The 143,402-nt window shown below is 43.4% G+C and overlaps 1 long non-coding RNA gene across 1 annotated transcript; it reads left to right on the top strand.

Annotated features, from left to right (window-relative positions):
- Window positions 1-53,493: 53,493 nt before the first annotated feature.
- On the top strand, window positions 53,494-104,806 carry LOC143692182 (uncharacterized). The gene is made up of 6 exons (XR_013180037.1): window positions 53,494-53,933; window positions 60,580-60,673; window positions 63,095-63,196; window positions 63,794-63,874; window positions 97,569-97,685; window positions 100,539-104,806. It is a non-coding gene; the product is annotated as an uncharacterized LOC143692182 (long non-coding RNA).
- Window positions 104,807-143,402: the final 38,596 nt, after the last annotated feature.

Below are 143,402 nucleotides of genomic sequence, written 5' to 3'. Positions count from 1 at the left end.
CTGATCTGCCAGCGGGCTTTATCTGCAGTCAGGAAGTAGAATGTGGTGATCAAAATGGCATCCCAAATAAAAACTACTGCAATCCAGTGTGGTAAATAGTTTGTGCACAGCAACCTGCAGCTGGGTTGCACAGCCCCTGGTGTTGATAATTGCTGGTGAGTGAGGGGCTGGACATGACCCAGCTGTGTTCTCTGGCAGCCCAGAAAGCCAAACCTGTCCTGAGCTGATCCCACAGTGTGGACAGCAAGGGAGGAGGGGATTCTGCCCCTCTGCCCTGCTTATTTGGAGTGATTTAGCCATACCAATGGAATATTAGTTCCCTACATGAAGGTGCAATTAAAAAAAAAAAACAGGTAACAAAATTTACTATTTTTCCATCTTTATCACATATATTTTTTGCTCTTGCTGGTAACTGCACAAAGCAAATGTTCTGTCTAAAGGTTCAGGGTGAAATTTGACACTGGCTAGAGATTGTCTTCAGATTCCAGTCTTAAATTTTGATCCACATATGACTCAGAAAGTTATTTCAAACTGTAGCTAAGCCATTGAATAAATTTTTAAATTAAATGGATTCAGTTATTGTTGAGATTATTTTTTTAAGTACCTTTAAAGACTGTTTTATTCTTTCTCTCCAAACCTCCTTAGTCATCTTCTGGCCACCATGAGGGGCAAAAAAGTAAACTTGACAGGCTTGCTCAGGTGAGAACCCACCTGCACCTGTGGGGTCCCCAGTGCAGGAATAACACGGACCTGTTGGAATGATTCACAAAAGTGATTAGAGGGCTGGAACACCTCTCCTGTGGAGACAGGCTGAGAGAGCTGGGGGCAAAGGCTCTGGGGACACCTCACAGCAGCCTTCCAGTGCCTAAAAGGGGCTTAGAAGAAAGATGGGAACAAACATTTTAGCAGGGCTGTAATGATAGGACAAGGGGTAATGGTTTTAAGCTGAAGAAAGGTCAAATCAAACAATATTAGGGGAAAAATTATGGTGAGGGTGGTGAAACACTGAAGTGGGATGTCCAGAGAGGTGTCAGATGCCCCATCCCTGGAATCTTCAAGATCAGGTTGGATGAGGTGCTGATCTAGTCAAAAATGTCCCTGCTTATTGCATGTGAGTTGGACTAGATGGCCCTTTAAAGGTCCCTTCCAACCTAAACTATTCTGTGATTCTTTGATTCTATGAAAAAACGATTTCTTCAATGTTGAAGCACATTGTCAGAGGGGTTGAGGCAGCTCTTACTGACCCTGGAAGCTGAAACTGCCAGTGTTGTGTCATTCTTATGAAAGGAACTATAGGGCAAAAAAGGAAGAAACATGCATCTAAAAGAAAGAAACGTGTGTCTACTTTGTTGTCTTTGGCAGAAATTTTAACAAGCACTCTGGCACATTTTCCTGAAATAAATTAGATAAAATTTTTTTTTAGTGATAGTCATTTTAATCTGAGTCACCTTCAGTTTGTCAAATTTTCTCCTCCCCCTTAAAAGAAGACTGTTATCAGACAGTTGAATGTCAAGGCTAGATTAGATGGTTTTGGTTTTTAAGTTGGACTTTTTCATGGCCAAATTTGGAATAAAACTACTGGAAGATACTTTGATCTAAAGCTTTTTGGCACACATTCTGTTTTCTGAAAATAGTACCCATTTATGGTCTTGGGGTGTTTAGGAATTACGTGGAAGTATTTTTGAGTGTCTTTCAGTGGAATTTCAGAATACCTTTAAGGTACTTAACAAGTAGATTACTCCGGGCAAGATGAAAATACAAACTTACATGGTTCTGTTGTCATAGCAGAATGTCAGAAAACTCCAAGGTGAAGAAATCAGTTTTATATTGAAGAGGGTGCAGTTTCATGGCAGCTGCTTCATCACATGAGTGACTTCTGCAGTTCAAATGTTGTTTGTGTGAAAATTTTGCTCTTTTTACTTCCCTGCCACCCATCATGCACCAAAGCTTGGTTCTGACTCTCCCAGAGTGAGCTGTTTTCCTGCAAAGGAGAAAGTTGTTCTCTGGTGTTTGCTTTCTAGCTCCTGGAAGCCTAAAGCAGCAGAGCACGAGACAGAGAGAGGCTGAGTGCTTTACTTGAAATTTTCAAGCTGGGAGCGAGGCCCCTCTCTAGGCAGCTGGGGCGTGTTCTTTGGCTGCAGTCCAATTACCCAAAGTATTTTTAGTCACCTTTAGTTCAGTATAGCAGGTGAATGTTAAGGAAAACCTTCCTGTCTGATCATTCAGATGCTTCTCTGGGAGTCACACTCATTCTGCCTGAGGCTTTTAAGTGCTGGGACTGAAGCCATGTTGGAATCTGGAATTAAATAACAAATGTTCCAATAATTTGGGTGTCTTCTCCTGCAGGAAGTACACATGTGCTTTTTTATTTATTCTCAACATTATGGATTAAAACATTCAGGTTGGGTTCTTCTGAATCCATCTCTCCAAGTATAATCCAGGTGTCCTGTAGCTGGCTGGTGTTTAGAACTGCCTTGCCAAAAGAATGGCTCCTTAGAAATCAAATGTGTTGATTATTTTTTCCCTTCCCTTAGCTTTACCTAAATCCCCTGCTTATGTCAGACTGAAGTTTTGTTTGAGTAAGTTTGGCAGGAATTGGATCGTAACTGAGTTTACAGGAAGCTGGAACACAAAGGCTGTTAAAAAACCAAAGTTTCAAGGCTGGTGTCTATTAAGTAGGAAGATACAGATGCCAAATGCTAGTTTACTAAAATCCCATAAAAAAATTAGTGCTAATACTTTGGGAAAGCAGTGAATTTTCAGGAAACAAACTCAGGCATTGCTATTGAGAGTATCCACTGTAAACAGACACGGGAACCAAATTTCCAAGTTGTGCATTGCTGTGATGTTGTTCTTGTCCTCAAATGCAAACAGAATGGAGCACAGCGTTAGTGAGCTTCAGACCAAGCTGAAGCAAGAACACAAGGAGTCAGGACAAGTGAAGTAACTCCTGGGAATGCTATGCAGCATCTTATTACATGGTGTAGCAAGGGGAGGGAAGCCAGACTGTTGTCAGAAATTACCTAGGAATATGGTTCTAATAGTGGTACAGCCTTATTGTTGCTGACCTGAGAGGTGACATGCTGCATTCCCGAGTCTGTACCTGGTCTGTATGGATGTCTATGAAATCAGAGCATCAATGCTGCAAGGAAAAGCAATGATTAAGAAGGTCAAGCTGGGTAAGACCCCTGGGGATACATTTGCAGTGTGGACTACAAGAATGTGACCAGGCATTTCAAGTTACTAATAAGAATGTGGTTGTGATACCTTTAAACAGTGCTGATTTTGAATTTTTGTTTTTAACCCAGGGTGAAATGAGGTGAAGAAGAGTGGGGTCTGAGCACTTCACTAACACCAGGAAAAAAAAAAAAAGAGAGCATTTAAAAGGATATTCCTGGTAAAATGCATTCAAGCATCTAGGCATGCAGTAAAGTAGTCACATCAGGCAACACAGAATTCAGAATTTAACTACCCCTAGTGTGGGCTTCTTACTGTTCATCCAGGGGCATCAGATCAGTGAATCTAGGATAAATTCTGAAAGGAAAGAAAAAGAAAACTGATAAAAGTTATGGGTTGGCTTTGGCCAGAGAGTGACTGACTCGGTAGGTCGACTGCTGGCTTAAGAATAGCAGGAGAGGAGAACACTGCCCATCACAAAGTCTGTAAAATCAACTGGACCCTGATGCTTGTGGAATGATTTTTGCACAGTACAACAACTTCAGCTGGAACTGGTAAGTAATTGACCCCGAGCAAACAAGCAAACAAACAAGTAAACAAAGAAAAGCCATTTAAGTTGCACAATGTGTAATTAAGCTGTGGAACTCATTGCCTGCAGTACAGGTGATAAAAATGGAAAGCAGTTAGATACCAGTTGTGAGTCAGGCAGGCCTCACTGAGTGTTGTCAGATGGTGCGGGAGAGTATTTTTAGAGAATCACAGAATGGCTGGGGCTGGAAGGGAACCCTGTGACACCACCCAGTCCAACCCCCTCCCAAAGCAGGGTCACCTGGAGCAGGTGGGGATGGAATGTCTCCAGAGAGGGAGATTCCACACCCTCCCTGGCAAACTGGCACTGTCCCAGGGCTCTGCCACCCTCAATGGAAAGAAATTACTCCTCGTGTTGAGTGGAACAACTTCTCTTTTTAGTTTGTGGCCATATGAGTGCATTGACCTGCTCTCCAATATTCTGTTTTCAGACCCTGTTCCCCAGGGAAAGGTGCTGACAGTTTTTTTGGGGGGAAATTACAGGGATCAGCACATCTGGAGCACAAAGGATTGGCTTCACCCTAGAAAACCCACCTTCCATCTTCCCTACCAGGGAAACAAAAAGCTCCTGGGCTGGAGAGACCCTTGGACTAATGGCTGTGTTGTAGCAGCAGTGTTTATTTTGCTTCTGAAAGGTGGGCACTTGTTTTGTCAGTGTGTCCTCTCTTATGAAACAGAAGTCCTTCTCTTGCCTCTGTGCAGTTCATTATTTGAAGAGTGCTTTCAGGACCCCACATGAAAGGGTATTTTATATGCACTAATTATCAGTGTTAAGCACAGCTGCTTTGTCTGAGGGCTTTCTTCCATCTGAAAATGGGCTTGATTGCAAGGAAGCATGTTTTTTCTAGAACACTATATTGGTTTTAAGTCTGGGAAGCAGAGAAAGCAAATAAAGCTATTTTGTTAAAAAAATATATTTTTCAGGGATGAAAATTTTTTTCTCCCCTTATTTTAATTAGAAGTATTATTGTTTATGAAAAGCTGTTTATTTCATCATGGGGAAATGGTCAAACACTAAAATGAATAAATGGAAAAAAAGTCATTTCCTCAGTTGCTTTCAATCATTTGCTTAGGTATTGACAGAAAATTTTCTTGGAAGCTGTCATCTTGTTCAGAAAGCAGACTTTGAGTTTAATGAAAAGTTTCAGCAAATATCTGCTGTGTGTAAAAAGGAGGGGAAAAATGTTTTTTTCCCCATGACAAAAGACAACATTTTTCTTTAAGACCCATCATACTACAGCATGGAAATTTTCTGTGATGATACAGGGTTTTGAAAGCTTGGATGGTGGGGAGAAATTCTTATCTATCAGGTTGTGGTCATGTGCTAATGATGACTTGCTTTGCTGTTTAGGTTGTAGAGAAGAGTTTTACTTCTATAATCTGGTCCTAAAAGAGACTTTGTTAGTTTCTGATGTCAGCCACATTAAAATAAACATTGTTCTCCTCTTGAAGAGCCTCAAAAAGCTTCAGTCTGAAAAAAAAATGAGTGATTTATTCTTACTTACAGCAGTCACGTCCTTTCCCCCTTCCAATGTTAAGCTGGTGCTAAAAGTACCTGTTTAAGCCTATCACATAAGTACTAATATTCGGGAGAGGGCATTGATTAAAAAAAAAAATGTAGGAACTTATGCTATTGAGCTCATCATTTTGTAAGAACAGAGCATCTCAAGCAAGTGGGGAAAGCCACTTTGTTTATCTGGCCTGTGCTCGGTGTTGTGGAAACACAAACACTCTCGGAAAAAAAGCAATACAGGAAGTGTTGAAACAGGCACAGGTGCAGTGCAAATCTGCTTCAGCAACCAGGAGGAACACCAGCACAGAAATTTTCTTATTCTTTGGTCCTTGGTGCCCCACTTAAGGGTATTACCTGATGGTTCTCAGGGCTGTGATTTGTGAGATAGGAGAAGCTGTAAAACTTGGTAAAAATGTAAAACTTGGTAAAAACTGTAAAACTTGGTAAAGTTTTGGCTGGGAGCTGTGTTTAGCATTCGCTGAGCACAAGGTTTGCCTGGATATGGACAGTGAAAAGCCATGGGTCACTCTGCACTGCTCTCTTGGATCTAATTTAGAACACCTTACCTTTTGTTCCATTTGTCTTGTAATGTTTACCAAATCTCTGACTATACAACTGGACCTGATGATCTTAAAGGTATTTTTCCAACCTAAATGATTCTGAAAGAGTAAAAATCTCTTCTTTACTTGCTTGGGGTTACTTTGCCTTGCATTATTGTGACTGACAGGTGTGTGTGCAGATGTTTTCACACAGCCAATAAATGCAGGACAGTTCAGCACAAAGAGGGGGGATCAGGAACTCCAAGATCACCTGTGAAGTAGCCTGAATGCTGCTGCTGTCTGGAGAGCTTGATGTGAGCAGTTCTGCCATCTGCCAGAACTCTTTGCCAAATTAATTACAGATCAGCTGTGAGAAAGTCTGAATGACCATTACCAACCGTGGTGGCATTCCCCTAGCAAAAATATTGTCCCCATGTGCCCCAAAATCATTTAAGGTGTATTGTAAAAAGCAAGATTGGAAAATGCAGATCCTGTTTCCAGCTCTCTCTGTTCAGTCACTGGCATTGCATTGACAGCTCTAGATCCATCTATGCTCATTTAAAGCTTTGGCCTGAGCACTTAACAGAGGATGCTTGGAAAGATTCTGAACACATTTAGTGTTCCATTCCCCTTGGGTGTGCAAATTTCCAAAGCTGCTGTGATAATCTTGGCCTGGAGATCCAGCACAGAGCATTCTGTCTGCAGGACTGCATGTCCTTGGCTCACCATCAGGTGGGAAGAGGTGCTGGGTTCTGGGCTTGCATGTGCCTCTGCTTTTAGAAACAGTCTGGGCAAGTGGAGGAACAGTTCTGCACAGCCATTACAGTCTCCTCTGTACATGATGTTTGGGCACATTTTAAAGCCTTTATTTCCTCAGCCATGAAATCTTCTTTGAGTGGTTGCATTCTGTCTTGTAAGTACTCTAGTCAGGGCTTTTCCAACATGTGTTTACAAGCCTCTGTGGGTGTGCTTGCCATAGTAATTCCTGGCTACATTTTATTGGAAATGTCGTGATACTCACAGGGTTTGGAGAGAGAAAGAGCATTCCAAGTGGGAAATGGCATTCACAATTCCCACTGGCATGGACCAAAGCCACAGGCCTCAGACTTCTTTAGAAAGTATTCCTCTTTGTAAGGGATGTGCAGTCTTTATATTTTCTCTGTTCGCAATAAAGCTATGCTACTTCCATCAATATATACAACTGTTCTCATTTTACCCTTTCTCTCTGCTCACTGTCATTATCCAAAATAGTCTCTAATAAAAAAAAAAAATAGATTAAACTAACCTCCTCTGTTTTTTATGTGCACCTTCCTAGTTAAATGTGTTTGAGCTGATGAGCTATCACTTGTTGAGTCACGGCAAACCCTTTGTCCACATTATGACTAGTAGATATTTAATTGCCTCCTGAATTAAATTGTTCTTTCCACCTTCCCGTGGTTATTTTCCCTTATCTCCTTTGACATTCACATTACAAAGTAACAGTGTTGTAATTGTTTTGAAAAGAATGAAATTACTTTGCCTGTGAGACACTCAATCTTGGTAGCTCTAACGAGGTAGAACTGTTGGGTGGCAGGCAAGAGTGTCACCCTGCAAAAGATGAAAGGAAGGCACAAAGGGAATTACACACATTATTTGAAAAGGGAGGGGTCATCATGATGCTGGCTGAGACAGATGTGAACCTGAAGATCTCTGTGTAGAGGAGGAGCATATAGGTTTTGTGTGCTGTGGTCAAGATCCTGATGAAGGAGGCCCAAGAGTGAGTCAATTACCCAGCGTGGAAGGTGTTACATCAGCACACCAACACTTTTAATCCATAATTAGGTCAGTGTGGACCACTTCCCAGAGTGTGGGAAGCGTTATCCATGGAGCAGCACTCCACCCACAGTGAGCAACACTTGTCTTCCAGTGCTCACTTCCACACTGGGGCATTCACAGCATTCCTGAGGAGCTGAAGTTATGAAGGCCAAGGTGTAGCAGATTTTGCTGAGAGGCAGATTTTGCTGACAGGTCATACACAGTAACTGGGTAAGGCTTGTGAGGGGAGATGCTGAGCTTGTGGTGGTGGAGAACATCACTGAGCTGCTGTTTTCAGTTTTGGGGGGCAATCCCTTCTCTCTGCAGTTCTGGTAGTCCCAATACCCCGATGCCTCAAGGGGAAGAAGACTTGGTTCCTGGTTGCTTACAGTGTTTTTCCTTGTTTTCCTTGTGAGTTCTGCATCCCTGTGCTCTGCACACACAGCCTTGGATGATGACGACTTTTAACTTTGATATTTCAAAATGTAGTAGAAAAAATGTAATGTTTTGGACTATTTCTAGATTCTCACCTGCTTTGCCTTGTCACTGTGTTTTCTGCCACCATTTAGTGTTTTCCGAGGGATCTAGAAACACAGGTGTTGGTCCAGTCATTTCCAACCTTGGCTTATGGGCAGAAGTCCTGATTAAGCAATATACTCTGAGCAGCATCGAGGCATCCCTGCCAGCCCTGGAAGCAGAGGGCTTGGTTCAGCCTTTTAACTTGTCTGTCCACATAGCAGTGGCAAAAGGCATTACAAACAGGGGCCGGTGGCTGTTCACAGAGTGAAGGAACCCTCACTTTAAATCTTGGGAAATATTCCAGGTTTAATGTAGAGTTTGAGGTGTATCCTGGTAGGTTTTGCCCCAAAACCTTCTGTGTGCAGCAGCCCTCATGCTACTGAAGCACAACACCCAAAAGGTGTTTTTTGACTTGTCTGAAATGCCCATGGGATCTATTAATACATTTTAGAGTTTATTATTTCTTTTGGTGAAAGTACATAGTCATTTTTAATTCCTTTTCCAAAACAAACAAACAGTATTTGCTTTGAAGGATCTGTGCTAGTTCAACTGGCTGATGACCCCATCCAAAAGATAACAGATTATTCTTTTCCAAAGGCAGGAAAATATGATTACCAAACATTATGCAGGTCCTTTCTTTGAGGAACGAAAGCCTTGTATTTCACCTCCTGCATTTAAGTTGTTACATAAGTACAAAATAGTTAAGCTGAAAACCATCCATCAACATCTAGCAGCTGATCTGCATGTGTGTTTCACTCCTGCTTTCAAAGAAGAGGTTTGCATTAGAATTGAGACTCATATAATTTACATTACCTGTAAATCACATATAATTTAAGTTTCCTGCCAATTACAATTTATCTTTCACGTAGCGTCTTTGCTAATTGAAATACAGTCAACCTGTCTCCAGCCGTATGTGCAGGGAAAAGTTCTGTTTCTTTCACTGAAATTGGGTGGGGGATAGAAATCTGCACTATCAGAACTATTTGGAGCATAGCCAGAGATCAGAGACATTTTAAAGGGCAAGCATCAAGTCTTTGGAACAATCCCCCGCAGCACATTTTCAACACAAGTCTCCTCCTGACAGTGAGTATCTGGGTCTGAAAATGCCTATAACCACTGGGCATCCCTGAAACTGGCAATATTATAAAATAAACAGTCGCCTTCTCTGTGGCCTCCCAGATGTATATAAAATTCGCCTTGGCTGAAGTCTGTCTTTTGGGAAGTTCCAGAGGTAATTGTCTGGAGTTAACTTACAGGGCTCCCGTCAAAAGGAATTAGTATTTCAGCAGCTCCTTGGCCAACTCCATGGCAGTACTAAAATAGCTGACTGCCTTACACATCAGCTGGCCTTGCTTAGGTGGAGCAACTCAAATGTTTTTAAAAGCAAAATAGTTATCGTGCTTCCATTGCTTCCTGCAGCAAAATCCTTCTGGTCAAAAAGGTTTCAAGGGAATGAGTGTCTTTATTTTCCTCTCCATCTATCTCTATTTATAGCTTGTGAATGTTGGGAAATGTGTGACAAGAAACTGGGAGAGGAATGGATTTTAGGACTTGAAGGTCAAATATTTTGTTCAAGGGAAGACTGAGTTGTTCATGATGGAAAGGACAGCCTGATGGCAAAGCTATGTGCTTTGGTGTTTAAGGTACACAGCTGCAAATAGAAACTGATTAAATTCAGGATTAGATCTTCAGTGGACACAATGGATTCTTTCTCACACACACACACATACAGTGCTCATCTGGAGTCCAGAGCTTCTCTTGAAGCTCTTTTTGATATGAAATTCAGCAGCCTTTATGACCAGATCAAATGTTATTTTTCCTGATTGTTCATAACAGTATTTGTAGTATGAGAAAAAAATACTCAGCACCAGTAAGAAACATTCAACTAAGTACAAATAAAACTGTGTTCCATTATGAATTTCTTTTCCTACAACACACTTTCCCATGGTCACTTTATCCACTGATGACTGCATCCCAGCTGGAGCAGGCTGGCAAAATTAATCCAAAGTCCTTGAATTCAAGATGATTTAAATGGACAAGGGATCTTTTTCCGAGGTTATCAGTTTAAAGATGTCTGGCACTTGGCCTTCAAACTGTGAGCTGCCTAATCCTTATCTTGGTAAAGTCAGCAGCAATGTCTTCATTGACTTTAGCAGAAGTGAACCTTAGATCATTATTGCCCAACCATGATCCTTTGAACCATTTCACCCTCAACAGCATACAGCTGTGTGTCAGATGTGATTATTTCATTGCTTATTCAGGTTTTCTCTCATTTCCCTCTGCTTTTCTATCTCAAAGGGTATTTCACTTTCACTGTTTCATATTTTATCAGACTTAATTTGAAATGCATTGGTCTTATGATTTTTAACACTACCCATTCCTCCTGCTCCTTATAATTTTCAATTCCACAGTCTGGGCTTGGATGTTAAAACATCTTTCCTAAAAGTAGGGTAGCACTTCATCTTGGAGCTCTTTGGAGGCAATGTCCAGCCACAAAATCTCAGTCTGGGTACAAGGTTGCTCAGAAATTTCCTTGATATTGATTCCTTTAAGACTTTTTAAAATAAAAAAGTAAAAAGGAGAAAAATAGTTAAGCTTGCCTTAGGTTGTACAAATTTTCCTGAACTATTGTTTTTCATGTTAGAGCATTTTTTTTGTTTGTTTGTTGTTTTAAAATCATGCTTCTTCTCACTTTGGGAAAAAAAAAAAAGGTAAATCAACAAACTTGAAATATGTCTATGTTACAAGGCTCACTTCCAATTCAGCTGACAGGTCTGGGTGATCCCAAAGAAAATAGAGAAGGGTGGAAGGGTGAAAGCAACCTTCTACTGCTCTTAGGTCACTTTGAATTGCATGTGCTCATGAACACACTCACTTCAGGTAGTGGTGATCCCTTCTTGTTAGCTTAAATTAGAGGAGGCTTTGGCTCTGCTCTCTTTGGAATGGTTTTTGATGTTGTATGCTGCAAGAGAGAAGTGTGTAGGTGCAATGTACGATATACCCGTGTGCAATGAGTATCTGACTCAAAAGCCAAAGCCCTGTAATCTCTGAATTATTTAAAATAGAGGACCAAATGATGGTTTCAGCTGCAGTCAGCTGGGTAAGTGGTGTCAGTAATTGACAAATTTAACCTAATGCCTGTTTATTGTGATACCTGGTATCTTTGGCAAATTACATAAACAAATATCCTGGTGTTTTTCTTGGCAAACAGCATGAATACCACTCTTGCTTTATCCTCTTTGTCTCAGCAAATACTTAATGCAAGTATTCATCACCAAATAAAGGGTGAGATCATCTGCAGTGCAAAGCCCATTAGGTCATGTATTTTGGCATTCTGCTGGGTTGCAAGGTCTGCCACAGACTTGGCTGAACTGTGCAGGGTGCTGACAGTGTTTCCCAGGCAATAGGAATCAGATATCTCTTTTCCTTTGTGCACAGAAGTGTGTACTTGACGTGGTGAGTAGTGGTGGTGCGGTACAGGGTTAGACTTGTTTGCCTAACCAAGATATGTATGTAAAAATGTGAAACTGAGGTGTTTAAAATATGCCCTTGTTAGGACTTTTTGACAGCATTTACACCCACTGTTGCATTCATGTGTTTTTTCCCCCCCCCGCCTTTGCCTACCATCTCTCTACCCTTTGCAGCACATCTCTGACACCTTCCTCTCCCACTGTGTCCCCTGCCCCACTGGTGGCTTCGGTCAGCTTAAAATACCATCCCCTGCCATCAGTAATGAGCTCCTCTTGGAAGCTGTCCCTGGGAAATCTGAGACTTTGGCTTCTCCATCAGTATTTTCCCTGCTGCTGATGGCTCTGACACGTGTCCTTCAGTCACCAGAGCAGAAGTCAAGGGGACTTTGTGCATGCTGAAGCTCCTTTTCCAGCAGTGCCCCGGGGATATGAATATCTACCTGCCTCCAAGTCGCTTTTGAAACTCCTGCTAACTGGCTGACAAATGGATAGTAGTCACTTCAATGTATCCACAGATATGACATTTGATTTTTTAGGAATTACAGTCCGCTGGAACTGCAGATGGGCTGCATGCACAATGCTTCTTACTCATGGCCTTATAAGCATCAAGCTTAATGAACCCCTGGTGACTGCTGTAGTCCACACATGTACTCTGTTGCTTTTCAGCGTTTCTCAGAGCTGCATGGATGTCAAATTTACTGGAATTAGTGGAAGGACTCCATCTAGCAGCATGTACCCTAATCAGTGGTGAAGCCAAGAAGAGTTTACAGGCAACCTGATGTCCAGATCAATGCTGCAGTAGGTTACTAACATGATCTTGTGGGGTCTGCTAACAGGCTGGGTTATTGTTCAGAAGCAGTTAAAAAAGGTGCTGCCAGAATTACTTTAATTAGGTTGTCTCTTTTTTAAAATGTTCATTTTCATTCACTTTTCTCTCTATGCTATAATAAAATATAATGTCTATAATAAAAAATAGACATTCACATTTTTTGTATCTTGGTCACTCTTCGCCCATGCAAATGATAAGTCTGAAAAAATTAACTGAGTTTAAGGTGGAGCTTAAAATGTTTATGAAGGGACCCATAAGACACAGTTATCTACCTTAATATGGACTCTGTGAGAACTGAGGGGGCCTTTTTCAGTCCTGTTTTTCCAGAACACATGCTGTAAACATTCAAAAGATACAAACCTGCATGTACCTGGTGCAGTACTTTCATGCATTTACAATTTTATTCTAGAATAGCAACAGGACTCTTGACAAATTCTTGTTATTTATAGTGGCTGCTGGCTGTTCCTCCACCAGAAATCTTGGAGGACGTGGAAGATGGAGGACAATGGTGGAATGTGCTGCTGCTTCCTTAGGTGATCACCTGGAACTGAGCATCAAAGGGACCCATCTGCTCTGCAGTGCCCAGAGGGGGATCAGGTACAGGTGGTTTATCAGCTCCTCAGTGCAGGTGGTGACGTGACAGAGCTTATTTTTTACACAAATCCTTGTAAATCTGCACCGAGGTGTTTCATGGCAGGGTACAGAACTGTGAGAAGAGACAATGGAATAAACACCTCAAACAGATGGATGCTATCAGAGATTACTTCCCCGTTATCTCTTGATATGCTCTAACAGGGCAGATGATTGTCAATGGAGGCAAGTGTTGTCCTGATTTAAGTGAGACTCTGGAGCACTAATGCTTCTCTGTCAATTCTCTATTTCTTCAATGGTTCTGGATTAAATCTAAAAAAACGGGCTTTGTTTAAGTCCCTCTAACAACTGGCAATAGAGCTAGTGGGAAATAACCTACTTGGCTAAGTCTCCCACGCTGTCTACTGTGGGTTCAATTTACATAATTTGTTTTGTTGAACAAAACGCACTCTCCTCCCCCCCAAAAAACCTCTTTTGTGGATGGCAAATGATCTGCCACAAAATCTTCTTGTGCCCATAGATGGCTTCAGGGCTTGTAATTACTCCGAAGCTCAGAGCAATTGCTTCTGGAAGAAAAACACATACAAAAAACACACCCAAACCAAATCAAGTCAAAGTGTCTGGTGCTCAGTTGGTGCCACCTTGGCCTCTGGACCCATGCTGGCCCAATTGTGGGTACTGGAATAAAGGACTCCATGTGTGGAGCTATCCTGGGCAGAGCAGAAAAGCTGCAAACATTTTGTTTGTTTCACGCTGCCTGGCACCACACAGATTCTTTTGGATAACTGGGCTAAATTGGGCTGACAGTGCAAAGGGACCGTGCACCCAGAGTGCTGTGTCCAGTTCTGGGATCCTCAGGACAAGGAAAATGAGCTGCTGGAGAAGGTCCAGTGGAGGCCCACAAAGATGGTTCAGGGTCTGAGGGTGCTGGGCCTGTTTAGCCTGGAGAAAACTGAGAGGGGATGCCATTATTGCAAATAAATATCTCCAAGAGGATGGTCCCAGACTGCTTTTGGTGGTTTCCAGCAACAGGGCAAGGAGCAATGGCCATAAATTAAACCAACTTATGATGAAGAACTTTCCACTGAGGGTGGTAGAGCACTGGAACAGGAGGCCCAAGGGGATCATGGAGTCTCTCTCTCTGGATAGATTCCAACCCCACCTGGACATGTTCCTTCGTCACTTGCTCCAGGTGCCCCTGCCTTGGCGAAGGGGGTTGGACTGGATGATCTCCAGAGGTCCCTTCCAAAACTTATATTTCTGTAATTCTGTGATTTTTGATGTGAGAAGAGGCAGGTTGGAAAAAGGGAAAGCCCAGCACATGTGAAAACTCATGCTGGCTGTGCTGCCACAGAGATGGAGAACACAGCTTGGGTTTGAAGTTTGGGGATGGGAGAAAAGGGGAGAGCCCAGGGGTGGCAGCTGGGGAGGTGAGGATGTGTCCTGGCTGTTTCTGGGGCCAGGAGGCTCCTGTGAAGGGACACTGGTGACGCCGGAGGGCCACAAGAGAAGGGGGTTGAGAACATCTGAAGAGATTTTCAGTGTTCTGTGTCAGAAATAGTGCGGCCAGGAGGACCAGGGAATGATTCTTCCCCCTGCACTCAGGGTTGCTGAGGCCAAGTGCTGTGTCCAGGTTTGAGTCTCTCAATTCAAATGGACACCAAGGGGCTGGAGTGAGTCCAGGGAAGGGAACGGGGCTGGGGAAGGGTCTGGAGCACGAAAGTGATGAGGAGTGGCTGATGGAGTAAGGTGGCCTCAGCCTGGAGCAAAGAAGGCTCAGGGAGGACCTTGTGGCTCTGCACAGCTCCTGACAGAGGGGACAGCCGGGGGCTCAGGCTCTGCTCCCAGGGAACAGGATGAGATGACAAAACTTCAAGCTGTGCCATGGAATTAGGAAGAATTTATTCACAGAAAATGTTGCTGGGCATTGGAATGGGCGGCCAGGGAGGCGGTGGAGTCACCTGGAAATGTTCAAGGAGCAGCTGGAGGTGGCCCTCAGTGCCGGACCAGGCGGTGTCCGGTCACCGGCTGCACTCGGTGCGCTCAGAGCCCTTTTCCAACACCGTTCATCCTGTGGTGCCGCGGGGGCGCGCAGGGGCGGCCGCGGGAGCGCGCCCCGGCCCGGGCGGCGCCACGTGGCCGCGCAGCCTCCGCGCTCCTGCCGGCAGGTGGCGCGCGCCCGCCGCTGCCGGGACACGGCGCGCTCCCGATCCCGATCCCGGACCCGATCCCGCTCCCGCTCCTGGATCCCGCTCCCGGACCCCCTCCCGATCCCAGTTCTGATCCCGCTCCCGGACCCGATTCCGGACCTGATCCCGCTCCCGCTCACGGACCCGCTCCCGATCTCGGACCCGCTCCCGATCCCGGACCCGATCCCACTCCTGATTCCGCTCCCTGACCCGCTCCCGGACCCGCTCCCGGACCTGATCCCACTCCTGATCCCGCTCCTAATCCCGATCCCACTCCCGGACCCGCTCCTGCTCCCAGACCCGCTCCCGCTCCCGGACCCGCTCCTGCTCCCAGACCCGATCCCAATCCCGATTCCCCAACTGATCCCGCTCCCGGACCCGATCCCGCTCCCGGACCCGCTCCAGCTCCCCCTCCCGGATCCGCTCCCGATCCTGATCCCGCTCCCGGCCCCGCTCCCTCTCCCGGCTCCACTCCCGCCCCTGATCCTGGTCCCGCTCCTACTCCCGCCTCAGCTCCGTCTCCCGATCCTAATCCCTCTCCCGCCCCCGTTCCCACTCCTGACCCCACTCTCGGCTCCGCTCCCACTCCGGTCCCCGATCCCGCTCCCAGCTCCCCTCTCGATCCATCTCCCTCTCCCGGCCCCCAGAGCACGGCACTGGTCCCCGATGCCCAGCGGGACCCGGTGCCGCTCCTCCCCCGTCCCGCTGCCCCCGCTTGGCACCGTCCTGCTCCGGGACGTGCTGCGGGAGCCGGGAACCGCGGGTTCACCAGGGAATCACAGGGTCAGCCCGGCTGGAACACAGCTCTGAGGTCAGCGAGTGCGACCTGTGACTGATCCCTGCCTTGTCACCCAGACCACAGCACCGAGCGCATTCCAGTCTCTCCTTAAACACCTCCAGGGACAGTGACTCCACCTGGGCAGCCCACTCCAATGTCCAGTCACCCGTTCTGTGAAGAATTCTTCCCGATGTCCAACCTAAACCTCCCCTGGTGCAACCTGAGGCTTTGTCCTCTCATCCTGACCCTTGTTCCCTGGGAGCAGAGCCTGATCCCCACCTGGGTGCCCCCTCTTGTCAGGGAATTGTGGAGAGTGAGAGGTATCTGAGCCTCTCAAACTCCCTCAGCTGCTCCTCATCAGACTTCCACCCTTCCCCAGCTCCATTGCCTTTCTCTGGACTTGCTCCAGCACCCCATCATCTTTCCTGAAGTGAATAACCCAGAACTGGATATTGGACTCAAGGTGTGGGCTCAGCAGTGCCAGCACAGGGATGGGATGGGCACTGCCCTGCTCCTGCTGCCACCCCACATCTGGGACAGACCAGGGGCCACCTGGGCTCATGTTCAGCCACTATTGACCAGCACTCCCAGGTGATTTTTCACTAAGGCATTTCCCAGCCACTTTCCCCACAGCCTGTAGCACTTCAGGGGTGGAAAAACCCACCTGCAACAGTCCTGTGGCTTCCTGGGTTGTTTGAGGCTGACTTAGTGAAATCTGAATTTTGATTGCCACCTTGTTCTGTGCATTCTGATGATTGTAGCTTGTTTTCTTTTCCTCTGAGCTTAGATTTGATTTCCTTCCAGTAAGCTGCTTCCAGCATTACCTCCTGACTCCAAGCACTGGTGCTTCTCCATCTAGCTGGTCAGTGCTCCATGCAGCATTGCAAGATGCTATGTGTCAAATACATTTAAAAATCTTTGTTGAGGGGAGGAAAAGTGCCAGCAAAACTTCAGCCCTGGACATGAGAAGAGCAGACATCAGGCTGATCAGGGAACTACTGGGTAAGGTCTCCTGGGAAAACACTTTTGAAGGTGCTGTGGTCCACCAGTGCTGGTCATTTTTCATGCCCCACCTCTCAGGAGCACAGGAGTAGACAGTTCCAGAATGCCATAAGTCAAGCAGATGAGTCGGAAGGTCAGCTTGACTAAGCAAGGATCTTCTTTGGAAGCTTCAACCAAAAAAGAAGGCATTGTCCCAGTGGGAGCAACCTTGGATAACACAGGAGGAATACAGAGATACTGCTTGCCACTGTGGGGAGAAAATTCGTTGAGCCAAAGCCTAATTGGAGTTGGCCAGAACTGTGGGGGACAATAAAAACTGGTTTTATTAAGTATGCTATTAGCAAAAGGTGATCCAAAAATAACATGAGTCCACTGATGAGGATAGTCACCTCAGAAACAGGGAAATGGACAAAGGAGAAGTGCTGGAGAAGTGTTCAATGCCTTCTTGTCTTCCATCTTCAATGCAGATGAGAAGTAAAGAGGTCCCAGGGCCCTGAGCTGGAGCACCATGGATATGAGAATGATCAACTCCCAGTTTTTCCTGAGCTTGCATAGGATGTGCTGCTCCAGCTGCATCCCTATGAGTCTATGGAGCCTGATGGAATTAATTAAAAAATAGTCATTGAGCTGCTGATATCATGGCAAAGCCTCTCTTGATGATTTTTGAGTGTTCTTGAGAATCTGCAAAAGTCCCAGTTGACTGGAAGTTGGTGAATGTCCCAGTTTTCAAGAAAGGCAAGAAGGATGACCCTGCAAACAATAGGCCTGTCAGTCTCACATCACTAGTAAAATTATGGAGAAGATTATTCTGGGAGGTATTGAAAACCACCTGGAGGACATACTGGTCACAGCCAGCTCAGGTTTATGAGGAGAAAGTCCTGCTTGCCAAACCTGATTTCCTTTCACAGCAACCTGGTTGATCAAAGGAAGAGAGTTGATATGATCTTTTTGGACTTTAGCAAAGCTTTCCACACTGTCTTTCCCAGGATCCTTCTGAACAAAATATTCATCCCCCATCATGTGATGGGTGATTAATGGCTCACAGATCAGATCACAGATCCAAGGGTTGTGGTGACTGGGGTGACATCAGATGGGGGACCTGTCACTGGTGGGGCTGTGGAGGGCTCTGTTCCTGGCCCTGTGCTCCTCAACATCCTCAAAAATTACCTGGATGCAGGACTAGGAGGGATACTGGGCAAGCTTGCCAATGATAGTAAGTTGGGAGGAGCTGAGGGACTGCAGAGAGACCTTGACAAATGAGAGGGCTGGACAATCACCAGCCATGGGAAGTTGAACAAGAGAAAGTGATGGAGTCTGCACAGACAGACTAAGGAATGAAATATTGGAGATGGTGCCATGGGAAGGGAACTGGGGGGTTCCTGGTCAATGGCCAGCTGGACACGAGCCAGCAGTGCCCTGGAGCCAGCAGGGACATCCCTGTCCTAGGGACACCGGGCCCAGCATGGCCGCTGGGCCAGGCAGGGATTGTCCTGCTCTGCGCTGGGCCGGGGAGGCCTCACCTGGAATATTGGGTGCAGTTCTGGCATCACAACACAAAAAAGGCATTGAACTGTCAGAGAGTGTGCAGAGGAGGCCATGGGGATGGTGCAGGGCCTTGAGGGGAAGCTCCGTGAGGAGCAGCTGAGGGCACTGGGTCTGTTGAGATGGAGGAGAGCGAGGGGAGGCCTCACTGCAGCTCTGCAGCTTCCTCATGAGGGGAACAGGAGGGGCAGGCACTGATCTGTGCTCTGTGGTGACCAGGGAATGGCCTGAAGTTGTGTCAGGAAAAGTTTAGGTTGGATATTAGGAGAAGGTTCTTCCCCCAGAGGGTGTTTGGCCATTGGAACAGGCTCCCCAGGGAATGGGCACGGCATTAAACCTGCCAGAGTTGAAGAAGCATTTGGACACCACTCTCAGGAGCATGGTGTGACTCTGGCGCTGTCCTGTGCAGGGGCAGGAATTGGACTTGATGGTTCTTGTGGGTCCCTTCAAGCTCAGGATATTTTATGATTCTATGATCCTATATTTTAGTTCTGCAGTTTTTGAAATCTTCTTTTTCACTGTGTCAGGGAGCTTTGGCTGATTTACATGATCAAACTGGGAAGAAATTTCTCGCACAAACACTTATTTTTTTCCATGTATGTTACACACATGCATGCACACACTGTGTGTATCCTGGAGGGATGCTCTTGCTGGGTTGCACCAGAATTGTTCCCCGCTAACAGATAACCAAGTGAGCAGCTTTGGCCTTCTGAGATTTCTCCTCTGCTCTCTCCCAAACATGGGGCAGCTGTCTGGCAGTCTCCATACTTCCTTTGTTTAGGGATGTGGTGTTTTTAAATCTGCGAATTAGCAATGTGGCTGGGTTTCAGTTCTGTAGAGGGAAGTTACATGGGTAATGCCACCTGTCACCCACAGTGCAACCTTTTCAATGACATTATCTAATAAAAACATGTACAACAGTAGTACTTGCAAGTCAGCTGGGTTTCATTTCTTGTGCACTGGCAATGTAGGATAGAGTCATTCCCCCAAAAAGCTGATTTTGTAAATAGCTAAGGTCCCACACTGAAGACTTTTGGAAAGAGATCTTCACTGCTAAGTGCATGGCAGTCTTACTTATCCTTAATGACAAACTATTAATATAGTTCAGGCAAATACATCATTCTCAACAGCTCCTTGTTTTTTGCCATTCTCTCTGGTCTTGTCCTTGTAAATTCAATTTCACAGGCACAATCTGTAACACAGCAGGTGCCAAGTGTAGCCTTCTTGTTTCATAGGATCCAACTAACTGTCTACGTGGGATTCATTTAGACAGCAGCATAGGCAGCAATGAAAAAAAACCTTGTGTTTCTGCTACACAGAAAGAAAATGATGCTTCTCAAGTGCCCCCCCCCCCCACCTTGTAGTTTCTTGTAGGGTTCTTAAAGACCATCTACTGTCATGCTTCTGTGGAAGTTGGCTCTCCATGAATTCCATGGAGAAAACAGCCAGCAGAGTGGCTTTGCTTTGGCAGTTGAAGTTTTGTAGGTCAGGCCCAGATAATCAATGGCGCTGAAACCAAAGGAACTCAGGGACCTGGATACCTTTGAGGGTTTGGACTCCAGTTCCTAATGGAAGTCTGTTATTCAGGTTCCAGAGTTTGGGCTATTAAAATTTTGCAGATTCTCTCTGTCTTGTGCCAAATAAACTGACCTGTGTTCATGTCCCAGTCATGGTGTAGGGAAAGGAGCTCCCAACCTCATTGCCTCTACACTTCCTCCTGGTTTTTAGAGCAGATGCAGGCTCCACATCCTGACAAATCTCATGGAGGTTTCCCTGAGGGAAGCCTTTGTGTAGATACACACGCACAAAACCCCTGCATGGCCGAAACTACCCCCACAGAAAACTCCCTCTAATTGACACTGCAGTAGTGATCAAGAAGGGCGGGGTGACTGGTGGGCCTGAACTGCATTTTGCCAGTGGGATGGCTGTGCATCTGGAGCTCACATCTGCGGAGCTCCGATGCAGAGATCCGTGCGTGGAGCTGGCAGAAGAAGGGAGGGGTGAGCGCAGCTGAGGGTGCCAACACAATTAAAGCCAAAGAGAGAAGTGACTGCTTCCTGTCAGCACCCTGCACCCTGCACCTGAGCACCAGATGAATGAAGCGGGATCTGAGCAGGGACTTGCACCAGGGCGGAAACCAACAGAGGACGCAAGGGCTGCTTTAAATTTGGTGGCAAAATTAATGAGCTTCTGTGTGTCTGACTGCTCTGATTCAGGGCCTGCAGCCAGACCTCTTGGTTCCAGCACGTAACAAGGAATGGGCACCCAAAGGAAGTTGGATGCTGGAGGAGGAACACCCTAAAGGCACCCCTCTGGAAGCCTGCAAATGCAGGAGGTTGTTCAATCTCTCCTACTCTCTGGAGTGCTGGCGATGGACTCAAGCACTTTGAAAACCTTCTACCCAAGAAGAAATGCTTGTGGTTGCTTTGAAGTGAGCAAACAAGAAAGCACCCTTTTGAAGTCAGCACAGTAGCTGGAGAGGGATGTTGCTCTGCTGCAGATCAGATCCTTTTATTCAGCAGGGTAGTGGCCAGTGCACTCATCTGGGAGACCCATGTAGGGAATGCAAAAGGTGCTTTGGCTGTGAGGAGTAGGTGTTCTGACAGAAGTAGGTGTGCTTTGAGAGGTAGGTGTGGGCCAGCCTCGCATGTGGTTGGTTGTGCTGGTGAAGGTCACTGCCGAGGGTGTCCTGGATGTTCTGGTTGCACTGTGCCATGGAAGATAAAGGAGACACAGTTGGACAGCCCAGGCTCCAGGTTTCCAAGGGGTTGGTCTGCCAGAATGGCTCATCTGATGCAGGAGTGAATTTCCCCACCATTCCTGAGGGGCAAAGTGAGCAGGCTGCACTGATGGCTGGAGGTTCTGGCTATAATGATGACAAGTTGGCTTTTCTTTTTTTTTTTTTTTTTTTTAAGTTACATTTAGTGGCATAGACCACATTCCTAAGTGTCCTGGAGAGAAGCTTTGCCTTTTACTTTTTAAGTCTCTAACCGTAATATTAGGAAACAGTGTTGGCACATTAGCAAGTGCTCCTCTCCTAACCTTTTTCAGGAGTATTCTGGGTTCATGCCACAGATACTGATGGTGATGGGCTGCCAAGAAAGTGATAAAGCATAACTTACTTCTTATGTACCTGGTTATGTGTAAGACTTGACTATTTTAGGCTAAGTAGGAGGAAAATTGGTTTATGACCTTATAATTAGCAGTTGTGTGAGAATAAAAGCAAGACTTATTGAGTCATTCTGATAGCACAGTTTCCCCCTTTTTTTTGCATTGCTTCATTTAAAAAAAGAAAAAAGAAAAAGAACACTTCAGCATGTTTTATAACACTGCTTTAAATAAGCAAACAGACAAACCTAATTTCAAGAGATGGTCCAGAGGTCTCTGCTACTTACATTCATGGTGACTGAAATGTGTGACTTGAGGAACTGAGGAATGCTGATGGTCTGGCAAAGAGCAGATTGGGTGAAGGAGACAGAGGTGATCCTCAAGAACATCCTGGGGTGATAATTACAGATGGAAGATGTGAGAGAGAGATGAATGAGTGACCAAGCTGGAAATGGTATTCTGACTTGCTACAGTATATCCTTGGTGCCAGTGACAGTGAAAAGCAGCTCCATTTGGATCTTCTGAGTTAATGATGCATTTATTTACCTCCTGCATCTCCCTTACACTTCTGTTTCTCCTCCCTTCATTTCCAGCTCCTTCCATGATGTATTCATGACACAGTCATTTCTGATCACCTTCCCAAAGATTTTCAGGCAGCTCAAGGGGAGTTATTTGCCCACTTACCAGTGAATTTCAAAGCACATGACAATTCCACCCTCTTTTTTTAGGGCAGTTGAGCCACCCCTCTCCCTGAGTGCCACTGCTGGGCTGTCAGTTTTGTTTTCAGGGTCTGTCAGCAGCTCCTTTCTGGTGACTTTGGTCACTGCTTGCTGTAGCAGCCCCACAGCTAAGTCTTGATGACAAGGCACCCAGCACTGGCATCTGTGCATACATCTGAAATTCCTGAGAGGAGGAGAGCTCAGACAGGGCCTGGAGAAACTCCTGGAGGACCTCTTGTTTGTGTTGGGTTTGAGCTACAGTTTGAGAAGGTGGGAGCTGAAGAAGAATGCTTCTGTTGGGTCCTGAACACTTCTCTGTGTGACAGAACCTGAGGCAGTCTTCTGTCTTCCTGTTTAGGTTTTTGTCAGATAATCCCTGGTACATCCCAGGCACCTGGTTTATTTGATTTTCTGAGGAGATAAACTTCTCTGTTCCTTGAGTCATATCCAAAGGATCCCACTCAGCAGATGTCTGTCAGCAATTGCTTGGGACCACAGACCTGCATGATGTTTTATGAACAATAAGAAACGTGCCCAGCACCAAAGCTGACATATTTTTCTCAGAAACAGAGCTTTCTTATTATCTTCTTTTTTTTTTGGTGGGAGGAGGGTGGGGGGTGGCAAAATTGCCCTCCAGCAGTTCAACACCCAGTGGTCAGTTTGTCTGCTGGTGTGAATCATTACAGCTCCAGCCTGATCCACTCTCATTTACCATCTGTCTCCTTTGTTTTCCACATGGGTCTCTGAGGGAGGGGCTTCAGGTCTGCTGTGAGAAATGAGCCTGTAAAGGGAGGTGCATGAACACCTACAGACTGTGAGTGTTCCCCATCTCCTCCTCCTCCTCTTCCTCCTCCTCCTCCTCGGGCCTGCCTACCCTTTGCTGTCTGCCATCCCTCCTGCATGGTTTGAGACTGGCCAGATGTTTCCTGGGCTCAGAGCTCCTGGAATTTCCATTGCAGCTGACATTCTGGTGTGCTGTGGTATGGGGTGACCTGCACTGAATGCAGTGAAGAGGTGCTGTCCTGACCTCTGAAGCTGGAGGCTTTACTGCCTTGTGAAGGGACAACCTGGGAGATTCACTGTTTTCCTGGAAATAAAAGAGTCCTGCCAATGCCTTCTCTGGGCTTTGCAGATTGTGTTCTTCATTAGATCATGATATTTTTGCATTGATGGAGACGAAAGGGTGAGCATGTTTTGGTGGCCCACAGCATGGCTGTGTGCTAGGTGAGAAGCTCACCTCCTGTGGATGCTTTGTGGGGTTGTGCTGTCACCACAGGTGGCAGGCAGAGAGCAGAGAAGCAGACTCCTCACGAAAATGAGGGTGGGGGACTCAACACCCTTTGAGCAGGTGTACTCTGTCAGCAGTGAGTGTCAAGTAAACAGAACTGTGCTCAAAAAACGCCAAACTCCTGCCACTGATACCAGGCTGAGAGACAGGTATTCACCTGTAGGATTTTCCTGCTTTCCCCATGCCTCCCTACACCTGGCAGGGTGAGAACAACCACCTGTACTCCCAGGCTCTTCGGTCCCTCTCCATTGCCCTCAGGCTTCTTGATGGGAATTCATCTCTGCCCACCTGGAGAACCAGAAGTGGATAGTAGCCAGAGGACTACACCAGACTAGAGAGTTTTCTAGTGACTTTCTAGTGGGCCACACAGACTAGAGAGTTTTCCAGGAAGGCAGAAGAGTTCCCAGTGTTCTGGCATGGGCCTGGCCAGCATTTTGGGCCTCGTGTTCCTCTCAGAAGAGAGGCACTGACACTTCTTTCCTTGGCTGGGGTGGTTTAGCAGGGGTAGGATGATGAGGCTGGCTCGCCTGTGGTGATTCCTCCAACCTGAATGGAGATCCTGGCTGTTGTTTGCCTGAGCCTCGAGTTCCAGAGCCTTGTTCCTGATATATGAGTGCAGCTGGGAAGGTGAGGGAGGCTGGGAAGGGATTCACTTGCTGTCTTGAGAGGATACCTGTTTCCATCCCCCTCCATTGTTTAGGTTGCCTTGATGCCTCAGGTTTTGGCTTTTCTATTTTTCACATTCTGTGCTGCTTTAGTGTGTGGGTCTGAGCTTCACATTAGGGGATGGTGAGCTTTCTTCACAGAGCAGGGAGACAAAACAATTCCTTCTCTAGCTGGGGACCAAGGACAAATGATCCAAATCTCAGGCCCAAGAGCACAAACAATGTGGGCTGAAGAGAGAAAAACAAGAAGGATGGGACTTGATGAGATAAAGCTGTAATTGGACAATTAACTCCAATGGTTATTTGGATAAATATAAAATTTACTGGCAAGTGGAGCAGAACTTACAAAAGTGAGAGACCCTGTGACCAGTTGTGCATTTTGTGACCATTTTGGTTCATCTTGGGTGCAGCCGTGACTGGGCTGCCCAAGGTGGATCCATGGAGGAGATCCTTTTAATAAACCCCTACTTTATTCTTTAACTCATCCATCTTCTGTTCTAGGTCAGTCTTCACAAGGCATCATCCTCCTGCTGCCTGCTGGTGAGAGAATAGGGGATCCTTTGCTTCTTGTGGAGCAGCCAGCCCAGGGATGCACCTCCCGTGGTGCCTTTGCCTCAGGGACAGTAGAGAGTGGCTCCACCAAGTCAATCCCGGAGTCCCTGGTACTTCTTCTCCTTCCTACCTCCTCCTGAAGCTCTGCCAGTAGGAGAGCAGATCATCCCCCTGGCCACCCCTCACCCTGCTGCTGTCCCTGCTGCCATGCCACTCATGCCAGGTTCTGGCACTCCCTGCAGCCCAAGCCTGGGTGGGTGGATGCACGTTTTCATGGCAGCTCCCTCTGCGTCACCCCATCCTTCCTGGTGGGTGCAGAGGGCTCCCCACATGGTGGATACCACAGCTGGGCTCTTTTCCTTGGCTGGGTGAGCACCAGCTGAGCTCTCCTCTAGCCCTTGGAGCACAAACTGCCCCACGCTCATTGCCCTCACTCCCTGGGGGCTGCTTTTGTAAGGCTCAAGGGGTGGCTGCTGTCCCTCCCTCCCTGAGTCAGAGCTTTGGCACTTCAGCACTCAGAGGTCTGGGGTGTCTTGCCCAAGTCTCAGTCTAAAATTTGAGAGCTTTCCTGGAGAAAAACCCTTATATTTTCCATTTTACGTTTTTCACCATGCTCAGAGAAAAAGTGAGGTTCTAACAGGTGAAACACTGTTATGCTTCTAAGCATCTCCCAGCACTTCCCAGAGCTGTGTTTAAGCCACAGCAGCTTATTTTTGTTGAGACAAATGAGATGGAAATCATGATTTATTTTTCCCTCTCCACTTGTACGTGCTTGGACAACATAGCTGTTCAGATTCTTGCAGTCCACTCTTATGTTAGTGATGCTCCTGAGAGGTGTGTGAGCAACATTTGGAAAAGCTGCTTGATGTTGTCTTTCACAATGGTAGCCACAACAGAGATCTTAAAACAAAGGGCTCTGTGTGCTTTACCAAGGGAAGCCACAGTAACAGGTTTCAGTGTAAATGAGAGTTGTATTGCCTTCCATCAGAGATGACTTGAAAATAAAGTACTTTGATGGTAATACTGCAGATGTCTGCAGGAAACCCAGCACAGCCTTGAACACTGTAGTTAGATAGCTGCGCAAAAAAGTACATGAAGGGAAGAGCTAATGTGCAATACTTCTATTTAAGATAGAGGGAGGAAATAGAAATTGTGATAGCATGCTATTTCAAGTAATAATAGAAAGTACTTGATGTTTACATGGTGAATGGATCAATACTAATTCTGTAGTCAGGGCACATACAGTAGTTTGGATTATACAAGTGATAGATGCACTCGGTATAGCTGAAATTTCCACCCTGCAACATTTATTTCTCACTGCGTGTTAGATGGAATTTTCCACCCAACTATCTGAAAGGATTTGCATAAGAATGGTGATAGAGCAGTATTCTTTAATGATGTGCTTTTCTTTGTTAAACTTCAAAAATGTCTACGATGCATGATGAGGTTCGGATGAATTGCCAAGCTAATGCTTTTATATTTTCTTTAAAGAGCTTATCTTCACTGTGTTGTGGGAGTTACTTTATATTGTTGTCATAAAGGCAGCAGCAGTAAAGCCGACTCTGTAGCAGCTCTGGTAGGTGCCCCCTCCTCCTTTACCTGCAGGTCTTTGGTGCTGCTGAAGGAGGCAGATCGCAGCACCTCTTACCCACCACCTGCTTGCCCCGCTGCTGCCGGCTTGTTTGTGCAGCTTCTGTGGTGCTGTGCGTGACATGACTCACGGCTGGCTCTGTGTCATTTCACTCCTAAAACAATGGCCCCCTTGGCATTCAACCTAGATCAGGCTGCTGGACTGTTTTTGTAGAAACTGGGTCATAACCAGGATCTTCCCAGAATAACTTCTCAGTCTAGAAGAAGCTCGGGGTTAAACAAAATGTGAAAAATCTTCTGCTGGTGGTGATTTTTACAGAGTGATGGAGAAGACTGTCTTGTTCTTCAGTTCCTTAGAGCAGAAGCCCAATTTTTTAAAATACGAGGGGGAAACTGCTTGAAATTGGTGAATTTTAGGAATGTAACCTGTTGAGAAGCAATATTTCCTTCCTTGGCCATTGGCCCAGTGAGTCACCTTCTAACCTGCACTGTAGTGAGGCTGTTCAGAAATCTCCTGCAGCAGGAAAAATAAGCAATACAAGGTTTGTCATCAATTCCAATTCCATGCAGGGTGCAATGATTCCACTTTCACAACAGCTATTAGACAGAGAGGGGCTAATTCTGCTCTGAATCAAGACTTCTGTGGCACAGCATGAGTGTAATGGAGGAATGATTTGGGTTTTGTTGAGTTTGCTTTTTTTGTTTTGTATTTGCCTTTACTGATAACAGACATTAATTGGAAAAAATTTTGAAATTATTATGGAACAGAAATTATAACTTTTTCCCTGATGATCTGAGACACTGCTCTGATGTTGGACCTTGTGTCAAAATCACTTGTGTTTTCTTTCGCTTGTGCTGCTGAAAGGATAACAGTAGCTGTGTGTGCTGTACATGAAAATTCTAGCTATATATGAGAGCCCAGAATATCCCATATGTGTACCTTGGTAGTCAGTCACACCCACAGGACAGTCACTCACCTTCCTGTGCTCTCCTCACTTCCTCAGCCTATCCCCCTCCCCTCATTCCAAACTTTGTGTGGGAAGAGAATGGCACGGGTATCCAAGACAGAAGCAGGGAAGAAGGTTTTCATATCAAATCTCTTTCAAAACCAAGAAATAAACAGCTTCAAAAATAAGCACTGCCTGCAGAAGTGAGCAACTGAACCCCAACATCTGCACAGTGACTTCCTTTGTGGTCACTGGAGAATTGCTGCTCCAGCCCCACTGTCTTAGTGGCGTCCCCATGTCCCTGTCAGTTTGTTGGTTCCTCTCTCACCAGGCTCAGTGCCCCAAGGGGGACCTGCTGAGCTTTCCCCAGTGCCCCTGCTGGTGCAGGGGTTGCTGCTGGTCCTGTCCCAGCTGCTTGGGGTCCCTGCTGGCCCTTTTTTCCAGGGTGTTGCATATTTGTGCACAAATATTTTGTCTAGATCATATTTTTTTAAAAAATGTGTTTGTGCTAGTATTTAGACCAGCGTGTTTGAGGCACAGCACCCTTAAATTCAATCCTGTAGTTTTGGCGTTCTGTTGAATTTTTGGTGAGTGACAGATCCTGTTGCTACTCTGTCTTGTGTGTAGCCCCGTTACCACAGCGTGCTCCTTGTCTCGCCTCTGGAAACTTTCCATGGTGATGGCACAGTGTGTTTAGACTCAGAAATCCATTACCTGGCTTCAGGAAGGGAGGATGTCCAAGACGTGAGGCCTCCAGTTAATGGAACTGGCACTAGGATGTGCACAAAGATGACCTCATGGAGGAGGGGACACTAAAAAGGTCCCTCTAGTGGTGCTAGAGCTGAATGCGTGAGAAAAATGGGGAAAAAAAGCAAGGTCAGCTTTAAAACACAAAATTGTTCTCCTCTCTGCTTGACTGCTATTGCACTTTCCCCCCCACCCTCTGACAACATGCAGAGCTGGTTTCTGAAGGGAAGAGCATGGCAGTGCTCTTCCATTCAGATGACAGAAGAAATGCCTCTGTGGCCTGGCTCCTGCGCCACTTCCCTCTCCAGGTGTGCTGTCCCACAGGGCTGCTCTGGGGTAGCTGTGTCTTCGTGGAGTGGTGAGGTCCTGTCAGACGTCACAGGCCTGACCAGTGTTGCTAATTCTGCCTGCTAAAATGTTTTAAAAAGTTCTACCCAAGTCCAAAGAGTGGCCAGAGAGAGCACGAGATGAAGCTGCACGTGAGTTTCTTGCTGTGTTTTACACCCTGCTCTTGGTTGCTGCTCTGCTACAGCCCTGTCTGACACCTCAGCATGCCAGCTGCACTCCTTTTGCACAACAACCAAATCCCCAATTACTGCAGTTGATGTTGGGATGCCATTCATACCTGTTTTCTGGCTGGGAACCCAGAGGCATCACCTTTCCCCAGGTCTGTGCCTGGTGACTCTGGGCTGCAGGGTTCTGCTGTGCCTGGAGAGTCCCAAGCCCCCAGTATTTGGGGTTTTCTGCCAAAAAAGCCCTCTCACCCTGCCGGTGAGCAAACACCTGTTTTGTGGAATGTGAGAAGGAAGTGTCTCCCAGGCTGCAAGGCAGCTGTTTTGGGTTTAACTGGCACGGTGGGGAGTTTGGGTGGCACTGCACGGGACACTCTCAGCTCCATGTCTCTTTGCTTTCTGGATTTTATGCCCATGCCCAGTTCTGTTTTCATTAGGGGTTTGTGCTTAGCTAACCTGTGTGGTGGGACTGAGGAGTGACTGCTGCCTTTGTGTCAGCAGAAGACATGGGTTTTGTAAAGGTGTGACCATGAAGACAAAGATTTATAACAGTGCAGGAGAAAAAGCCCAGAAATTATTTGAGAAGCCACACTATGGTGGATAAATGTTACAGGAAGCATTAGCCTTCCGTAAAAATTCCTTTGCTGGTGAGGAATTTAATTCACAGCCTTGGTGAGAGAGGAAATTTTACCTCAATGATGTTTTGAAATGCTTTATTTAAGAATTAGATGTGAGGAAAACCTTGTCTTTCTGCAGTTTAGACTACTTGCATTTAGATACTTTAAACATTTTCTTTAAGCAATGATGCTTAGTAACTCCTAGATACATAAATACTGTTTATATATAAATTATATGTGCTGTATTTTGTACACATGCATGATTATTTTACTTTCTCTCTTGCCTTTCTGTGTGTACAGCAATCTTCTGTGCATTTTTTTTCTCCAATAGGCACTTGGAAGAGGATCTGATCACAGCTGAATTGTATAAGCCTGCTTCTTACTACATGAAATGACAGCAAGGTTTTTTATCATGGCAATTTGGAATAATAATTCTCTCTAAGATGAAAAAAAAAACCCCATAATAATTTATATTTCTTCTAATGAGAGGTGTAAGATGAGCAGTGCTGGAGACTAAGGTTTCCTTTGGATGGGTAGACCTTGACATCCATCTCATGCTGCATTTGGCTTGACTTAAGCTGCATCAGTTTTGTTTTTTTTTTTTTTTTGTGAAGCCTTCATAGAACACCAATGTGTTTTGGATTAAGGCAGTTCAAAGAAAGAATTTTTTTATCTTTTTTTCCCCCTAGTTCTCATATTTCTGAAGTCTAGAAAAACTCAAACCTCACTCTTACAGCCTCTTGAATGCAGTTATTTAGTTTGCACTCTTTCATCAGATTGGTCAGGCAGTCCTGCCCCATGATCGTAGGCTTGGATTTGATTAAGAAATGTCTGATGGAGAGTGAAGCTTTTGGAAAAGCTTTTTTGGAAAACTATCTTCCTGTAATGATGCCCAGTGGTGGAGTTCCCTCTTGGGGGATTCTCATCTGCTCCTTCCACAAACATTTCTACAGTGCACAAATGCTACCCTCCCAATTTTTCCTAAAAGATAAAATGTACCTCTCCGTGTTTCTCAACCCCTGTTTCATCAAAAATTGTGTCCTCAGCTGCACTTTCTTGCAGGTTTCGGCCACTTTTGATGGCAAGACCATTCTTTGGTTGGTAAATATTGAGAGCTGTCTGTCCTTGGTGTGTACTTAGAACAAACTGCAGGTAAATGCTTACAAGAAATGATCTGTCCTGACTGTTGCATGAAGCTTTCCATAAATAGTTTTCTCTAAGCAAAAATAATCCTGAGTTTTGCTATAAATAGAAAAATGCTTCAGGTCTTCTCCTTAATGCTGGTACACTAGAAGACCTGAAAATGAGAGGTCTAAAATACTTTCAGGAGAGACTCCAGATATCAGGGGATCTTAGTGAAAAGATACTCAAGGTCTTTTGAAGGGACTTATATTGTGAAGGAATGATGGGTACCTATCTTTTAAAAATTGAGTGATTTTGTGACAGTTGAAGTTTGACATGAGTTGATATTGCCTTTTTTATTGTCTTGGTCAGTTTCTGTGTCAGTGTATTATCTCACAATCTGTCCCCTGTAACAAGATCCATCTAGATGCTTGGGGTTTTTTCAATTCATTTTGACATTTTTAAAGTGAAGAAAGTTTGCAGTAAATGAGTTATTAACGTGAAGAACTGAATGCATATGGTCCTTTTGAAGTATTCCCACCTGCCCCCATGAGATTTCTGTGGAAATAGTAATTGATATTTCATGTATTTGTCACTTGACATGAAATGCTTAACTTACTTGAATGGCCAGAGGCTGTGACTGAAATTTAACTCTACTGTGCAAGGTGCTGTACAGATGGAGACCATTTGATGTCCTCTGCATCTAAGGACTTGCATTTGACAGATGAAGGGCAGGATGAAGAAGCACCAGGGAGGTTTGTGTTGCTCAGTTTTTGGTGGGGTTTTTGTGGTTCCCTCCTCAGTTTGGTATCTTCCAGGAGTACATTAAATAATGGGGTTAGTATTTGTCATGTTCAGCGATCTGCCTGAGCCCTGGGCTGAGACTGAGGGAAGTCATAGTGATGAAAACAGGGAGAGTGGGCATGCTGGTTTTTTTGGAGGGGCTTCCCTGGGTGCTGTGGCTCTGCTCCTGGGGAGATGCTGTGCTGGGAGTGCTGGATTGCTGAGCACAGGGTGTCCCACTCATGCCAGGCTGTGGTGCCTCAGCTGGTGACCCTTTTGGGGCTGCTTCTTGTTGCAAATGGTCCCTCTGCCTTTTGATGCAGCTGGCTTGTGGCACTGCTTTTTGGAATTTTGCTCACTTTCACTAGCTTGTAGACACTATCTTTTTCCTTCTCCTTTCTTCATACAGGCAATCAATCACCTCCTTGCTCAGTTACAGCTGCCTTTGGACCAGGGCTGACATCTGGAAGCACCCACACCACTTAAGCCTGTTCTCTCCCAGGGCCCTGCTTTTGCATGAGGTTTTGATTTACTGTTTACTATTTCAGGCTTGTAACAAGTAGGCATCCCAAAGCCTTTTAGACACACTTACTGTCTGAGTCAGATAGTCCAAGAGGTCATGTACAGATTGAGACTGAACAGTGAAACATCTGCATACGCTTAACCTTGCTTCACTTCTGGCATTGCTCTTGAGTGTTATTTGGGCTTTGATCAGACCTATTTATTCAGCCCAGGATCTTTCCTCTTCCTTAATATCCCTTCACATGCCTGCTTCTTCAGACTCTGGGGTCTCCCCGTGTTTCTGAAGTCAGGTTTTGCTTCTGCCTCTTCACTTTTAATCCAAAATGGCCAGTGGGAACAGCATGTTTTTGTGACTGTAGGTCCTCTTTGTCGAGGGGTTAGTTAACAAGACAATACATATACCCTCAGGAGCCGATCTGTTTGTCAGACTCGAAAAACTGGTTCATCTCAACAATAGCCATTTCTTTGTGCAAGGGACTCTGTCTGAATGACATGGATAATTATCTATTTAGAGTGCAAATAACCTCCATTTTCATAACACATTTTGCAGCAGTGCAAGACCAACCCATGGCACACAGATTCCCAAAACATGTAACCTGGCTTTTATTGCCCTGTTAACTGTTTACCAGCACCTTTGTCTCATGAGCTATGGACCTTTCTGTCCTGGGTGTGCTGAAAAACAGCACATGCTTCAGGCTCCTGAGAAGTTTCTAAATTAAGCATTAGATATTTTTATCAAAGACTGGAGTCAAGCTTAAATCTTTCACTAGTAGACAGAAGCCTCTTAGGAATGAAATTTACAGTGCCAAGATTTCTCTATATGCATATATCCCTCACGATACTGTCCTAACTAGAAGCTGCTGTAATTCATTTTATTTTGCGGGGCTTTCTGGTGAATTATTTTCTTTCTCAGTAATTTCTCCGTTTAGGAACCCTCCTGAGAAATCTTTACTGTATTAGCTTGAGCTTTGCGGCATCTTTATCTTTAAATAGCTCTTTTAAATTTGCTTAGGCAAATCTGGGGTTTCGTCTGTCTTCAGCGGTATTAAAATAGCATCTGAAGGGAGTGTTACCTGGGTAAGAAGACACACCACTAGACGATACTATAAATGAGAGACAGATGGATTGCTGCTCAGAGACAACAAGATTATGGGTAGAAACCTGTTTACCTTTTGCAATTCAGCCACTGAGCTGAACAAGTCATCAGAGCAGAATGGAGCTGAATAATGCATGGCTCTAACAGTCTCTAATTCTTCCGAGCTGGAGGAGAGTTTCTCCCACCAAAACTCCTCCTGCAGAATTATCTATCCAGGCTTGAGTGCTGGAAAGCACTTTTGGTGTGAGTTTTTGCTTTGTTTGCAAGTGCAGATGTGCTGTTGGCTGGCTAATAGATGGACTCTGGTCTTTTGGCAAAGATTGCCCTTTCCTGGAGATGTCAGGGCTCTACCTGGAGCAGATTGCCTCTCCTTTCAGAATGATTTCTCTCCACAGTCCTTGTGTGCCAGGGGGACTCACAGATCACAAAGAGGAAGTTAACTTGCAGGAAATTTGGTACCAAGACCTGGCACAGCTCCTCAGTTGCACTGGGCCACCAGAGGACAAAAACCAGCACGAGAAACCCCTGACAGGGTTGCTGTGGCGTTGAATTTTGAGCTCTAGGGTATTCTGGACTGAATGTTTGTGCATAGTTTTTAATTCCTCCAAGTGAGGAGAAGATTGCAGTCATACAGGCTGTTTTTGGGGATGAGATTTTGCCAGTAGTGCACTGAGTGATCATCTTTGTGTCCTGTGACTTTGCCATTTGAGCTGAAGAGGAAGACTCAACAAACTTCAGGTCAGGTGCAGGATTTTCTGTACCTGCCCTTTGGAGAGCAGGGCTGAAATCAGAGGTTCAAACCTTGGCATGACTAACCTGCAGATACCTGTGAATGAAGGACCAGGGCAGGTTCCACCTTCACTCTGTTGTGTCCATCTTTTCATCTTGGAGCTGCCAAGTCAATGGCTCCCAGCAGATGAGTCCTTATGAGGAGAAGGAGTACCATGGCGTGAAAACCTCTACCAGATTTCCATCTGTTCTTCTGTATAACTGAGGGAGAGACACCTGGGAAGCCTGTGACTGAATGATCAAACAGGGTGGTGTTCTGCATCTATTCAAATATGGGACTCAGTTACAGATGGATTAAGGATGGGGGTCCTGCATCACAGGGGTGAGAAAATGCACGAGGCTTGGACTTCTCATTTTGTCCTAACTAATTTCACCATAATTAATGTTAATCAGGGAAAGACAAATAATGGCATGGAATTATTAAGCTGTCCTCCCTCTGTTCTGCCCATGTGTGACTCCAGAGGGTGTCACCTCCAGGGACATCTTTTAAGACAGGAATGCTGTGAGGAAATACATCTGTGTGGAAGGACACCTCAGATCCCAAGGTGATGGTGCTGGAGATGAGCCTGCATGTCACTCCTGACACTCTACCCAAGTCACACCCACATTTTTGTTTGGGGTGAACGAGTTCTTTTGGTGTGTGGGCTCCCTAAGGAAGCACAAACTGAGCCACAGCTCAAAAGGAATTGTGCTGTGGGACACTGAGCAAGTGCTCCTAGTGGGCTTGGAGTGGAGGAGGAGCTCAGAAAGTGGCTGTGGTCATTTATATTCTCTCTCCTCCTTCATCAGGCGAAACTATTCAGACAGAACAATTTTCCCAGTTGCAGTAGAGCAAATTCTTTTTAGTGTTCAGTGTGTTGATACATCTTGGGGCTGAAACCCTTCCCAGCAAATGAAATCCCCTGATGCTGTGATGGCTGAAGTAGAATGCCAGCACACTCCTGGAGTCTCAAAAGAGCTGTAAATCCAAAGCCTTTGTGTCATCTGCCATAGGTGTGGGGCCCTGACCCCAAAATTCCACAGCTGGGAGCATCTGTAGGGAAAAGTGGGATCTAGAAAGTTGTGAGAGACCTTGTTCTCCTGATATGATGGTGAAGTAAACTGATTCTAGCTCTTCCAGGCAAGGAGGAAAGCAGCAGCTGGGAGTAATAGGATGGACTAATAAAATTATTCTCCTTTTAATGACGTATTCACCAAAGTACTGAGGGATAGAGTGGACCTGGGGTCCCCAGCCAGGGCTGTGGCTCCACCATTAGGGCCAAACTACACCTGTGCACCCAGACTCAGCTGTGGGATCATCCAGGGACAGGCTTTTTGGAGAGCACATCTCCAGCTGACATCAGCTGAGGTCTTTCCCTCAAAGTGGCAGCTATCAAAGTGCCATTTACGAGCAAGACTCACAAACTAATTAGTCACCAGGCCCATTAATCAGGAAGACTAGATATAATTCAGCAGAATTCATGCTGTCAGCAAGGATGAGAAGAGCCCTCTCCATGACAGCTTACCTTGCATTTTGATCATTAGGCGATTCGGAGTTTAGTCCATCCGTCTTGTTTATCTGCCCTCAGGGGAAAATAATCCCTGCATCCCAGCCATCTCGACAAGTTTGAAATTCAAACATATTTTCAGTTCTGTCAGTAAAATATCAAATGGGCACATTCGGATGAGTATTGACACACAACAGTGGCAGTGACTTTTTTTCTTTTTTTTTTCCAAAGGTATTGTCAACAAATCCCTCCTTTGCTTGCTGCTCCCTGCATGCAGGAGCTCAGCACCATATTAGGGAAAAGGGAAGGTTAGGGTGCATGAGTGGGGTGGTTAAAAAGCAGCTAAACTGAAGCATTCTAATTATTCTTAGCAGCCTTCCCAAGACAAGCCAGGGGCATTCTCCAGTCTAACTCCACCTTCCTGTGTCTTGGGTGAGACTTCTATACGTGTGCCTGACCAAGAGATGTGCCTTAAAATAATCAAGCCAGTGTTTATTTTGGCTTCTTTTGCCTCTTCCCCCCTGCCCCACCACCACAGCAGAAATCCACCCAGAGCCTGTGCAGTAAAATATTTCTTTAACAGATGCATTCCACGCCGTTGGTGGGGAGTGGATTGGTCACTCTGGAAAGCACACACTAACAAGGCAGGAACAGATGGTTTCGAGTCGCGGTACGGGAGCTGTTGTGGCTACTGTTTTTTCATTAAGCATTAATTGCTGGAGGTGGAAATCATGCTTGTGTGTGTGTGTGTGTGTGTGTGTGTGCCAAGGAGACGGGTCTGGCTGTGTAACTCAGATGCACTGAGTGGAGCAGGGGAGGGGAGAAGTCTGTCTGGAAACCTGGGATGCCGCGGATTTCTGCCCTGCACCAGAAGGACTGCCTGTCATCTCCACTCTACCAGTCACTGTCTGGGATGCAGAGGAATTTCCATGCAGAGCAAGGGAGGCTCACTGGGAATAGAAGCAATCTTGGGGTATAAAATGTGTTGGCTTTCCAAAGAAGGTCCTCCTGAGAAGAAATGTTTGGCCTGCTTGAGGTGGAATGAACAGGCAGCTGAAACTGAGGCGAGATGATGTAATTGGAATGTGGACCAGGCCAGGAGTATGTTCAGTTTTGGTTTTATATATCCCTATCTATATTTTGTAAATATTTTGTGTTTTGTACTTTTAGTGTTACAAAGCAAAGCACTGGATCCTGATGTTATGGTCACAAAAGTTCCTATTGTCATGTGGAATTTTTGTGTATAAATACTGGTTTTAATGCCTTTTTTCACCTCCATAGTATGTCTTCTTTTTCCATAGTCCTAACTCCCCCCTCTGGATTTATCAAAGAAATCTGCTGTACCAAAATATTAAAAGAATCACTATCACATATGAAAGAAGAAAACCTGTACCCCAGCTACCATTTAATGGTGGGACTACAATCTTTCTCAATGTTGTTTCTGTTTCTGGGGTTTTTCTATGTTTGTTTTTTTGGGGTTTTTTGTTTGTTTGGGTTTTGGTAGAGTTTTTTGTTTGGGTTCTTTTTTTTTTTTTTGTTTTTTTTTTTGGGTGTTTTTGTTTTTTGTTTTTTGGGTTTTTTTTAATAACATCTTTTTCACTTCATTACTTTCCACCTTCACTCTCCTGCTCAATATTTGTTGTCACAGAGATGTTATTTCTTACCCTCACCCCACTGGCATAATTTACCCTGGTTCATGGGAGATGGAGCCTAGGAGTGGCACCTCTTTGTTTCCAATGCTCATCAAATATGGAGTTTCGCCACTGTGGTGCTGCTCTAATGTTACTACAGCTCTGAGTGGTGCTTTTGGAGCTCTTCTACCTAAAAACCAACAGCTTGTGCACAATCCTCTTTACCTGTACCCTTGTTTGATTTTTCAAAGGAAAACATCTGATTCCAGGCAGTACATATAAACATAGTCAGTGTGATATATCTGATAAGGTGCAGGTCACTTGTTAAAATGCAGAGATTAGAAAGCCAGACTTTGATATCCTGGCTGTGTGCTCCTGCTGCTGCTGCTGCTGCTGCAGCCTGCCTTCATCCTGCCTGCGCTGTATTTTGGAGAACTTACCACAACATCATTACCTTTTCCATCTGTCTTGAAGCCTTGATAGGTTCATCCAGTTTCATTTGGAGCTGGTGGAAGGAGAACAAATCAAAAACGTCTGACAAATATCAAAATGTCCTTGTGTTGTCAGAATGAAATGTATCGGCGCTTCAAAAGGAAGGATAAAAATTTTATGTTTTGACTTTTTAATTTAATATTATGTATTATAATGCAAAATGAAAAAAACCCAACAAAACTAGGTCAAAATTAATTTCATACTAGCACAAGCCAGTGCAGTTTTACCTGTAGGCTGTAATTTTTTTTTAGAGTGAAAGGTTTCATATGTGTGTAAGAAGATACTGTTCTCTCTTTTTGTGATTCTTCTTATCAGTCTCATTGTGCCTTTGTGTGATCCTTCTTTGTGCTGCATCTTACAATATGTTAGCATTTATTCCCTGTAATGCACAGGCTCTGATAATTAGAAGTTTCCAAAGTATACTTCATTTTTAGTCTTATTTCTTCTACACCTTCTTAAAAACCTCCCTTCTACACCTTCTTAAAAACCACAGACGAGGTAAAACTTGGAAGATTCTTGCGTTTTGGAGCTTTAAGCCCTGATGTTTGATTGGTTTGGGGCTGTCAGAGTGCACACTGCCCAAACCAACGTGGTGACTGAGCTTTCCTGATGATGTTGTGAATATGCATCAGTTCCCAGAGGTGCACATCTCAGACCTCCTCGCTGATGGATAGGAAAATCCTGCTGCAGTAAATTAGCAGGAGGAGGAAACCTAGTGAGGCAAAAAGAAAGAGAGAGAATTACCTGTGAGGCTGATGATGGTGGGGAAGAAGGAAGGATAAAAGTAGTGGATAGGCACAATTGGTTTTAATAAAAATCCCCACCTTTTACGGGTACTTAGAGACACCTTTTACAGTGGAAAGATGTTTATCATCAATGATAGAGGAGGGTTCTTTCTTTCTTTCTTTCTTTCTTTCTTTCTTTCTTTCTTTCTTTCTTTCTTTCTTTCTTTCTGTCTTTCTTTCTTTCTTTCTTTCTTTCTTTCTTTCTTTCTTTCTTTCTTTCTTTCTTTCTTCCTTTCTTTCTTTCCTTTCTTTCTTTCTTTCTTTCCTTTCTTCCTTCCTTCCTTCCTTCCTTCCTTCCTTCCTTCCTTCCTTCCTTCCTTCCTTCCTTCCTTCCTTCCTTCCTTCCTTCCTTCCTTCCTTCCTTCCTTCCTTCCTTCCTTCCTTCCTTCCTTCCTTCCTTCCTTCCTTCCTTCCTTCCTTCCTTCCTTCCTTCCTTCCTTCCTTCCTTCCTTCCTTCCTTCCTTCCTTCCGCCACTTCCGCCACTTCCGCCACTTCCGCCACTTCCGCCACTTCCGCCACTTCCTTCCTTCCTTCCTTCCTTCCTTCCTTCCTTCCTTCCTTCCTTCCTTCCTTCCTTCCTTCCTTCCTTCCTTCCTTCCTTCCTTCCTTCCTTCCTTCCTTCCTTCCTTCCTTCCTTCCTTCCTTCCTTCCTTCCTTCCTTCCTTCCTTCCTTCCTTCCTTCCTTCCTTCCTTCCTTCCTTCCTTCCTTCCTTCCTTCCTTCCTTCCTTCCTTCCTTCCTTCCTTCCTTCCTTCCTTCCTTCCTTCCTTCCTTCCTTCCTTCCTTCCTTCCTTCCTTCCTTCCTTCCTTCCTTCGCCACTTCCGCCACTTCCTTCCTTCCTTCCTTCCTTCCTTCCTTCCTTCCTTCCTTCCTTCCTTCCTTCCTTCCTTCCTTCCTTCCTTCCTTCCTTCCTTCCTTCCTTCCTTCCTTCCTTCCTTCCTTCCTTCCGCCACTTCCGCCACTTCCGCCACTTCCGCCACTTCCGCCACTTCCTTCCGTCACTTCCTTCCTCCCGCCACTTCCTTCTGCCACTTCCTACCGCCACTTCTTTCCTTCCGCCACTTCCTTCCGCCACTTCCTAGACTTCAGGCTCTCACTTACAGCCTCTGTGTGCCTCAGTTCTCAACCTGTTCAAAATTCCCTTTGTCTTCTTATCCTGAAAACTGGAAAAAAAATTCTTTTCCAAGGCCTGCTCTTAAGGGTTGTGTCTTTCGTGGAGCTAAAAAAGGTTGTAACATAAGTAAGACTGGATGAAAAATTGGTGTGACACAAGTTTCCCCTTGTGTCTGTGCATTTCCCAAAGAAAAGAAAGGCATTCATCTATTTGATCTTTAACTGAAGGTTTTTTTCAATTTTGGTTTGAAATGAGAGGATTTTTGCCAGGTTGTGAAAATCCATTAAGATGACCAGATGACCAGCAGATTCTGGTGATGTGTCTTAGTTGGTCCAAAATCTATTCTGACTTTCCAGACTAAAAGGTGATGACCTTTTTCTTACCCATGGAAATTTTTAGAGCAATCCCCATTCTCTTCTTCCTGCAAAATGTACCAAACATTATTTAAAGCTGCTAAGGAGATGAACAGTGTATTGGGACCATATTGCTCTCCTATCATCTGGCATAATGGTTTTCTTTTTGCCATTTAAGATTAAAACACATATGGAACTTGCTTTAATTTGTCACTTTTATTTTCTGAGTTGCTGAGTTCCAGCTTCAGCTGGGATGTCACATTAATTCTGTTTAAATCTTGGGGAGCAAGGAGGTTGATTGGAGTTAACTGTGTTCTGTATAATGATTCTGAGCTTAAGCAGCGTTATCTCCAGCAAATGTCTTTTCTACAATAGTCATCTATGTGAAGCCCTGGAGCAATTCTTGGCTTTTTCACTCATATCACTGCACTATCAAAGCTGAAATGATTAATATTCACAGAAAAAAATAGATTTTCTCACAGCAAATCTTCCTTTCTATTTCTGTTTGGTGAGAACCAAGCCTTCTGCATACATTATACAGATCAGCTAGAACCAGTCTGAGAAGTGAGGATGTGTATCTGTGGAAGTGATACAAATACATCTCTGTGATTAGCAGAAAGGAATGGTAAACATGCCCACATTCCTAGCAGGCACACCTTTTTCACCCAGCTTTTTGCCCTGCTTCTCCTGTTCCCTGTGTGGGTAACAAAATCAAGGATGGTGCCCTTGAACAGGCTGAATTTCTGTGGTGGGGAAAAAATTGAATTGCACCCCTTTTGTCACTGTGAGAGCAGCAGCTCCACGTGGTATTTTCTGACGGACAACAGCCACCAGGCTGCCACTCCATGTGGGGATGACCACAGGGTGTCACCTTGTCCCAGGCATAAGCAGAACCAGCCAAGTCTGGTGAGGACCATGGTTGCCAAGAGCAGATGCTGACTGAATTGCTCCCTAGCCCTGAAAGTGCCCAGGGCTTCTAAAATGAAACCAGTTTCCCCCAAAACCAAGGTGTGCATCCAGGAGTTGGAGGTCCTGTTAATTAAAAACAGGAACAAGGCAGCCAGAACCTGGCTCAGGTGCATGAGCTGGTTTCCAAAATCTGGTTTTAAAAGAGATGCTTAGAGTGGTTTCAGATCTTGTTGAAGTCAGCAGTGAGCTGGTGAGGTGGACCTTAGGTGACATCCCAGGAGTCAGTGTTTCACAGGAAGAGAGCATTCCTTTAAATCTTCTGTTGTGAAAATGGTGACTGCTCACACATTTAATCAGGGCAATCTGCAAAAGCAACCAGCCCGTTTCCTTTAGAAAATCCCTTTTTGTCCAACCATGTCAGCCTAAGGTCCATATCTATATATGAAGTGTTATATGTAGGTGTAAACACACATTAATTTATCTATAGGTATCTCTCTATACATGTATATTTTTGTGTCTTTCCTCTTCAGGAGGTGAAACCCCTTTGTTTCTCTGTAGGAACATGAGAGGAGACATCCTGCTGTGGCTTCTGATCAAAAAGTGTTTGGTTTTGGGTGAGAACAGCCTCCAAGGCCATTTTTGAGTCAAACTTGTGGCCTCTCCAGCCACTCCTTCAGCTTTGGGTATGCTCCTGGCCAATTAAAAGGAGACCAGTAACAAGAAACACAAGAAACAATCACTTTTACTGTTGCTAGCCTTCTTTAGCCTTTTTTTGCTTGTTTGTTTTTGGTGGTTTTTTTATTGTTGTTTGTTTGGGTGTTTTTTGGGTTTTTTTTTTTTTTTTGCTTTGTTTGTTTGTTTGTTTGGTTTGGTTTGGTTTGGTTTTTTTTTTTTTTGGTTTTTTTTTTTTGGTGTTTTTTTTTTTTTTTTTGGTAGCAACACCATAAAGAGAACCCAGAAAGAATTTGACTCTTCTGTTGGTGAGCCAGCGAATAAACCCAAGCAGATAATGCAGACAAATACAAATCACTAAAAGCTGTGGTGAATAAAAAAGAGCATTCTGAGTGGGGTGGAACATGTTTTGCCAGAGCTCCAGAAAGACAATGGCCAAGGATGCTTTCCAAGACATCCCCATGCCTGGTGGAGGAGGCAGGCTGAGCACTGGGATGTGTCACTCAGAGTGCTAAAACAGAAGTGAGAAGCATTGATTTCCACCTCTTTAGGAATTTCCTGTTCAGATTGCTTTCTTTGGGGCTGTGCAGGGGCAATGCCAGTGCCTCTGGAGGAGGCAGGATCTGGAGCAGGAGCAGCTCTTTCAGGAGAGCTCTGTGCAGGGAGCAGTGTCAGGCAGGGTGGGCTGTGTCCTGCTGAAACACGGAGCCTGGACACGGAGCAAGGAGGATGCAGTTTGTTATTCCATGCTAGAAATCCATGGAAAGCCTCTGCTGGCAGTGCTGGGGCTGCCCACATGAGCCCAGAGAGAGCTGGCACGTCACAAAGGCCACCAGACCACCCAGCATTGTGCAGAAAGATAATTTCTAAGATGCTTGGAGAGGTGAGGAAGGGACTGGGAGTGATGCTGAAATTACTGCAAATGTGTGTCTGGCCTTTCCTGGCGCTGTGTGCCTCTGGCATGCCTGTGAGACAGTGAGGAGATGAAAATGCTCAGGAACTGATTCCCATCTTCACTGAGGAGCTTCTCTTTTGGCTTTGGCAGCATATTTGCTGTATTTGTTTGCTCCCTGATGACTTTTTTTAATTTTAAAAGGTGAAGGAGAAATAAGCTTTTACATCAGAAATTGTTTGAGTCTGTAACTTTTCTTTTGGTGTTTGTTCTGTGGCATAAAAGCACAAGGTGTCTAATGGACTTTTCAAGGAAGTATTCATCTGGTGTACATCCTTAAAGCTTAAAGCTTTTATTGATATTTTTACACGTAGGTAAAAAAAAAAAAAAGCAGTGATAAAGTAGTAATCTATTCTATTTTTTGCATCAATACAAAACAGCAGTTAATGCCATTCTTAGACAAACTTCACAGCTATTATTTCTTAACCCTGCAATTGTGAAGGGAGAGAAAAGTAGGAGGGCAAAGTTGTACTGATGTAGCTATGAATGTTGTTTAACCATTCATCCCTCTTGATTTAATGGTGCTTGATCAAGATATTTTATTTTCATTCATTATAATGACGTCTTACTCCCCCTAATTTTTACTTAACCAGTCAATTTTTTTTTTTTTTTCAATCCAGGGACTAGCAGTTGTGCTCCTGGCATATTTCCTGCACAGAAATGATATCTGGCAGTCTGGTATGATTACAGACTGTGACCCTTTAGCAGTGCCTTCCCCATTTTTTCAGTGGGGCTGGCTGCTTCTCCTCTTTCTTCCTTCTCATATTCCTCTCCCCCTAATTGAGGCCTCTATGCTCTCCCAACCTCTCTGTGGCTGCCTCTTTCCATAAAACACTTGTCCACCCTTAATGCATTTGCTCTCGTTGAAGTATATCCAGAAATAGCTTCCAGATGCTGTCATAGATGTCCATTTCATTATTTCTGGTGAAGGGATTTCACTTAAGCATAGCTCCACCAAGAAAAGCAGGAGTCTCTGCCTGGTCCACATCTGCTCATCTAGTTCATCCCTGCAATCATCCTGGCCAGCAGCACAGTTTTAGAAAAATCCAGCTTTTTCTTTTCTGTGTTCATGACAAACTTTTGGAAATGAGTGGATATGTTCCCAGACACCCAAACTTCACAGTGCTTAGCAGCAAGGTTATTTTCTCAAAGTGGTGCAGCCACTCTAATAAAATCCCTCAAAGGAGTGGCTGAACCTGTTCTTCATGTCAGAGCTCTTGAGGCTCCCAAGAGGGAGGTGTTTACTTATCCAGGAGGCTTTGATGGGGCTCTGAGTGTGGTAGGAGAGAGTCTTCAGTCCATAAAGAGCCAACTCCAAAAATGTATTTGGAATCATCTGATCATGGGATGCCAGACTGGAAAGGGACCTCAAGAATCATCTGATCCAACCTTGGCAAAAGCAGGTTCTGGACAAGATGGCACTGCACCCTCTCCAGCTGAATTGTGAAAGTGAGCAGTGTTGGGAAACCCACCACTTCCCTGGAGAGACAATTCCAATGGCTAATTGTTTTCATTGTGAGCAATTTTCCTCTTATGCCTAATTGGAATCTCCCCAGGAGCAAACTGTACCCATTTCCCATTTTCCAAGTGACTCCTTGTAAAAAGGGAGCCTCCATCTTCCTTGCAGCCACCCTTTACGTACTAGAACACGGTGATAAGGTCTCCCTGTGGCCTCCTTTTCTGAATAAACCCAGTTCTCTCAACTTCTCCTCAGCTGGCAGCTTCCCAGCCCTTTGATCATCTCTGTGGCCCTTCTTTGGACCTTCTCCATCTGGTCCACTGGGTTTTTCTTAATGTAGCAGTGACCAAAACTGAACACAGTGTTCCAGATGTGGCCTGACAAGGGCTGATTAGAGCAGGATAATGACTTTGTTATCTCTGCTGGCTGATGCAACCCACATCCTGTTGGTTCTCTGTGCTGCAGCAGCTCATTGTTCACTCTCATGGAGCTTGTTGTCTGCCAGGACCTCCAGGTCCTTTCCCACAGAGCAATATTCCTATTACCTTTTTATTCCTGGATTGTGTATTCCCAGGTGCAAGGCTTGTCCTTGTCCTTGTTGAGCTTCATAAGTTTCTTGTTATCCCACTCTTCCAGACCTTTCCAAGTCCATCTTCCAGGTCACTTATGAAGATATTAAACTTAGTTGTATAACCTTATTTATCTGATCTCTTAACTCACTTACTGCATTAACTGTGTGAAAATCTTTCACTCCTTGTCACCATTGAGCTCCAAAGATCAGGACACCAAAGGATGTGAGGCCCAGGAGAGGGAAGATGGAGAAATATGTCTTGTAGATCAATAACCAGGGAAAATGGGAGGTCTGCCAGGTGAGTGAAAGGCAGACATAGGTCACAGGGAGCTGAAGAAAAAGGGCTGAGAGCTGAGGGTGGAGAGCTGTGTCAGTCCGTGGATGCTGTGACCAGCACATCTTCTTCACATTGAAATATGGCTCTGGTCCCAAAGCACAAAGAGGAAAACACCCAGCTGCAGTGGGAGCTGGGACAGCTCAAGGTGTGGGTGAGGTCTGAGGCTGTCAGAGCAGAGCCAGGGCAGCCAGAGGGCTGAGGGGGGCCCTTTGTCATGGCCTGGGTGGTGAAGGGAGTGCCTGCTGAGCAGTCCCACTCAAAGAGCTGGTGGGGGTGGATGGGTGAGGCAGGGCCAAAAGGTCTGTCGAGGGTAAAGGAGAGCCTTAAACTGCAGCAGTAGCCCTGATATCACCCAGCTCTATTTTCCTCCTTACTTTGGTGCTGCCTTGGTTTGAAACCTCTGTCTCCAAAGGCTAACACAGGCTCAATCCCTTAAAGACCTGGTCTTTCTCATGGAAAATGGATGTGAACACCTCTTGACTCAGATGCTTCAGCCTGCACTTGAAGAATCCTCCTTTCACAGGTGATCTGTCATTCTCTCTGAAGAAAGGATGTTTTTCTGTCCTCCTGCAGACCAAGGAGTTTTGCACTTCCCAGGGGCTTGTTCACTTTTAATGGATAATTGCACCTCTATATTCAAGGTTTCTGGGTCTGGTTTTGAGTGCAGTCTCAGTGGGGCTGTGTGGTCTGGAGGATGTTATGGCTGTGTTGTCTGCTTGCTCTGTAGTGGTTTTGAATTGCTCCTTTTTTTTTCTTTTTTTGCACTCATTCGCCTCTTACACTTGAAAAAAGGTGTTTTTATTTTTTATGCACCATTAATTATTGTACATACGCACACACATATATATGTGTATATAAATATAAACACAGCTTTATTGTGTCTGCCTTGAGTTGTTTCTGTGGCTCTCTCTCACTTGCCTTCCACTCTCATAATCACCTTGTTCTGTGTGCTTGTTGACAGTCCCTCTTTGGTTCCAGTGTTTCAAGAAGGGTGTCTGGAATGGGACACAGCTCTGGCACTGCATGCATGGTTTATTTCCCTCCAGCACTGGCTAGAACCCCTGTTACAGCCTCTGGCAGGCAATGAATGTATCTGTCAGATTTTCCCTGAAGTAACGTTTACTGATGTTTTTGGCAGGTGAGGAGGGACCCAGAAGACACCAGCAGGTGAATGGTGTGAACCCCCAAAAATGCTCTGGAGCATCTCTAGGCACCCCACAAACATCAGGGGCCTGGTGAGCGGGGAGCAGTGCTGGCCTGTGGACAGCAAAACTTGGGGAGATGTCAGCGAGTCTGAGGACAGCAAAACACGGGGAGATGTCAGTGAGTCTTTCAGGGCCACATGTTCTTCACAGGCTGAGCACTGCTGGAGGCAGTTCAGGCTAGCTGGGGTTGAGCTGTCCTTTTAAAATCAGCCTTCAGTGCGCCTCGCTCTCCTCACAGGCTGTGGCATCCTCTGCTGAAAGCCCCCGAGGCTCTGCTGAGCTTGATGGACAATTCCTTTTCTTTCTTCCCCTTTGTGCTCTCTCACAAAGAGAAACTGCTTCTCTTCCAAGGAGAGGAGGGAGGGAGGGAGGGAGGGGAGGAAGGAGGGAGGGAAGGGAAGGAGGGTTTTCTTCTCGGCCTGGGATGCCTGCACCTCCACACTTCCAGCCCTGTCCTACGGCCAGGCTGGATCGCTGTTGGTATGGCAACGCTTCCCTGCACCAACCAAACCGTGAAAGGTGAGGGGAAAAATAATTATTCATCTCCATTTAGCTGATGGTGTACTGACTCCCAGAGATCGGGATTTCTTAGAGGAATTTACGATGTGGATGTGTCCTGGTGGTGTTTTTGTTTAAGGTATCCATAATGGCTGGATCCCCCTCAGGAATCAAGGTGCAACCAGCGCTGATCTGAATCTTTAAGTGTCTTTGACAAACATGCTTCAGAAAAAAAAAAATAAAACAACCAAAAAAACCCTGGGGCTTTCAGGAGCCATTTGACATTGTTCTAGCTCTGCAGCCATTAAAGGGGCTGTCCCAGGTGAGCTGATCAAGGTCACAGAGGTTACCAGTGCAGAGGTGGGACTGAGACACATCTCTAGAATTTGAGCTATCTCCTGATGCTTTCTTTGCTCTGATACCTGCTTTACAAATAAAACAAAGCACGATTTCTCAGCCCGAGCTTCTCTGTGCTTGGGTGGACAGTTTGGATCTTCTGAAATATCAACAGCAATTGGGAACAAACCCCTGCAAATGAAAGACAATTGAGTGAATTTGCAAAGCCATCTGTGGAAAAGTAGAAGACAGTGGAGGACATCCTGCCTATCCTGGATGTTGTCGATCTCCATGCCCAGTGGTTTAAGTACGTTTGTGTGCCTTGAAAAAGGATTTCATATGCAGGAGCCTGTTGCCTTGACCTGAACTTAGCAAAGGGGCATCTTGAGGCATTGTCACATCTTGGGAATGTGGCCTAGCTTTGCATCATTTATGGAGTATGCATTATTCTGGGCTAATGTGAACGTAAGCCTTTGATCTCATGCCATTGCACCAAGCGAAATAGATGTAACTGTTGAATTCCTTCCTCTTTTATCATTCCTCAGTCAATAATACTACAGCTTACCATTCCTCCATCCCCCTCCTCCTTTGTGCAGCTTCTGGGGCTGTGTTGCTTTTCCTTCTGGTTTTCAATCCTGCTGCATTCCCCACGCTTTCAAGACAGGTTTTATACAGGAAAAAGGAAAATACATTTCATAATGCAAACATGCCCTGCTCAGCACTTTCTGTTATCTTATTTATACACTGCAGTACAGCTTTCTATGACCCAGTGATTATCATTTCCCAGAGCTATCATCACTTTAAAGCTACCTCTGGGTTGTGCTCCAGCAGATGGTACAACCCCACGAGCATTGTGAGAGCCTGGGAGGGAGGGGATGGGGTAAGTTGTGCTCACACAGACCAGGCTGCTGCCCCAACAGCCAGAAAACCTTTACCTTGCACTGCTTCTCACACTGTTCAACTTCAGCCTGTGTTGTTGAGCCCTGTCAGGCTGTTAACCACCAGGGAAATCAAGGTGGTTGTTTTTCTTGGGTTTTGGGCCTGTCTACTCGCTGACTTTTTTTTTTTTTTCCTTTTAATTTTTTTTTCCCCTGCATAACAACTGAGCTGATTAATTCCAAGATAGAATACCAAATAAGTAAGAGTCATTCATTATATGCAGTATTCTAATAGATTTCAATGTGATCTAAACTTGGATTGAATGCTAACCCATTGATTGCTATTCAGTTGTTTAAGCAGCTGTGCTACTAAGCTGAGCAGTTGCTCTGTGTCATCCTCCTCTTTCTTCCTTCGATTTCTACCTCCCTTTCTCCACTCTTGAAATGGCTAACCCCTTGTCTATACATTTTGCTTCAGTGGATTGTGTCCTTTGTGGCTGACTACCAAGCACACAATGGGAATGGTAGACAGCTAAAGTCATGAAAGATACGTTATCCCCACGTAAACCAGGGTGAAATTCCCATGGGTATTTCACCAAGCAGAGCAGGTTGCTATCATTCTTGTTGAGATGATAATAAAGAGGTGTGATTTACTGCTCTGGTTGTTTCAAAGGTGTCATTTGAACCTAGGGGAGTGTGGTGCTGTTAAACAGACCTGGACAAAGCCTTTCAGAGCAGTGAGTGCACGTCTGTAATTGTAGGCAGGGGCATTAAAAAAAAATAAAGGGTTGATTATTTTTCATAATAATCCTGCACTTTTTCTTTGACTCCAAGTGAAGTTGTGGGTGCTTTCCCACTGTGCAAATGAGGCTCTCTGGAGTGCACATAAGTATGTGTACACACATGCATATGTACAGACACTAATTGAATGTGTAAATCCATTTTTATACATGTTAACATAAACATTTAAGGTCTTTTATGGATATCCAAGTGCTTTTTTTTTTTTCTTCAGTGGTGACTATTTAGCTATGTTTGCTTTCATAGCTAAATAGGTGTTCAAAATATCTTGTGGAAAATGTGACTACTTTGGGTATCTAAATCTGAGTTAGATATCTACCTTTAGGCTACAGGGTTTGAACCTTCTGGTGTTTACCATTAGTGAATCCTGAATCTGACCTTGTGGCAAACATTGTGAAAAGTCCTCATTCATTCACTTGTTGGTGCTGAAGCCTTTTAATAATCCTATGGGTTCACCTTTTTCCTGGGAGCATTTGGGAAGGGTTATTACACGTGGTTGCCTGAAGCTGGGAACGAGATCTGGTGCAATAATGTGCGAGGAATCCTCATTAAAAAAAAAGAAAAAAAAATTAAATTTATTAGCAGGCCTTCTATTGTGCTTTCCATGAGATTGTATTGGGTTTGTTATGAATTCTGCTGACACTTCTGCAAAGAGTCAAAGTGAGGCTGCATTGTGGCAGTGTAAAAAAAAAAATAAAAATCAGATCTCTTTCATATCCACCACTTGGATGCCAGAAGTGGTTAGTGCCAATGGCCATTCTTGCTTTAACATGTTACAGATAGGAAATAGCTGCAGGGAGAATTAGAGAGTGGGAAAACAGTCAGCTGGCTCATGGGTTAACTGTGAGATTCCTGGTAGCAGAGAATTTCTTTCTTCATTCTGTATTGAAGCCCATGGTTGATAAAGCTGAAGTTCTACATCATAAATTCCCATTTGGACATTCAGTTTTGAGAACCTACATCCAGCATCCTTATCATTTTGATGTTAAAGTCACAATCAGTAATGAAATCTGCTTGCTTTTCACACACTGAAATTAGCTTTGATTCTTTGCCTGAAACATATGTTTAAAAGGCAACATGCACATACTGTGCACTGACCCTATCAAAGCAATAAATACCATTGAAGTCATTTTCCGAAGCTGCCTACAGCATTAGTTTATTTTTAATATGGTCCCCCTGAAGGAGTGGTGTAGGAAATGCCTATGGGAGCTATTTGAATTGTCTGTCTGGGGTGAAGTCCCTACCTTGCCCTGCTGAAGAAGAAAGTAAGAGGGGATACTAATTTCCCTTTGTTGTTGCAAAAGATGATGTTTAATTCATTGGATTTAGAGCCTTTCTAAGGAAAATGGTATTCTGTTTGGGTGAGAAAAATGCTTCTTTGATACTTAGCATGATTTGAAGCAAGGGATGAGGGAGGGAGATATTGCTGCAACCAGGAATGGGGTTTGGTCCATGACAGCTCTCCTGGTTCTTTATGACAGCTGTTTTATTCTTTTTGCTCCTGCACTGTTACCTGGCCATTCCTCCCAGATCCAGAGGCTCCCTCTGTGGAACAAGGAGGAGATGGGCACCCACCAAATGACCTTTTCCAAAGTGACCCCTCTCACCCAGGCAGGCTGTGCTCCCTATCACAGCTGAGGAATCACAACATTTGGAGCTCAGGGGAGCTCTGTGCCAGAGGCAGTGAGTGGGCCAGACCACAGGGCTGGTTTCACCCTTCTTCTCCCTGCACAGCCCCAAAATGTCCAGCCCTTCCTGTGTTTTGCTGTGCCAGAGCCATGGCGGGTTCAGACAAAGCAGGCACCTGAGCGGGTGAATTTTCTGCCCCTTGAATGCCAAAGGACAACGTTGAGCACAGTTTGGATTCTACAAACCTGAAAGATTGGCCTCCACTGGCAAAGGGAAGGCATTTTTTTGTCATTCATGGTCACAATTAGAATGACAAGGCCAGGCTCCTCCGTCACTGCTCTTTAACACTGTCAGCACCAGCTTTGCCAGAATTATCCTGTCTGAAGCATGAATGGACCTATTCATTTTCTCACTTTGTTTGACCTAGGACTCTAGGAGCTACCTGATGGCATACAGGCTGCTTTCTCCTGTAATGAAATTATTAAGTTAAAGACTGGGCTAAAAAATGTGCTCTCCTAGCCATGAAAGACTAATTTTATGTTTGTTTGGACATATTTGTAGAGTAGCTGTGTTATGTGCCATGCTTCTAAATACTGTTTCATGCTGAATAATGAGTTTGAAATCTTTCACCTTCCAGGGCTTGTATTTGTGTGGAGAAGAGAGGGAAGCATGCAAGAGAAGGATATAGTTTTTAGGAGCACACTTTGATTCAATTTTTTTTTTTTTGCATTTTATTATGGCTGAGGCAGGAAAACACACAGATCTCATGCCCAAGACGTGTTTGCAGAACGCAGTGGTTTCGTTTTAAATGGGTCCCCAGAGAAGATGATCTCAAGCAGGGAAATGTGTGCAGTCTTTCCAATGAGATAAGAATAATCATTGCATTTCTGCTCTGCGTTTCTGCAGTGCTGTAAACAGTCAATCTCAAGATGGAGATCACAGTTCAGCTGCTGACAGTGGAAATCTGGCCACCAGTGTGGGGAAGCAGCAGGCTGGCACAGGAATCTGGTGGCAGGTTTACCAAGAAAAACCTCATTTTCTCACCTGTGGGTGAAGCAGGTGGGCATGGGGTGTCAGGTGCCTTGTGGGCTGAAGTGAATCTTGCTTTGTTTTCAGGAAACTGTAAAAGGCAGGTAAAAATCCAGCTGGGGTATGAGCCTGACACCAGGCTGTGAGCTCCCTGCCCACATGGCAGTCTTGCCCAGCTGGCCATTGTGAGAACAGTGGATTTGTGGAGGTTGTTGTCCAAGACATTTGGATGCTTCATGGTAGCAGGGTCTAACTCATCAGCCTGGTTTAATTACAGGAAGATCTTGAGCCCCCCTGTGTCGCAGACATCTTTTATGGAAAATCCTTTCCTTAGGATTTTTCCTCCTGGGAAACTGAGAGGCCTCAGGAACGAAATGTAAACAATGGTTATCTGCTGCTGTGGGATGCAACAGGTGCATCTGGGATTGGTCTCGTGTAGTTGTTTCTAATTAATGGCCAATCACAGCCCAGCTGTCTCGGACTCTGTCTGAGCAACAAATCTTTGTTAATCATTCCTTCTTTTTCTATTCTTAGCTAGCCTTCTGATGAAATCCTTTCTTCTATTCTTTTAGTATAGTTTTAATATAATATATATCATAAAATAATAAATCAAGCCTTCTGAAAGTCAGATCCTCGTCTCTTCCCTCATCCTCGGACCCCTGTGAACACTGTCACACCCCTGCTTATCGTCAGCTTTTTCAGCAAAGCTGGTGGCATCAGTCTTGCACAATGGCCCAGCCAGCCTGGGTGGAGAAAGGTCATTAGCTTGTCCTCAGTGTAGAAGTGGCCACAGAGACTCCTTTCTTTCAATAATTCATTCTGCTCAGCAGCTTATGGTGGTCCACTGCAAGGCAGGTTCCTGTTGCAAAAGGGAGGTTTTGACCTCTCACTGATTTTTTCCCTCAGCTCTCCTGGTCCTGAGGCTCACATGAATGTTTGTGGAGATTTTGGAAATTACCAGAAGTACCTGAGTCATCAGTCATTCATGTAGGCCTGGAAGAAGTTCTGGGCATCACTAGGTAACCATCAGTCACAACACAACAGAGCAGAGGGAAGTTTCACATTTCTTTGGAAGAGTTTTCTGGGCATTCATGTGAGAACTGAACCGTGCCAGACCTGCTCCTCACACCCAGATTTTGGCCCTGTGGTGCTGCAGTTCCTGTTGGGTTCCACTGTGCACCAGCAGACCTGAAAACAGACTAGCCAGCTCTGAAAGTCTTCTCTTACTGAGGACAGAAGGACTGTTAAAATCCCAGAAATTAATGGCTCATTTTATGGATCTTGATATTTAATCTGAAAGGTTAATTTTTGTCAGTAGATTGCCACTTAAAAAGATGTGTTTTGGAAACTGCTGTCCATTCTAAATGAAATTCTCTGTATTCTTTCAATGAAAACCAGCAGACAGCCTAGTTAATTTCCCATCTTGAATACCAATCCTTGGTTGAATCAAAAGATTTTATTAAATTAGATTTTAGAATTCAAACTTCATATAAATTCAATGTAAAATGCTTTAAAACTATATTTAAGGAAAATGTAGAAGAAAAGGTGGTTTATTTAAAAGACATCAAAATAAAAAATATCTTGCTTTTTGTTAAAGGCAGATTCCTTCTGCTAACTAATTCTCAAGTCCCACATGGATTGGGTTGACAATATGAGTCTTTGTTTTGTTTGTTTTGTTGCAGCTGGATTTATAGGCAGCTTTTCAGAAGGAGAATTTCTTTGCTTTTATGATGGGCTAGAGGGCTTAATGCTCTCTTGCAAATTATTCTGATTGCACAACTTGTGGTGCTGCTTGATATACTGTTAAGCATAGTAGTCACCAGGTTAATATTGGTGTTTTCTTTCTTGCTGCAGAGTTTGCTCTTTGCAGCACCCTTGACCAGAAAGCTGCTGCTCACCCCACTACTGGTCCCTTATGGAATGAGTATTTTGTGTTGGAGCCAACTCCCACAGAATTTGAAAAGCTCAGGAAATTATCCAGCCATTCCCTTCCAATTCCTCCTTCCTGCAGCACACAAGAGCTTTTGGAGACCCTCTGGGCTGCCTTTGGGCTGTGAAAACTCTGCGGGCAGCCACCCTTTGAGGACAGTTCCTGCTGAAACCTGTGGCAAAGCCCCATGATTTCTCTCCTGGCTTCCCAAACAGAGCTGCAGCTCTAAAATGCCCCTACCCTGGCTGCTTATGGGATGCAATCACTTGCTAGAGGAGAAACTCATGCCCTAAGCAGAAGAAGACAGGAACCATATCCCAGAAGAATGAAAAAACCTGAAATCTGTCATAGAAGAAGGAAAGGGAGAAAATCCAGAGAAATCATGTCTGCGCTGTCTGGTTTATCCTTTGTCATTATTAAGAGTGCTATCTTTAGGAAGATAGTTTTTGAGATAATAAAGATTGGGCATTTAGCAGCCTGAATAAAATCAGGTTCCTATTCCCACAGATACGTTTTTGTCTGGTGTCTGAGGCTTAGGAAAGGAGTGCTGGAGATTTTACTCACTCATTCATAGCAAGCAACTAAATACTGGGTTTTTTGGAAAAAAATTGGAAAATAAGGAGAAAGAGAAAAATTAATCTTTTGTCAATTTGATCCACCACTGGGGGCTTTTTTTCATTATTGATATATCTGTAATTTTCATCTGCCCTTTATTCGGCATGTATATTTATATATGAGTATTTTTTTTTTTTCACAAACCTGCAGTGCAGTGGAAGGCTAGATTTAAATATTTTCAGACCGACTGTACCCATCATTTGCATTCCACTGACTCATTCAGAGCAAAGACATCTGAGCAGAAATACAGCAGATAAAAGAGAAACCATTAATCCAGGGAAGATTACTGGCACAGAATCTTTATCCTGTATCCTCCCTGAAATGAGACAAAGATCTTACTATGTACATCCCTCTGGCTTAGCTTCAGAAAGTAAGCAATACAGTAGTGTAGACATGGTACTTTTTAAAGGCACATTACACTGGTCGGAAACTTCGGTCTTCTGGCAGAGCTCGTTGTTGCTGAGGTGTTTTTCAGTGGTTGCTTCCTCAGAAGAGCTTTCAGCACCCCAAAAACTGCTTTCTGTCTCCTGCAAGGGCTAAGACAGCACTGGTCTGCTCCTAAGAAGACAGCAAGTGTCAGCTGGAGGATGGAGACTGCTCTGCAGCAACGTGGGTTACACACGAATTTCACAGGGTCTTGCTTCTGCTGACACCTCATCTCCATGTGAGCTCTAAGTGCTAGTTAGCTTTTAATGAGCCTAATAAGGCTAAAGCTTTCCAGATCCTGGTGCTTCAGTTCTGGAAGCAGCGGGGTGGGGCGGGGGGGAAGGTTTGGCCGAGGATGTTGAGCAGGCTTGCCCTTTCCAGGAGACGCTCATTCCAGGTGACTGGGCATATTAGATTTCAGGCCTTTTATCTCCCTTGCCCTAGAATGTGGCAGGCTGCAGTTGCTTTTCCTTCTGCTGGTTGTTTGTCTCTCTCTCTCCCCTCTGTCTCTGTGGTATTGATTCTCAGTTAAAAGAGCTGAGAGATGGAGCTGGGGAAGCATCCCTTTCTTCTCTGGCAATTGGTGGAAAATCCAGTTGCCACATGAGTGCTGCACTGTCTCGGCTGCTGCTGGCCATTGACCATCTCCTGCAGGAGAATTTCTGTGCCATAATAATAGCAGAGCCTACTTCAGTCATTTAGGGCTTCCACTAGAAGCAGCCCAGAGGGTTGGATGGTTTTCTGGAGGTAGCTCCATGTGTTTGTGGGCTTATCTTGCTATGGTGTGCATTCAGCTATGAAATAAAATTGCAGGAAATGATTCAGTTTTGAATCATTCTATTTAGACTGGCAGAAGCCGAAAACCCTCCTGTGAGCTACAACAATGTGGACTGCTATTCAGATGGGAAATGTAAATACTTCAGCATGCCTGATCAGTTGGACTAGAAGTGCAAGCAAACTGCTCTGCAGTGTGGATTCTCAGCTTTTATTCCAGACAGTTTCGTTCCTCCAAACCCTCTTTTTCAGGTGTAAAATGTTTTCCTTTTCTTGTCCCTGTGTGGGGTGTATGTATGCTAAGACCTCTGGAAAATAGCTAAGCACAATAGGAATCAAGATCTGGAGGAAGCTTCTTTCTAAACAATCCAGCATCCTCTTCCAGTTCAGAGCAGAAGAGTATTTAGGTACATGGAAAAAAAACCTTGCTGTTGTGGAAAGTTCAGCTTACCAAGAGTAAACCATGAGCTCTTTGTTGTTTCAAACTGACAAAAAGTGAGGTCAGAAGCAAATCTGGTTTCTTCCCAAGGTCTGCGATGGCTTTCCCCCTCACACTAATAATGTTCACATTATCCATTAAAGGTGATTTGATTTCAGGTGTCAACTTAGAGATCTGGCTAATAATCTTTTTTCAGTGGGAACCTCTTCTTAATAGAGTAGTGTTGGCCTGTTTTTAACTGCATCTTCTTCTCCTGTAAGTACCAATTATCTCTCCTGCTCCATTTTAGAGCCTGTCACCTTGCCAAATGTTGAAATATGAAGGTTTATTTATTGCATGGGATATACAAAGGCAAAAAAAAAAAAAAAAAGAAAAAAAGTGAGGATATGCTTTCAGTGTGCCCTCTTGGTGTTGTTTGTTCCTTAGATTTGAAAGGCAAAAGTGCAGTTCTGATAATCCAGTGAGTTCTTCACACTTCCTGCAAGAAATGGCTCTTTTCTGCCTCTCCTCTGGGTGCTGTCTCCAGGGCCTGCGCCTTGCATGCTCCCTTTGAGCCACAGATATTTGTTTTGTGTTGTTCCTCCTTTGTTTAGGGTTTGACCAAGTGACATTACAAGTGGGAGGTGGGAGGAAGAATTTGCAAGAGAGCTTCAAGTAATCTTAGATCAGCTCGTTGTCAGCTGCATTGTGCTCCTATGCAGGATGCTCATTCCCCTTTTGATGTCTCTGCAGATGTTTTAGGCTTTACATTAAAAAAAAAAAGTCTTTATAGGGACACATTACCTCACCAGAGATGGTGTCATTGTGCTGTATTCTTTACGTACAGTAAAAATTTCTTCTCTGTTCTTCCTACAAGCTTAGCATCTCAATGATCAAGACAGATAAAGCTTTGGAAGTGAGAGGTCCAAGGTCACCTCTGCAGGAAGGCAGCAGAGCACATCTCCCATCCTGTGGGCAGGTGACAGTCTGCCCTGTCACGTTCAAAACAGTTTTCATAAGAGGACATTTCACAAATCTGAGAAGCAGGCTCTGCCCATTTCCATAGTTGCAGGAAGGGTGTCTTCAAGTGAGGAAGCTTGATTACAAAGTCTGCTGAGTATGCAAGGGAAAGAATGAAATACTGAACTTGCCACAGTCCTGATTTTTGTCCTTCTCTTCCATTATCTAAAGGAAATATGGCGTGATCTTTGTTCCAGTCATTGCAAACAGCTTTCAAACCTGGTGCAAGAGAAGATGTGTGGGATAGGACCAGGAGTTTTTCTTTTGTGTGCCTGTGTGTGCACATGACTGTGAAATATCTGATTTTGCAAAATCATCACATGCATAAAGTTAAATCTATCAGCAAGCATTCACAAATTGCAGGCTGGGGGTTACTAGTCACTTGCCACAGAAAATAAATCTTTCAAGGTCCTGCAGAGACCATCCTCTGGAGTTCCTTTCATCTCATAAGGCATTTTGCTAAGCCATGTTACCCTCTCAACTCATGAGGATGGATAAGGCTGAGGAAAGAGCTGCAGCTTGGTGAGAAAGAGCTGAGATCCTCCCTACCTCATGGTATAGAGAGCACATCAATGCCAGGAGCTGCACGTGAGAATAAATGGAAGAGTGAGAGATCCCTGCATGTTGCCATGGAGCTCTTCTGTCTGGACTTCAGGCATGCTGTAACATACGATCCTTCTCTTTGTCCCTGCTGTAGGCAGCCCTAGTTAAGTCTTGACAGCATTACTGTGCTCAGCAATCAGTGCTGCCCCTATAAAACAGCTTGGGGAGTTTCAGCAGAGCCATCTCTGGGGCTTGCACGCCCTCACTCATTGCTTGCACTCTGCTTCCCAGACCACCACGCTCTGCTGCTTTCCTCCATCCTCACAAACCTGCACCACCACAGGGCTCTGAACATACTGAGGAAAGCTCTTAAAAAAAAAAAAGGCAAAAAAAAATTACCTAGGAGATAGACATGATTATTATTATTTTTTTAAAGAATAATTTGTTTATTTGCCAATGCTGCTTTACCCAGCTTCCCTCTCATGGTGTCTGTAACTTGACTTTATGAACTTTCTTATTAAATCAAGGGCTTCCGCACATTAGGTGGTGCAGTGGAGGAAGAACCACACATGTTTTCAAGGAAAATTAATACTGATAAGGTGCTGGCCACTGTCTGTCCTGTTATTGTTAGAACGCACATTTTTCCCCCTAGAGTGTAGAGCACCTTCTGATGGAGTGCTCCTTATGTTGAAAAATGGCAAGCATTAAGGACTCCATGCCACTTCACTGCTAAAATATTTGCTAGAGCAGGCTTGCTTCCTCCATCTGAAAGTGTGGTGTATTTATAGGAGCATCCTGTAATGGAGCATCCTGCACGGAGCAGTGTTTTTGAAGAATAAGGGAACACTGTGTGTGAAGGGGTGAGCTTAGGGTTGTCCCCTCTGTTGTCTCCTCTGTTAGCAGGTGCTGGCAGCACGCAGGGGACTGCAGGAGCTGATTGACTGCAGCAGATTCCCTCTGGAATGTGGAGTCTGTGAAGCCCCTGCAGGGGATGGGAAAGGCTCACAGGGCTGAGGAATTTGAGTTCTGGGATCTCTGCGTGAAATTGCCAGGAAGGATCAACTCTGAGCTTTAAAAGGGGGATGTTTAGGGGTTTTTTGTTGTTGTTAAAATGTAAGATCACGGGGCTCCATGCCCATGTAAACAGTGCAGGTCAGATTCCCAGCTGATGAGCAGTGGAAGTGTGCTCCCTGTAGCAGCTGGAAGTCCTGGACTGGTGGGCATGGGAAGGTTCCTGCCCTGCTCCGTGGCTGTGGGTGCTGGAAACAGCAAGAACAATTGGAGATGGAGGTCACTGAAATGACAAGAGCAGCTCCTGTGATCTGGTGTTGTCAGCACAAACACAGCAATTGATTGAAAAGTGTCTGCTAACCAGGCAGCAAAGAGAGCAATTAGAACTGAAATAGCAAGAGGGTCTATTTCAGAGTTTTATGATTCCAGCTTGCACCACCCCACTAATTTTAAGTGCTGATGATTTTTTTCTGTCTGGGCTGGAGTCAGCTGGGGACCAAGAGCCATCTGGGACTGAACAAAACTCAGGGTTTCTCAGAGCTTCTGCTGTTCGGAGTGTGACATAAACACACCCTAAAACTGAAATGCAGTCCTCTGATCTTCCTTGGGGATTAGCAAGGATCACTGCAGATCCTGGGGACTGGAAACCATGAGGTCTGTTGGAGCCACCTGCCTCAGAGGTACATGGTGGAGTTTTCCCAGCTGGGAGCCTGTGCCAGGGCTCAAGCTGGACAGCATTTTAGGGAGGTGTGAGTGATACTGGATACCAAAGACCTTCTTAAGGCCTACGAGAAGTATGAGGACTCTGGGCAGCTTGCTAATGTTGAAGGGCAGATGCTCCAGCTCTGAGTGAGGTAAAGAAAGACTTTTAGGCAGTCAGGGAGGCTTTCTTGTTGTTCTGATCTCCTAGAAATGTGATATTTGAGAAAAGAGTAGACCTGGTGCTCTGGTGGAGGAATGGTGCTTGGGGATAAGTAAGGAAGGTGAGCAAGGTCAGGTTGTGGGTGCACCATTTGGGGACAGTCAGCAGGCAGGGTGAAAGTGACATCATCACCTGAATGGAAGGAAATGGTGTCTACAAATGAGAGTTCCTTGCAGGCGGCTTTTTTTGGTGTCTGTGCTAAAGTCTGCTGTTTGAGGAAGAGCAAACAGGCCCCAGGCATGGGTGAATTCCACTGGTGTGAGGTTCTGTGGCTTGGAGCACCACTGATCACACTGCTCAGCACGTGGAGCAAGTCTGAGTCAGAACTTTCCACAAAGTGTTCAGTGAGGAACACTCTGATCTCTTAATAAATATTAGCAGTACAGTAACAGCAGTGCAGTGCAATGTTCATCAGTCAATTACTTGAAGGGCTGCTTTATCAAGTAAGAATGTGTAAAAGATTTTCTTGGATTCTTGTGTCATTGCTTAGGCTGGAATGATTGCTGCAAGAATCACAGTGTTAACCCTGGATGTATTCCAAGCTGAGTAAAAGTAATTTTTAACCATCTGCATTGAGGGTTGAATTTGCTGAATGCACGTCTACACAGTGCTAAATGCAACATTAAAAATGGTGTGTGCCCATGGCATTGACAATCTCTGTTGACTTTATGGGGAAAACACAGCACCTCAGATAATGGGATGATGAACAGAACTACTTCTCCATGTTCTTTTATTACCCCCTCATCCTACCCAGAGCTGCTCTCCGCTAAAAGGTAAAACTCTGCACCATTTATTCCTGTTGTGAACGGCTGCTGTAGTCTAAGAAAGGAACTGAAATCTTCTCCCCACTCAGCTGAATGTGACATTCTTCTGAAAACCAGCCCAAGTTCACTCCAGGGATGGCTGCCTCTCCCAGTCGGGTGAAGGAGTAATTGTGCTATTTAGTTTGCACAAAGGTGGCAGAAAGCAGACATGGATTTGAGCACTGCTGTCTCACACTGAGCAGCATGAGAAGCCTTTTTGAGAAGCTTGGTTGCAACTCTGAGGAGCTGCTGGTGCCCCCAGCCAGTGCTTGTTGTGAGCAGAGGTGACTTCTGTGCCCCTCCTGTTGCCAAGTGTTTTGGTGCTGACTGCAAGCAGTTATCACTATTTTCCTGCTGTTGTTGCAGCCGCTTTTTGCTTGGCACCAGCAGTCGTTTCTAACTAGCTGACAGGTTTGGAGGGCCCTGGAGGTGTAGTGCAGTGCTGTTGCAACAGAATTCTAGATGCCTGTTTGAAACTAACCAAGGCAGCATCAGGATTAAATTCCTTGTACAGAAGTCATTTCCACAGAGGAGCGCAGTTGTGGTGAAAGCATTTCAGGCTTCAAGGAAAGATCACATAAAAATGTTCTTCAGTGATGCACAAATAGGTAGACAACACCACCACAGAACACCCAGTTCTTGAGTGGGCACTTGAGGATCTTGCTTTTCCTGGCTTATTCTACATCATGAAGAAAAAAAAAAAAAAGGAGATCAGGTCATTTTATTCTGGAAAGCATTTTTCCTGTCTCTTTGGCTGTCACATGTATTTAACTTTAGTGCCTTCAAGGACAATGTGGTGGATCAGCATGCTAAGGTCTACAGTCTACAGCCTGTAGTTTTTCATTTCACATTGCTTTAAGAATGGTCCTCTTTGTTTCCATTTTGAGCCACGGCTGAATTCTTACATGTTGTCTGATCTTCAGGCTCAAATACCCAAGAGAATAGGCAGCTGTGAATCAACCCTCTGTGTGCTTTCTAGCAGGTAGTCTAGCAAAGAAGGCAGTATGCTTCTTATTTCTTTAAATTGATAGGGATTTGAAGGAAAAGACTTTAATAAAAGTCTCATGAATGATTATTTTCTTCCTGCTGATGATTCTGAATTGCATGCAGAAATATAAGAACCTTTTAAGAGAGCCCTGTGGGTTTAAACCCAATTCTTTAGATTTAAAATTAAAGCTCATTGTCTTTATGCTATCCTGCACCTTATGAGAAGGATCACCTTTCTAATTACACAGTACCAGGAGCTCTGTCACATGCTTTTACTCAGTATTATGGTACATGGTTGCTCTATTTTTTTTTCTTTCTTCTCCTTCTCCTTCTTCCAGAGATTCAATATTATGTTTTGGAAATTCAACATAATGATTTTCTTTTTTTTTTTTTTTTTTGAGGCCAGATGTTTCACTCTGCTATGTTAAGTCATATTGACATACTGCCATGAAATGGAAACAACTGCTACTTTTAACATTGCTCCATATCTTTATTAAAAGGTATGCCTCACGCATCTTAATTCCCCACATACATGCCATCTTCCTCTCTCTCGTCCCCTCTCCCCCCACCACACTTCTTTCCTTTCCTGCCTAAAGAAGGGAGGAATATTAAAATTTCCTTGCTGTTCTGTCTGAGTGGTTAATGAGGTTCTAGGTAGCGTGATGAATATGCAGCGCCATCGATTCTGCGCCGCGCTGCCTCTGTGTGTGTGTGTGTGTGTGTGTGTGTGTGTGCGCGTGCCTTTAATCACAGCTGGAATGCAAAATCAGGCCCCACCTTTCAACTCTATCTCCATCATGCTGAGAGAGTGAGAGAGAGCGAGACTGAGACTGCTAGACAGCTCGAAAGAGATTGCAGCTCAGATGTCCTGGAAAACAGCAAATCCCTCAGACCTGGCAGATTCCGTTACCATGAGAACTGCAGATATTTCCATTGTGATGGCTTGCTCTAGCAGCCATCTGTTACACCCATTTGATTAGGAAGTACAGTTCAGCTTGTATGGGATTTTCACTGCACCTTATCCCATGGCAGCGCACAGAAACTCTCTCTCTCTCTCTCTCTCTCTCTTTTTATATGCTAAACTCAATGTTTTTAAAGTGCTGTAATTTACTGAGGCTGAAGGCATTTAATGAAATGCTGGGAGGAGGTCACTGAGGGACAGTATCTCTGAGAAGAAAGAAGCACATGAGATATGTGAAGGGGATTAGCATCCAGTATATAAATAAGATCAGCCCAGAAATTAGCTGTATTTAGCAATTCCTCATCCTTGCCAGGGAGAGGAGCTTGATATACAGACCTCATGAAGCCATAATAAAATTAGTAATTGCCTCCTGTTAGTTAATCCCACTCTATATATATTTATTGTATGCCTGCAATAAATGCATGCAGCAGATATATTTCAGGTCTTCTGTAAAAAAGGGGAAGGTGATGACTCTCCCCAGATGCCCGAAGTGGTGCAGTGGCAGCACTGTGTAACAATTAGATTAGCTCTAAAAATTTAATGGTGCCATTTGACTTTTCATAGACGCAGAACAACCTTAAACTTTCTTGAAGGTTTTCTGTGATTTACTGATTAAAACAATTGTTTGGAGTAGTTGAGTCCCTCGGTGTAAATTAGTGGTGGAGGAAATGGTAATGGCACATCAAATGGATATAAAAACAAAGGAGTCCCCTTCAATTAAAACTCTCCAGACATTCTTCCTAAGTGGCTGGCATTCCAGATTCAGGGTAATCTTATGTGTGGCATAGTTGCCTCGAGTATCTTAAAATGACTGAAGGTCTTGTAAACTCAGTGAAGCTAATTAAATGCTCACACACTGAAATGAATTTCTGATTGCTGCTAAGGAGGCATTGAGGTCAGCTCCTCTTTTCATTGCCCACACTTTATGGCCAATGCCAGATACTAAATAAATCAGATCCTCAGAATCAGGGGCTCTGTGGTTTTGTTCCTCTTATATATTCTCCCACCCGGCTGAACATAATTCCTTATCCGTCTTCATCTCGGCATGAAAAGTTTTCTCTCCCATTGTTTTTCCTCACATAGCACCAGATTACCATGGAGAAGACTATGATATCATAAGAAATGAATGAGCATGTTTCTCACCATGGGTGAAATATACATTCCAGACCTAATAAAGTCAGGAATCATGTAATGGGCCTGGTAAAAATGAGCTCCTTAGTTAGTGCAAATAGAATGGTTCTCCTTTAGGTCTCTGCTTCAGCAAAGTAAGTTCTTAGGCACATGGAGAAACATAAGAACATGTTTAAGAGCTTTTCTGAAGAGGGATTGTTCTTAAAATGTTTTGCTGCATCTAGATCCACTAACATTTTTTTAAGAAAAGTAAAAATTTCCACTCTTTTTTATAATAATAAAAGATTTTCTTGTTGACCATCTTTGCAGCAAATTAGAACTTTCACTTGCAGCCTCCCATCTCACATAACCCTGGAAGCTGAGCTAGAGAGAAGAGAGAGAAGAGTCTTTTTTTTTTTCCTTCAGACAGGGCACTTGTTTTATGAATGTGGTATCTGCCTTTGACAGGCAGCAGATGTATGGGAGCCCTGAAATCTGAAACAATAAATACCATTCAGAGTCTCACCACTGAACCTTATAGTACTGCCTTTGTTAAATGAAACATTTACAGGAATACCATCCCCCCCTTCCCACCCACCTTCAAGGCTAGGATCTGAACCATGTTTTTAAAGTAAAGGTTAAGTACCTGAGGCATGAACAGTTGACATACAAAAGAAACTAAAGTAAATTTATCATTCGTTTGCCAGCTACGAGGTGTGTCGAGGGCTTTTTCTTTCTCTTTGTAATGCATGAGAAAACAAACCTGGGAAGCGTATGCAAGGAATATTTCTTTTCTACACTGGAATGTTAACATTTGCACCTTCTGACTTAATACTGTGTATTTCTTCAGAGTCATCAATCTCTTGAGAGTCATCTTGCCATCTGTACCAGCATTGCTCCAGGCTCCCATATGAAAGTCCAATCTGGCGGTATAAATACTGGATAATGAAGAGTAGGTGTTAAAGTTTCTGACTGGTTGGAAGATGAGTCTGTGTCTATGAAAGATCCGAATCCATGTGTTAAACAAACAAACAGAATCTATGTTAACATGGAAGTCCAACCACAAAGAGCATGATGCATGTTTGTTCTCATACCCTCTCCCACTCTCTGTGGTTTTTACTCAATTTTTTTCCTTTATCTTCCTCATTTTTATGGATTTCACCCATGTTCTGTGAGAAAAATGCTCTCTGACCACAATGTTACACTTTGGAGATTACAAATAGGGGTAGCATGTTGACTTCCTATAATGTAAGGTTCCTTTTTCTCCCCCTCTCCTTTTGCTCCAGGAAAGCTATAACTACATAGATTAGCAAAACTTTTGCAAGAATGGATGTAAAACAGATTTATCTCAGTGTCAGCTTTATCTGATCCATTTGGTCTTGCAGAGTTTGGATGGTTTCCTTTGTTACAATAACCAGCTTTCAAACATCTATATCCTTAGGGTATTAAATGTCAGCCTCTAGTGTATCGTTCAAGGATAAAAGATTGACAATACTGAAGTACTTTTTTTTTCCTTCTTTTTTTTTTTTTTTTTTTTCCTCTTCTCCAGCACTGGCAGAGTCTTTACTCTGCACACCACTGCTGACCCCAGAAGTGACCCACAGGAACTACTGGCAAAAAGAGTGAAAAGGTATTTCAGCTTGTAGGCATTAGAAACTCTCTTCATTAATAGCCCTTTTGCAGACTTTTCAGATAGATTTCCTGTCATTGTGATGAGGATATATTTGTAACGAGTCCCTTAAGTAAATGGCCAGTGGATAATTAATTGAACTAACTAGGACTTTCCGTACAGTATTTTTTTTTCTCTTATTTCCTTTTTCCTTTTCTTTTTCTTTCCTTTCTTTCCTTTTTTTTTTTTTTTTTTTTTTTTTTTTTTTTGAGGTGGGGAGGAGAGAAGACTTCCAGATGGTCTCATGTGCTGGGTGTACAGCCCTTTTCTACCTGCTGGCCAAGCATTTCAGCCCTAATTCAAACAAAACTCTTAGGCATTCTGTTGAGAGAGGTACAATTTTTTGCTTTGGTTGGCATCAGGTTGACTGCACTTCTCTGGGCAAGGGGGTGACCACCCTGAGTCTCACCACTGAAAAAGTGCTGTTCCTAAACCTGATCTTGCTAGAAGAGCCAGCTCAGAAGACAACATTTGGGTCAGTATTGACATCCACACTGTTGGTTACATGACCATAATTCTGGCTGTAACTCACCTTGTCACTCCCATCACGCAGACTCCACTCTTACAAACATGTGGCACCAATGGAAATCTACAGTGAAGGAAGTTAGGCTTATTCATGTATTTCCTTCTTAGATTGCCTTCTTAGCACTGGCCTTCAGCCTCTTTAATTAAAAGTTTGCGAACATGCATTCCTTAAGTAATTTCTGACCTTCACAGCTGGTTATGAGGCAGCTGTAGTTGAAATTTTTGAGCAAAGTCTCTTTCTCTCTCTCAGGGGCCTCCACTTTTTCAGTTTTGGAAATGACTTATTAACTTTGTAGCCATTGGGACAACTCTCCAAAGAAATGAAGTTTCTTGATGAACATGCACAATTTTTCTCTGCACATCAAAGAGTTCAGATTTTCACTCCACTTGTCAGAGACTACTGATAATTACTTTTATTAACCATCTCACAAATAACAAATGTGTGAGGTCAAAGAAGTCTCATTTGAACTTTATGGTTTCATGTGTGAAGAAGAAATGGTTCTAAGAGTAACCACGAGTGTTGGGTAAGGAGCCATAATTTTCTCAGTAAAACAGAGCCCATTAAAAAGATGAAAATATTGGGGTGCCGCTCAAGTGCTCCTGAGGTTTTCTGATAATTATTTGCAGGTGTGTTTAAAACTACTTATCTCTGTATGCTGCTTTGAGGAGTAAATGTGCTTTGCTACATCTTTCATTATTTTCTGTTAAAAAGGGTAAGCCAAATTAAAGGTCTCATTTCAGGCAGCTTGGTCAGACTTACAGGGTTTGGTTTTGGTTTTGTCCTCACAGTGTTGGACATAAAACACAAAAAAGAGTGAGATAATCCAAATCTCACTTGTGCCACTGTAAATCAGGGTGAGTTTTGCTGAAACCAGTGGAATCATCCCACTGTTTTAAGCAAACTAAGGAAAGCCAGGTATTTAAGTTCTGTGCAAGTGCTTCCTTTTGTTTGGCAATTGTGATCTGCTCTGGACCAAGCTAACAAGACACACAAAAAAAAAAAACCCAACAAAAAACAAAAAACAACCAAAAACCCCCCAAACAAACAAACAAAAAAATCACTAAAATAATGTCATTATTGGTGTCTAAAGGGTTGTCTCTGAATTTCAGCAGGGAAAGTTGTGATCTTCTATAATTTTCTATAATTACTGCTCTAGTTAAGATCTTTAGACACCAAGTGTCCTGAGCACACCTCCTCATCTCCATCCATCCCTGCTGAAGATGTGGTTGCCCTGATATTTTTGGATCCTTTTAGACCTGGAGGTGTAAGCTGGAGCAGCCCAAGAGTCCTGAGTACAAATTCCTGATTCACCCCTGGCTCCTATTTTAAAGATTTCCTCCAAGGCAAATGGGAAAGGGCCTTCAGTGTGTAATGTTTAAGCCTGTCTCTGCCTTTAAGTCTTGAGATAAGTTATTTATGGGAAGCAGACATCTAGGCTATCTTACCCTTTTCTTCTGTGCATTGAAGGCAGTGAAGGTTGCAATATTAATTGCTGCATCAGCAACTCCAAGATTTAATGTTTTTCCCCATTCTGCAGGCAATGTATCTCTTGCTTGATTTCCCACATAGTCTTCACTTTCACAGCCATCTGAATGATAAGCGACAATAATGTCTCTGGAAGTGATCCATAAATCATATTCAAATCCACACATCCAAATGATCCTATTTTTAATCTCTAAACTACTGTAGTCTGTGCTTGCTAGTGCGTTTCAATTGGAAGCATTATGCTCCCCACCTACATGTTTCCTTCAAATCTGTGCTAATGCACACCCCTCCCCCCCCAAAAAAAATTAAAAAAAAAATATTCTACCTGGAGCTTGAGTAATAACACATATAAAAACTAAGGACAATGAAGGCCTCCCCAGATAAATTGAAGTGCTTATATGAACTACAAATAACTCAATGTTTTATCAGGATCTATAGAGGGAATATGAATGGTCTTGGGTTTAGGTCATGGCATTAGAGTGGAGTACTTGAATTGTCTTTGCTCCTTTTCTACAGATTTCTACTCAAAGTCCCATCCAACCTGGGCTTGAATACTTCCAGGGATGGGGCATCCACAGCCTCACTGTGCAGCCTGTGCTAGGCCCCCACCAGATTTTATTTTGTATCAAAGAATATAAATAGTTCCAGGACACTGTGAACTTTCTCTCCTGGAACATCCATCATTTGTTGTTGTGGTCTTTATGGAGGTATTCCTGGAACAAATGCTTTTGCTTTTTTGTGGCTACAGCTGACACTTCCTTTCCTTCTTTAGCTCCCCTCAGCCAGTTGGCTGGGGACTTCTTGAGATAAAATTAGAAGTGGTGCCAGGCTTCACCCAGCTGATGGCTGGCAACCCTACATTACAATGGCTATGTCCCTTGTGAAGGTTTTTTGGGATCCCTGGGATTGCCTGTCCAGGTCTGAGGCCTCAGCACAAGAGACAGATGGACCTGTGGGGACTAGGTCCTCAGATGCTCAGAGAGCTGGAGCTCCTCTGCTGTAAAAACAGGCTGAGACAGCTGGGGTTGTTCAACTTGGAAAAGTGAAGGCTCTTCTGGGGAGACCTCACTGTGGCCTACCACTGCCTGAAGGAAGCTTAAAAAAAGGAGGGAGAGGGACTTTTTATAAAAACAGGTAGTGACAGATAAGGGGCAATGATTTTAAACTGTAAAGGGAATTTTTAGGGTGGATGTCAGGATGAAATTCCTCACCTTGACAGTGGGGAGACCCTGGCGGATGCTCCCCACAGAGGCTGTGAATGTCCCATCTCTAGAAGTGTTCAAGGTCATGGTGGACATTGACAACTTCTAGAGCTTTGAGCTGCCTGGTCAGATGAGCAGCAGAGAGGTTGGAACAGGGTGACCTTTGATGTCCCTTCCAAACCAAGGCATTCCATGATTCCATGACCTCAAAGCTCACGCTTGTGTCTGGCCACTTCCTTGCAACTGGGTACCAAAGGAGAAAGGAGAAAAAAACCCCATCTCTTTCATCATCCAGGCCCACAGGTGAGCTAAAGCAGACTGTGCACCCCTTGTCCACCCCGTGGGTGTTGGGAAGATGGGAAATGGGCAGCTCTGACTCTGCTGCTCCTGCATCTGCCCATCACGTGGCCCCAAGCAGCAGGTGCACATCCCCTCCACTGCCAGGGCACCTCATTAAGCTGACATCCCCCGAGGCACACAGCCTCCATAGTGCTACCCAGGCTGGAGAGATGCCTAATAAACTCAGTCCTGACCAGAATGCTAATGGGCTTGTGCCTTCAAAATGTTCCGTGTGCCCGTTGCACTTGTTTCTGTCGACGTGATTGCTGTGGTTACTGGGGAGAGGGATTTTTTTTCCTTCCTCCCAGAGAGTATTTTTTAATGTATTAATGGGATTCTCAGAACATCCAACTTGGGGTTTCTGACTTGTTTTCAACTAAGTTGTAATTCTGGGTGTCAATGAAATATATAATATCTAAAAGGATGTTGGAATTATTCTGTATTAGACAGGCTCCTGAGCACAATATCTCTTGGCAGCAGTGCTGGACTTCCAAGCAGTCATGTAATGTCAGTTCTGAGCCTCCACATTCTGAGCCTCCATATTCAGCGTGGGCCTGACCTAAATATGCAAACCAAATGGAGAAATTTTGTAAAATCTCCGTGCAGGAGTTTTACTTTTGCAACCATGCAAATGGGGGAGAGTGAGTTATTGTCTTGCCTTCTGCATTGTCAGGCTCACTGTTAACAGTATTGTAGGATTTCATTTTTTTCTTGTTTGTTCTGTTGAAAGTAAATCAATATGGAAGTTTTTTGATATTATAATCTCTCTTAGTAATGTTAGTAGTTGATTACCTTTCAAGGTTAAAGAAAGGGAAATACTCCTTTATCAAATATTGCATTCATTGCTTGACAATATCTAAATTATTTATTGTGGCTTTTTATATGGTTTCCATCCAGCATTAGCTGAGGTGGAGATTCTCAGTTGAATTCCCATTAGACTTGCACCTATCTCAAGCTTCTTTTTTAACCAAATTCAGCCTTTGTGAAACGACAGTGGGTGAATGACCAAATTTTATTGCAAGTGAGGCTTCATTCAGCAGCAAACAAATATGGACCCAAACCAGATGTAATCTGCTGGATGTCTACACATCCAGAAATAGGTGCCTGAGTGAGAATAAGAAGTTTTGGTAGAGTATAGAAGAAATCACAACTGGGTTCAAAGTCTGGGATGGACAGTTAGATATCTCTGGAATGCAGCTTTTTACAGACCTAGAGCATCTCAGTGTTGGTAAGAGCACTGATGTTATTTTTCTGTGCCTGTTCAAAGAGAAGTGTTTCAGTGTTTCTTGGCTGATGCAGACGCAGACAAAAAGCTCTGTTTTGTCTGTGTCCTTTTGAGTCAGGATTGGCAGCTCCCCTTTCCATCGGGCAGGATGTAAAGACAGGTAAGAATCCCCATGGAGGCAACAGGGATCCTAAACAGAGCTTCCATCCTGCAACAAACCCTGCTGCAGTTTCCTTCCACAGTGCTTATGGGTGGCAATATTTTCCTGCATCCTTGTTCCTTTAGGGCAAATAAAAGCAACACTAACTATTGCAGAGGGAAAAGGAAAAGCATTCACCTCTAAAATATATATTTTTTCAAGTTTAAAAGTATGTAATTTCACAGGGAACACTCTGGGACTCATCCCGCTGTGAAACCATTGCTCAATTTCTCCCAGCAGTGGTTCAGGTGCCTACAATTCTCAAAACAGCCCCTGAGGAAGGCAGGGTTGGAGTTGAGCTGACAGCTGAGCCAGGATTTTGGCACGGGGCTCAGAGCACTGGGACAGGGAGGGGTTTTGCTCCAGGGTTCCCAGTGCTTTCACAGCTCCTCTGTCAGGCTCCTGCCTAATCACAGCTCAGTGTGCAGGGAAAGCATCCTATTGACTTGGCCAGTGCCAAAGAGTTAATTCAAAAGAGGTGGCAGTGTCTCTTTCTGGCCATCTTTCCTGCTCTGATTGAAAAAAAAAGAATGGTAAGAAACAATGTTTGAACCCAACTTCTACTCTAAGGGTGAGGTAAAAAAGTGAAAAGATTATTTGTTTTAGAGATGAGGATCTGTTTAACAACTACAAAAGAATATTGCTTTCATGAGCAACAAAGAATGAAGAAGGACTGGGAAGATGGTCAGGATAACTTATAAGAATATACAGTGAAAATAAATGCAATCTAATAAATTCCAAAAATGAATGGTGCTTGGAGTTGAAGGTTTATAAAGCAAACACCAGTTTTTGTGGAAGATTTATAAGCAGAGTGCACTTCAAGTCCAAAGAAGAATAGTTGGAAGGAGAAAGATATTGTTGAGTCAAAGTGGGACGGTCCAGCTCTCTTAGTTGTCCTGGAAAAAGTAAAGGAGGGAGAGAGCAGGGAAGAAATTGGTTAAACAAGTCATTTGGTTCTAGTGTATTTTTTTTTCCCCAGAAAAGTTTTTTAGGATGTTGAAAGAATGGGGAACTGCCAGGAAACAGGCAAGCTGGTGGAAGGACTATGCAAACAACATCATAAAACAGACTGTCTGCAGAAGACAGCTCCGTGTATTAACTGCAGGTGTGCAGCTGAGCTAATGCAAAGCTATGAGTGGGAATGAACAGTGCAAAAAAGAGCATTTTTCTGTACTCCCCAGCTCCAAACCAGCTTTGTCTGAATTATGCAGGGCTGGTTTTTTCAGTTTTCCTGCACTCCAGCTCCAGTTGCTACCTCCACCCCCAGGCAGGCTCAGCCACCTCGTTATTAATTACATTAGTCTGAGTGCTTGGAGATACCCAAGCAGGTCTGGGCTTCAGCAGGTTGAAACCTAAGAGCTCTCCTTGCTTTAGAGCCATGCCAGCTGCTCTTCCCTGACCACCAGCGCAGGTGGAGCTCATCCAGCCCATCCAGAAGGAAGCCTTCCCAAACACAGTGCTGGCCTTTCGTGGTGATGGACACAAGGCTGCTGAGAGTGGTCACATGAGCACTGTGATAAAGTTACCCAGGAAAATGTAATCTTTAAGGATAGGATGAAGTTTGGATGTCAGCCTTTGATTAGAGCTGGCTGGTAACTCTCCATGAAGGTTTTTTTTATCTTGGGGACAAAATATGCTAGTTGTGAGAACCTGTGTGTGTGCACTTGGAGGTGTGCACTCCAGTTTGTTTTCTTCTCTTTTTTCTGTTAGAGCAAATATTATTTTCTCTCCAAAATGTCCTTTTTATTTTCTTTTTCTCCTCCATAAATTACTTTGTTCCCTCCCATAACCTAAATATATCGATAAGATGAGGAGGAGCAAGGGAATTGGTTAAACCTATTTCAAAATTCTCCATGAAAAATTACATTTTTTGCTCGCTATCTCTGAAATACATCTACAGACACAGTCAAGTTTTCCAGCCACCTATGACTACTTTGGCATTGTCGTGTCCCTACTCCCCTTGCCCTTTCCTTTCCTCTAACTTTCAGCTGTGTTTAGTAAGTTGGGTTCCCTTGCTCATACATCATACCTTCCAACCCTCTTATATTTATCACTGTTCATTGTAGTCACTCTATTTTATTGACTTCCTTTTTATATTGAGTTGCCCAAAACTGATCACAGTTTTCCAAGAGGGGCCTCACCAGGGCTATGTATGGAGGAATAATAACCTCTGTAGTCTTGCAAGTAATTCTGCTCCACATCCCAGTATGGTATTTGCCTCTTTGTGCTACAGTCTCTCACTGTGAGCTCATATTTAATCTGTCATCCACTATCACTCCCTAAATAAGTCCTGCAGCACTTCCCCTTCAGTAATAAAAACACAGAAAAATGTTTGAAGAAAAAAGTGAGTTATCCCCTTGGGTGGCTCTTTGAGCAAACCAGGGTTTTCATACAGCTGGAGAGACATTGAAACACAGCCTCACACTCTGCTTCCTCATATCTGGATTTCACTGCTCTAATGCCAAGAGTGAAAGCAAAGATGGCATTCCTATTTGTACATGTTTTCTTAATATTTGCTGGTGGCAGCCCAGAGCATTGATAGAGGGGAGGAACTCTGTATCAACTTTTAAAGTTGATATCTACTAGATTTCAGAAATCTTGCTTTAAGCAGATTGCAAGGATGTGCTGTGAGTGTTGCTTCAGCTACTCGATATTTTATGGAAATCAAGTGAATGCTGCTGCATGTGTGAAAAATTGGGACATGACTTGAGTTGCAAATTTGACCCCTCTTGGTCTGGAGAGTTCTCCACTTTCCAGACTGGATACCTTTCAAGCACGTGTCAGATTGACCATTTTCTCAGAACTGTCTGTCTGTCTTTCTCTCCTACGGCTGAATTTATTTAGAAGAACTTTGTTGATATTCAGAGTTGAAAAGCCTGCAGAGTGTTTAATTTTCTCCTTCATTTTGGCCAGTGAGTTGTCCTTCCAGAATAAAAATCCTTTCCTTTTTAGTCCATCTGATAATTCAACATAATTAATCACTGTGAAAAACACCAGTGTGGATTTCTAAACATTATGTGGGGAAGCATGGTGAGAACATATTTACCTTTTGAAGGCTACAGGAATTGCAGTATATCAGATCACAGGGCATTGCATTTGTGGGCAGTCTGTTATTTTAGTGTTCAACCATTAAGTTTCTCTTTATTTATTTTGAATCAACCTGAGACAAACCCCAGCAATACAGATTTTACTTTCTTACCATGTTCCTAAGATCACCCTACCAGTCCCTCTGTTGGTATCCCTGAAGAAAACCAAGCATCACAATCTACAGATGAGCAGCTCTTGGAATTGCCTGAAGAGTGCAAGAACTGAATGATGAAGGAAGAAAAACCCCATAAATATTGCACAGCACCAGCATTTTTAAAGTGCTCCCTCATTCCTGATTGCAGCATAAGAGCACACATTCATAAGGCACGTCACCCTGAAATTGATGGGAACCTTTTTGTGGACTACACAATTTGTGTACTAAGCCTCCAGGTTCTTGAAGTGAACCCTTGCTGCTACAAAGAGCTCTTAAAATTACATTTAAATTGGAAATAGAAATCTCCTCAGCCCTGACATTGCAGCAGAGTTATTATTTCCCATGCCTGTCTTCTCTCACTCAGGAAGCCACTGCAACATGAAACCCTCTTCTGATTGTTCCTCCTCCAAATGCCTCTCTCAACTGCCTGAACTGCACTATTTCCTTGTGAAAGGAGGAAAAATATGGGAATTTAGGCAAGCAGAACAGTCCTTGCGTTCAGAGTGAAAATGCAAGGTCAAGAAGGGTCTAATTTTCCCAGCCACTGAAATGTATTTACCTTCTTCCTTTGCCTTGGCAAAGGAACAGGTGAAGTGCAACTCCCAGCTCAGTAAACTGTTGCAGAATAACCAAGGGCTAAAGGGAGTCCTCATGTGTGCTTTAGGGTTCATGAGAAGATAGATACATTCCCAGCAGTTCAGTCTTGCAGAACGAGCACGAAGTGAGAACACACCGTCATACACATGTGCACAGCTCTGGACATGCAGTTTATTTTAAATCCAGAAACTCAGGAACACGAATCTGCTCCTCCTAGGGGGATGACACAAAAGAGGGAACATGAATATTGAATTTAAGTATAGCAGGGTATGGGGGGATAGTTGAGGGAGGCAATTTTTTAATAAAGAACTGAACTAAGACAGGAAGAAATTGCTACGTGCTCACTGTAGAGATTTTCTTTTTCCTCTGGAAAATAGGTGAAGATGCTTAAGTACTTGAAGGAGGTTCTGGAGCAGCCTGCTGACCAGAAGTGTGGAAGAGAAAGGTCTGATTTGAGTTGAGTGCATTTCCAAGAGAGATCAGGAGGTGTTATTGCATGAAGCCACTCGCAAGTGCTCCAGGTGTGTCCCTCAGGGCATGCCCAGTGGTTTAGCTGCTCACCTAGGGAACTGAACTTTTCCAGTCTGCACTGAGAAGGGGACTGAATAAATGAGAATCAGGATGCATGGGTGAATTGCCACAATTGTCCCTCTGCCTCAATTCACTGGCTCTGAATACAAGGCTGTATAAAAGAATGAACAATTTATCTCCTAAGTTTTCAGTAAGACTTCCCCAGAAAGGCAACATGATTAGAGTTTCAGACTGACTCACAGTGCTATTGCTGAAACAAGAACCTTGTTTGGGTTCTGTTTTAAAAGGGAAAGGAGTACTGGCATTAAGTCAGAAATATAAAATCTTGAGAGATGCTCTGTAAAGGCAACAAGCCTGGACAAGATGGTTGCTTGGCTTTCTTTCAGGTTCTCAAGTTCAAGTTAGCAGTTTCCTTACATGAATCAAAATGTCAGAATGGTCCCTAACTTTAAGTCTTAAAAGGAGAAGGGTGATGTGAAGAACTCACAGTCTTGTCAAGCAGGTACCAGGAGTCAGTTTTCTGCTCTCTTTCTTGACGGTGTTGGTTGTCATCTACAAAAAAAAAAAAAAACAAAACAAAAACAAACCAATGCAACAGTCACATTTTAGTGACAAAAAAACATAAGCAAGGAAGATATGAAGATATGACTGACTGTGTTTAATGTTTCACACTTGACACCATAGAGAGTTCTCTCCTTCTCCTGATTTTCAGGTCTTTCCACTCTGTCTGAACTTTTCTGTGTGGGTTTTTTGTACTGAAAATTATGTTCCTCAGCCAAACTCATCTCAGGTGTCTGGAATGTTTTCTTGGTCACATCCAGAGCAGCGCAGGTGATTTGGAGCAAGAAGGGGCTGCTTTGATTTTTTTTTCCTTCATCAGATGACATACCAGGACTCAAAAACAGAGCAGCTGTGTTGGCTGGTGCTGCGCTGCAGGCATCCAGTGATGTCTGCCAAAGGCTGCATTCCCTTGCAAAAGTCTGTGGCTCACCAGGACTGACCAGGGGATGAGGAGATATGGGCCTGTGCATTTGAAACAGAGCTACTGTCAGGAACTGGACAATGTGAAAAGCTTTGTTCAGGCTCTGGTCACTTTTCTCACCACCATTCCTTTCCTAGTTTGGAGACAGTTTGGAGCATTTCCTTCTTTTGTTTATTTCACTTGGGAACAAATGGTTCATTTCCCTCTGTCCCAGCTGCTCTGAAAGGTTTTCTAGTTTCTCCAGAATGTATTATGCAACACTGCAGAGCAAGTCCTTTTTTTCTTTTCAACTCCATGCCTTTACCATGTATTGTAATCTGTCTGCTCTGATTAGGTTCATCCTATAGAATCACTGCCAAAATCTGTTTTACGCAGCAATGTTTAGTCTTCAGCCTGGAAGCTATGTACAGTCCTTTTAAGATGTTCATACATCAATATCAGTCCTGTCTAATCCCAAGAAGCTTTGGATGGCAGGAAGAAGAAAAGCTTCAAGCTAGCTGTGCAAGTTGCAGGACAAACACTGTGATCTTTGCTCTGGCTAAAATTCCACAAGCATCAACAGAAGTTGGGTTTTAGAACAGGGCTGCAAATCTGGTGTCTGATACAGTTGTGGAGGCCACTGCATCACCAAGGACTGGGCTCTGCTTCTCTTGAAGAGCATCACTGCTGATTTTGGAAGGGATTCTGTGGGACCCCACATTTGCACTGACTATGTTAATGAAGCTAAAATAGATTTAACCCATCTAAGGCTTGCTTGTAAGAAGACCGAAACATTCCAATGTCTTCTTGTGCTTTCCTTAAATACTAGGTGGATTCCAGATCCATATGACTGGTGGCCTCAGTGACAATTAGTAACCCATTATCCTGTTTATATTGTAGGGGTGTGTGGAATCCAGGCAGTCTGGAGCAGCCCCACGCAAACATGCAGTTACAGAGATCCTTGAGCAGCCCTGGAAAAAAAAAAAAAATTAAGAACACCGGGACCTTTACAAAGCTGTGGGTTTTTTTTTTATATCCTTATCAAGGCTTGGTTAAAATTTCAGCGTGGTGGAGAAATGGCAAACATTTTAAACATGAGAAGTGGCCATGGTTTTGTGGGTGGATGCAAGTGTGGGGGCTCAGCTGGTGGTGATAAGAAAGGATGGGTAATCCTGCAGCCAAGGGCAGAGGGAATTAAGAAGCCACCGTTAGCATGGGAGCTGCGTTGGCTGAGAAGGCCACTTAGCAAATTCCTTACTTGAGCATTCAAGGGCACTCTCTCGCAACTTGATCCTCACTTTTCCAAGTGCAGGGAGGAGAAGAATGTTTCACTGTCCAGAAAGCACCCGGGCCTTAAGATAAATGAGGATTGAAACAAACGTTTCCATTCATATCAGGGGCCCCTCCTCGCTAGCGTCCTCACTGATCTGTAAAAACCTTCTTTGTAAGTGGTTTCTAAAGCATAATCTGTGCTTTTAATACCATTTGATTGAATAATTCCAATGCTAGGTTTGTTTTTTAAAGGTTTTTGAGAAGTGTTACAAGTAGCAAAAGTTTTTAATAGAAACCTGAAGCCACTGACTGAGGAAAATTTCCTCACAACTCTTCCTGTTGTGGAGAAAACTGGAGAAAAATCAAGTCCAAAACACTGAGGGTCATGTGAATAGCTACAGAGTGGAATTCAGGGACTTCGTTTCAGTAATTGCAGTGAAATTGTTCCCAGCAGAGGCAAGGAGCAGAGGAGGAATTTTAAAGGTCCAAGCAAGAAATAACAGACCTCTACCTGCCTTCCTAAAGGCACTGAAGTAGTCCTGAGCACAGACCAAGCTCAAAGAGCAGAGTTTTCTTTTCAGAGCAGATTTCTTTTTTCCCTTCACCACCCAAAAGCCCACACCAGATATTAAGTGAGCTTTACAGGGAACTGAATTTGTTTTGTCTAAAGCCCAGGAGAAAACCAACATCCCCGAAATGGTAAAAGTAGTAAAAAAGTTAAAGTGTGTGAAATGTATGTGTGTAAGGATGGTTTGCTCATTTATTTTTTGTTCTTTTTTTTTTTTTAGAGAGGTGAAATCAGTTTAGTGAAAAGTCACATTCACTGTTTGGTGAAGTTGCAGACCAAGGTTACAAAGAATTTGGAAAACAACATGTAGGCTTGAAAAATGAACCATTCCTTCACATATATAACTTAGTACATCATCCTTGATCATAATTATAGACAGATTTGGATTGAATCTATTATTGAATGCATTGTCCTTAGAGATAATCAGGGACATGACCAGTAGTGACACCGTGATGGAAAGGACTAAACAGTGCAGTTCATCATCTCAGCCCTTGAAATGGCTGAGATATGCAAAAGTGCAGATTTTATCCAAGAAGTATAAATAGTACAAAGAGAGGAAGGGAAAAAAAAAAAAAGGCAAGCAGAGGAATCAGGTGGCTTCACAGACTGCTGTGTTTGAGGAGCAATTTGACAGAGACAGAGCAAGATGATGATAACTTGAAAAAGTATAATTTGTCGTGATTACCTCTTTTTTTCCCCTTCCTCTCAAAGCAGTACAGTTTGCAGTTTGCACCCATTGCAATTTATACCTGGGTAAAAAGATGGCTTGGGTAAAAGACAGTTTACTTGGGAGCATACTTGGGTAAAAGACAGCTTAGCAAAGTAAAGTATAATTTAATCCCTTCACTTACCTGGGCCTGCACAAAGTATTTTGGATGCCCTGGAGCCTCAGTTAATGAAGCCCCTTGCAAGAGTCCATTAAATGCCTTGTGGGTGGGATTTGTCTCTTGAAGGACACCAAATAGCAGGGAGGGATGATTTCCACGTGCAGAGTGGTTCAGATAATGCCATACTTCCTCATCCTGAGGCAAATACCCATCTCTTCTGCTCTTTCATTAGCCAGCCCCGTGCACTTCTGTAACTTCTCCACATGTAAGCCCCATGTATTGTGGAAGTAATGAGAACAGCTGATTATGTTGCCTTTGGCTGCCAATGATTTCACTTTTCAGGCTTTTCTATCCAAAGGTAATGGCACTGGTGCAATTCTCAGTGTATATGAAGATGCATCTCTGAAAGAGGGCAGAAAGAGAGAAAATAGGGAGTTTATAACACTGGGATCCTGGGCAGCCTAACTATCAGCTGGGGACACAGCAATTGCCTGTTACTCTGCATTACACTATGAAGGGGACAGAAAAAGATCCTCAAAGGACAATGGGTGATTAAAATGAGCAATTTGTTTCCTCTTTAAATTTAATTCTCTTCCTCTCAATTTGTGAGGGCAGCATGCACTATCTGGCTCCAGCAGAGTTACACACTGGAGATGCCATGCCATATTTTTAAACTTTTGAACCATATTATATTGTTTAAAATGTTTCAGGAGCTATAATATGCTGTTTAAAAGGCTGCAGCATGTGCAACGCATTGAAAACCCTCTTATCTGTAGAGTTACCTTTCCTGCTTGTCATTCCAGGCTCCTTCCCTTTTACTTGCTCTCCATGCTTTGCTTGTTCTGCTTCTGTACCTCTTCCACTAGCATGATTAGTTTTGGCACCAGCAGCCATCCAAATGCATGATAGACTTTTAAAATAAATACCTGAAGTGTCCTGTTTCCTCCTTCCTTCGTGCCTACACAAAGCAGTGAGCATTCCATGCCTAGAAGGCTTCTTTGTACCAGCTCTGTGAACGGACTCCCTGCAGGAAAAAAAAATTTAAAAAGTGGGGAAATTTCAGACCCTGTGTCCTGACACTCTGAGGCAACTTGTGTTTTGCTTGAACACTGGGTCTTTCCTTGGGAGCTCACTGTGAATGTCCTCAGTGAAGCTCTGTAACACAGATGTGGGCTGCTGAAGCATCTCCAAAGGGCTGGCTCAGAGTTGGAGCAATGCCTTAATCTAATTTAGAGCCGCCTGGAGGCTGTGAAACAGCTCTCTCTGTGCCTGTATCCTTCCCACGTATTTGTCTTGCACTCCAAGGCTCAACTCCACAGAGGTATTTGAGCTCCTTGTTCGTTGATATCAGTGGGGGCCTTGACAGCAAACAGATAGCAAACATCTGTACAAGATCCAGGCCTGAGATTTTTGAACCCTCTTGTTTACCATGTGTTGATGATGACAGGATTGAGAAGGGACTACTGTGAAGAAATGTTTTGGTGGCCTGAAATTGCTGAGATTTTGCTCTGCTCTGCAGGCTTAAAAACAGTACAGATGATCCTGCTATACAGGGTGATGTACAGTGGCCATCCCAGTGCTCTCTGCTGAGGTGTGCTGGCTGGCTGGGCTGCTGTGGAGAAAGTGACTTTCCAAGTCTTACAGTTCCACATTGAGCTCCCCTGGGGCTGGGGTTCTAAATCCTTCACCCTTGCCTGCAAGAATTTGCCAAGGGTTTTCATTATTAGCAGCACATGGCCATCTTCCTGATGGCGAGCCACTGATTTTGGGTAAAGTGTTTGTTATTGTGTGCATGCTCGCATAATTTCTTTCTTTTTCACTTGTTGTCCGTCTCCTCTATTCTTCTCCCATGGTTCAGTCTCCTTCTTTTCCTTTGTTCCCTCCTTACTGAGGAAAAGAAAGCAATGGACCTTTTCCCTCACTTGCTTATGAATTCATTCTCATATCACCCAGTTAAACATCTCATTAAACAAGGCACTCTCAGGAAGGGGTTATTGACAGTAACCTCTCCATGTTAGACTTCTGATTCATGTTTGAAATTAGTTCCAGAACAACAGAGAGAAGCTTCTGGCCTTGAACTGTGATGTCCTTTGTGCTGAAAGCGAGTTTTTATTTGCACAGTCTTTTTAACCTTGTGCTAACTCATGGCCCAATTCCTGAGCCCTCCACGGCTGATGCAATCACTTATTCTCAAACAGTGCTAGGAAGATGCTGGAGTAATGTCCCATGAGGCTGTGCTTCCTTACATTGGTGAAAAGGCCAGGGACTAAGCCTGTTTTGGGTTTTTGTTTTTGTTTTTGTTTTGAACCCACCTACAGCCCCATCTCTGCCTGTGAGCCCCACTTCTGTGACAGACTTGCCTTGAGCTCGTGCGTTCCCTTGCAAATACAATGACCCCCTTGTCTCTACAAACCCTTGCTCAAGAACTGCTGCAAGCAGCAGAAAAGGGCCTTCAGCTGCTGCTGGTGTGTCTTGTTCACATCCTGAGGGCTTCAGCTGGGAGGAGGAGCCTCAGGCACCCTTCAAGCAGGTGAATATTTGCAGGGTTACCTTGACAAGCACAAATGGGGCCCCTGACTAATGACAGCTGTGTGTGCTTTGCTGCCTCTTCCTATTTTAGACAATCCTCACTGGTTCAAGGGGCTTGAGGTTCTGGTGTTTCCAGCAAGGCATGAGGTGGCAAGGCATAGCCACACAGTTCCCTTCAGATTGACTGCGGGATTTACCACTCTCAAGGAGCTGCCCTTTTGAGTTTTCTCCATGGTTCAGTCTTGTGGGTAACAACCTGAGCCTGATCCTTACTCTTCCTCCAGAGAGAGATGTCACTATCTGTTAAGACTGATTACATTTATACAGGGCCACTGGAGTAAAATCCCAACAGCTTTTGGGCTGAAGGGGGTGAAATAGTCACACACAAAAAAAAAATCTGTAGCCAAATGAGAAAAGCTATTGTTTAAATTTCAGGCAGTCTCTCTGCTAGATATGGCAACAGTTGCTCATCTGGGGTGGATCAAGGTGGGTTTTGCAAACCTACAGGGCTGCCTGCAGCCCTAGCTTAGGATTCAGGTTTGTCTGTGCTTAGGAGAGTATGTCCCAGCGTTCAAGTGAAATGCAAAACCATGTGGTCTCTCTGGCCAGCACTGCCCCAAGTTTCATCTGGAGAATTCTGAACCTGAAGCACTACTGTCAGCCATCCAAATCTGGGGTTAACATGATGTATTTATCTGTTATTTGTATGAAAGCTGGTTGAAATGCTAATTGAGATCACCATTCCTCTAAAACCAACATAGCAGGTGCTGTACAAACAAGGTAATAAATGCTCTGTCTTGAAGAACTTATAATCTGAAAGTGCAGGGAAGAGACTGGGTAGGAAAGGGAAAAAAAAAAAGGAAAATGTCTTGGAAGCTGCTAATGGAAAGAGCTGCAGAGTTAAGTGTTGCCATACAAATTTATTTCAGTGGGATGGAAACTCTGTCTGGTTATGTGTGATCCATCCAGACAAGGGAGGTTTCTTCCACACATCTCCTGCAGCCCAGCCTTTGACAATATCACTTCATTCTTTCATCAGGTGCTGGAGGAATGCAACTCATGCTAAATGTGCAAATAAAAGAGGGAAGGAGAAATTACCTTCTGCTGTGGAATGCCGTCTGGCATGCTGACTCCCGTGCACACACACACACACACACATTCATTTATGGACACACAAAGAGACCCAGAAGGAGGTGAGAAGGGAAAGTTTTCCAGCCTTACACTAAGCCTCACAAAGGGAGCGACTGAATTCTCCGAGCGAGCGACAGGCAAAGATTTGGAGGAGAATCCAACTGCAGCTTGTGTTTCATATTTGCGTTGGATGCTCAGGTTTCCAAATTAAATCTGCAAGTTAGACGGGAGTCCATGTTGTCTGCTGATCATCTGTTTAGGGGGAGAAGGAGAACAGAAATGACAGAAGAAAAATACTTGCAAACAACAACAGTAATTAAAATCAAGCGTTTGAGAACTGCCACCCCTCCCCCCAGCCAGATTTGTCTAGGGAGAAGATAAATAACTTCAACTGCAGGCTCCATGCTTGCTCAAGATCTGAAATATTTAAACCAGGTCCCAAAAGCCCATACACATTTTTAATCAAAACCTGCTCTTTTTGGTTCCTTTTTCTGCATAAATACCCCGACTTGATAGAACACCAAAACCTCATTAAGTTAAGATCAGTGCAATACAAAAGTTGAAAATGACCAATGCCATTTAAGCTGCTGCAACTGTACACATACTGTGTTAGACATTTCTCAGGTTCAAGGTTACACATGGCATCATAAGTTCACCTCCTCCCCCACTTCCAGTGCTAAACAGGGCTGGAATCTTGCCAGAACAAAAGAATCTGCAGTCAGTTCCTTCAAGACTGAAAAATAAAGTTGGGGGTTTTTTTCCCCCTGCCGGGGGAAAAAAAAAACCCACAAAAAACCAAACTCAACAAAAAACACACACACACACAAAAACTCTGAAGAAAAGCAGACAGCTGCTAACTAGTTGTCTAGCTGTCTATTTGTGGACATTTTCTTTCATCTTGTCATACCTTTTGTGCTGTTTGAAATGTTTGGAGCTTAGACTTGAAGAACACTCAGTGGATTCCAGACTTGTATTAAAAGAAAGGAAAGAAAAGCAGAAGAGTTCTGACAACAGATGTGTGTGTTTGTGTGTTGGGGCCACATCATTCTGAGCATCAGCTATAGCATTGATTTTATTTTCGTCTGACTGAAGGAAATTTTTCAGACAAGGAAATATACAGTAACAATGCAATTTGTAGAAAAACACAAACATCTAGAATGCAAAGTGAAGAGGGATATGTTGTGAGACCTCTGCAGAACAAGCACAGACCATTTGGCCAATCATATCTGCTGCTTTTGCTGTTTTGCTGATCTGTTTCCATAGGATGGGTAAAATCATCTATTTCTAGACAGTTTCCCTCTGCTTTGCCATTTTAGCTGTTGGAAGAAAGCAAGGCAGAAGCCTAATTAATGTCAGTGATCTTCAGTGAGCCTCAGATCAGACTGTGGTGTATTTAACTCTGCTGATTTTTGTTGCCTTCTGCTATGCAGACAGTGAGTGAAGAAGGGGACTGGCTCCTACTCTGGCTTCCAGATAGTTCTCTGGAACTTCTAATTTCCCCAACATAATGAAGAAAGCAAAACCAGCTGACAAGTGAGCAGAAGCAAAAAAGGAAGAGAGGAAACCACTGAAATGCTTCCCCTGTGGTGAGGAACCCTTCTCATCCCATCCCTTTCCCACTGCCCTTCTTGGCACCCTGATGGTGAAGAGCTGTCTTCACACCTCCCCTCTTCTCAGGAGGAGCAGGGCTTTGTGGCTGTCACCAAGTCCAAGGCAGAAGTCTCCCAGAAGGGGAGCTTACTTGAAGGGACCAGAGAAATCCTAACCCATTCCCATCAGTGTCTGTGACATTAGTGTTAGGCAGGGAATGGCATTCCCTTCCCTCTCTGTGCCAAGAGGCAGCTGAAGCAGAAAATTCCAGGGGCTTTGAGGCTGCCTGCACATCCTGTGACCCATCTGACCATATTTCTTTAACTGAGGAGCGGGGCCTGGATGGAGGGGCATCATCATCACCATTAACTGTGACCTTGCTGCTCCCCTGGTGATGATGGTGCTGTTTGGAGCCAGGGTGCCCTTGGTGGTTCATCACTCCTTGGGGAAGGATTATCCAAGAGGAAGTTTGCATGGGCTGCTCCACAGCAGCCTTTTGTGCTTCTTCTTGCATTCACCAAAACACCAAAGCTGTGAGGACAGGGAAATGAGTTATGCTGGTGTCCAGCACCCAAGAGGCCTGTCTGCTTGGTTCTCAGGTAATTCTTGGTCATACAACACAGATGGCTTCTGCAGAAGCAAGGGTGTGGTGCCTTCATTTAAAAGAGCTTCTGCCACAGACTTCTCTCTCTTTAGGCAGAAGAAAGTGCTCAAAACTCACAAACTTCCTGAAGCAATCCCATGAGTTCTCCGGTGCTCTTCTGCTTTGTCTCTGGAGCCACTGTGCCCAGCATGGCCATGGAGTGGTGGGCAGAGACCCTCCTGTCTGTGCTGTGCCCCAATCACCTGCACCAGAGGATGTCCACGAGCTTCTGAGACTAAAGTGACATGAAAGAACTCACAGCTTGAAACCTTAGGTGAGAGAGAAGAGCTTTGTACAAGGGGATGGGTTTTCCTCCTGACATCAGATGTCTTTTTAGGAACTCTTTGATTAGACCCTGGATGATCAAGGGGTTGAAGAGAGATGGGATATTTACATATAAAAAGGAACTCTGCTTTTGGGATCAATTAGACTATTCAGGGTTCACACTATACCCCCTTTTTCCCCAGACTTTATACAGCTCTTGCTAGGATTAAGCCTCCATCGAGTAGATTATCTTTACATAGAGGCTGGATCTAGTGTTACACACTCTTTATTATCTCTTCTTTGAGACTGTGCAGGCTATCCCCTTGAAGTTCTTAACGCTTAGAGCACTTTATCTAGTATTTATTGTTTCTTCTCCACAGGCATCTGAGATGGCAGCATTGGTATACAGACCCCACCTGTCCTTGTTCTCCATAAGAGCATCACCTCTCCTCCCCCAGCCTTTTCTGTGCACGGGGGGCTTACACCAGCATCAGGCCCTGCTTCCTAATCCTTTTCATCCCCAAGAAGTGTGCACCATTCCAGCTTGACTCGGGTGGGCTGCCAGGGTTCCTGTCAAACGTAAACGTGTCCCAGCTGCTGGGATTTTGGTGTATTTGTTTGGAGGGATGTAAGAAAGGCTGTCAGTGGCTCGGGTGATGAAAAGGTCAGGGCTGACCATCTGAGCAAAGTGGAGATAAGAGGAACCGTGGGGTAGAGGGTTACAAAGTAGTGACTGGCTTAAAGTTTTCTGCAGCAATGCTGCATCTACTGAGTGTTACAGGGTGCTTGAAAGAATGTTTGCAAGTTCCTGGGTGCAATCTTATGTTTTCTCCTAAAATGACAACTTCTGGAGAAGCCAAGAGCCCACGTGGAATCCTGGGCCTGGTTTCTCTGTGCACAGGCTCCAAGAGGCAACTGGCACAGTTTGCTGCACCACTTATTAGCCAGAGTGGCTGATTCCAGTTGTGCCATTCCTCCTGTGCTGCCTTCCCTAACCTGATGAGACCACTGCTGACTGACATGTGACAAGAAGATGGGATTTACTGAGCAGCAGTATCTAGACTTTGGTGACATTTCCTTCTCACTGTTCCCATAATGGAGAAGAGAAATATTTCTCCTTGCCAGGCTCCTGCTCAGCAAAATGTCAAACTTTTCTGAGTTGCTTTATTCATAATTTTCTAATAGCTTCTGGCTGTGGACATTGGCATCTGCTCCAGTGCTATCATATTGACTTCCATCTATTTCAGCAGAAGAAAGTGATCAAAAATAACATCTTGCAGTGGTCTCCAAACTGTCTTGCACCCTCAGCTCGTAAATGTCCCAGGCAGCATTTCCCTGGTCTCATCACCAGATGAGATCCCTAGCTGGTGTCAGCTAATGCATGCTCACTATTCCAGACTATTTGTGCCTCTCTCTTGCCATGTCTTTGCTCCCTAACCAAGCATGATAGAGCTGAAATAAACAGAGCTGCACTGATTTTAATGGCTCACCCTCGTCTGAGAAGGACTGGGGTGGCCTTCTCAGCTATCAGCTCCTTGGATGTCTGCTGGCCAGCAAATGACACATATACTCTCCTTCTCCCTGCACTAGATATGCGTCTCCTGCAGTCATGCTACCCCAGACTAAACAGGAATATTCACAGCTCCTCCTGCACTGACAATGGCCACTTATGTGAAAAATGCAGAACTGAAGAGGCTACGGCTAAATGTGCTGGAAATATGAAGAGCAGAATGATCTTTGGCTGTGCATCAAAGAGCATTAAGGCATTCTGAAGCAGATTCCTCTTGCTTTCTGGGTTTAATTCAGAAGGGATTTTCTAGCCACAGAATCGAGCTCTTCACTGCATGATTTCTTTCCTGTAGGAGCTGTGAAATCGTGGGTTCTGTGCAGGACACAAAAAAGCCAAAAAGGGATCCAGGGGTGTGTAGGAGCTTCTCTGGAGATGTCAGCAGACCTTCCTGCTGTTCCAAATGTGCAATGCTGTTGGACCTGAGAGGCATCATTCCTGGTGAATTCCAACAGGGGAGACTTGATCTCCATTTCTAGATATTCACATCGCCTGTTCTTAGTCAGTTCATACTTTTCTAAATATTTTTACTCTTGATCTCTTAAAATAGTTTCCCAGGCTGTCTCTACTGCTGATGTTAACATGCTCCAGTCTGTGTTCCTTTTTTATTATGTCTCTTTGTCTGCTCTTTTTTTTTTTTTTAACAAAAACCACATAACTGCCTTATATAATTCACTTTTGAGTTCATAAGCCATTTCTCCTAACACAGCCTTGATGTGGAAACATGTAAGGATGCTTCTCTGGCTTTCAATGTTTTTCGTTTGTTCGCTTGGTTGGTTTTTCTGTTTTGGTTTTCTTTTTTTTTTTTCTTTTTTTCTGGGTTTTTTTTTTTTTGGTGGGTTTTTAAAAAAATTAAAGAATTTTTATTATTATTATTACGTTTTTGTTTTGCTGTTTTAAAATTCTGGATGTATTATGCCACCCAAACCTGTGGCGTTAATTCACTGCAAACAATTCAGTACTCCTTCTGCATGCTTCCTGATACCTTGCCTCACTTTTCCAAAATTACAATTTCAGCTGCAATGCAGCATGGCATCCTTGGTATGAGCTAGAAAAACTATACTTTGTCGCAAAATAATCAGCATTTACTAATAATTACACAATCAATTACGAATTGTTTTGTTGTAAAACACTCATTCTGTAGCAATGATCAAAGTATTTAATGTGGTTGTTCCCTTCTTATGCATGCTTATTTGTTGTTCATATTTTATTTGCCTGATATTGCAATTGCTGGTTTTGATGTTACAAGTTGTTGGATATTTCTTGCTTTCAAGTCTCAGTGTTTGCCCCACATCACTGAGTGCTTATTATATCTAAGGCTTCCTTTTCTAGATCTGTTTACACCTATAAATATGCCTAGTTTATCTTTTTGATATTGTCCCCCATTCCTTTGCCAAAGCTTGTCTGGCTTTTATCTCGCGTTTTAAACTAGTAAATATGAGTATTCATGAAAGATGAGGAACATAACAAACTTGTCTCTAGTTATGCAATCAAGTGTAAGTGTGGCTGCCTTTAAACAGAATGTGTCAATTCTGTGATCTCTGCGATTTCCTTTAATAGGCCTGTTGTAAGTTGTCTCCTGTTACACTGCAATACACATTAGGTGTATTCTTAGTAATAAGACCACTGTTCATGAATATACACGAGTAGTTATTTAGCACAGGTGGGAAATGACAGCTCTGGCTGGATCCTAGGCAGGATTAAATTGATAGACTTCCCCTGGACAGGCTGGTTTAGCTGCAGTGGGAAGCACTGTCCCAAATGTACCAACAACACAATGGCTGGTGTCATCCCCTAGCACTGACCTGGCTATACATGGGCATAAAGTAGCGTGTGCATTTGAGGCAATGCTTTTTCTTGCCTCCTGATTTGTCCTATAGCATTCCTTGGTGTTTTTTTGGATCCTGACACTCCCCTCTGGTTCAGTTTCATCGGGTGATCCCTCCCTGCATATCTCCAAAAGGAGGCCTCTGTTTAATTGGCATCCTTGGTGCCAATGCTGTCACACACTGGCAGTGGCAGTGCTGGCCATACCCCCCCTGTGTGACACTTTTGGGGGGTGGTGGAAGTGCCCAGCTTGCTGGGAGCCTCATGAGCACTGAGCCACCCCTTCCTGCAGGTGCTTCTATCCCTTCATCCCACACAAATTCATGCCCACTGGATCCTGCTTTTAGAGCTGGGTGGGAAAATGTGACATTGCTGCCGTTTTCACCTGCTAGACTTCTCTTTTTGAGCATGCAAGTAAACACACAGAGGATGGGATTAGAGATAATGTTGATTACTGACACACATGGGGCCTAAATTGAGTTCATGGAAATGAATGAATGGGATTCTGATGGCTTTCACAGGGGCTTAGGTCAGGCTGGAAGTGTACATGGAACACCAACACTGGAAAACATCTTTGAAGTGTTTGCTAAAGCATTGAAATATTGTCATCTTGTGGAAAGTTTAATTTCAGTTGGTTTTTTTTTTGGTTGGTTTTTTTTTTTTTTTTTTTTTTTTCATTTTGCTTTGTAATTATCTCTTCTGGGCTAGTAAATGGAAAAAATAGCAGCATGCAGTCACAGCAGGTATTCTCTGAAAGAAACACATGCATATCAGAGTGTATTTGCGGCTGTTTGTGTTTTGTTGACAGAGCCTGCTCACTCTATGCCTCACGTTAGTCATATTCTGTCATGTGTCTGAGCTGAAATTCCTCACTCAATGAGTTAGACTGAGACAGCATCACCCAGAAATTCCAGGTCCAGTGGGACCAGGCCAGAAGGTGAAGGATAAATCCCTGCTCCATATATGCATTGCAGTATTGAAACATGCCAAAGAGAAAATGGGTGAACAGGTGTGGAGTGAGCAGAGGGGGGATGCAGCAGGTTGGACCTGAAACAAGGACAAAACTATTGTTCATCAAGAAGGTGGTTTAGGGTCCCTTTGTCTTGCTCCTTCTGGAGGATGAAAGTTATAAAACTCATCTGGAGCAGCTCTCTCTGACCATGAAATTATTTCTCTCTCTTCTCTCCTGCCAGGAAGATGCAGAAAGACCCTGAGGTGAGGCTTGGCTCCACTGAGGCTTTCCAGCAGAGACCACCAACCTCTGTGATGATGGGTTATAGAGTCAATAGCTGGAAAAGCTTCCTTCCTCCTTGCTCTCTTCCATTGTGCAAGTTTTAATATTACAGTCTGGAAAAATGTTCTTATATTAAATAACAGTGAGGGATGACAATATTTAAATTATTTCAGGACACACATTCTATCCCTTTGTTATCAACAACACTGTTTGAAAGGTGATTTTCATCTGCTCCTCTGTGATGAATTTAAAAAAAGGGATCTGCTAAGTGCATATCTGGACAGAGAAAATCCTAAAATTCACTGGAGTAGTGTCAGATCCAGAGCCCACTGGAAACAGTGGGAGATCTCCTGGTGAGTTTGGTGGGCCTTCAGCTCAAGGTCTAAATGTCCAATTCTCCGGATAATGCCTGTGATTATTTGTGTACCTCTCTTCACTGATCATAATCTCTGCCTCTTGCTGTTGAGTCAGAAGGAGCCATGCAGCAATTTAAAGGACTTACCTGGCAAGAGAGTAGCCTTGCTGTAAAAGCTGTATGTCTTGCTGTCTGCGATGCTCAAATCAGTCTCAAATGACCACATGGAGTAAACGTACAAAAAGTCTCATCAGACTTCAATTTTCTGTTCAGTGTTTACTACAGACCTTTAAACAATTTTTGTTCTTTCCCATAAGCCTCTTGTTTGGCTGCTCTGTGAAGGGAACAGAACTGGAGGCCTTTCTCCCTCTTGTCTGCAATTATATGTAATATCCGCATCTTAATTTGCAGCAATGGAAAGTAGAAAAAGAGCCAACCCTGCTTCATCTGATGAGAGCTTTGACCTGTTTTTCTTGGGTATAAACAGATGTAGCATACTCAAAGCAAAGGGCAGTCAGACCCCATTGCAAATTATTCCTAAATTCACCATTGGATGTTCTTTTGGAAAAATCCATTTTACACTGCTTGCCACTAGTTTTGAATGCTTACATCATACTGTGTATAATTTGAAAATTATTTTCAGTGGTCATGATATTTTCCCTGGGATGTCTTCCCAGGTAATCAAATGGTAGTGTTTTTTGTATTTCAGAGATGCTAGCCTTTATTTTATTAAGTGCTTTGCATTCCTAACATGATGCTCATCTTCACTGATTCGGTGCTCAGAATCATAGAATCATAGAATACAATGATAAAGCAATTTGAGCTGGAATTCAGTAATTTAAGATCATTGAGTCCAACCATTAACCCAGCACTGCCAAGCCCACCACTAAACCTTGTCTCTCAATGCCACTTCTTTGTGTCTTTCAAATGCCTCAAGGGACAATGATTCAAATACTTCCCTGGGCAGCATGTTCCAATCCTTGAGAACCCTTTCGGGGAATAAATTTTTCCTGGTATTCAAACTAAACCTCCCCTGGTACAACTTGAGGCTGTTTCTTCTCATCCTGTCCCTCATTACTTGGAAGCAGAGCCTGACACCCCCTCATCCCCAGCTGTCCCCTCCTGGCAGGAGCCGTGCAGAGCCACAAGGTCCCCCCTGAGACTCCTTTGCTCCAGGCTGAGCCCCTGCCCAGCTCCCTCAGACTTTCTGGGCGCTCCAGACCCTTCCCCAGCTCTGTTTCCTTCTCTGGATTTGTTGGTGTTTCAAGTTGTGTGAGGGCCCAGAGCAGGCCCCAGGATTTGAGGTGTGGCCTCAGCAGGGCCGGCACAGGGACGGGCCCTGCCCCGCTCCTGCCGCCACCCCAGGGCTGGCACAGCCCAGGGGCCATCGGCCTCTCGGCCCCCTGGGCCTGTGTCCGGCTGCTGGCACAGCACCCCCAGGGCCTTTTCCAGCCCCTTTCCCCCATCCTGGAGCTCCATGGGGTTGTTGTGAGCCGAGGGCAGGACCCAGCACTTCCCCTGGCTGTCCCTCAGCCCATGGATCCAGCCTGGCCAGAGCCCTCTGCAGAGCCCTCCTGCCCTCCAGCACATCCACATCCCACCCAGCACCACCAGGTGCTGCCAGGAACTGCCTGAGGGGCCCTCAATCCCCCCATGCAGAGCTTTGATGAGGATGTCAAACAGGCCTGGCCCAGCCCTGATCCCATGGGAGCCTCCCTGGTGCCAGCCCAGCTGGGTGTCCCTCCATGTCCCAGCGCTCCCGGCCCTGCCCTCAGCCCGCTCCTCCCCAGGGCACAGGGCCCTGTCCATGAGCAGCCAGTTCCTCCAGGAGATGCTGTGGGAGAAGCTGTCAAAGGCTTTGTGAAGCCCAGGCAGACACATCACAGCCTGTCCCTCAGCCCTGAGCAGCTCACCTTGGCACAGGAGGAGCTCAGGCTGGTCAGGCAGGACCTGCCTCTCCTAAACCCAGGCTGGCCAAGCCTGATGCCCTGGTTGTCCTGTCCCTGTTCCTGATGGGCACTCAAGGTGACCTGCTCCATGGCCTCCCTGGCACTGAGGGATGTGACAGGCCTGTAATTCCCTGGAGGAAAGGATATGGATTCTTCTTAGCTTTCCTTTTGTTGTTGATGAATTTATAAAAATAATTACATGGTCAGCAGCCAGATTAAGTTCCAGCTGGGCTTTGGACCTTCTAATTTTCTTCCTGTGTAATCTCACCCTTGTTGTCCTCCTCAATGTGGCTCATCCTTCATCCAAAGGTTGTAAGCTCCCCTTTTTTTTTTCCTGAATTACAGACACAGCTCTCTGTTCAGAGAGGTCAGGCCATTCTTCCCCATTGCCTCATCTTGTGGCACATGGAGTCAACCTGCTCCTGCACCTTGAAGAATATCCAGTGTTCCTGTGTTCCTTTGTCCTCCAGGATGCCCTCCCAGGGGACTTTGTCAGCTAGTCCCCTAACCATGCCAAAGTCTGCCCTCTGGAAATCGAAGGTGCCAGTTCTCCTCACTTCTCTGGAAATCAAAAATCACCTTTCCATGATCACCAAGACCAAGATGGCCTCCAGCTGTTCCATCTCCCACCAGCTCTTCTCTCTTCCTGAACAGCAGGTCCAGTGGCCATTTTCCCTCATTGCCTTGCTCACCAACTCTCAGGAGCTTCTCTGCCATTTCAGGAACCTCCTAGACTGTTTCCTCTGTGCTCTGTTGTATTTCCAGCAGTCACATGGTCAATTGATGTCCCTTACAAGAACAAGAGACTCAGACTTCTCCCAGCTGCCTCTTCCTCCTGGTTGGGTGGTCTACAAGAAGTCTCTCACTGTGATATCTTGCTGGCCCTCCCCCTGGTTTCTGTGTATGAACCATCAACCTTTTTGTCAGCATCATCAAACTCTGTACAATCAAAACACTCCCTCACATACAGGCCTTGCATCCAATGGAGAGACCAGTGGCTGAGAACTGGGAAGTGTTTGGTTAAAACAGTAACTGCTGTAATTTTTCTTCTTACCTTGAGCCACATATGTTCCTGTCTCTCCTGCTTGGAGTGTTGCATTGACTGTGGTAAGAGGAAGGTTTTATAAAATCATTGCAATTTAAGGAGCAATTACTGCATGCTGTTCGAAATTTTTCACCTGAGTCTATTTGGTCTGAATCCAACACCCAGTGAATCTAGCAGAGTCTTTGCCTGGTCTGTAAGGACATTTGATCAGGTTAACCACAAAATCAGTGTTTCAGGGAGGAACAGTAACATTTCCCAGTATATCCAGAGTGGAGTACGACTGTGTGTGCTTACATTAATCCCAAGGTGTTTAAGGTTTCATGCATTGTACCTCTTTCTGTAAGACACTAAAAAATCAGGTGGCATTAATGGTGAAAATGCAGAAAAGTGCTAAAGAGCCTCAATCAGAATGACTGAAGTCACCTGCTGTTCCCCTGAGGAAACAGAACTGGGAGTGAATGTGTTGGAGGACAAACTCATTTCCTGTGGCCCCTCTTTGAAGGAAGTCCAATAATTTCAGGGTTGTCAGAACTCACTTTTAAAAACTTCTGTGGTCTTTGAATACCTGTAAATCTAAAAGCACCAGACTCTCCCTCCTTACTTAAACAGCTGGACCTCCCCTTCCTCCCCCAGAAGTTTCTGTCATGACACTAAGGAAGGAATAACAACCACAAAAAGGGATGATGGCAAATTGTTTCTTATCAGAGGAAGTCTACTTCATAACTGACTCACTGGAATAATTATCTGTCAAATTGTCTCTGTGTGTAGGAAGAGTGTGCGTTTCCTTTCCTCAGCCTGAATTCATTATGGTTCTTACCAAACTGGACATTCCTTCAAGAGGATTTCTTTGCTATTTAGTGGGTTCTTGGTGTTTAGGAAGGGAACTGATTCTTGGAGGGAGCTTTAAAATCCCATTACCCTGAGATTTTTATTTTGGTAAGCAAGGCTTACCGTAACTTGCAAGAACAGTGTGACCACTCTGGATTAGGCCACTGATTATTTTCCTCGTGATTTTGATGGAGTCCAACTGCAAATAAATAAATGAATTGCGAAATCTCCAAAATGCAGCTAGGCAGTTTGATCAAACTGTGACACAAGAGAGAACATTTTTCTTCTAATCCATGTGAGCTGTCCATATACCCAGTAAATAATGAGGTATATGTCTACCAGTTTTCTAAAGCTATTTTGGGAACTGGATGAATAAACAGGAAGGAAAAATAAAGCTGAGATTTTTTTGCCCTCTCCCATTCTTGAAGAGAGTATTTGCAAAGTTTTCCTTAAAATGTGAAGTTTTAAACAATACTCACTCTACTCTTTGTTGTTAATGTAGCCAGGAGCACTGATTGTAGCCATCAAGTCATTAATATTGCAGAAAACCCATAAACGATGTGCAGAGAGCCTGCACAAGAGGTGTCCATGTTCATTAAAAATATTACCTTTCTTTCTCTCTAACATTTTGGCTTGAAGATTTGTCTCCATCCTACATCAAACAACAGGGTAAAAAACAGGACCCTAACATTATCCAGCTCACTTCCACCTTTTTATCTGATTCTTCTTTAAAGAGCTCTTGGATGGGTGATCTGTTGTTTGTCATTCATCACTTGTAGCTTGCTTTTTTATTTTCTTCTAAAGAAGATAAGTCATCAAAGAGGAGTGGGGGTTAAAATGCAATTTGGAATAGCATCACAGATTGCAAGGCCAATGTTCCCTGACTTCCCACATGATTCAAGCAAGTGCTCCAAGCCTGTATTTCTCATTGCCCTGGGTAGTAAATTACAGTAGCTGGTGATAGCAATCAGAGGTGAGGAGAATAGTCTTTCTTTCTATTGCTTTGCAGGGTAGAATCCAGAAACATTTCTCTTTGCCAAAGAAGAGCTCTCCACCAGGCACTGTGTGTGTTTTTAAGTAAACAGAAGGAGATTTACCTTTTGAAGCTCATGTGAAATCATTCAAACTTGACATCATTCCAAGACATTGCATGAAAGGAGGTTACACTCTTTAAAGCCTTAAGCCAGGGCAGGAATGTGACTGACCAATCAGCTGTAGCATGTCAGGAACCCCAGAGCCATGGAAATTGGCTAGGAGTAGCCAAACACTTGCTTCTTTATTTATCAGCCATGAAGTTGTGCAGAGCCTGTTGAACAGGCTTTCTCATAGCCGACCTGGCTAGGATGGACTTGTGCCAGGGAGGCAGTGGTAGCAGATGAAACCACCTTTAAGAAAACAGAGTTCTAACTTGAAATAAATCTAACTGAAGACAATCCTCAGGTGCTAATCTGATCTCTACAGTGTAGAACTGATGTGACTGGGTGTTGTCTGCTCACATGGTGAAGAAATCACGTAATAAATGTTCCCTCATTTCCTCCAAGGATTAATCCTTCTAGGTGCAAACATGGGGGGCTTTACACCTAAACCAAATGTGAACTTGGAGGTCTGTCTTTACAAATCAGTCACTTTACTCAGGAATTTCCTTAAAGGTGCAGTGGGGCTGGGAGGCACAAGCTGAACCTTATGTTGGCAGCACTCAAAGGTTGTGCTGTAGCCACAAGCTTTGCATCAAAGGAAGGGAAACTGTTTAGGATAGAGGTAAGAAAGAAAACCTGCATGCAGGAGAAACTCTGGGGAGGTCATTAGCAAGACAGGATGTAACTGTCTGAGCTGGTGTCAGAGCAGGACACAGGTCTTGTTGTTAGAACATATGTGGAAAATGCAATGGAATACAAAGATGCACATCCATATCATCTATATCTATATCTATACCTATATCTGTATCTATCTATCTCTATATATCTGTATCTATTATCTACATCCATCTGTATCTAATCTATTTCTATCTCTATCATCTATCTGTATCTCTATCTTATCTATATCTGTATCTCTATCCCCATACTTCTGTGTGTACTTACCACCTCAGCATGAATGATCTATGAAGAAACAGAAGGGGGGCTGAGATAGAGGGAAAAACATCAAAAATAGGTCTAATTATTTTCTAATTTTATTTCCCTTTGCTATCTGCAGTTCTCAGAAGGAATGTTTGCAAGCCAGCTTGTAAACATGCCAGTTTAAAGTGTATGCAAACACAGCATGCCCTTTGCATGTCCTCCGAACAGCTGAGTGCACAGGTGAAAGCCTGTGTTTCACAGATGTACCTCCGTGCTTTCTGCTCTTTGTTTCAAATCCTGCCCCACTGTGGTTCAGAGAACATTTTTAGAAGTCTCCTCAGCATCTTGTTTGTGGTGGCACCCTGGGAGAGCAGCACTGTTTTTTCCTTCTGCTGGAGGGGAGAAGAGGTGTTTATCATTTAACACGCACAAAGAAATGGGTAGGTCAGGTCTTCTCCCAGTGTTTCCCTGGCAGCCAAGTTGCAGCAGTGAGGACCTGACCAGAAGCAGCCTGGTAGAGTTAAAGCCAGTAAGCAGGGCTGGGTTACACCAGCTGGGGATCTGAGCGCTGTCTATACCCTTAAAAATAACCCAGACAAACACCACAGACTCTGCTTGAGCCCTGGTGTGCTTTTTCAGATGGTTCATAAATTTATTTGACTGGATGCCCAACATGGACCACCTGCTATGTTGATAGAACAAAGAAACGAGCTTGAAGAGTGCTAAAAAAACCTGAAGGAGGAGAGGGAGAAAAGCCCAGTGTCTGACTGACATCCTTGGTGAGGGGCAACCTTGCTGCATAAACATAGGAAGCAGCCATTCTTTCTAACTTCTCATTTTCATAAAGGTCATGTCACCAGCTGGCCTGTCAAGCTTGCTTTCCCCCTGACAAAAGAAAGACATGCTCCTTGTCAGTGTCAGAGGAGCTGGAGGTAGAAATGAGTTTGGTTCTCCAGCCAGACCCTCCATTGTTTGCGACATATTTTAGTATTTGAATTCAAAGTCTGGAATAAGCTCAGACTTTTTGTATTACTCATATGAGTTATTATTAGTAATCCTATTACTCGGGTGAGTTTCTATGTGAAATGCATGTTCCTAATCTTGAGTTTTCTTTGAGACAGTCATTCCCTCAGAGGTGGACAGCAACCAAGGCCTTCCCTCTGGTCCATACTGCCTACTGTTCATAGTCAGGTTTCCAGACCATGACTAAGTAACATGCTGAAAATTATATCTTGACACGCACCTTGGAGAATATAACACATGTAGGAATAATTTCACTAGGTTTTGGTTTTTCTCCCTGAATAAAATGCAGCTGTTAAGCAAACTTCAAATTCTGCCAGCCCAGAGGCCTCAGCACAACACATGAATGCGAATTTATCAGAGTTCTGGTAAATTAGATGAAAAAGCCACCTGCATAAGCAGGGGGAAGACCTGCATGGATCTCACACCAGAGCAGGTAAATGAGAAGAGCTACAGAGTGCCTGCTGAATATTTTTAAGTTTTCTGCAAACTTTATCTTCACAGAATGTGTTAGGAGTTACAGAGAAGAGGGTGAGGTGTACGTGCTGTAAGTAAAGGCCAGAGATACCTCATTAGGACCTACAGTCCCAGTGCTTCAGAAAACTTTGAGCATTCTCTGGTCACAGAAAGGAGATGGAATGATTTTAAGGGCTTTGAATTGCTTGTGCTTTTATATCAGAGGTGTTAGTGGAAGTCTCTTTTTGTAGCTAATGATAGCAAGCAGTTTGTCTGTTTTTATGGCAGAATATATTTTGGTCCAATTGTGCTCTTTTTTTTTTTTTTTGTACCTTGTAATAAGCTTCTCTCAACTCTACCTGCTTCTAGAGTGCATGAATAATTTTATTTATCACTAATATGTGCTGGAGTTGAACATAATTTCTGTAATTTCAACCATTCTCAGTCGTGCTGGAGTTATACTTGGCCTGGTCTGAATCTTGGCTTCCAAGCCTCACTCCTTGTAAATGGAAAGAAACCTTAAATACAGGTCTAGATCTGAATGTTCTCCTTTGCTCTTTCCCACTCCATTGTCCCTCATGTAAAAGCATCTTTGGAGCTTACTGTTGGTTTATGTCTGTGATATTTGGCTGCAATTAAGATTTTTGGGGTTTATTACTTTCTGGAGAAGAAGTGTCTTACAGCTAAGAAAAATGAACCTTTCTCTACAGCACAATTACATCTGGGAGAGTGCTCCTCCATGGATGCATGTTTGCAAAAGCCAGTCCTAGAGTGGATGGATCATTGTGGGAATGAGAGAAGAGTTTAATGCCATTACAATCATTTTCTCCCTGCCAAGATTCCTCTCAAATACTCTTATAACTTTCACCAGCTCTAGTGGTACCAGGCCAGGGACTGGCAAGACTGAAATTTTAGCAGTTTCATGTTATTGTGCCATGCACAAGCTTTTGGTGTGTCTCTGTAGCATCCATTAGCATTTTCCCTCTGATCCTGCCCCTTTTTTCCACCTTGTTTTCCTTTTGTGTGGTGTTGGTCGCTCATGTTGCATTCCTGTCTTTCAGCAGGATCATTGCTGGCTGGTCCCTGTGCAGAATTTGTGGCTGACCTGTAGCAGGTGACAGCTGAAGAAATGAACTGACAGCAACCTCAGAAAGCTGAACAAAGGGAAATGCAAAGCCCTGTGCCATGGGTGGGACAGGATGGATGTAGAGAAAGATGCATGGGCAAAGAGTACCAGCAGCTGGGCTCTCCTGGGAGGCTCAAGCTAAGAGGGTCTGGGCACACATCTTGGAAAGGGGATGCTGCTTTGAGGCAAAAAATGCACATTTGGTCCTTTGGATGGTGGACTGAACCAGGAACCAGGTTGCCCAGAGAGGCCATGGAATCTCCATCCTGGATTGTTCTGCTCCTGCTAGTCCTGGCTGTGTGTGGGGTGGGCAGGAGCCTGCCTGAGGTCCAGGCTGCCTGAGGTAACAGACAGAGCTCACCATGGCACCACTGCTTATTTCCACTATTTTCCTCCTCTGAGAGTTTTCCTTCCCCAGAATTTACCTCTTGAAATAAAGTAGCTTATAATATTTTCCACAAGCCTTTAACTTGGTGATGCTTTCCTCGAGTATGAAAGCAGTGGGAGAATTGTATTTTTAAAGGAATCCCCACTTGAGTTACGGATGACATGCTTGCACGCTTGTGAAATGTGTTTGCTCAGAGTTCCTTTGTTTGCTGCTGCCAGCCTTGTGGTGATCCTGTGCCCATGTGGCTTTTCCTGGTGGCTTCCCCGAGGCTCCCTCGGGCACACACAGCATTGACTGCCATGAAGTTCACCACGGGACTGAAGTGAGAATAATTTTGCAGCCTGAGAGATGGATTCCTGCCTGTCAGAAAGGCCATTCCAGCGTCCAGGGTGCATCCTCTGTGTTAATCGACAGGTGAGGAAATGTAAAGGTTTCTTCACACCCTCCTTGCTGTGGATTTCTTTCAACTAAGCCATTTTATTTCTCTGTCTGAGGGACAGAGGGAAGATGCTGTATCTTTTGTTTCAAGGCCTTAGGGTTAGAACTTCATCTTTGGCTGTCTTTAGGTTGCTACATCAAAGTAGGCAGTAAGAAATTAAAACCACCCGGATAACATAATAAAAAAGAACAAGCCATTTAGGAAAAAAAAAAAAAAAATCAATATTTTGTCTTTTAGGTCCCCAGTGAGAAATGCTTCTGCAGAGAAGACAGAGGGGAAAACATGAACAATGGGCTTCTCCTGCCCTAATTGCAAGTACAGCAGGCATGTCGAGTGGGAGTTTGAGAGACAGAGGTAAGGACTGCTTTGTAAACAGGAACAGAGCTGCTGAAACAGAAGGACAATAGCTAAGGACCAATCTGTAGCTAAATCTACCTCCAAGAAACCTTATCTGAGGAAGTAGGTATAATTCTAGATCAGTGTATCTTTGTTTTACCTCCTGCTGGATGCCCTTGCTGCATTTTATATGAAGCTTGATTGTATAAATGGGTGTCATGTTTTGTAAATACTTCCAGGTGTGGGAAAAACAGGTGGGGGAATGGCTGATGTCTGGATGTCACTTGGATGGCATAAAAAAACAGCTGCTGGTTTTCTGAGCTGCTGCAACTGGACCTGACCAGAGCAAGGGTCTTTAGGGCCATGAGAAGGTGTTAAAATCTCACTGGGCTTCCCTGTCCACAGAGGATTTAGTCTCTAGAGGCAGAGCAGGAGTCACATTTTCAAACACCGTGTGTTTGGGTTTGGGGGCACCTTTCCTACCCATTTAGTGAATATAGCCACTCTTCTTTATTGACATTATGGAGTGAAAAGTGACTGCTCCACCAGCCAAAATAAATTAAACCTGCCTTGTTAGGATCGCTGCCTCTGAGCATTAAAAGTGTGAAACTCACTCTGGGCAGCAAGTCATTAAATATACAGGGAAAAGGTGCAGAGGTTAAAGAATACTCAGATAAGTTAGATATATGCAAGTCAGCAGGGCCTCGTGAAATTCACCCTGGAGTACTGCAGGTACTGGCTGAGGTGATCTCTGAGCTATTAGCAATTATCTCTGAGAGCTCGTGGAGGATGAGTGAGGTCCCAGCGGACGGGAGAAAGGCAAACACAGAACCTGTCTTTGAAAAGGGGAAATGGGAAGACCCAGGGAATCACAGGCCAGTCAGCCTGGCTTTGATACTGAGAAAAATGCAGGAGCAAATTATTGAACAATCAATTTGTAAACACCTAGAGGAAAATAAGGTGATAAGAAACAGCCTGCTCGGGTTTGTCAAGAACAAATCACATCAAAGCAATCTCATTTCCTTCTTTGACAGTGTAACTGGCCCAGTGGATAAGGAGCAAGAAGCAGATGTGATAGATCTTGACTTTAGCAAGGCTTTTGACACACATCCACATGACATTTTCATAAGTAAACAGGAGAAATATGGTTTAGATGAAGTTATTGTGTGATGGGTGCAAAACTGTAAAATTTGGCTTATCAGTAAAGCAGTTATCAATGGTTTGTTGTCAGACTGGGAAAACATATCAAATAAGATACCACAGAGGACTGTCTTAGGTCCAGTATTATTCAATATTTTCAGCTTTGATGATGGAATATGTAGAAAACTTCAAAAAATTGCATATGATACTGAACGAGGAGGGGTTACAAACAGAACAGGATTTGAATACAAAATGGGCTTGATAAATTGAAGAAAGTGTCTGAAATCAATAGGATGAAATTCAATAAAGGAAGACAAGTGCAATGTATTACTTTTGGGGAAGGAAAAATCAAATGCACAAGTATTAAATGGGAAACAACTAGTTTGAGAGTGGTTTTCATAAAAGAGGCTTAGCACAGAGCACAAGCAAAATGAAATCCAGAAATGTGAATGTGTGTGAAGAGTAAATTCCACGATTGTATGAATTAATAGCAATATTGTGAATAACTGGGAAATAATTATCTAGTTCTGCTCTGAGTGGTGGAGCCTGACCCAGGAATATTACATCTGTGTCCAACAGTAATGGCACATTTTGAAAATCATTCTCCTTTAGATGGAGAAAGAACAAAGCCTAGAAAACAATTTCTGTGAGGAAAAGCTGAATTAACTGAGTATGGGCTTTTTTCTGAGGAAAATCTGTAATGCGTCTACAGTATGCAAAATATTATTTAAAATCTTGTAAAGAAAAGGGAACTTGCCTGCTTTCCCTGTTTGAAATGATGTAAAAAAGAAAAAGAAAGAAAGAAAAAAGGATGGAATAAGCTCAAGTGGATAGAGAGATGTTCTGGCTATGGGGATGATACTGCACTGGAACAGGGTTTCTGAGGATATTCTGGAATCCTTGTTTCAAGTCCTGAAAATGGGTCAGACAGACATCTGTCTGTGATGTGAAACAGATGTCCTCTGGAGGGTACTCCTACTTTTACATTTCTACAGTAATTCATACTCCTCAGTCAAGAGAAAAGCTCACATGAACAAGATAAGCAAGAATTAAATGCATGGATATAAATTTCCTCCCAGACTCCCACTTTTCCACTGCAAAGTTCTTTTTTTGGATTTATGTACACTTATCACACAGTCCCCTGTTCTCCTTTTTACCTTATTTTGCTTTGAAACAGAGGGAAACGTTGCTAGTGATTCCATAATTAAATGAAAGATTATGAAGCTAGACAGGGCTGCCTTCTGTCCAAACATGAAATCATGCATGTTCATTCTCCTGGGCTGCCTGCTGGTGCAAAATCGAGACCAACAAACTTTAAAAACCCTCAAAACACCAAACATTTTTGATATTATCTGCTGTAAGCTGCTCTAAGAAACACTTTGCTCTTTTCCTCTTTTTAATTTTGATGAAGATACAGTCAGAGAATGAAGCTTTATAAACATGCTTTCTCCCTTTTAATGATCGACATGGTACAAACTGGGTGGTACTTTTATGATGTTTTATTGGCATAATTTTGAACTAGACAGAATGCTGCAAACCCTCTGCATCTTGTTTCTGTGTGAGCCACGTGCATCCTGAAACATAGCCTTGAAATACCTAGTGAGAAGTAGGATCTTCATTTAGGGCTGTAAGGCCAGAAATCTTAGTCATCAGGTGTTGTTTTGTGTGAAGACTATGAGAATAAAAAGCCACTTTTAAATGACTGATCTAAACTAACATGTTTAACTGCAGGATTTGCACTCTGCATTGTGGAAGATGCTGCAGTCAAAGAGCAGAATGTCTCTTCTCCTCGATGTGCTTGGCTTTGTGATGATACCTGCACAAAATAAATTTGTGAAACCCTTCTTAAAAGGCTACAAGGCTGTGCTCACCAGTAAAGAAGTGTTTGCATGGCTGTGAAACTTGGATTCTTTCCTTTGTATCTCTGTGAGACCTTTCCAGGTGCAGGAACCAGGCATGTTATATTTTTTGTACATGTTGGTGGGATGAATGTACTTACTCCCAAATTTGGGACCTATGTGGAGGTTTAGGAGCAGAAATGTATGTATTTGGGAAAGGAATGTTTATTTACCAGATGAGCTGGCCCTTGGCAAGCTGTGTTTGAGTGAGATCAGCTCTCAGCTCCTTGGGAGGGGTTTGTCAAGGCTGTGTGGGGGTTGTTCCTGAGCATCCAGAGGGAGCCAGGTCAGCTGGAGCCGGGATCATGCAGGATGCTAAGGGTGCATCCATGTGATGCTGTGCTGCATGGGTGTAGACATCCATGCCAAGGTTAATAATGTTACCAGCCTTCCTTTTCTCTGTTTTGTTCTGCCTCACATTTTTAACCTCCATACTTTAGTTTTACCTGTTTTTAAAGTCTCATATTACAATTTGCAACTGAGTGTTTGTCAAAACTGAGCCCCCCAGGATCTTCTGAAGTGCCAGCAATGTTTTATACACCACTAAAGTCTTGCTAAAAGACTATTTTGAGACTTTACTGATACTGTGAAGAAAAATAAACTCGTAGTTAGTGACCCTTGTAGTATGGTTGAACTGATAGGAAGATGCACCACTACTTACATTTATGGTGAAGTCTACAGTACATAACATTTAAGAGGGAATTCTGTAGCAGAAGGTTTTGGGAGGCCACTGGCAATACTGTCATTAACTTGCCGGTGAGAAGATAGAACCATATTTAGAGCCACTTTTACCCCTGTTTTCTGTAATATAATAGTTTTTGGGCTTTCATTAGCTACCACAAATGAAAGATTTGTGGTAGTATGGAACGAAGTGGGTTCTTCTTGCCACTTGCAGAAGGTCTTATTAAACATAAAGTAAAATCAAGCTTCCTGAATCTAAATATAGGCAGGACTAAATTGGCAGATCTCAGTAAACATGATTGCTTAGTAATGGAGATAATGCTGAGTGAGCTTTATAGAAGGGGGAAAAAACCTAAATAAAAAGAAAATTATCTGAAATGCTGCCAAAAGTTAATGCTTTTTTTCCCCTCTATGAAGCAACATTGTCCTTGTTTTCCATCTCAACCAGCTTGAGACATCTCACTGAGAGACATTTTCCCCAGTCTGAAACATATCCACAGCCTGTTCCACACTAAAATTATCAACCATACAAGTTGCGTCATGACAGTCAGGAAAAAAAAACCCTGTCTAAGATAAGATCACTTCCTGACCATGTTTCTATTTTTATTTTTTTTAAGAATTAATACTGTGTTCACAGAATAACTCCTCTAGGGAGTAGTAGCCTCTAAGTAATCAGCTGGTCAGGCAGCATAGAGGACACCCATCATAGGCAGTGTGCATCTTTAATTATAGGGGTGATGCTGGTTAAGAGGAAAGATCTGTTCCTATCCACAGGAGGGTTTAAGCCCATTTTTGAAGCCTCTAAAAGGATCTTGCTGAAACTGAGTCTTTGCTGGAATTTCTCACCTGTGTCCCCTCAGCTCAAGCCTTCAGGCTGAGCTCTGTGTTGTGCCAGAGGGAATCAGTTTGGAGGGGCTGGGTGAGCACAGCCACCCTTCAGCTGGGACTCAGTGTGGCTCTGCCCATTTCCAGTGACTCTCTGATCTCAATTCCCAAGCCCTGAGTGGAGAGATGGTGTCTTCTGAAGATTTCTGGCTGTGCCAAATTACTGGAACACAAAAAAAAATACAAGAGGGGACACGCATGCAGATGTTGCAAGGTCATGCATGGAAAAAAGACAACACTGATGGGTAGAAACTCAAATTGTTGCTTGCTTACCAGCATTACTTAATTCAATTACATCCACTGAATTATCTGTAACAGCAGACTTTGTGGAGAGGTATGGCCCACCTGTGATACATATATAAATATATACATGTATATATTTATACACTATCATGGTGATAAATTTTAATGAGAGCTTCATCACAACCAGCTGGTGTTGTTTGAAACAAATTACATTAATAATGCGTCTGAATTTTCAGCACAGGACCAAATAATGAGAGTTGTAAAGCTGCAACATAATGTGGAGTCGGCAGTTTAGTGGGCTGGCACTCCCACCTTAGGCAAGGCTCTGAATCTTCCTCCCTCTGTGGGATGAGGTTTAACCCTCCCTCCTCCACACCGCGCTGGGATGTCACAGGAGTGCAGCCTCCTGGCACTGAGGAGAAATGCTGAGATATCTGACGAGCGAGGCCTGTATTAACACCTCAGGTAGCACGTCTATTTTGGGGCCAGCAGGCTGGCAGCTCCCTGCTGTGTGATGCTTCTGTTCTCTGCCTCCCTGCTTTGGGGCGCTCTGGGTCCTGCTCGCGCCGCCCTGCGCCGCATGGGAGAGGTGGTGGAACCCACAGCACTCCTCTCCTCCTCCCGCTGCCCTGCAGTGGTGGAGGGCCAAAGGCAGGATGTGTTTCCAGTGTGCTGCCTCGGTCAGGGTCCAGGAGGTGCAGTGAGGCACTTGGACAAGGATCTGCACCATGCTGGCAGTGCTGTTCCCGTGGTGGAAGGGCTCCATTCCTGGTGATGCAGAGCACAGGGACCTTAATGTGGGACTGGAATGCAGCAGCAGCCCTGTGCTGCACACTTCCCACCCAATGTTGGAGCAAAACTCCACCGGGATGGAGGGATTTCACCACTCTTCTTGTTATACGTTCTCAGTATATGTGTTTAAGGTGTGCTAGAACGTCTTCCTTGCTTCTCTATGACTTCTGGCTGAAGATCAACATGAATTCTTCAGTGCTCCCTTTCTCTTTGTTTGAGGGTAGGCAGCTCTCCTTACAAGCCCCACTTTCTTCTGCCTGGCTACCCAGATTCCATCAGCAAGACATGATAAAAGGCAAATGTGTGTCTCAGTGTGTGCACAGACACAGAGATGCCCATGCCTGGGACTCTTGGTAAATACTTTAAGTGTAGAGTTTCTCTATCAATATTCTATTCTCCATAACCTATCTCTTTTACTCAGTCACTCTTGTCTGTCTTGACACTCAACTCTGTGATTTTTTCTTTACTTTCTAGATCATCATAAATTAAAGGACTTCTTGATTTTTAACAATACCTTCCTTTTTTATTCCTTTTTTATTCCTTTTTTTTTTTTCTGAGGCTAATCTTCAGTTAATACAGAATCGTGAGCATATAAATAAAAATGTCTGTTGTGTGTCTTTCTTGCAGTAAATCTGATCATTCCTCATACTGCTGCTCAGTATATCTCCCCTAAGGTATGCTGAATTTGATCAAATCACTACATCACCGGAATGTTGAGTGTTACTCATTTGTGTGCTAATTACTCTTAATCTGGGCCCTTTTAAAAAGGTCGTCAATTAGACTTTATTGAATTGTCAGCCTTGGTAGCAGTGAAGGGAATCTGGTAGCTGGTGTAATGATGTCACAGATGGCTAAATACTCTGAAGTCTGAAGGGAAAAATGAATTAAATATAAGTTCAAGTTACACAATGTGGTGTGAAAATGTGGGAGCCAGGCTTTTTGTGGAGAAAACTACTGTTCACAGCTGATTGAAGCTGACTCTAAAGACCTCTTTTATGGCACCCTCTGGAAAGAGCTATGAATAAATGACCCTTTCTCATCTTATTCCCAAGGTTCACCTTGAAATAGGTCTCTTCTACGTGGAGCAGATCTTCTGCCTTTTTAAGAACATCTCAAGGCCACCTTGCTGCTGTTTGTTTTCCTTTGCTGGAGGTTGGGACAAGAAGATAAAAACTTGTAGCTTGAATTGCTCAATACCCACTAGTTCTAAACTTTAACCTTATCTCAGCCAGGAATTTTTGAAGGTGTTTTGAGGACCTGGACTAAATGAATCCATATTTTATAAGCCAGTCTTTTAATGGATTTGCTGTGTGTTACTGTCAGTGTGTCTCCAGAAAGAATAGGTGAGCAATTTTTTGTTTTCACACATTTTTTTTGGTAAGCAATTTGGTCTGAGGAAAATTTTGAATGAAGAACATTGCAACCAGAAGATAAATGGCAATCAATACTCGTTTCAACATAATGTATGCCTGAAATTGTACTTACCTATGCACAAGCACAATAATGGTCAAAATTCTGACATAAATAAAGATATTTTACACTTCTGATAGTGGGTTTCTTTTGTTATTTGACCTCATTTATTATTGGATATGTAATTTCCACTGCACATTTAGCTCACATGCTTATTAGTCTTATCCAGTTAAGTAACAGAAATTCATACTCCTTTTATTTCTGATATTGCACATTTGGAGAGTGTTGAGAAAAGCCATAGAAAGGAGATGTACTCATTATCCTGATCAGAAAACAGGGCAAAATGACCAGTCGATTATGTGTGTACCTTACAGATCTCATTAATGGGTGCAATTTAGTTAGTCCTGAGGTAAAGATTTTTCAGGTCTTTTTGACTGCATGGGAAGAGAGGGCAAATCTAGCTTTAAAAGGTTACCACCTTTTATAAAGTGTACTTGAAACTTTGGGAACTGAGAAATTCGAATGAAGGGCAGGGATGGTTACTGTGCTTTTTTTTTTTTTTTTGGTTATTTTTCCTCCTCATTCAAATAAAGTATGTCTGGGAATGGAGAGAAAGAGCCAGAAGCTATCTTCAGGAGGGACAGAAAGTTTCCAAACAAGGCAACTGAGCTAGCAGAGAGCAACAGGCTGTACTTATAAAAACTTTCAGTGTTAGCAGGGAAGAAGGAGCAGCAGTGGTGTTGGTAACCTGTTCAGATGAAACTTCAGGGTTCTCTCCTGTGCATGCATTTGGCTGGCTCTGCTGTGGATCATAACCTCCTCCTTGGAGGATCCAGGATTACATTCCTGCCCCAGGAGTCCCTGATTTCTGCTGAGTTCACTAAATAACACCCATATGCAAATACCAATATGCCCCATTTGGGGATTTTTGTTAACAGTTTTGTGGGATACTGGAGGCTGGTGTGTGGGGATGGCTGGAATATCATAGTGTGGGAAGCACTGGGGAGTCCTAACTCTTTTTTCACATTGATTACTGTGAGATATGGAATCTCCTGTTTTCTTTTAACTTCGGGGTGGATTCTGATTCCTTTCACTTTACTCCTGAGCTGAATGGTACCTTGTTCCACAAGTACAAATTTGGTGGTTCAAAGGGATCATTCATTGGTGGGAAGGTAGCATTCAACACAACTAAAAACCTTGGAATCTAGTCCTTAAATCAAATTTGCTAGCTGAAGCTTTATGTGTGTGTTTGTGTGTGCATGTCTGGTTTTCAGCTGATTTTTAGCAAGGGACTGTAGCTCGCCCTTTTAGCCTTCACTGAAACCTTTCATTTCCTGTGCTACTGTTAGGTCACAAAGCTTCATAATGTTCTTCGTTGTTGTTGTTTGTTTCATGCACTGAATTAGAAATTAATTCTCTCTCAGCTTCTCTTGCATGTGCTTCTAAAATTGTATTCTCCATTTAATGTATTCCATGGTATGTGTGTCTCATCAAATGTGACAGATTGGGGTGATTCTGTCAATAATTCATATTTGATATCAAATAGAACAAAGTTAAGAAGGAATTGCAAGGTAATATAATCCCTGTCCCCTTTAAACAGATGAAGTTGGACTAAAATTTATGTCTTCGACCAGGACACTTAACATTCAAAAGCCAAACCTGCCAGCACAGGGAGTGATAGCTGTTTGTTTGGAAGTAATATGGGAAGCCAGGACAGAGGATAGCAATTGGCATCTTCAAAAGAAGTCCTGTGGGCCTCGCTTTTCAGAGGTGAGGAAGCAACCATGGATCTCATCAAATTCCACTGGAGTCCCAGGTGCTCAATACCTCTGAATTTCAAGCAGTTAAGTAGGGCATGCAAACTGGGATGCTGCAAGCTGACAACAGTTGGGGCTGATCCACTTGAAGGTGCTGCTAAGGCAGTTGCTGAGAAACTAAAGGCTGAAAAGGAAAATGCTAAAATCAGTTTTGTACATGCCAAAGACCCTTCAAGCATCTTTGGCTTCTCTGATAGAGTCTGAGATGATTTGATTAGTACAGAGAAACAGCAGTCAAGGAGGGTTTGTTTTTTATTTTTTAAAGCAGCTCTAAATGGTTGGAAGATGTGAAGACAAGAGTCTGTTTCTGCTCTGTCTGGGAGAGGAAGCCTCCCTGCTCTGTGCCAAGAGTTTGCTCCATGATGACTGATGGAAAGCAGGGACTCCTGCTGGGCTGTGCAGGCTCAGTGAAGCAGCTGTTCTTCAGAAAGGGGGCAGCTGAAATTTCACATGGGTGCTGTGCATGCAGTTTCACCTCCAGAGCTTCACCAGGCGTCTTTTTTCCTGATACAATTGGTCTTTCTTCCATGGGCATCTGCTAGAAATCTTTTTGTATTGTTTTGATCCAATAAGACTGAGATATAGTAAGGAACCCTTGAATGTTTCTGAGAATCAGAAATGTTTTGTAATCTCCTGGAGACAGGCAAAAATATAATTTTGCTGCAGTAGAAACAGTAGCAAAAGTCGCTTTGAAATCCCATGTGTCTGCCCATGAGGAACTGTCTGATACTGCAAGTTTCTCCCTAATCTCCTGTGGGATCCTTCTGCTGTGTCTGCAGTGTTCTGCATCTCATGATGCCCATCTTTTGTAGTTGGATAGCACACACTGAAAATGTTCTGCAATTTCCTGTGGAATTGTCTGTTGAGGAAGTCACACTATCACAAAAAGCACCTTGAGATTTTCAAAACTGTAAAGTTCTTGGCTCATGGATTTTTCCCAGCTCCTTGTTTTCCTCAGCCAGGCTTGGAACAGTTGCCCTTCCTCTCCAACCAAGGCACCCTGCCCTGGACCAGGCCTGCTTTGCTGAGGCCTCTCAGGGGCTGATTTATGTGCTGACAAAAGCAACCACGTGTAAGGAAGCAGTCTGTCTCCCAAGCTTTTCTGTGGGCTGAAGATTCCTGCTGCACAGATGCTGCTCAAGGAGACGTTGTGTAATTCAACTGCAGGAGTCTCAGAGGGCTGGGAAAGCAAAAATCTGTCTGGGACAGTCGAATGTAGTGCTGTGTGGCTATGGAGATGAAGCTTTAAGCCTTCATGCCTTTGAGTCTTGTTGATAGGATAGAGCAGTACAGGGGAAAGCACTGTGTGAAGAATAGGGTGTCTGCCTCCTCCTTCAATTTTGGGTCTGACCCAAAATGAAGCACTCATCACCTGTAACAGATGAATTTACCCGGCTGTTCATGCAATATTCCCCTTGCTAAATGTGTTGCAGAGGTGATGAAGCCACATGCTGCAGCAAGGCTGGTGTTCATTGAAAGTTTTTCTCCTTTAAGAGTGCACAATGCACAAAGGGAAGATGAAAACAAGGAGTGGTGGTAACCAATGCTCAGAGTGTCCAAGAATGTCTTGCTCATATGGGAAAATCAGAAACACAACCACCAGCCCCTTCAAATGGGGTCTCAAAGACCCCAGTCTATTTTGGAGAACACACACTGGACTCAGAATTGCAACTCAGTGCTCAGTCTGTGTTACCCTCATGGTGGATTTATTCAACAACTCACAGCTGATTGGGCCTGATTCTTCTTTCTTTTGCAGTTTTAGCTCAGCAGTCATCTGTACAAACTTTATAGGATTATCCTTATTAAAAACTCTATTTGTTCTTGTTTCAATGAGAGCAAACTATGTATCTGCAGTAAAGCAAGATCTGGGTTTTTTTGGTTCTTGTTTTGAAGTCTGATGGAAGCAACTACTAGCTTTTTTTCACAACACTTGTGCTTAGGACAAAAAATTACAGTGAAATTGTGGGGAGAAGAGGATTATGCTTTGACTATAATGAGGAAAACAAACACTTCATTTTGAGTGACCTAGAATGGGGAAAAAAAACAAAAGGAAAATTCTGTGTAAGGATTTTAGTCACCAGGTAACAGAAATGCCCGAAACCAGGCATTTACAGGCTTTTATGAAAGTGTTTTCTTTGTGTTACAGCGTAGAAGAATAATGATTTGAAACACAGGAAGTTGCCATGGAACAGAATCATCACCCACTGATGAGCTTTATTGTCTCATAATGTGTCACCCTACCAAGAGTCACAGCAAATGGTCAAGATACTCTCTGTGGTGGTGGGCCAAGACCATGGCACTGTCTTGTGACTTACTCAAAACGTGCAATAATAAACATCTCTTCTGCTTGTCATTTTCTATTTCACTGTGTTTACCCCAAAAAGAGGATAACTTTTCAGAAAAGAGTGAAAAGTTGCAAACAAGAACAAAAAATATTTTCCCAGGGTAGAATATTCTGTTATATAACACTTTTTACTGTGTGCTGGAAGGAAAAAACACACTTGAAGAGCAAGATGAAAACAAAACTCTAAAGAAGTGAGTTTTGGATGTATCCTTAATGCAAACTGAGAAAACTGAAGTTAGAGAATGTAGATGACACACCAGTCATGGCACTCTGCTTGCAGTTTTAAATGTCATGTGCTGCAGACACTTTTTTTGCTCCCCCGGTCCACAGGAGAACCTCAATTCCTCTCTTCCCCCTAACCATCATCCTGCAGCCTATGGTCAAAACACATTGTTCTGCTTTCCATTCTCACAGTTTTACTTATTCCAGACCAACTAAACAGACTCCTTTTCTTTGCAATCTGGAAATCCAAAAATCTCAGCCTAATCTTTCTGCTTCTGATGCCTTCCAAGTTTTGATGAGGTTGTTTAATCTCTTGATGGTATTAAAGAGCAGGTCAATGCTGCTCCAGTTATTCTGTAGATTTTTGCCACTCTATGGATGTCAGGAATACTCTTTTTATCTTCTCTTTTGAATCCCCTGTTAATCATATCATGATGCACCTTCTTTAAATCTACAGTTTTATCGAATGGTGTTTTTAATCTTTGCAGAACTCCTAACTAGTCACGTCCATAAAGAAATGAAAAAAAACCCCTGGTATTCGCATCACCTGATGTGGTTGGTTTTTTGGGCTCTGCAAAGATTAAAAACACAGTAAGACTTGAGAGCATCCTGGAGGGAATATAGAGGTTGCTATTAATATGCTCTTCTTTTGAACAGAACTGATCTGAGGGTTTGGAAATAGAGGAAAAGTCACTGTTTAAAGGTTGAGAGTTTAGATGCACATGTTATGGTGAGAAGAAACTGGGAAAATTAAGAGGGCCAATGCTGAAGCTGTTGGTGGGGTCATCCTCATTTCCATGTGCTTTGATGGGTCACTCCCTGTGGCGGGATTGAAGTAGAATGACCGGGGTGGTGTCACTGGTGGGATGACTCCTCATGTGCTGATGGAGAGCACTCTGTGGGAGACAGGCAGATCACTGAGGAGGTTTTACAGGCTTGTTCATGGCCAGGACAGTTCTTTGTGTCCTTCTTCTGCAGTGTCAGCTCCACGCTGCTCTTGCCAGGCTGATGTTGGCTGCTGGTGAGGAGGGAATGCAGCCCTCACCCTCTTTCACACAACGCAGCCGCTCGGCCACAATCTGAGACATTTAGACCAGAAATAACCTCCTTTTTTTCCCTCATACCTCCTTTGCCTGGTCTTTATCAGCCGTGGGTGTCTCCCAGAAAACCTGGCCAAGAGCTTGGGCGTGTACCAGCCCAGTCCTTCTGCAGGAGATGTCAGTGCAGAGCTCCACGGGCTCCACAGAAAAATGGGGAAAAAAAGGGGGAGGAGGGACAGAGGAGACACCAGGCAGGAATGGACATGGTGTCAAACACAGAGGAAAGGAGGAAGAGAGAGGGGCAGGAAGGGGATAAGCTCTTTAAAGAAAGAAAAGGCAGGATGGAAACACAGCAAGGACAAAGAGCATTCCTGTCGGGAATCCTGGGGTCTCTCTTCAGGTCTGGGCACAGATTTGTCATGCAGCCTTTGGAAAGTCATGTCACGTTCCTGCCTGCAATGTGTCCTCAGGAGCCTGGAATGTGAGCTTAGCTGCTTATTATTGGACTCCTTATTTACAAAGCTAGGAGGGCCTGTTTTGATCTTTTATTCCAACTCTTTTCGCAGTGTATGTGGTTGAACTTGCTAAAATTAATTCCTGCTTAACCTGCAGCCTGAATTCTAAGGAAAAAACTCCAGAATTTATGGGGAAAATTCAGTGCAAATCTTTAAATCTCAGTTTGGTGTGCTTGCCTAGCAGTTAACCATCCTGCTTTGTTTTTTTTTTTTTTTAATTCTTCCTGCTCTAATTTGTTTAATTGTTTTACCTTCATCTTCCATAGACGTTAAGCCTCAACATCTCTTTGTCTTTAGACCGAAACCTCCCTCAATTACCAAATTTTTATCCCTCATAGTTGGCTGTAATCTCTAATTAATTCACCCCCTCTTTACGAGCCTCTCCGCAGAGAAAGATTTGATTTATTTAAGCCACCAGGCGCGTTCCCTGACGCTTTAATTGTCCTCGCAGCTCTTCTCTCTGGTTCACCTCGCCACCATCTCCCTGGATCCCGGGGCGCTGGAGGAGGAGCAGCGCACCTCACAAAGAGCACAAAGCCCTGGTTGTGGGCAGGAAATCCTTTGTGACCGGCTCCCATCCTCCTCCTCCTTTGCCAGGCAGGCGTGACCGCGGCTGCAGGGAGAGGGAATTGCCTCTCCTCTCCTTCCCAGCCCCTGGAGCGTGTGCCCGCATCTCCGGGCGGGTCCGGGATGCTGCGAGCATCCTCGGGATGCTCCTTTGTCCCAGATGGCTCCAGGAAGCGCCTCTCGCCGTCCTGAGGATGGAAGCTCGCTCTTCACAGCAGCGCTGGCTGCCTTTGTTTGGTCCTGTGTGGTTAAACATTACTTTGCAGCTGTTTCCCACACACTTTTTTTCTTTTTTGTTTTAATTTTTTTTTTCTTTAAATCTGTCATTTCTCTACATTGGGAAAAAAAAATGCACAACAATTTCTTAGATTCTCCTTGTTTTGTTTTGTTTTGGGTTTGGCTCTTTTTCTTTTTGCTGGAATGGCGCACAGACACACACACACAAATAAAAATAAAGGGTTAGTAGATATTAAATAGCCCAAATTACAAGAAGTCTGGAACCAAACCCTGGAATCAGAACAATTCCAGGCTCCGTGGGAGCTGAGGCTGGACCTGAGTCCAAATCCACATGCTGTGGTTTGCTCTCAATTACAAGATGGTCCAAGCCAGAAGTCTCATTCAGGGCAGAGTGGAGCACGAGCTGAATTGGGATCTGGGTCTGAATTTTGCATTTCAGGCCCCTTGACAACTGGCAGTGACAAAATGCACTTATAAAGGAACAAATGATGTGGGTGAAACATATTGCCAATGAAAAACCAATACAAAGCTGCAGGAGGAAAATACAACTCCAGCCTAATTGTCAGGGCTGATCTGGAGTTTGTGAACTGGCAGGAGTGATTTTACTCATGTGCCTCAGATATTGCAAACACCCTGGACCTTTCTCTCCTCTTGCAGTCTTTAAATCTCTGTGACTCTGCCTGTTTCAGTGGCTATTTCCAATTTACACAACTTTAAGTGGTGAGACAATAGGTCTTCTGGCATTACCAGTGTCTGATCCATGCCTAATAAAACAGATTTAGTAAAAAAAAAAAAAATAGAATAAATTGGTTTACATACAGAGGTATGTACATAAAAATATACCTCACAGTCCAAGTAAACAGGAAAAGGCTGCCAAGTCTGCCTCTATAAATCTTAATATTTTCAACATTTAATTAAAAAAGAGAAGTGTTCACACTCCTTATTAGGAAGGGAGGGAAAGGTTAGATTATTTAGCATTTTCAGAACAACCAATGATATAGAAGTATCTGTTCCAAAACAAAAACATTAACATCTGTGATCCATTTAGAAGAAATGTAATTGATTTTTACTTTAATTGCCATTCCAGATCAGAACAATAAGCTTTTTTTTTTTTTTACCTCTACTATATATAAAAATTTTAGTTTTGCTGACTTTTTTAAAAAAAGAAAAAAACCAAAACATTAAAAACGGTGTCTATTATTCAATTCATGGGCAGATTTGTAAAAAAGTGGGCATTAGAAATAAATTTTAAAAATTCATTGCAAATAACAGGTTTTGCTGCTTTTCTGTTCACAACTGACTTGTGAGCTGATCAATGTTTCTGGGAACATATCTCACCCTCAAGTTTGCCAGTAAGCCTGGTGAGAAAAAATTTCTAAGACATTTCTCTCTCTGTTGTAAGTCTTTGCAAACTTGGTCTGTTCAGGAGATTCTGTGGGTTTTTTTATTCCACAATTTGAATCCGGATCCTTTCTAAGCTGTGTCTTAAAGTTCATTCAGTCAGTTACTTCAGCAATGGGATGCAATTTCCAAAGCCTCTGTGCTGTGAAGTTCTGATAATTTTGCCAGTTAAACCCCATTTGTATGTGCCTTTTCACAGCATTTCATGACACGCTTGCAATGGCAGATGCTCTGATTTAATTATTAGCTCATACTCCAGATAGTTCTATTTTCTTACTTGGTAATTTTTAAGACTGATTGTCTGAGGCATCTTGGCATTTTCCGTAAATTAATTCCTTGCAATATCAAGTATTTTTGTAGCAATTTGCTTTTGAAGGTGTTTAGACACTTGCCTATACTTCTGATGGATTTCCAGATTTCACATCCATATGCTAAGGTAGAAATAACATCCAAAGTAAAAAAAAAAAAGAAGAACTTTTCTAAACCTGAAGTCACAGGCTATTCATGATCAGATTTTGAATAAGCAGTAAGCTGCAGCTTTCCCCATGGTAATTCATGATACTACTTTGCTTTTGGACCTCCTTGCTGGCCTCCTCACTGCTGCCAAACACAGGAAACCAATTAATTGCCCCTTTAAACATAGACATACCTGGGAGTGGCCAAGGTTCCAATTAGAGAAGTGGTTTTTCCTGCCTGGTTATTTGACCCGAAAGTTTTTGTGTTCCCTTGTTTTCAGGTTCACCAAGTTTGTCACTTTGGGCTGCTTCTTTGCTAACTGGCTAGCATGAAGATGAACAAAGTCATGCTGATATTTCATTTGTTTATGCTTTTTTTTTTTTTTTTTAAATCCTGGTGAAACCCCTTGAATTTAATGTTTCAATCTGTAATATGAAAGATGACAATCAATGAGTGACTAATAAGACAAGCTTCCTGCCTACTTCAAACACCCACAAAAATTAAGAAAAGCCAGGGTGTGTTAACTTTTGCATGAGATTTTGTGATAAGAGAAAACTTTTCCTGCATTCAGGTGTTTGCAGGGATGACAAGGGGCACAGTTAACACTGATGAAATGATATAAAGGACTCAGTCATGGAAAGGTGTTGCTGTTTAGTTTCTGTCCATCCCATTGCGGAGTGTATGAACCTGGAGCAGCAACCAGAATTTCCCTGCGCCTCTGGTGTGCAAGGTGTTGGAAACTCTGGGCCCTGTAGGGTACCTGACACCTCCTGCTCTTCTGTCCACGTATTCTTTGTGCATCCTCTGCTGTTCATCAGACAATACTGCAAACAAAACACCAAATCAAACAAAAGTTTTTTTAAAGCATAAAATAATTGCAGAAAGGAGGGAGCGTTTGCCAGTGGAGCAGCTGAAGTATTTGAGCAGCCAAACCATGTCTGCTGCTGAATTTCTGTGGAGGAATGGACTCTCAGGCCACTGCAGCTGCACCTGTGATGTGAAACAAGGTGGGTGTTCTGAAAATTAGCTGAGCACCCCAGTCTGGCAGGAATGGGCAGATCCATTGCAGGGTAATTCAGCAGAGTCCTGCTGGAGTCAATGGAGATGCAGCAAGTTACAGCAGTCAGAGGTCTGAAGTTACACCCCTTGCTAAGGGACAATTTTCCTGTCTCTAGGTGCTTTATTCATGCAGAGTCAATGTGACCAAAATGTCATCTTTTGGTGCAATTTGGGTAGTAAGTTCTAATGCTGCTTTTTAGCATTACTTATGCCTGAAGGCTTTGTTCAGAATGTGGTGCCCCTCAATGAATTACAGCTGTGTTGAGGTATCTGCAATCTCTGTGTGCCTGAGGAAACCATCTTTCTGCATTCTAACACCACAACTGTTTGCCAGGCAGAAAGTGATTCTTTGCACAAGCATAATGTTTTTATTCCTTGTTTAAATAACAAAGCAAATAATCGTATCTTCTTATGATGAAAGCATCTTAGCTCACTTAATTCTAGATATCTAAATCTGAGCTAATCATCTGGGTTGCTTTTTATAGGCGATGGAAAGGAATAAATCTTTCTAGGGCACAAGCCACTGACCTACTTGAGATGTCTATCTGAGGATGAGATGTTCTGTGGGTTAAAAATGCCTGTTCAGGGAGGCCACGTTACTGCCTCTGGTAGTGATGTCTTCAGCTTTATTTTTCCAGCATGGAGATGATTTTCCCTGTTCTCAGAATCTCTGAGGAGCAGGCTCACACTCACCTCCTCCTTCTCAGCCCTTCTGACTGTACAGATCCACAGCTGCCACAGCTTGATGCAGTCGTGAATCTGTGGCAGACACATGAATCCACAGTGGTGGGACCAGCACAGGCACAGAGATATTTCGTGAGCCTGGACACAGCTTTGGGCATTGCTGACACAGCCATTCCTTTCCTTTCCATTGTCTTAGGCACTAGCTGTCCACTCACAACTTCTGATCCAGAAGGTTAGGTTTGTGTCTCAAAATACCTCTGTGTGACTGCCCTTGATTAACACTGGAATGTCTTAAAAGTGAGAAGAAACATTTATTTTATTTTATTTTATTGTATTTGATTGTATTTTTTTATTTTTTAATTTCATTTCACTTCATTATTTTGTTTTATTTTTTTATTTCATTTCGCTTCATTATTTTATTTTATTTTTTATTTTTAAATTTCATTTCACTTCATTATTTTATTTTATTTTTTATTTCATTTCATTATTTTATTTTATTTTATTTTTAAATTTCATTATTTTATTTTATTTTTTACTTTATTTTATTTTACTTTATTTCATTTTATTTTATTTTATTTTATTTTACTTTATTTTATTTTATTTTATTTTATTTTATTTTATTTTATTTTATTTTATTTTACTTTATTTTATTTTATTTTTTTGAAGTCCAGAGTCTGAGTTTTGCCTTTGTGGTGCAGAAAGCTGATAACAGCAGCCTTTCAGTTTCTGTTGCTACAGTTCAGGGACATCCAGATGGCATGTTAACTTCTGCAGCTTCTGAAGGATCTGAGGGAAAGCTTCAGTATTCATCCAAATTAAAAAACCAAAACAAAACAAAAACTTGTGAAAAGTCCTTTGCTCTCCTGACGTGGTATTAAAGCACGGCACTTCAAAAAAGACATGGAGATGTCTTTTGTGCATGAAACTTTTGTGCAACAAACCCAAGGGAGAGTGCTCTGCCATATTATTAAATTTAGTCAGTCTTACTGGTCTGATTCAAGAGTTCCATCTTTCCTTGCTGAAGCCTGATGGGCTGATTAGTATCTTTTATTTCAAGCACAGAATGCAGGAGATTATTTTAAGCATTTTATATCTTCATCGAGATCTTTGGTGAGCATAAAGGTGAGCAGCTCACACAGGATGTGCAGAGAACAGTGTAATACAGTTTACTTTTTCATTATCCCATTTGTTGCATTCTTTGAGGAAAGAGGGATGTGATTTCTTCCTGTAGTTGTGCAAAATTTTTTGTCATTTGTCAGACTCTTACCCGGGACCTCTCTCCTGGACACTAAAGTTTGTGTCTTCTCCATCGACCACTTGAATATCTTTAAGGAACTTCGTACTGCTTCAGTTTTGTGAAATTTTGCACCTTCATTTGATTCTCATGATTGTCAGATTTTGCAGGGCCTGCAAATGCCTTGTAAACCACTTTTCTGCTGGGGACCAAGCCAGTCCCAACAGCAAAGCAGACAAATGGCCTGGAAATTACTTCAGCCTGGAATACATGAACGGTATTTCTACAGTGGTTGTTTCCTTCCTTCTCCTTCATGCTGGCACTCAGAAAATAAGAGCTCAGTGTCCACTTGTGCAGTCTGATTCACAAATAATGTATTTCTAGGTTGCTTCCCACCTCCTTTAAAATCTAACTTCCTTGCCAACCCCTTTTTTTCTTCTCTAGCTGATGTCAGAAAACTTTTCAAAGTTGTTGTTTGGGCATCAGTTTATGAACTGTCTGCACAGGAAGATCACTCTCCTCCCTCTGAGGTCATCATTCCTGCAATCATCTTTTGCTGGTTGCAGTGCTTTGTTTTCTACGGGTCATCAGTAACACTTGTCAGGCTGTTTGGTGGGTCTGACTGACCTTATCTGCCTTATCAGTAAGCACTGCATTCTTCTGGTTCTCAATCTTCCTGAGCAAGGCTTAGGCATCTTTGTGGAGCTTGAAACCTCAGAGGCTGCAGACGTGCCAATACCTGAGCTGGAATTATTCAGCTGTTGTCACATCTCATGCAAGGAACTCTGGAGCTCATCAGGGTGAAAAGCAGCAAGTGGCAGCCCAAGGTCTGAGGCTAAATGCCTCTTACTGTCCTGTGAGTGCCTCTACTTGCTGCTCCACCAGGGTTTTCCCAAAGATATTTTTTTTTTCCCCCCCCTCAAAGAACATTTTCTTTCTAGGGTCAGTGTTGGCATTATAGTCTACAAATTTCGCCAGCTTCCTGTAAATAAGGACAGCACCAGCAAAAATGCAAACAGAACTCATAAATGTCTTCTGATTTTCATTTCAGTGGCCATGGGTCATAAATGCTCTATCCAGCAAGGTTATCAGATATTAAATATCTTCTATAGACATGCACCAAAAAAAAAAAAAAAAAAAAAAATCCAGTTCAACTTTTTCACTCCAGCTTAATCCTTTAGTTCTTTCTTCCTGTGGCTACAGTTCTGGTTCAGAGAAAGATACGAGGCCACTGTGGGGCCCTCAGTGATGAAACTGCTTCATTTTGACTGCAGCAGGTGCAGGTGTGAGCCTGTTACCTGAATTGTTGTTTGACTGCAGAAGCTGTTGTGTCTTGTTGCCTGTAGAACAGCCCAGGGCTGCCTCTGCATCTTTGGCTGTCCTCAGGGGCACTGGTTCTACCTTCTGTTCAGCTCCTCTCTCAGCTGTGCCACAAGCCACAGTTTGCATCCACGCCACAGAGCATAAGGAGTGGCAGAACACACCAAAGGCAAACACAGTCCCTTGCCACAGCTTTTGACAGCTACCAGGCTCCTCAGGAAAGGGGCAGGACACGGTGTTTTGCACAGGTGTTTTACCTGTTCACCTGGCTTCTAGCAAATCCTGAGGTTCCTAAATTTATCCGCTTAAGGGTGTTAAGGGCAGGTAGGTACTTTAATACAGCACTGCAGACACTCTGCCAAAAAAGAAAAAAAGCAGGCAAAAATGTTTCTTTATTTCAGACAGAATTCATGGCTCGTGGGGCATCTTTCTCAAAATATTCCTTTTGTGCAGGGATATTAAACCAGAAGTTTCCTCCAGACATAAAATTTATATTCAGACTCAGGTATGCATTTGATATCTAAAGCACAGTTTGCAGTTAATTTATGGCACATTAGTGGTGGAAACAAACAAAAAAACTGCAGCTGTAGGCGCCCTTCAATTTGGAAAAATCAAAGCAAAATTTTAGTTGTTAGCTTCACCAACTCAGTGCATTTCTATAAGGTTGTGATTACTTTATTGCCTCCAAGCTTCTGCAAAGGTTGTGGTGGTGTCCACAGGGGTCCCAGGATGAGGGAAGAGATGAGAATCTTGACTGCATGTTTCAGAAGGCTGATTTATTATTTTATGATATACATTATATTAAAACTATACTAAAAGAATAGAAGAAAGGATTTCATCAGGAGAGTTGAAAGAAAAGGAATGGAATGATAATAAAATCTTGTGACTCTCAGAGAGTCTGAGCCAGCTGGGCTGTGATTGGCCATTAATTAGAAACAACTACACGAGACCAATCCCAGATGCACCTGTTGCATCCCACAGCAGCAGATAATCAATGTTTACATTTTGTTCCTGAGGCCTCTCAGTTTCTCAGGAGAAAAAAGTCCTAGCAAAAGGATTTTTCATAAAAGCTGTCCGTGACAAAAGGTTATTCTGCTTTTTTGTGCATATGACTGGACTGGCCTCACTAGATTTAGCTTCATGCGACTGGATCTGTTCATGGAATATTAGATGACAAATCCTGCTTCATTGGGATAAACCAGATTTGATACAATCATCAGAGTGAAGGTTTCTCTTGCTTGGCTGTAGTGGAGATGACCAGAGTGCTGTTCCCTCTGAAGAGATGTATGGCAAGCCCAGGGAGACCCAATTATTTTTAATTGTGTTTCATCACTAGAAAACTACTTAACTGATCGAACTCATGCATCTTTTGCATTGCTCTCTCCCTACTCATGGGTTTGAAACTCCTGTTTTTAATGAACATAGGGAAGGATATTGATTAAAGTGTAAAAACTTATAAAGAGCTCAGTGTCCTCAGCTCAATAAAATATAAACATTTGTTGAGTCTAATTTCAAAATGCAGCTCTGCCTTGTTTGATTCTGAATTTTCAGGTTCTTTTCTCATAATTTGGTCACTGACTAAACACATAGCTACCCCAAGTTTTTGATCTGGTTCAGTTTGCTGTGTGGAAGCTGAGATTTTCAGAAACCACCAAACAGCTTCTTGTTCCCTATCAGGTCTGTTTAAAAATATCTCAGATTTGATACCAAAGTACCTGAATCTCTTCCCTGCCAATTCATGGCTCCTGCCTTTGCCTCTTTCCTTAGCAAACTTTGGCTTCTGCAGAAATTGTCCATGGAAGCAAGTGAGAAGGCCAGCCCCTCTTCTTGCCTAGTGGTGTTATAAAATTATTGTTTTGGTCACTAAAAAGGGTCCCACTCTCCTTGTAGGTGCTGACCTAAACCCCTGTTTGTCTCTGTTTACAAGGGATACCATTTGTAATCATGATTCTTCTGAGGTGGGTGCAGAGGCACCCACCACCTCTGCTCACATGAGCTGTGACTCAGAACTGCTCTCTGAGCAGGACAAAAATTGAACCATGGACTAAAAGCTGCCTGCTCTCACCTGATCTCTCTCATCTGCTGCTCTGAGCCCGTGGTGGTAACCTGCAGTCACTTTCAATCCACCTGCAGATGTCTTCTCACCTCATGAAGCAAAGAAAAGAAAGGAAAAGAGCTTTGACATTTTCCTTTTTTTTTTTTTTTTCCCAGATAAAATACAGTTTACATATTTTATGAGATTAATGTCCCTTGTTTCTGATTACAAGAATCTGATCGGCATATTAATAAGTTAAAAATAAAAAACCCTCAAACTATGCAACAGCTGCTATTTTGCTGCTGAATATATTCAGGGTATGTAATTTTTTATGAGATATTTATTGTAATAGAGAGAGGGATTTGTCTGAGAGTGTGTCTATGCATGTGTATGTGACTTTGAAGCTAGCATTAATGAACCAGTTATGTTTCTTCTACATAACACATGAGGGCAGGCAAAGGAGGATGTCCAAAGCATCCTGAAAAAAAGGTACAAAAGGCCCAGAGTTTTAAATGTGAGCTGCAGGTTGCAATAATGTTCTGAACTGCTTCTCAGAGGTCCTGATCCTGGAGTGGATGAAGGGTGTAGAAAACACTGGATTTCCCTTTGAAGGGTGTAGAAAATACTGGATTTCCCTTTGAAGCCAATGGGATACTGAAGCAGCCAGCATCTCCCAAGCTCTTTGAACAGCAGCAGATTCACCTTTAGAAGGTGACAGCTGTGCTGCAAGCTCGGTGGAGTGGTCAGTCCATCCCCGTGCCCTTTGGCAGCCACTTTGTCAGGCTGAATGGATGGTGGGTGGTGCCTCCTTCATTCTCTTTTTCTCCCCTGAAAAGCGTCAAGGAGAGGGAGCGAGCTGGAGAGTGGAAGACATGTGAATTGAATTCCTACATAGTCAAAACAGAAGTCTATTTCATCATGACTGAAACTTAATTCACTGTGTTGCTGTAGAAACCCTGGCAAATGCATTAACCTGAATGCCCAACATTGCATTCTTACAACAGCTTTTTTTTTTTTAAACCCTTGTTTACTTAAGAACATGTTTCCGTTGTGTTACCATGTACTTTTTGTACTTCTGCACAAAAAAAAGGTATTATTTCTTCCCAGGCAGGTTGTGCAAATAGCTCAGCTTGCTGCTCACTGCAACTGCTTTACTTCCTAAGCAGCAAATTCCCTGGATGTGCTGTGTTGATATAATCACCCATTCCTGCACAGCCAGGGCAAGCACTCCCTTCTCCAGCATTCAGAACAGTGAGGGACCTGCAGGAATCCTCCTTGCTGGGGTTTTCCACCTTCCTTTGAGAAGGACAGTGAATTGTGGAGGCTGGGGAGAAGCCAGGGAGTTCTGTGCTGTTTTGTTTTGGCAAGACACTCGTACCTCCACTTGTCTTTCTCCTCTCACCATCCATCCCCACCCGGGAGTGTTGATGCTGGTTTGGTGCCCAGAATACATGATCCCTCCACAGGCTGTTAAGAGACAATCTGGAACAAGACTTTGTGTCAGCTGTTGCTTGGAGGAATGAAAAACAAGAGTTGGATCTCGAATCCTGTGTTGTTCCTCACACAAACGGATTGTGACCCGGGTTATGCTTAGCAGGATGTAAATTAGAGCAGGGTTAATCGCTGGTGATAAACAAAACTAAGCATAGTCTTGGGAGGCTGCACCTTCCTTTCACTCCTCAGATTGCTCACAACCCTTGCAGGCGTTTGCCCATTGTTTTGTGCTGCCTGGCGGGTTGGATTCGTGTCCCTGGCATCCAGCTCGTCCAGCTCCCGAATTCCTGTAGAGACCCAGGGTGAGGGAATGGCCCTGGGCAGCACAGAGGTCTCACCCCGTGCTGACACCACTCAGATCCTCAGCACCTCCCTGCCTCCCTGTGTCATCGCCCTGGACAGAGGAGGCAGGAGCAAATCATTTAACCTGAGCCTCTCTGGATGGCAGCAGGTGATGCAATTAGACAAGACTGGGGAATTACTGGGCCATTTTAACTCCTTCTAGTGCTTGCCTGAAGAATTGTCACTGAAATTAGAGCTTTACAATGTTAGCTAGAGTTCCTTAATATTTTTTCCCCCGTCATTGCATATGTGTCATGGAAGGATGAGCAGTGTCTGTGGCCCCAAATGTGAAGGACATGCCATTTTTCTGTATGATTTATTTAATTACTTTTGTGTCAGGGCTCCGGTGAGGGGCTTTGCAGGATCCAAGCTCCAAACAGTGCAGTCATGATCCTGTGTCAGTCACGCTTCAAATCCATTGTCAGAGGTTTTATGTAGGGCTGAGGACCCTAATCCCAATGGTCATTTCTTAATTGTTGTGCTTTGCCCATGTGCTTGACAATTGTACTCTGTTAGTTTGCTGTTTTCTGTCACCTTTCACCTTAGACGTGGTGAAAAACAAGCCAGTAATTTTGATAACCCAAGCTCTAATTGTAAAGCATGTGATTGGATTTCTGTAATAACCTCGATGTCAGGGCTGCTGGAAAACTGCCAGAAGGTCTGTTCCTCTGCTGGGTCAGTCAAGAATCTCTTTGTTGTTGCATTTCCCCCCCCTCCTCTACATTTTCTGGTCACCAGTTCCATAAATAAGGGGGAAAGGCAGCATTAGGAGGAGGAAGATTTGTCTGAAAGACAAAAATTTCCACCTAAGTTTTGGGTTTTGTCCAGTGATTTGAACAGCAGCAGGTTAAGTAAGACAACCTTTATGCCTGAGTTAGCCAAAGCCCATGTAGATCTGTAATGTAGCAAAACAATGCCAAGAATTTTCTTGATAAGCTGAAGAGGAGGGAAACTCTTCTCCTTTAGAGAAAAAAAGAATTTAATTTTACAACAAAATTTTCAGGTGCAGGTCTGAATGTGCTTTTTCTGCTGCTGTAACCAAATTTTTCCTGTCTTTCAGCTATAGTGGATATCTCTGAATGGAAGCTGAAGTGAAGTTCATGTATCATGGATGTTGAAACCAACGAGTTGGGAGTGACTGGAGAAAAAAAAATTGGAAGTGGCAGAAAAATAAATAGTTTTATAATGTATTATGCTCCTGTCTTCCACAGAAAAGTTTGAATAAATACATGATATTGTATAATCAAGAAATACTGCTGTCCTCTGCAGTCCTGATGGTACATTGCTAAATATGTAACACAGACAGAGGAAATGCTGTACAGTTTCACAATGTTATCTCTGCTGATCATCTGCTCCCTGGAGACCTCATCAAAGGGCCATGGAACTTACTGGGGATTTCTTCTTTCAGATAATTTTAGTCCATATCTGCAGCTTCTCTGCTTTTGTGTCCCCCTCATGCCTCCAGAAATCTGAGATGGGCACTGGGAAGAACTTCTGCTTATGCTTTGCTTTTTTTGGAATCTGTGGAGTATCCTTAGAAATGAGACACTGAGCACTGGATCCAGCTGTGTTTTCCTTACTGCTGGCTTGGACAGGGTCCCCATTTTCCACACAAACATACACAAATGTGGACTTGGATGTGTCTGTCAATAAAACTGCTCTGCTGTTTGGAGCACTCGGTGACAGGTTCCCACTTCCTGCAGTGTTTCCATCTCCTCTCCCAGATCTGCAAAAGCCTTGCCCAGGAACACATCCAGAGGCTTCGTGGGGGCAGAGCTCACTCTTCACTGGTGTGGACATCCTCTTTTGAAAACAGAAGCTTGTTTGCCAAGTTCTGCAAATAAATTGCCATGATTTCTTTATTTATTTATTTATATTTTTTTTTTTGGTGTGGGGAGAGATTATTATGACCACTTTAAGGAAAAGATCAATGGCTCATAGTTAATATATGTTATAAAGACAGAAGTGAGACACCACACAGTGGGAAGACAATTGCCTGGGGAAAATACATGGATGTGCCCTACAGCTGATGAAAAACAGTGTCCCTTTATGGCAAGGAAAACGTGTGAACTCTTTTTGATCATGACTGAAGCCACTTGTATTAAACTAACAAAATGTAAAGAGCCTCAAAGAAAATACATGGAAGAAAGAATAGCCTTACCACTTAGGTGTAGGAGAGAGAAACTCTGGTGTGTACTTCAGGCTCTGTGAATGGTGATTAATTTCTTCATGCCCCAGTAAAATCAGAATTTGTGTTTCTTCTATGTATTTGTCTGAGAACATCTAAGGAAGGAACTAATATTATTTCTAACCCCTGGGTGTGTTCAGTTTCTGGCACCACAGGGATCTGTCCTCAGCTGGGGCACTCAGGTGTCCTTAATACAAATGCTAATGCCACATTAGCATGGAGACACAAAATATATTAATCTTTAAAAAAAAAATATTTCCCCACATATACTAGATCTCAAATGAATTCTTTATTTTGTATTCCAGTTTGTACGTGATGCCATTTTTTATTTCTATAACCACGCAAGTTTAGTGAAAAAAAAAAACCCTCATCTTAACATAAAATCCTTGTAAGAAAGGGTATTTGTGTTAAAAACTTACATATTGTGGTGAATTAGGCTTTCACCATACAGAATGCCCCCACACAGGTTTCTGAATGTGCCAGACTGCTGGGAGTCAGGAATGGTCCAGGATCATCCTGAGTGCAGGGAAATGGCAGAATTTCTCATCAGGGTTATTTTTGCCACCCATGGGACCACATTTGCTGTTCCCAGCCCTGCTGGAGTGGTGGGCAGAGCTCTTCCTCGTGGTTTCTGGATGGCTCTGAGTTCCAGCTGAAACCTGCACAGGCAGTGGCACTTTCTGCCTCAAAACTGAAAACAGCAGCTGTGTGAGCTTCGAGCTGCCAGGCAAAACAATTGCCAGTAGACTACAAAGGGCTCCTTTTGCTTTGGATGATTCCTCAAGCCTGGAATTCCTGCCTTCCCAAGTCCTGCTGACCAATGTCCTCGTGCCACAAGGGTGGCAGAGTCCCCCACATTCTTCTTGCATTCTCTTAAATTTTCCTTTTCATTCTGCTTTGGCTGCGGAGGTCAAGCCGTGAGATATTGAATGACCAAGGCCACACATTTCTGGGAACTTGAAGCCAGATTACCCACGTCCTTGAAACATTCCTGAACTTTATTAAAGGTTTTCCCTTCTGATCCAGCCTGTCCTCTCTCACACTTTCAGGATTGAGTGCAGAGGAGGATTCAGATGATTCAGTTTCATGTTATCCTGCGTGGTTACTCGAGCATCAGCCTCCAAATGACTAAAGAGGAACAAAAAAAACCAAATTTGTGCAGCCCATGGAGGAGCCCAGGGGGAGCAGGGGGTGCCTGAGAGAGGCTGTGACCCTGAGGAGAGAGGAGCCCATGGGGGAACAGGGTCCTGGCAGGGATCTGTGACCCTGAGGAGAGAAGAGCTCACACTGGAGCAGGGTCCTGGCAGGGATCTGTGACCTTGTGCAGAGAGGAGCCCACCCTGGAGCAAGGTCCTGGCAGCTCATGGAGAATTGTCTCTCATGGGAAGGACCCCTTGGTGCAGCAGAGGAACAACTCCTCTACCTGAGCAGCAAGAGAAAAAACAAGGGATGAACTGACCCAGCCTCCAATCCCAGTATTTTTGTGCCTCCTGGGGGAGGAGGTTGAGTTGGATAGGAGGAAGGTGTGGGGGAAAGCTGGTTTTAAGGGTTTATTTTACTTCTCATTACCCTGGTCTGATTTTTCTAGCAACAAATTCAATTAATATCTCTAATTCAGTCTGTTTTCCCCATAACAGTATTTGGTGAGTGATCTGTCCCAGCCCTTATCTCAATTAATGAAGTTTTCATGGCATTTTCTCTCCCCTGTCCGGCCACAGGGGAGTGAGAGTGTGGCCACCAAAAACTGGCCATACAAACCCAAAATCTGGGCAATGAAGCCAATTCTCAGACGTGTTGTAGCACCTTCAAGCAATGCTTGTGGTCCCAAAGGGCTGGAGGCAGCACAGCTTGTGGTCACCCAGTGAAGTCAGTGAAAATTCCTCCAAGCCTGATCTGGCAGTTCCTGGAGTTCTTTTCCTCCCACCAAGCAGATTAGGACCATGTGGAAGGTTTTATGGTCACTGAGTTCAGGCAAGGCAGTTGTTGCCCAAATTGTAGTCAGGGAACCCCATGAAAAATTCAGTGAGGTTGTTAGTGGTTGAGAGGTGGTGGTGGATGTTTGCTCCCTGCCTTATCTTGTCCCAAACAACCCCACAACATCTGGTGGGACTGTTCATTCAGGCATGGTCCTGCCCCTAAGGTGAGCCTAAACCTGGCAAGATAAGGCTGGTGTCTGCCACCTCTGCAGAGTTCTAATCATTTCTGTGTGAGCATTTTAGCCCAGGACTGTATTAATTTGTTTTAAACGATCTCCAGATGTTGCAAAATCACTGTTTAAAAGAAACCCTAAAAATATCTACAGGTTTTAAGAAGGCCACGAAAAAGCAGAAGAGAGAGAGAGAATCAGACACTGGGCCTCTTATCAGTTGCAAGAAGTTTAGATATTTCTTGCAGCTGCATGGCAAAGGAACATCATTCCCAAAATATCCAGAACCTGCAGCAATGCTGTGCCCTGGGTGTGGTGGCAGGTCCCTCTGTCTCACTGCCTTCTCTATTTACTGCTTCCATCTCTCTCAGGGAGTGCTGAATCATGATAATCAGCACTTTTTGTTTGCATTGTAAATAAAATAAAAAACAACTCAATAATGGAAAACCTTGAGCTAAGGGTGTTGTTTTTGGGACTGTGCTCATTTTCTACCAAATGCACAAGTCATGCATTAGAAACTATTCCCTCTGGCAACTCATAAAACAGAAACTTCTCCATTCTTTCCACCCCAGGAAACATTCTGTCAGCAATTCGCTTGCAGTGTTCATCTATGAATATGGAGATGGGAGGGTTGTTTTTTTTTTGTGTCTCGTTCCTAATATATTAACATGAGGTGCTCTGGGTATCTACAATATACTACAAACTTGTGTGAATAATTACAGCTTTAACAGCAGTAAGCCAAATCAGGAAAACACAGAAGGCTGGAATGGAATTTTCAAACCACAACAGGGCCAGTTGTGGTTATGAATTTACTCGTCTTCTGTTCTACCCCTGTCAGAAAACCTGTTAGTTTTAAGGCCATGGCCTCGTGTATTTCAGTATTTCTGCATCTTTTTCAGGCAGGTGGTGCTCCAGGCTCCAGTGAGGATGCAGAGAGCTCCAGGAACACATCAGCTGTGCTGCTGGAAATGCATCAGGGCACATCAGCCAGGAGTGGAAACAACTTCTGCACGTGCAACAACTGCAGGACCCCAGATTTCCCTGCTGAAGTGCGTGACCACTGCGAGGATTCATGGCACAGTTTCCCCTGTCAGTGAAGCCAGCTAAAATTAATGTTTCACTGCAGCTTCCACATGGGAACAGTGTGAGCACCACTGGTGTTTCACCTGTTGTTGACTTCTTCAGTTGCAGTAACCTGACTGTGACTTTTTTGTTGATACCCAGGTGCAAGGCGGGAGAGGAAGAGTCACGAGACAGCAGAATTCAAGGTGGGACAGCAAAATTCAAAGTGAGACAGAAGAATTCAAGGTGGGACATCAAAATTCAAGGTGAATCAGCAGAATTCAAGGTGGGACAGCAGAATTCAAAGTATGACAGCAGAATTCAAGGTGATAGCTGAATTCAAGGTGACACAGCAGAATTCAAGGTGAATCAACAGAAATCAAGGTGAGAGCAGAATTCAAGGTGGGACAGCAGAATTCAAGGTAAAACAGAAGAATTCAAGGTAGGACAGCAGAATTCAGGGTGACATAGCAGAATTCAAGGTAAATCAGCAGAATTCAAGCTGAATCAGCAGAATTCAATGTAAGACAGCAGAATTCAAAGTGAGACAGCAGAATTCAAGGTGAATCAGCAGAATTCAAGGTGAATCAGCAGAATTCAAGGTGTCAGTGAACCCTTTCAAGAGACCTGGCAGAGCATGTGCAGCTTGGACAAGGGTTTGTGCTCTCCAGGGTGAGTTTCAAGAAGACATTTGAGGGGGAATTATGTATTGGCTCTGTGGACTTGCACAGAGTGGAAGAACATTGCTGGAAGAGGACTTCAAATTTGTAAATCAAGTTTCAAAAATCACACAGTCACGTTATAAATTAACTTAACTTTGTTTTCTTATTAATAATGGAAGAACATTATTTTCGCTTGGTTTCTTATTTCTCAAGTCAGTCAGAGAACATTCTGATTTTATCTATTTATTTGTTTATTTGTCATGACCAAACTCTAGGAAGATTTTTAAAATAAAAAATGAAAACTGTTTCGTTCCTTCTCAAGCTAGGGCTTCAAGAAAACATCAAATGTCATGAGATTCATGATAAAAAGGATGGCTTTGGCAAAACAGTTAAACTGGGGGTGGGGTTTAATTTTGTTTGTTTGTTTGGGGCTTTTTTTGTTTTGGTTTTTGTGGGATATTTTGTTTGTTTGGGAGTGTTTGTGGATTTGTGGTTTTGAGTGGTTTGTTTGTTTGTTTCCTGTTTGGGGTCTCATTTTGGTTTTAGTTTGGTTTTTTTTGTTGTTGTTTGGGTTTTGTTTTGCTTTGTTTTTGTTTTGTTTTGTTTTTTTCATTTGATTTGGTTTGGTCTGTCTTTTTGTGTTGAGCCCAATAGTTTTTCATTATTTCCAGGTCTTATTGGCCTCCATGGGAATTATATTGGCTAACTGTTTGGCACCTGGGCTATTGTCCTTCTGGTGGAAGGATGTGCTACTTTCAGCATCCTTCAGTTGGATCAGGCTGCTCATTGCAACACAGACTCTCACATTTTGGCTGCTCTCACATTTTCTTCTCTTGCCCATTGCCACCCACCCAGGAAGAAAAGCCCAACTCTGCTGTGGGGGTGCAGGGTGCCACTGATGCACAGATTTAATCACAGATTAAGGACTCCTTTTTGTGTGCTGGGGCGTTCTGAAATCCTGCATCCTGGTGAGAAAACAGCTCCTAGAGCTGTTTTAGGTGACAGCAAAGTTCTCAGAAACAGAGGAGGAGGGGAAGAAATCAATGAGCAGAAGTGATTAGGAACAAGCATGTAATCCCAGGAAAAGGGTGCTTTATCCACCTGCATTCTTAACCATGATCCATCACTTCTGGTTCCTGCTCAGTTCCTCCTGTTGGAATCCAAAATGCAAGGAGCTCTCAGAGCTTTGGGCCTCTAAGCCAAAGCTCAGAATTAAACAAAAATTTGATCTCAGACCTTGGGAAAGGCTTCCAAACTGAGGTGCTAGAGGCAAGAATGTGAATTTATAGCTTAAAGCAGAGACACGTTAAACTAAGCAAAAGGAAGTTTAGAGTTCTGGAGTCTAAGATATAAAAATAAAATAACCACAAAGGTAAACAAAGAGATTAGAATGCAGTACTGTAGCTTTGTGTGTCATCACATGATTGGCTAAAAAAGCTTACACTCTAACATTAAAGTCCATAAGATTTAATATTTAAGGATTCGATCAAAACCATAAATATCCTTGTTGGAAGTGTTTTATTAATCAAAAATTCCTTAAAAGTTCTTGTAACTTGTCTTGTGATCTTCTAAACCATACTATAACCATGTAAACCAAACCGACCCTTCCTACCTATATAAAAAATAAGTAAATAAACCACACCATCCAAAACAACTCCAACATCCCATCTCTAACTCATTCAAAACTCCTTCATTCAAAAATCCCCATAACCTCAAACTATAGTCTTGATTTGACCTTTTTCTGCATCTGTTGGGTACAGAACATGCAGATGTACCTCTGAGTGCCTCCACACGCTTCAAGTGTGACAAAATGCACTCTTGGCACCAGACACCACGACAGCAGCAGCCAGTCACCCGTGTAGAGAGCCCCTGCAACTAAAGCCACATAAACCACTGCCTCCTGCACCAGTTCTGCACAGGGTGTGTAGGTCTGCTCAGCTGGGTGCCAGCAAGGCCCTGGGGAAGCTGAGGGAATGGACCTGGAGGCGTTGGGATGGTTTTGCCTTTCCCTCCCTGCTCGAGGCTGTCAGGGCTCCCCAGGCTCAGCTCTGGCTCCCTGACACTGAACCCTGTGTCCTGCAGCTGCACCCAGTCCTGCTGCTCACAGCCACAGGAGAGCTGGGGTTTGGGGTTTCCAAGCATTTTCCATCCTGAATTCAGTCCTGTAGGACTGGTGCCACTCCAGAGAACTCGTTTGTGTCCACGTGATAGTTATCAATACCTGGCGGGTTTGCAGTGCAGTTCATCACATTTATCCAGGGTAAAATGGCAAAGGATGTCACTTGCGATTAATTGATGGGGATTCCTGCACCTGCTCCTGTGCAGGAGTTTCCTTCCACGTTCCTTCTCTTGGTAAGAAACTGTGTTTCAATGGTTTCGCTTGGAAGGTCTCCCAAAGCTGCAAAGTGACCAGTTTCATGTTATTTATTGAGGATAAAATGGAAAGAGTGAATAACTGCTGTGCTGTTCTAACACCATGGTCAGTTTTTGCCTATGACAATTCTGCCTCTTAATTTTTAAGCAAATTAAATTGAGATCCAATTAGAACATGGTCCTGGCTGTAGACATGGTGGAAATCCAAGCAAGACTTTGCATATTTCCTGGTTATATTTTCTATCTCTTCTGCATTTTTACTTCTCAGATGCCTCTACTGTCTATCATGGCTGCAGCTTGTGTGAATAACTGCTCTAATAATACCTTGTGCAAGCATTTGCCATGACAAAAGTACCCTAAAGTTATTTTTAAACTTCACCATATGAAAAGACATCTAACTGCTAGCACTTGTGCTGCTGCAGTTCATATTCAAAAATACGTGCACAGTTAATTGCTGGTATTAAATTGCACCTTGCAATTTAGCTGGAACTGCACTTAATACGTTCTTTGAAATGGATATGCATGTGTGTGTGCACCATGTGTTTGTCTTGAGCATGAATGGCCAGGACCACTGTAGTGGTGCATTAAACAGCAAAAAAAAGAAAAAAAAAAAAAGCCAAAACAACCCAGACAGATGTAGGTTTGGCCAGAACCTGTGGCTCAGAGCAACCCTGGGCTGCAGAACAATTGGGCAAACCTCTGTGAGGTGTGTAAGAGGTGCTGAGCTTGGGTGGAAGCTGGAGTTGAGCCACAGCAGGAGGAGACAGGCAGGTGTGGGATCTGGGACAGAGGAGGTCCTTGCCTGTCCTCTTTGCTGTGAGGGCTTTATTGTGGTTTAAATGTAAATCTGAACATTCTGCAAGCTGTAATAGAAAACCAAAGAGTCACAGAGCTAATATGACTGCTCAACTACCTTAGCAACCACATGAATTTTATTGAAACACCCTCCTGCTTCCTCTACCACAGCCTGTTTCAGGGTTTTTTTTTTTTTGGGGGGGGGGGAAGTATTTGCTCCAAGTGTTCCTTAAACTGTAAGGAGATAGTTCTGCATTCCTGTTCAGTCTGGGGCCTCTTGGCTGAGCCTGCAGATGATGTGATATGGTGGCTCACATGACACTGATATATATCCAATATGAGTGGAGGGGGGACCACACTATCCACTTGCATGGGCCACAAAGCAGCCAGTGATTTCACATGCTTGTTGCCATGGCTTATCACTTATTATTACTTTCTTGTGGCCATTACATGTCTGATTTGCCAGGTTCTGTATGAACCTCGTCATTCCAACAAAGTCCTTCCTTATTCATCTTCATCCTCACAAACTAGTTAATCTTCTTAAAAGAGCATTCTTAGTGTTTACTTGTTTTACTGTCATTTCTTATTTACTTGTTAATTTTTTATATTAATGCCATTTCTGGGTTTTTTGGTCGCCTCAGCTTCTTATTACCCTACACAGGCAAGGCTTGCCTGCATTGTGTTCTGCCAGGCCTTTCTGCCATTGTACATTAGGATATTCCCCATGAAGCTGACTCCCTGAGCAGCAGAGATTGATTTCTCCTCTGAGTGGCCATATTCTCCACAGAAGTATCCTTTCCAGTTATGTTTTGAAAGTCATCAGACATGCTGTTATAAATGATCACTGAAGATTACTGGAGAAGCTGCAAAATAATAGTGAACCAAGCAGCATCTGTAATTTCCACTGCTGGTTTGCAATCATTACTCAAAATGAATCCTGTCTCAGTTGTAGGGCTAAACTTTTTTTTCCCCCCCTTCCTCTTCACTGCTGCATAAGACAGTTGAAATAGATACTGTCTCATGAATTTTTATGCAAAAAGCTGAGCTGCAATCCTCTGTACCAACAGCTAGCATTCTTTGTGAAGATCAAGACGAGCTTAGAAAATGCTGGAGAGAAGTCGGAATTTCCAGTTACTGTGAGGCTCTGTTACAGCTCAAGTGGCTCTGAGATGTGTATCTCTGATGCTCTTTCTTCTGAATTTGCCCCAGTATAAATCCAATACCTCCTGCACAGCGTATTTATCACCACTCCTGTTTGTTAGCAGAGGTTTTAGTGTTTTATGGGCATGGTCACCTCCATAGCCCCTGTTTTCCTGTGAGCAACCGGTGTCATAAACACCCTCAGTGCAAAAGGACAGACATGAATCAATTTTAATGCAAAATGAGCTGTGATACCTGTGTTTTTCTGTATCTTCTGGGCAAGAATGCCTCACAACAGTGCCTGAGGCCTTGCTCTGGTAACATGCACAGGCAGGTGTACAACTGTGCAAGACCAGTGGCTATTTGGGTAGGCAAGCTTAATTCAAGGACATGACAAACCTCCCATCTGGCTTGGAGGTGTCCCAGTGTTTCTGGTAAATCTTCTCATGTGTGTGGTTTTTTTGCCCACCTTGTGATCTGGGGCTGCTACAGAGCTTTTGAGAGGAAACCCAATCTCACCTGGCTGTCAAGAAGGGTGGCAAAGCTCCCAAGTCCTTTCCTATGCTGCCACATTGAAAATTTGCTGCTGCCAGTCAAAGGCAAAACCAGGGAAGAATGTCAGTGCTAGGAGGCTGTCTTTTGATTTTGTATTTCACCCACAGAAAGGGCTTTCTTTGCACTTCCTTCGTCTTTCCTTAATTGGAATTTCTGTGGTGTCTGTTCTCTTCCAAGACTTTGTGCATTCCATGCAAGTCTTAAAGCCCCTTGGGAAGAAAATGAGACTGCACCAAACTGTACTCATGGCATGAAGCTATCTGAAGCCCATGTTGTGTCAATAAATTTATTTTAAAAAGTTAGAGGAACTCATTGCTACCTGAATTAGCAATCTCACCTCCTGAAGTGGGACAGAAGCTCCACCTTCTTTTGAAACAGACAGACCAGCCAGTGTTGAAGTTAAAAGGGAGGGATGGATTTGCTGAATTTGGATTTTAGCCCTGACTTTGGTGAAGAAGGAAAAGAAAAAAGCACAGGAATGGAAGATGGGAATGGAAGCAATCTTCAGAGTTTATCAGATACTGCATGTACAAAACCATTTTGTTCTAATACGCTTCTCCCCACAGCAACTTTTACGTCTTCTTCACCTGTTATTTATTTGTTGATGAGAGGGTCTCATAGTGATTAGCAGAACTGCTGAGCTCCATCTCCCTTCTTTCAAGAGCTAAATGCTCTTCCTTCAGTGTGCTATGTGTTCTAAGGGCTGGGCTTATTTTCACATACATGAAAATGTATGTACTTTGGAGTGGTTTTTAAGCCTTCCAACTCTTTCACTCCTGTGAATTAGGTGCTATAATACACTTGAAAGTATGTCTGGGTGTTTTTTTACTCTTAGGCTTCTACACTTTTCAGAGCTCTGATTTTTAATGTTGATTACTTAACTTCCTCATTTAGCCCAGAGCTTTGATATAAAATCCCTTAACTCTTTCAGAAAGATTCAGAAAGTATTGTATTGTATTTAAAAAAAAAAATTAAAAAAATCCTTTTTTATTTTCAGGTTTGATTTTAGTCCCTATTAACCCTTTCACATGGATCAAATGTAATGGTACCTCCTTCACAGCTTAGCCCCAGCAACATCAGAAAACTCTGTTCCTATCAGCCACCCCTGCTCAATAGTTTCTGCCAGTGTGTAAGTTTTGTCAAGCTAAAAAGATTGCAACATTTCCTACAAAAAATTGAAACAAGAATTTCTGTCTGCTTCTGACAAATCACACATGATACCAAAGCAAAATTATTTGTACCATCTCTTCTCAAAAATTATTTTCTTCTATTCCTTTTTCCCCCCTTTTTTTTTTATGTTCCATGAGAACTTTTTTTTTGTGAATTCTGAACCACAGATTCTTTAAATAGGCTCGCAATGAGATGGCTCTTTTATATGAATTTGAGAACATCACTGTCAATTCAGATCAATAATTCCTGAACCAACTGAGTTTTTTAATACAACTTACTGAAGAAGAAGAGAGTACTATGGATTTGATTGCTTCCTCCAGCTTTTGAAATGTAAAGAACAAACATGGTATTTGAATAAATTTATTTTTTTCTCTCTCTTTCTCTCCAGGTTAGGCTTGTGCAGTGTGTATTTAGTCATTCTGGCTGATTCATAGCCAGCAGTTTGTGTCTTGAAGAGCAAGCACAGGGTGTTCCTTGCGAGACACAATGATCAGTTCTGCAAACACTGCTAAAATGATATCTCTCCGTATTATGGCAGCTCCTGCCAAGCACCTCTGTAAGTCAGGGGTTGTATCAGCATTTCCATTATAAATATAACATTTACATTACTACCACCTCCCTTGATTTATCTCATGCTCCTGTGCTATAACACAGAATCACATTTGCTTTGTTCACTGCAGCTGTACAGGGCTGTAGATGGGGCTGGGGGCTCGGGGGATTTTCCTTCAAGTGCTCCCAAATCTCTCTCCCACACTATAAAGCCTAGCGTTGCCTTTTCAGCAAATATTGCTGCATTTTTATTCTTTGCTTCGAGACATTATTCTGTTTATATGCTGTGTACCTGGACTAAGGTGCATTTACAATTTACAGGTGCACGTACTGCAGGTGCTTTAAATCCTTCTGCTCATCATCTACATGGTCAGCCAGGAGGAACAGATGTCTTTCTGCACCAAACACCTCCTTCTGAATTCTCCATGTCCCCGGTTTTGCCACTGAGTAAAGGCTCAGGTCCCAAAACAAGGGATGTGGACAAGTGACAAAAAAGGGAACTGAGTCTAGAAATGCAACTTTATAAAATCCATGCTGTATTCATGGTCCATTTATATATATCATTACAGATGGTTAATAAATCATTAATACATGATGTTGCAGACCCAAATAACAAGCTATCATAAATGGTATCATTATTCTACCAGAAAGTGGTGTTGGGAATTGCATTTGGAAGCACACAGTTGGGCCCAACTAACCTTCTGTGACAACTGGCTTTCCAGTTCTTTTCTACTCAAAGCCATTAAAATGTCTTATTGATCACTGCTAGGCTATTTAGAAATGGGTGCTCTAATATGTGATGCATCTCTTTATGGGATTTACAGAAATTTTTCTCTGGTCTATTAATTTTTTTCTTTTTGCTCCATGTGATTTTGTACCTTCAACATTTCTTCTGGAAATCTGTGGATTGCTTGTTTGCAAGTGGTGAAAATGTTATTGTTTACCTTTTTTTGGGTTTTTGGGTTGGTTTTTTTTTTTGGGTTACAAATAGTTTGGGAAAAAAAACTCTCTACTTTTTACCATAATTTCTTTTTTTAATTCATTTGCTTGGAAAACCTGGACTTGATGCCCTCACCTCAGGCAATGTGCAGGGCAGGGAGGGCAGGGGCAGAGTGGGCAAGTGGAATCAGCCAGGCTGCTCAACCCTCCTTCCCCCACTGCAGAACAGGGCATGGAGGTAACCCCAATTTGCAGGAATGTGGGTACCACCTGCACCCTGGATTAAAAGAATAGTTCTGCTGACTTCAAGCTATGAATCCAGTACCTTATAAATAATTACTTAAACTAAGAGAAAGAAGAAGAGAAGAAAAAAAAAACAAAAAACAACCAACATTGAAGTCTATTATTACAAAAATTACCCAGGAAGGTCCCTACATTTTTTCACCTGCTAAGGCACCAGCAACTTTCTTCCCACCTCACGAATTATATTTACAGTTTCCTTGTGGTTTTTGCCCTGAAGTCAATTTTCACTCCAGCAACTTTTCTTCTGTACTGTGCCTTGGCTCCTTAGGTCATTAACCTCAAGCAAGGAACTTTGTCAAATACTTTGAAACACGAAGTCCACTCTATTTCCCTTGTCTGTCCTGGTGGCAATACAGCACTTTCAAAGAATTCCAACAATTTTCTGAGGCGTGACCTGCCTCTCCTGAAACATGCTGGTATCTTTGCAATCTTTCAGCAAGCTGTGCTGTACCAAATGTTCTTCCATTTGATCTTCTTAAATATTTACTCAACTGTTTCCAGTGACTCTCATTCAGTTAACTGGTCTCCAGTAACTTGACAAACTCAGCCAGCTTGATGGATTGCTTGTTTGTTTTCCATATAAGAAACTCAAAGTAAACAGTAAAATATATTTTATTCTCGCAACTTATAGTCTCTCCTGATGTAAAAAATTGCTAATCATTCAGTGGCTTTGGGGAAAATATGTTTGCTTGTGGGGTAGAAAGAGTTGGATCTCCTAAAGTACTATCTGAGAGCTAACTTGTTAAATAGCCACTGCCCATGTTTACTCTTACGTGCAATGAAGATACCGTTTTACTCACAAAAGCTGCAGAATTGGTGTTACTTGTGGAAATGTGGTGATCATTAGGAAATGACAACGTGATTGCTTTCTTAGAAGTGAAATGCTTCAAGGAATGGAAGCTCGGGAGGAAGTGGAATGGCTTCTGTCAAATTTAAAATAGGAAGAGGCTCCATAATGTTAATCCACTGGCTGATCTGGATGGATGTGCTGGGCAGGGGGAGGCAGGGAATACTACTGGCCTTTATTTCAGGTGACCAAAGGACCAAATAAATCAGTGTCTGTGCTGCAATGCCCAGGAATATTCCTCCAAAACGAACAAATAAGGTTTGTGAATATACTTCTGGGCCAGATCCTTGTCTGCTTCCTGGAGGTATCAGTCACATCAGTGCCTCCAGTGCAGACCTCCTTCCCTCTCTCCTGCAGGGCCTGGCCCCTGCCTCACCAGCACAGAACATTTTAAGCTGCGAGTGAAGGAAATTTTTAGAGAGCTCTGTTCCTCCCCATGCTCCCAACTCTTCAAAGCTCGCAGGCAGTGAAGGCTCTCCATTTACTTGAGCACAGGGAAGTTTGAGTGTTTAGATCAGAAAGCCCAGGCTTGCTCTCTGCTGTCACTGAGGAGCTTTGAATGGCTGCATTGTGAGGCACTGACCATAATGTCCTAGCTGGTCATTGATCTTTTCAGACACATTCTTCTAACTGGGGCATCCTTGTGGCACGATGAGCAGAATAATAATTTAGGAAGAAAGCATACTAAATCATCCAAAGGCAGCTCCTTTGGTCTCCAAGATGGTTAGAGCAGGGCAGAGGTTTCCTGAGAGGAGTAGGTGAGTGAGGGATGCAGCAGCAAAACATTGTGGAGAAGAGGAAACCTGAGCACCTGAAAATTCCTGCATGGAGGGGGGGGACAGCACATGTTTGGCATTTCTATTGCTGTTTTCTTGGGCAGCAGAGAGAGACTGGTGAGGAAGTGGATTTTTTCCTGGTGCTCAGCTTTTCAGCCTTTTCTTCCCCCCTTCTCTTCCCTGCTCCCCCTCCCCTCATGCCATGGCCCTCACTGGCTTGCAAACTGAGCAGGATTTTCCTTCCAAAGATAAAAAAGATTTGAGGTCTATCTCCTTTGCATCCACCCCAGGGGCAAGTCTTTTCCTACTGTGCTGTAGAGGGTATAATTTCACACCTCAAAGCATGACTCTTGCTGCTTGGTGATAACTAAATACGTTTCTCTGAAGCTTACTCTAATTTACTCCTGAATAAGTATCAGTCACTCCTGTTTGTTTGGCTACACTGGTTATCCAAAAGTCGCCCCAATAAAACAGGTGGCTCAATCAAGCATGTATAGATTAAGAAGAATGTAAAATTTTGTTGATCAAAATGGTTTTTTTATTGAAACTTTTTTTTTGTCAGAGACTAGCATTTCAATCAGGCTAATTTTCTTCTCTAAAATGTCAACACTCCTCCATTTAATTTTTCAGAAGCTGGGAAAGATTTCTTTTTTTTCTTTTTCCTTCAGCCACTGGAAATTTAAAGTTTTCATGGATTTTTTGAAAGAAAAACTGAAAGGGATATGTTGATATGAATGGAAAGAAATTCACTTTTTGAAATACTTCCACGGAACCAAACTTCTTTTAATTAGCTTTTAACATGCTGCAGCTATAAAGAGAATTTGAGATCTCTCATTTTGCAAACAGTATAGAAATTCTCCTTGCACAAACTGGTTTTGCTTAGATTGCCTGTTTCCATATTGATTTTTTTATTTCTTGAAGAATCCAACACTGTCAATTCACTTCAGATAATATGTGTAAGGATACAGCAGTATTGCTGATCAGTTTTCTGGTGCAAGGCTTTGCTAATGACTGTGGAAGAGATCTCTGCAAGGCAAACACTGCTCCTGGGAGCCTGGGGAAATGGGAGAAATGGGAGTATTGTTGTGTAGACATTATAAGTGCACACTCTAGGTCTGCATTGGAGGTTATTGCTATTTTGTCCATGGTTGGAATGCTTTTTTGGTCCCATTCTTGTATTTTCTGTTACAGATGCTCCATCCATTTACATACCTGAAAACCTTTTCAATGCACTCAGCCTCTAACAACCCACTCTGCATTTTAATGATCAAAAACTATCTTGTGGTGTGTCCATCAGCCTTCCAGTCAAAAAAAGGCTTCGAGTGGTGGAGGATGAGAGACTGCCCAGTGGTACTGGAAAATGTTGGCTTTATTCACTGGATGCTAAATCTGAAATCTGTCCCTTCTTTTTGGTGAAGATGTGGCTCACATTTGGTTTCACCTGCGTGCTGAAAATCCCCAAACCTCTTCTCACTGATGCTACTGCCTCCACCAATAAAGCCAACCAACAAGCTTGCAGATGTGTCTTTAAACATTCTGTGTGGTTTTGTTTTTTTTTTCAGTCCTCCACTGATTAGAACTTCCCCATATTCTTCCTCTGCTGGGTTACGATTACGACACCTGTAAAGCCACAGCTGTGCTCGCTGGTTTAGCAGCAAGAGTAAAGGCAGGATTCAGGGGTGATATTGCTGCTCTGTATTTCACTCTGTCAAAAGTTATGGATGCATATCAACACTGGGAATGGCACAGTAAGAGAGCCGCTTGCACCTGAAATGCATTGCTGTTTATTGTCTCCTTCCCCATTTCTATCTCCTGCATAGAATTTCTTAGGAAGCTCCCCTTCATAATTCCTTCAAGATTTAATTTTGCTTGAGGTACTCAGATATTAAGATGTTTTCCACTCCGGTGGAGTCGTTTTTGTTCACAATCCACAAAACTTGCATTTGCTCTTCTCTAATAATTCAGCAATTCTTTTGTTCATCCCAATACTTTTTACCAGTGTCTGATGCTTCCCAACATAAATTGTCATTTTCACCTCCTGACATTGGGAAAACTTTCCTGGCACAGGTAGAAATAGTTAGGAGAGAGGATGCAAAGTGAGAGGAAGGTTTCAGTTTTCCAGCCCTCTCCTTGCCCAGTGTGTGCAGACCTGATGCTCTTTGTTCTCCACAGTGTGTTAGGGTGTCCATTATCAACAATGGAAGCTTGTTAACACAGTAGCACGGAGACTGTCCATTATTCCTCCTGCTCCTTTTTAAAGAGGCCATTAAAATAGAGCCAAGCTCCTTTCCCTACAGGTTGAATTTTGAACAAATTTAATTTCTATTTGTTAGGGAAACTTGTGCTGCTGGAGAAAAAAAAAAAAAAAAAAAAAAGCCAGATTGACAGTTCTGGAATATAAAGTCCTTTATTCATCCACAGCGCAGGTAGAGGAAGTGGCTATTTCACTTGTCTTGCCAATTTTTGCTCATCTCTGACCTAGAGGTATCACCTCAAGCTTGGAGTTCATTCTCCACATCTTTCTAATCATTGGGCTCTCTGCTGAGGTAGGTGCCAATTAGCACAGGTTATTTCAGTGATGTGGACAGCTGACCATTACAAGAGGACGGAAACCATGAATTTTACTTTGTGCAACGACGGTTCATCGTCGTGGCTGTGTTGGACAAACTCGTGCTGCTGTCCTGAAAGAGTTTGTCTGGGCCTGGGTCACATTGCCAAGACATTCCAGGCATCTCAGCCCCACCAGCTGTGCTGGTTTTCACATGGGAAAGGTCTGTGTGTAGTCTGCTGACAGTGAACCAGCTACCACAACCTTGAGCTTTGCTTCTGTCCTCTTTTTGTCTGAAGGTCTAAGTCACCCTAGTCAAGCCAGACAGTGAAATATCACTGTCTGCCTAGAAAGAAAGGAAAAATGACCAAAAATACCCAGGAGTGGCAAAACCACATTGAAAAACCTAATTTCAAGTTCATGAGAGAGCTCATTTCTAAAAGATCTTCCCAGTGTTTCATGCTGGGGGATGGGGATGGTGATGGTGGGGGTTTTTTGCCATCAGGCTGAGAGTTACTGACTGCAAAACCAGGTGCTGTTAGTCCCCTGAAACCCAGCTGAGAGGGAAGAATATCAGGGTCTTGAGCAGGAATGAATGAACTTGAGGTGATCCCTGGCTTGGTCATATTCACTGTTTTTAAGTCTGGGCTGAAGTTAATGCATACAGAAGAATCTGCTGTGATTACAGATATGCCCTGCATTGCTTGTTTGCACAGCAAGAGGCCAAGCAGTCCAAGGAGGCTTTGAAATGTGCTTCTAAGAAAGCAAAGAAGGGGGTGGAGGATGCTGGCACTCTTGGGCAGTGTTGCTGACATGCACACAGAGTTGCTCAGTCAAAGGAATTTGCAACCAAATGCTCCTCATTGAGCCTGGTGGGCAGTGGAAGCCCCACCTTGTTTGAAAACTTTAAAACATCCCAGGCTATAAATCTCATTCATTTGCATTTCTTTTCAGAGGATGAGGTGGAGCGTGGAGGATAGCAGTATTGATGAGGATTAAACTAGCAAACGGGATGAGCTTGTGGAATACCTAGTGCTAAGCCAAAGTGCTCTGCTTCTGATACATGTACCAAGTGAGAGGAGGAGGCTGCATGTGGCATGGTTCAGTTCATGCTGGATTGTTCAATTGTTTTCATAAAGATGGAGAGAAAATGAATCACCATCCAGAATATGAAGTATTTTCTTTTTTATTTTTTTTAATGAAATGTATGAAATGTACATGGATAGTATTTTACAGGTTTCTGTTTTTTTAAATTTTTTAATTGTTTTTGGTTGCAGACATAGTGTATCTTGGTTTTGTGGGTGTTTTTTGGCTCTTTTTTTCCTTTTTTTTTTTTTTGGTTACAGTTTAAAGACCCCACCTCTTGAATTTGGAAATTTCCCAACCTCTTATCTGTTTTTATCAGCACATCCATGACATGACAATGGTGATGTAAAGTGGACTCGTGGAACTGGGTGGGACCCACCATGTGGAGCATGGTGTGGGAACCTGACAAGTGTAAGACACATTGTTTTCTATAAACTGATTTATTTAGTTTTGGGTTGGTTCTCTTTTTTTTTCCGCTTTTCAAGAACAACACCAAAAATATCAGACCAACCTTAAAGGAGAAGATTAAAAAGGAGTCGTTTTCCTGAATGAAAACAAGCAGGAAAATGTCCTTGAGAACAAGGTGCATTGTTCTCCTGCCTGGAGAAGGCAAGAGATGCTTGGTCTGGAGCACTGGGGAGAGAAATAGATATGGAGGAGCACACATCTTCATAGCTCCATCCTCTCTCCTCCACTAGTGTTCCTCCAAAACTGAGCAAAGTTGCCTCCCACTCTGTCTGCTGCAAGAACAATGCATGTGATGATAGAACACAAATCAGGTGAGGTCTCCCTGAGCCAGGGGAGAGATTCCCCACCAAGATGCCAACATATACTCCAGACTTTGAATGAACCTTCAGAACACAGCTGCAGCCATCATGGAAATCTGGTAAGTCTCCAAGATATATAAATATAGATACAGATACACAGATATATAGATATACAGAGAGAGAGTGAGAGAGGGAGGGAGAGAAATGCTACATAGCAAGACCCTGACAGTCACCTTTATGCCTGCTGCAAGGTACCAGGAAGGGAAGATTCTCAGAATATTAAAAAATAGTCATGTTGAGATCTCCCTGTCTTCCATTCTTCACTCAAACTTGATGCACAACCTTTCCAACATCAGCCTCAAGGTAGCAGAGTTTGTGTCAGCAGATTTCATCCAGAGCAAGGAGTTCTGAAACCACATGTTCATGAACTGAATCCTCTTTTCTACTCACCCTCTGTTTTGTTTTGGTTTTTTTTCCTGCTAAAATATCTTGCTGTACAAAGACTTTTCTTTTTGGCAGCCACTGAAATCACTTTGTTATGAAGCATCCAGATTTTATCAGACAATTAGCAAGCCAGCTCAGTGTTTGTGTGTGTGCATGTGCGCGTCTGTTTGCATGTGTCCGTGTGGTAATTGATATTCATGATGTATGGCTGGCTGGCTGGAATATCTCACTACCCACACAAAATGATTGCTGGTGAGAAGGCCTTTTCCAGCTCAGTATTAGCATGCTTCATCTGAAATTTGCTTTGCTGACAGGCCTTTTGCTCCTGGTTTGTGCGCTCCTGATGCAAAATGCATCATTGTGCCTAATTTCAAGCATAGCAGTTCTGTAATAATCTCCTGAGGAGATATTAAGTTATATCTATTTGTGCTGTCTTGGGTGATCATGCAAGTTGCTGGCGTGACAGCAGCAACAGGACCTGGATACAGAGCAAACAAAGGAAGGGCCTGCCAAAGCCACAGACGTGTGCTCCAGTTGTGGTGGTAATATATGAGGTATGCAAGATGTCTTTTTAGGAATGCTGGGTTCCCAGCCTCTGCAGGTTAAATATTCCCCTCTGCCTCACGTCAGCTGAATTGATGGTTTTGCCACCCAGCAGCCCCAGGAAGATAATAACTGTCAGTCACCAGCAATCTGCACTGCATTTACAGAAACAAACAGGATGCCTGTTTGGGGAGAAGATGATATTTGTACAAATACCTGGTGAGTGACCACATATTGTTGCAATAGTCGTCGCCTCTTTATACATGTATGTATGTCCAGACACGTGGGACCAGTGAGTGCTACACACACCACTCAGGGCTGGGCTTTAACAAAGGCATTGTAGCAAAGTAATTTCTATACCTGCCTTGATGAAGAATGCGACATGGATGCGGAATCCCTGCAAAGAAATGCATTATGAGATTTCTTTTTTTGCTGGTTCAGCCCTATTAATCTGTTCAGCATGAGCTCAAGTATTTTAATAACAGGCATGGAATATTATGCCTGCTCTGAAATGGCTTTTTTTTTCAAGCACAACTTGGGCTGTGTTTGTGTTAACCTAGTTGAGGGGAAAAACCCAGGTTTTAAGCTTATCCTCCTTTTCTTTCCCTAATCACAGCTACAGGGCAAAACATACCAAGGCTCTAATAGGAGAAATAGCATTATCATATACTAATTTACAGTAATGTTAAGAACAGCATAAAGAACAAGCCTTTGACTGTATGTACATGTTGAAATTCATACTTGTGAACAGACCTGTGGCATGGCTGGTTGGCCTTTTGGGGACAGGATTTGTGTTCCTGAGTAAACTGCATTTTGGGAATTGGTGCTGATATAAGAGTTCTTATTCATAAACTGATTTTGTTTTGTTTTGTTTTGTTTTGCCTATGTATTTATTTCCTGCTGAATACTACTGCAGGAGAAGGTGCTCAGTCTGCAGCCAAAGACTATCTGCTCCCTATGATCAAGAGCAACCTCTCCATCTCTTACAGGAACAGACACTACAGCTACCAAAAGAGTATCTGTCTG

The sequence above is a fragment of the Agelaius phoeniceus genome, chromosome Z, assembly GCF_051311805.1.
Source record: "Agelaius phoeniceus isolate bAgePho1 chromosome Z, bAgePho1.hap1, whole genome shotgun sequence".
Taxonomy (NCBI): domain Eukaryota; kingdom Metazoa; phylum Chordata; class Aves; order Passeriformes; family Icteridae; genus Agelaius; species Agelaius phoeniceus.
Note: the sequence above shows the minus strand (reverse complement) of the source record. Positions and strands in the feature narration are given on the sequence as shown.